Here is a 144,179-nt window from a genome sequence, read left to right as displayed (position 1 = left end):
TAACAAAGCAGTACTGAAAGTGCTGTATGCTCAATAAATGCCATGTGGATTTGTACTGTAACCATTAGAGCTTCTTATTAAAGATATAATTCAGCGTAAATGTGTTTCCGTGACAGAACTCGAGTCTCTCTCATGACAAACTTTAACTGATCAACTGACTGTTAAATGAACCACAAATCAAAAACACTTATCAAGATAAGTCGAGACTGAGAGCTCATTCCACAGTTTAAACTGAGAGAGAGAGAGAGAAACAGAGAGAAAAGAGAAAAAGAGAAAGAAATTAGACACAATAAAAAGAGAAGAGAAACGAGAATAGAGATAGAGAGAGAAAGAGAAAAATTAAAGAATGAAAAAGAGAAAGGAAGCTACAGAGAAACAGAGAAAGAAAAGAGAGAGAGAGAGAGAGAGAGAGAGAGGAGAGAAATTAGAGAATGAAAAAGGGAAAGGAAGCAAGAGAGTACAGAGAGAGAGAGAGAAAAGAGAGAGAGAGAGCGCGAGAGAAGAGAGAAATTAGAGAATGAAAAAGGGAAAGGAAGCAAGAGACTACAGAGAGAGAGAGAAAGAAAGAGAGGAGAGAGAAAGATAAGAAAGCAAAAGAAAAGGTGAAGAAGAGAGAAATTGATAGCAGGAAAGACAGAAAACGTACAGAGAAAGTAAAGAAAGTGAGAGACAGAGAGAGATATAGAAAGAGAAAGAGGAGAAGAGAGAAAGAGGAGAGAAAAAACAGAGAAAATAAAGAGGGAAAGAAAAAAGAGACAGAGAGAGAGAGAGTCTCTGAGGGATGGGTACAGGCCTGTCTCGCCTACAGCTGCTGCCAGATGTGCCCTTTAATAAGAGATCAGAGAGAAACGCAGCAGTGCTCACTGACACAGCACAGCCTGATTACTAACAACACTCACAGGCAGCTCTACAAAACGCAACACACACCGCAGAACACACCGCAGAACACACCGCAGAACACTCCGCAACACACAGCAACACACACCGCAGAACACACCGCAGAACACTCCGCAACACACACTGCAGAACACACCGCAGAACACACTGCAGCTCCTCAGCAGGAATCACGCACAGAGCCACAAATAAAGCACTATCTGAGCTGGATTAATTCTACCAGGAGAGATTGTGTAATGTAATTTGTGTGATTTGACTGGCCGACTGTTCCGGGAAAAAGTATAGTGCAATTTTCCCAAATTCCCACAGACAGCCCAGATTGGGAGGATATACAGTAACCTCGATGTCCACATCAGCATTGCACCACACAACACACTCAAAAACAAAAACAAGACTCACGACCACGTCTTTCAGCAGAACTGTTTACTGTTGAGCTCCAGGTTCAGCCATTTACTGAAGACGATTCACTCCACAGTTATTGCTGTAAAACTACACACTCTGCAGATTCATACTGGATTAAAATCACTCCACAATTATTACTGTCAGACTGTAAAACTACACACACTGCAGATTCATACTGGATTAAAATCACTGCACAATTATTACTGTCAGACTGTAAAACTACACACACTGCAGATTCATACTGGATTAAAATCACTCCACAATTATTACTGTCAGACTGTAAAACTACACACACTGCAGATTCATACTGGATTAAAATCACTCCACAGTTATTACTGTAAAACTACACACACTGCAGATTCATACTGGATTAAAATCACTCCACAGTTATTACTGTAAAACTACACACACTGCAGATTCATACTGGATTAAAATCGCTCCACAATTATTACTGTCAGACTGTAAAACTACACACACACTGCAGATTCATACTGGATTAAAATCGCTCCACAATTATTACTGTCAGACTGTAAAACTACACACACACTGCAGATTCATACTGGATTAAAATCACTCCACAATTATTACTGTCAGACTGTAAAACTACACACACTGCAGATTCATACTGGATTAAAATCATGCTGATAATCACTTAAATCACTCAGAAGGACTGATTTAGAGTAATGAGAAAATGTAGCAGTGTTTGTTTAGTTGTTACGTAACACTGAGTTGTGCACTACAGTTAGGTTGAACATGTAGTAGACTGCACTACGTGTGCCTGCCAAACTCAGGAGGAATGGTGGGAAGCAGAGTTTTTCACCGGATGCCCACAGGACCGGGTGTTTTTCCCGCTTTCATGACTAAGAATCCAAACACTGGACTGTCTGAAATGTCCTGCACCCTTGAACAGTTCCAGCCTCGAGACAAACCTCCTCCCGCTGATGTGAGTTGGCGCACTTAAGAAAAACAAGACCGGTTTCTGGGCGCTTTGTCGGTGGGCAGGCTGAGTGGAAAAGAGTGACACACTCATCGTAGGAGCACGTACAGGAGACTTAACCCCAGCCTCACCCACTCCCACCGGCCCAGACCAGAGAGGAAGGCAAACACGGCCCAACTCGGCCGGGAAAGTTCAACACCTTCAACCACAGGAGGATTTCAGCCTCCTCAGCTTTGAGTTCACCAGCCTTGCTCTCCACTAACCTGGATGAACTACAGGGATCCGATAAACATGAATAAAACACAGGCCTAAGCGCCTTATTCTATAGTTTTTAGTTTCTTTTTTAATATAATGAATATATGATGACTGTTTTTAGCCATGCAACATACATACTTGTTCCCAAGGCAGCCAAAAATACCAGCATTACTCCCTAATCAGGGGTTTGAACCGCAGCCTCCAGTACAGTTCCAGTACTGTTTCTCTGCATACTTTGTTACCCTGTTCTTCAGTGGTCAAGACACCCACAGGACCCCGACAGAGCAGGTATTATTTGGGTGGTGGATCATTCTCAGCACTGCAGTAACACTGACATGGTGGTGGCGTGTTAGTGTGTTGTGCTGGTCTGAGTGGATCAGACACAGCAGTGCTGCTGGAGTTTTTAAACACTTTGCCCACACACTGTCCACTCTATTAGACACTCCTACCTTGTCGGTCCACCCTGTAGATGTAAAGTCAGAGACGATAGCTCATCTGCTGCTGCACAGTTTGTGTTAGTCATCCTCTAGTCCTTCATCAGTGGTCACAGGACGCTGCCCACAGGACACAGTTGGCTGTTTTTGGTTCTCAGTCCAGCAGTGACACTGAGGTGTTTAAAACTCCAGCAGCACTGCTGTGTCTGATCCACTCAGACCAGCACAACACACACTAACACACCAATACCATGTCAGTGTTACTGCAGTGCTGAGAATGATCCACCACCCAAATAGTACCTGCTCTGGGGGGGTCCTGTAGGGGTCCTGACCTCTGAGGTACAGGGTAACAAAGTACGCAGAGAAACAGATGGACTACAGTCTGTAACCGTAGAACTACAAAGTGAAACTATATGGTCAGTGGAGCTGATAAGATGGATAATAAGTGTAGATACAGGGAGGTTGTTTTAATGTGAAATCATCTCACCAGAGCGAGACTGAGATAAGCCTCACTGAAACAGATGTTGAAGAACAGCTATCCAAGAGGCCACATGTACAGTCTGAGGGCAAAGGGGCAGGGGCTCAAGCCCCCCCCCCACACCACCCCCACCCTGGATCTCTCTGTGCCACTGGGCTGACTACATTAGCCTTGTTGTTCCAGTCAAAAGTGAAAAAGCAGACTCCAAACATGCCTCAGCTGACCGACTAAGGGGAAAGAAATCGTGTACATGGCGTTTTTTGCTGAACTGTTCCATGAAGAAATTTTCTCTCAATGCACCTTTTTAAAGCATTCACAGCCAAACAAGTCCTGAACGAACACAGGATCTGTTTCCAAATTTGTCCAAAAGTTTACTTTGCAAAGCCAAAATTCACATCCAGCCTTTCGCCAAGGACTAAACAGTTTTAGTCTTCTCCATACACTGTGGCTACAGTCACCAACTCTCTCCGGACTAAATTAAATACCACAGCTCCCTCCCTGCTCGGCGTGCAGAAGAGTCCCCCCCTAATAAGTCTCAGCTGACACTGCGGTATGAGTGTCTGTCCCGCTTGGTGCTTCGGTTTGACTCATTCCCTGTAAGTTTTTACAAGTTTGGAGTCGGACCTCAGGAGTCTACTGGAATCAAACAGATGAGCCACCCACACAGGTTTAATTCTCAAACTCCAGTGCTCACATTTCTTAGATATCTGTCCAACATTCGTCCTCACCATGTTTTATATGTGCTATCCTGTATGTATTTTTAGAGTTTTTCCCATTCATCACTCATGTATCTCCCTGATCTTTCCACTGTATGATCCCAGTGCCTGATTAATACCCTTGTAAACTTGTCCTACTTGTATCCTAACTGCACTAGAGGCTTAGAGGAGGATGGGTGCCCCTGGTGAGTCACTACAAAGTCAAGTCAAGTCAAAGTTTATTTATATAGCACTTTTTACAACAGGCATTGTCACAAAGCAGCTCCACAGAAAAATCCGGGTCCAAGCCCCCATGAGCGTCGCCAAGGGCGTCAGTGGCAAGGAAAAGCTCCTTAAGAGCAAGAGGAAGAAACCTTGAGAGGAACCAAGACTCAAAAGCGGAACCCATCCTCCTCTGGCCGACACCAGACAGCAAACAATAACAACAGAGAATGAGGTTTGATCATTAGTATGCAAAATCCTAAACATTAAATTGGAATTTTCAATCGCAAAAAAATCTCCAAAGCCAAATGTTGATAGTTTTTACAAGTTTATCAAATAATAATTCCAGAGCAAAATACCTTCTATAATTCACTGAACCCGTAGCTCCCTCGGTAATAGCAGGCCTGTTCAAACCGACATCACAGTAATATGCACTGTAAAACTTGGTTCATCAGTTCAGCCTAATGTGGTGTGTTATTCAATAACTAGTTTAAAGTCATTAAAAAATTGATTAAATAATGGTTAATTCAAATTATTTACTTGCTGGCCGAAGGCTGAAGCTCTGCAATGGACTGGCAACTTGTCCAAGGTGTGTCCGTCCTTCCGCTCAATGACCGCTGGGATGGGCTCCAACTCCCCCCACGACCCAGGAGGATAAGTGGCTTAGATAATGTGTGTGTGTGTGTGTGTGTGTGTGTGTGTGTGTGTTTTTAGTCTGAATGAAATTAGTTAATTTACTTGTTACCACATTAAGTCATTGTTTTAGGTTAAACTGATAAGTCATCTTACAGTTTAATAACTAATAGTCTTCAATATAGTCTGGCAGGGCCAGATGTTATCTTGTAAGGAGAACATCCGGGGACAACCATGAGAAGTTTTGGGCTAATTGTGGGTGGGAACGTAGACTTATTAGGGTGGGAGCAAACGGAGAAACAAAGCGAAATTTCTAAAGCACTCCAACACCTCATGAAGGCAGAGCTCATCGATACTGTTCAGTGAATAACAAGCCAGCTGTTGTTACAGCCCATGGATGTAAGGCAAATTAGTATGGTTGAAAAGTCCCCCCAAAAAACTCCAAACATGCAGATGTGAGTCACATGTGGAGAAAACGTTACAGAAAAAATAAACCTCCTGCGAAGAAACAAGATACCGGAGAAACAAACAATTACTGAGTTTTTGAAGTGGTTTCATAGAATCGGAATCGATTTTGTACATTCAGTTTTCCTAAAACATTCATTTTTAAGAATGAACGTTAGTGAACAGTAGCCTTTCACTAGCTAGCTTGTTTTGCTAGTGTTATTAGACGTTAAAGGATCTCAGACCAGACGTGGGGGGGGGTATTAGTGGCGAATTGGAAGTTGTCCTTAGATGTATATTCTTTGTCCAAGATCATGTTTGACCCCATAAGACTAATTTTGTTATAGTGTAATTTGTAGTTTTCAGATAATTAGACCCCTTATTTTTTATGCTATCTGTGATCTGGTGATGGCTGTCACTGTCGCTAAGCTAACATAGCAGGCCTCCTCATTAGTAATACAGAGTTTTATTCAGTTTCTGACTTGTGGTGGTCAGGTTCGGACAGAATCCTTCAGGCTACAGTTGGGTTCGGTTTTAAAACAGTGCTGGGGGGTCAAGTTTGGACAGACATTTCTCAGGGTAAATTCAGTGGCCTGATTAAAGCTCCGCCACACACACAGTCCATTTCATTCACACTGCTCTGGGTTTGCATGCCCTTGCGCTGCCTGAGCCAGCACACTGTAATGATATATCTAGGCGATATGATATGCAACTTCCATTTCAAAGGCCAGCAGTCACCTTGACAGAAGCGCCCGCCCCAGAGAACATAAACATCGATATACAAGGACTATTCGGGGTAGCGGACAATGATGATACAATGTTCCTGGCAGCCAGATTTAGACCGGTGGTATATACATAACTCCACTGCTCTCCTCTACATGCTGACACTGGGGATTTATAAATAGCACGTTAATAAATTTGAGAGTAAATTTTAGAGGACAAAGACAGAAGGAAACCATGCGCGCAAGGGGGAAAGAGAAGGAGACGATACGGATGGAGGGACAGAAAATATTTGTGTTTATTTGCGCAGTCGCCTCTCGGCGGGTGGGGGCAGGGAGTAGGACAGCAGGTCAGGGTTGAACATCTTCCTTTTCTGAAGCTCCCAGCCTCCTCCGACAGGGACAGAACGTGACCCCGTTACTGATAAATAAAACACTGTACGAGTCCCCGCTCCGGGGGACAGCAGAAGAGAGTGCGTTTTGATAGCTTGTCCCCTGACAGGTCTGGCCGGCCTGGCCTTTCAGCAGAAAGAGTAGCGAAATCTCCACTCAATATTCAGCAGGGGGAACAGAAGCCTCCCTACCTCCTCGGGGGGGGATTGTTCTTGTCTTCCTGTGAGGCCAAAAGGAGATTAGGAAGGCCTTTCAGCCAAACTCACGATGAGGTCCACTCTAGAGCACAGGGCTTAATTCATGACTGTGTTAGGAATAGGCTGGACGTTCAGGTCGACACTACATCTTGTTTAACAGTTTTAAACTTGCAGGACAGCATTTAATTCTTTTGCTTGCCACATATTACACCATTCACATCAACGTTTTGCCTGCTAGCTTTCAACAGCATTTTCTCCATTAAATGTTGTGCTGACTCCTTCCTGATGACGTGACAAGGCAGCCATGGCAGCCTGTTCTATTTTTGCATTATGTAATACAAATGAAGAACCATAGAACAGTCCTTCCAAGGAGCCGTCTTTCATGGCTGCAGTGTCGCTTCTGGAAAGTAGCTAATATCGAAAAGTGGAATCTGAAACAGTGTAATGAAACGTGAAACTGCCCTCAGTCTCTTCAGAGTGTCCATTATTTACTGTCTTTCGTGGAAACCAGTTTGACCAGAACTAGGCACCTGGGCGAGTCCTATCAGATTAAAGTGAGCGAGAAGGGGCGGGGCTTATGCTAAACGCTAAAGGTTGGGATTTTTGGGGCTTATTTTGGCAGCACAGCAGGGTGTGAAAAAGATTTGTTGGAGAACTTTTATATATCTGAGCTAAACTGATAATAAGCAGTCGAATCACATTTTTAACACATGAAGTATAAAAAATCATAACATAAAAAAATGTGTATCACTACAGCTCTACTAGGGTGCATTCAAATAAATCAATGATATACAAAGAAATGACATAACATTTATTGACAAATAAAGCCACACTGATATTACAGACCTCCTGTGAGACACTGTGTGAGTCCCAGGACAGATTCTTGACATCGGTAGGGGGTGGAAATGGGCCCAGCCTCACCACCAATAACATACAGAGCAGGCAACAGAACGCTCCTCAGCATGGGCCGAAGATAGCGTAATTAGAGAGAGAGAGAGAGAGGGAGCAAGTGAGAGAGAGAGAAGATTTAGGCACTTTGGTTAAAATGACCTTGTTGAGGGACATCTTAATTAACCTGCTCTGCCTCCACTGAACAAGTACGCAGAAGATGAATTATTTAAAAGGTTCCCAAAGACAAGACAGGAAGGACACTTCTGTCAATGGTATTAAGCCGAGTGTCAAGAGTTAATTGATAAACAGGAGAGGTGCTGCTCGAGTTTGAGGAAGCCAGAGAAGATCAGATGGATAATTCTAAAGCAACAGAGAGGGAGACACTCCAGAAATGGGTCTGTGCTACAGAAATTCCTTTGGCAATGTAATTAAATGAAATGAACTACACTATATGGACAAAAGTATTGGGACACACCTCTTAGGCCCATTTCTTATTTTTACCCCTAACCCGTTCATTTTCGAGTGTCATCTTGCTTCTTGGAACTGAGTTACGAGTGGTAGTGGTTAAAATCTTCCCCTGCGAAACCCTCAAAAAAAACAAAAAAAACAAAACACACATCACTTCATTAACAGCTACCAGCGCTGCTCTGTAGGCGACCCTGCCAGTCTGCAGTGACAGCAGAGGAGGGTAAAGTTCAGCTCCTCACTGCTGGGCTTTAGATACACAAGGTGGGGGGGGGGTCAATTATTCATTATCACCCACCCCTAATTCTTCAGTGATATGAAGCTGATTTCAGCTGCTCACCAGTTTCTTGTTTGAATTTTCCTGTTACACCTTAAACGGAGCAGCACATTTGTGGGAAAAATCGGGACACCCCACCCCCAGGAGTGAACGTACAAAATGGAGTACAAGAGTAAGGCTAAGTGGTAGGGGCGAGTGGTGAATCTAAAGAGCTCACTGAATTTGAGCGTAGTGCTGTAATAAGATGGCACCGTTGCAACAAGTCAGTTCGTAAAATTTCTTCCCATTCCACAATTCCACACGTCGGATAGAGTGGAGTAAAGCGCCGCCACTGGACTCTGGAGCAGTGGAAACGTGTTCTGTGGAGTGATGAATCAGCTTCTCTATCTGTCAGTCTGATGGACGAGTCTGGGTTTGGCGAATGCCAGGTGAACGTTACCTGCCTGACTGCACTGTGCCAGCTGTAAAGTTTGGTGGAGGAGGGATGATGATATGGGGTTGTTTTTCAGGGGTTGGTCTAGAACCCTTAGTTCCAGTGAAGGGAAATCTTAATGCTTCAGCACCAAGACATTTTGGACAATTTCACGCTTCCAACTTTGCAGGTACAGTTTGGGGAAGCTTTTCTGTTCCAGCATGACTGAGCCCCAGTGCACAAAGCAGCTCCATAAAGGCCTGGCTGGGTGAGTTTGGTGTAGAAGAACTTGACTGGCCCTCACAGAGCCCTGACCTCAACCCCGTCAAACACCTTTGGGATGAACTAGATTGGCGACTGTGAGCCAGGCCCTCTCGTCCAACATCAGTGTCTGACCTCACAAATGCTCTTCTGGATGAATGGGCAGAAATTCCCACAGACTCTCCAAAATCTTGTAGAAAGCTTCCCAGAAGAGTGGAAGCTGTTATAGCTGCAAAGGGGGGACCAAAAGCTCCTGTAGGTGTAATGTGTAGGTGTCCCAATACTTTTGTCCATATAGTGTGTGTGTTATTTTTGTTTTTTGGGGGTTATATGTATGTAATGAGTGGGTGATGACGGCAAGATAAATGTATGTTAAAAAAAAAAAACAGAAAAAATGTTGGATTTACTTAAAATTGTTATGTCGAGTGGTTCCACGCCACTGTGTTAAGTAGCTTTTGAGACTCTCAGTTGAGTAAAATAAGTAAAATGTACTTGTAAGTTCAGGTAAATCACACACAGTGGGCCTCATTCACTAAACGTTCTTCAGAAGAAATTCCTTCTTAAAACCCACTTAAGTAATTTTCACAAAGATTCTGATATTCACCAATGTTTTCAGCACTTCTGTGGTTTAAGAACACGTCATGGATCTGTCGTAGACATTGTACACTGCCCTCTAAAGAGGTCACTGGACCTGTTAAACGTTAAAATTTCAGTTATGTATCTCAATTCTTGCACTGTCTGCTTTCTTTCATAGCCTTACATCGGAGGATAACAATGCTTCTTTTCAATATTGGGGGTGAATAGATTAGATTAGGCACTAATCAAAAGCGGCATCCAAAAGCTAAGCTGTGGTCCAGGTGGGCTGCATTTCTAGAGCCCTATGTCATCAAAGGCTGTTTCCAAATGCAGCCCATATTCTGACAATTGTCAAGGTACCTTCAGAGTATCCTTCACAGTCTTCTGCCACCCATAGTCCCTTCTCCCCATGAAAGTTCAAGAGAAACTCCAGCAGATGAAGCCAACTGCTACGTTACTTAAAAAGGCCAGTAAAATACACCCATCAGGCATAACATTATGACCGCCTCCTTGTTTCTACACTCATTGTCCATTTTATCAGCTCCACTTACTATATAGGTGCACTTTGTAGTTCTACAGTTACAGACTGTAGTCCATCTGTTTCTCTGCATACTTTGTTAGCCCCCTTTTACCCTGTTCTTCAGTGGTCAGGACCCCCATGGACTCTCACAGAGCAGGTACTGGGGTGCGGGAAAAAATCGATTCTTAGATGCATCACGATGCGGACGTGAACGATTCTGAATCAATTCACAAATGTCAAAAATCGATTTTCTAAATATTTAATTTACAGCGTTATGTTGACGGAACGCAAAGGGCGGAACTTGGAAGTGGGAAAGTGCAGCGCCCGGACAGTCTGTGGCGGCACACAACAAAAACACAACTGGATGAGTGAGAAATCCGAGCGGCTCCCTCTGCATTAAAGCCAGGTTAGATCAGGAGTCACAACACAAATGATAAGAAGAGCCATTTTGACCTTTCAACAAAAATCAAACCAGCTTGGGAGCCACAACATTTAATGTCCAGTATGTCTCAGTATGTGATAATGTCCTAATATAAACTAAACAATATAAACGAAAACGCAGATTTACTCTGCTCTGCTTTAAGCTTCGCCTACAGCCGCTTTTCCTTCAACTCCGCCAGAAAACTTTTCCTCAAAAGTTGAATAGTTTCTTGTAAAATGTCTCTCAGCTTTCGGCTGTTTTACGAGGCTGAAGTCGCTTCTCACTCGCCAGCTTCTTGCTGAACTTTCCCGTTCCACCTTAATTCTGACTGAGACGCCGAATGTAATTGCGGCACCATTTAAGGTGGAACGGGAAAATTAGACAGAGAAGCGACTTCATCTTCGCATCTTTTTAGTTGGTGTTTGACAGTCTCTCGTTGCAGATTTAACGTACCAGGAAACCAACTGCCCTGCTTATAAATGCGAATAAGTCCATTTATCTCCAAATCGTCTGTCTTTCTCTTTTCCTTTTTCGTTCGCTACTAGCTCGGCGAAACCTCGTTGCTACGTGACCTGCAGTCTTTCGCGCTCCCCCCTCTATCATGAGACCAAAACCGAAGTTATGAAATCACTAAAGACTATATAATGTGCTGCGTGGTCATCCATTACCACAGGATCTTATTTCACCGTAACAGCGCATTTTATCACAGATGAGTGGCAGCAGCGTCTCCAAACAAGAGCAGTGAATGAGAGCCTTCCAGTTCACTTACCACATCACTTCCATTTGTTTTATTAATAAAAGATATTGGAAGTAAATGCATTATGGATCATTATAAATACTTTGCTTTAAAACTACCAAGTCCTCAGACAGTAAGAAGATAGAAATCATGTATAGAAAAAAAGATGCATCGATAATCGTTTTATAATCGCATCGCAGCCTCTGAATCGTAATCGAATCGAATCGTGAGGTGCCTAAAGATTCCCACCCCTAGCAGGTTCTGTTTGGGTGGTGGATCATTCTCAGCACTGCAGCAACACTGACGTGGTGGTGGTGTGTTAGTGTGTGTTGTGCTGGTCTGAGTGGATCAGACACAGCAGAGGCTGTTTCCAATGCACCTGCTTTTAGCAAAGCGTGTTTAACAGTTTTTAACCTGCAGGACTGCATTTGATTCTTCTGCTTGCCACATGTTACACCATTCACATCAACGTTTGCCTGCTAGCTTTCAACAGCATTTTGTGCTGATTCCTTTCTGATTATGTGACAAAGCGGACATTTCTTAGGACCTTTCTCAAGAACACATTTAAGAAAAAGCTCAGGAAGATTTTGTGAATGAGACCCAATACGTTCTCATTAACTGGACTGATCATTTTTATGTGTTACTCCAACATTCAACTTTATATGATAATGTTCTACTAATTAAAGTAGAACAAGATCAAAGTTAACAGGTTTAAGTTCCATCGACAGAACTGTGCTACTGAGCTGTCAGAATCACACTCAGCAGTAGGTTACACAGTAACTTGCACTTCCAGCCAACAGCAATGTGGCTAAGCAGTTAAGTACAGTATAAGCAAGATGCAGACACAACAGAAGGTCGGTCAGGAGAAAGACAACTGGAGGAGGACAAGCAAAACAGTATGGAAGTAGACGATGTCGGGAGCCAATGGGAAAGAATGTTGAGTTTTACTCTAAAAGGTTAGACTGACCAAACAAACACTTATGAGCTAAATCTGACAGCTCGGTTAATTTCATTGAAACAACACAACTGACCCAGTTTCACTGACTTACACGCATTTGTTTAGTAATATCAATAAGAGAGCAATTTCATTTTTTTGAGTGCAAACTCACTCATTTAACATGGGAAGATATGAAAAATTAGAAACAAAAACAAAAAAGAGAGTTCCTTAATATTTCTGTAGTTTCTCATAAACAACAGTGAGACCAGAGGCAAAGACGAAGCAGACTGCTGACGTCTCCTGCTGCTCAGATATTTCTCTTAAGCAAAAGACCACAGTAAGTAATATGTTGAGTTCAGAGTCAAGATAAAGATCTGCAACTGACCCCTCATGTCTCCTTTATCTTTCCTTTATCTCACGTCTCCTTTTTGTCCAATGCTGTTCTTCCTAAGCAATTGTAGGAGAATCACCATTATGTTTCCAGAGCCATCAACAAACAACATTAAAGCAACAACACTTTCCTCTGGAAAAGACTCACAAAAGTCATATCAACAAGTCTGCACAAACTGCAGAAACAGAGCATGTGGTGCTAAGGGTGCTTTCACACCTGCCTTGTTTGGTCCGAACCAAAATAGCAAGTGTGAAAGGTGCCTCAGACCACAGTCCAGACCAAAGGACCAAAATTTGGTCTGACCAAAAGAAGTGGTCTCGGTTCAGATCAAACTGAAGCATGCTTTTGTTCATTTGCAGTGTGAAAAGACTTTTTTGGATGGTTCGGGCTTACAGGAGGAAGTTGAGGCAGCCTGTTGTCACCCATTAAACAACAGGAGAAGAAAAAGAACTAGGAGAGATGTAAACAGCCGAGGCAGCGCATGTGGAGAGGAGATGAAATATTTAACTGTACGAAAAAGTCTACTTGAAAAAAGGCATAAAAATGAGGAAATGTATACCTTATTTTCTGAGGGGATGAGAGAGGAAATTCATTTTTCTCCATCCAAATGGAAAAAGTGACCTGCTGAACTGACCACACGCCAATGTCAGATGCTCCTCTTCAAACCAATCAGTGTTAGGTATGGGGAGACACAGCCCACGTAGGTGATGACGACAGGATGTAGGCAAGTTCTTTAGTGCACTCACTACATTTTGATGTGAAACCACAACCAACCGGATGAAATGTATGCAGTGTAACAAAAACAAGAACCTTGTTTTGGTATGAAAATGCCGTCAGTGTCTGTTAATGAGTCCCAGAACTAGCTGCAGGTGAGGGTATCAGTGGGAGGAGCCAGGGTGGGGCTGGAGCTGCTGTGAACCAATCCAAACTGAGAGAGTCTGAATGCTGCATCCCTGTGATAATTTATCTGTATGGTTTACAGCTTGAATAAAGTTGCCAACACTTACAATGTATCTTCATCAGACATTTTAGACGAGAGGTGTTGGGCTTAGTTCCTGTTCTGACTCCTTTTCACAGAGACTTTTTGATTTTGACTTTTCATTTCTGTTGTTTCTGTTTTTAAACATGCAGTTGTATGCTAAAGTTTGAACATAGCCAGTCAAATGACGTTTCATTGAACAGTTACGCATCCTCTACAGGGAACAATCTTACATATGGCATTTTTCTGCATATTTTAGTGCACAATTTCTATTTATTTGCTGAGTCATACTGGAAAAAAAAAACATAAAACATAAAATGCGGCATAACTTGTGCACAGGCCACATTTTATGTTTCTTTCCAATATGTTAAATTCAGCAAATGTACAGTAATTCTGCATTAAAATGTGCTCTCTGTAGAGGATGTGTTCACTTAGAAAATCAACCAAACATGTCATGTGACGGGGTGCCCAAACTTTTGTATACGACTGTATATCTTCAGTTACAGTTCAACAAGAATAACTGCTAACAAAACTATTCATATAAAGAAATGATGCTGGCATAATGTGCATGCAAGTAAAAAAGATGTATATATATGAAAAAGAATTTGGGTGACTACTGACTTCTAGTGTTTGTTAGCAATGTTAGCCTCGTAGCTTCAGAGCAAAACTACAGAAGTGAAATTTGGACACCACACATCTTGGCTGATCATCTACATCTGGGGTGCATGAGAAATTGTGTAAATTAGATTTTCTTTGGCAAACTATTCCTTTAAAACAGGAATGCTGACCTGAGTTCTTCATGAATTCAGCAGTGAAGCAAAGAGCCAACCTGATCCAGCCAACTCAGACATTTACTATTATACTGTGTCATATAGGATTGTGACCCCTGTATTGGTACTGGCACCCAGACCTCCACAGAAGAGGCTCTTAACATCCAGCATGAGAACAAGGACAGCACTGAACTGACATCACTCTGCATAATGCATCAAAGAATGAAAATCTTATGAAAACCAAACAAGTCATCTCCCAAAAATGAAAGCCAGCCTGGTATAAAGATAGCAGGAGCAGGAGCCGCTCTGTTGGGATAATCCCCCTGAAACCCCTTTGCTTTTGTTTCCCAATATTTTAACTCAGCACAGAAATAGGATGTTCAATCAGCAGAAGAAGCTCCACGTAATATCGTTCATATTTGTGTACACAAAGACCAAATGGATTACAAGTTCGAAAAGCGATTTACGAATCAGGCCACGCAGAGCAGAGGGAGGGAGAAAAGGGAAAAAGCTAACGGTGGGAGTTATTTCCAATATCATAACAGCGCATTAAAAAGGGCCGCATTCATCCCTACAGCTGTTCAGTGCTCGGCCCTCGGGCTTAACCTCGTAATTATCCGCCAGCTCGTAATCCGTCACTGACCAATCATGTCTGAGACGGGCGCTTCCACGGGCCGGCTGTTAACCTACTTGCGCGGCCCTTAGTGCTATAATTTGTACCTCCATGCAATCAGATTACTCTTAATCTAAACGACTTGCGTCCTCGCTGGAGAGATAATCTTTAAGCGCTATGTTTTGAGAGTGGAATGGACATAGTACTACAGGACCGCATGCTGGCACAATGTCCAGGCACTGCCCAGTTTTGTCCTCTGACAGGGTGTCATCTCCTCCTCTGCATAAGCGTTAGATTTATGGACGTTTATTGATGATGATTTACTGAAGTCACAGTTATCATCTGTGATAAAAAGCATGTTAGAACTTTATAGAGACAGTTTCTCACCCACAGCTCATTGAAACAAGCAGAGAAATTGTGTGAAAAGTGCAGATTTGAAACTTTTGATCCATTCCGTGTCTTATTTTTGGAAGCAGGAGTCACAAGTTCAGACTCAAATTCTCTTTGTCCATTTTATCAGCTCAACTAACTATATAGGTGTCCTGTGGGCAGCGTCCTGTGACCACTGATGAAGGACTAGAAGATAACCAACACAAACTGTGCAGCAGCAGATGAGCTATCATTTCTGACTTTACATCTACAAGGTGGACTGACAAGGTAGGAGTGTCTAATAGAGTGGACAGTGAGTGGACACGGTGTTTAAAAACTCCAGCAGCACTGCTGTGTCTGATCCACTCGTACCAGCACAACACACACTAACACACCACCACCACGTCAGTGTTACTGCAGTGCTGAGAATGACCCACCACACAAATAGTACCTGCTCTGTCGAGGGTCCATGGGGGTCCTGACCACTGAAGAACAGGGTACACAAAGTATGCAGAGAAACAGATGGACTACAGTCTGTAACTGTAGAACTACAAAGTGCACCTATATAGTAAGTGGAGCTGATAAAATGGACAAAGAGCGTAGAAACAAGGAGGTGGTCAGAATGTTATGCCCGGTCGAGGCAAATACTCTGACTCCTCAAACTTTGTCCCAACTGTCGGCAGCCATGAGCTCCTCTAAGCAGCTGCCTAGCACTCTGAAAATTATAATAATTGATGCCCACTAAGCAAGGGGAGGCTATAAGAAGATGGCAAAGTGTTTCCAGGTAGTCATTTCCTCAGTTTGTAATGTGATTAAGAAATGGCACTTTACAGGAATGGTGGAGGTCAAGTTAAGGTCTGCTCGTAGGACTGCTAGAAAGGCAAATCAAAACCCCCGTTTGGCTGCAAAAGACCTTCAGGAAGATTTAGGAGACTCTGGAGTGGTGGTGCACTGTTCTACTGTTCTACTGCACAAATATGACCTTCACAGAAGAGTCATCAGAAGAAAACCTTTCCTGTGTCCTCACCACAAAGCCCAGCATCAGACGAACATCTAAACAAGGCAGACGCATTTTGGAAACAAGTCCTGTGGACTGATGAAGTTAAAACAGAACTTTTTGGCGCAATGGTATGTTTGGAGAAAAAAGGGTGCAGAATTTCAGGAAAAAAAAAAACACATCTCCAACTGTTAAGCACGGGGGTGGTTCACGCTTGTGTTGCAGCCAGTGGACCTGGGAACATTTCTCTGGTAGAGGGAAGAAAGGATTTGATTAAATACCAGCAAATCCTGGAAGCAAACATCACACTGTCTGCAAAAAAGCCAAAGACAAAAAGAGGATGGCTTCTACAACAGGATAATGATCCCAAACACACCTCAAAATCCACAATAGGCTACCTCAAGAGGCGCAGGCTGAAGGTTTTGCCATAACCCCCGCAGTCCCCCGACCTAAACATCATCGAAACTCCGTGGATAGACCTCAAAAGAGCACTGCATGCAAGACAGCCTAACAATCTCACAGAACTAGAAGACTTTTGCAAGGAAGAATAGGAGAAAATCCTCCAAACAAGAAATGAAAGAGTCTTAGTTGGCTACAAAAAGCATTTACTTGATACAACTGTGATGTTACTAAGCACTGACATACAGAGCGCACAAACTTTTGCATGCCACTGTAAGAACTCATGTAATTAACTATGTAAATATGTAATTACATTTAAATAGTGGTAGTGTGTGGTGTATGTTTATGGGTGCTTGCGTACTTCAAATACTGAAATCACTTCGGTTATTTGTTGCGTTTCACTACTGGAAGATGGAGAAGAAATACACGTTAATAATTCATACATGTTAATAATTCAGTAAAATACCAATATTATGTTTTAACCAAACTGTAAAATGCAAGTTAGTGCACTGCATAATGCTTTCCTACAACAAAACATGAGTGTCTTTCCATGAGCATGTCGCTGAGGATGCGTTTTTAAGGACGTGCCTGAGAAGGCAGAGATGCTTGGCTAGTGCAGGCAGCTCTGCCGTTTTGCTAACTAGGCTAACTACTCTAGCTAATGTTAGTTCGGTCCAAAAACAAGGAACGGAGAGTTCTCTGACAAATTACTATGCTGGCATATCCTCCACTGAGGAGAAAAGACCTCGTGCAGAAGACGACAAGTCCTCATCACCATCCAAAACTGTACTGGTTAGCTCTAGTGTTAGCATTAGCTCATCTGAAGGGGAGGCCTCTGATGCTTATCCGAAACAAGACCTTCCAATTTTTTTCAGCAATTTTTTGATTAATAAAACATGTTCTTAAATGAATGGAGGCATGCTGATACATTTTTGGAGGTGTCCTACTAACACCAGTGCTATCACCTGAAAAAGCAAGTCTACAGGCCAACATTTTTTTGTCTTTTTCATTTCTTGTAATGAACAAAATATCCATTTTTTAGCTTATATGGACACTTAATTATTACAATTAGTCAGAATGTGCATTACTATTAAATAGAACAATCAATCACACCTCCAAAAGTGTTGGGGCAAAAAATAAATAAATAAATAAAATAATAAAAAATGCAGCTGCTGAGTGAAACAATGAAACTAGGCCACTGGCACTGACTACCTTTCATGTTATGCTAATAACTCATCTCTATAAAACTACTGATGAGGAGAGTCAGCGTTAGTTTGACCCTGCGCTTCGCTGGGTTCAGTTTCAGACAGCAAACTCTACTAGCTAACATCTATGAAGAAGATCAGGCTGTTTTCATACTCAGTTCATTTTCTCAAGTTTGCACCAGAGTTTCAGTGATGTTGTGGTTTGTTGATCTTTTTAATTTAGCTTGGTTGGACTCAGTGCAATGGCTAAAGTGCACCAAATCACACATGTAGGTGTTCATTTATTGGTCAGAAATTTTGCAGGGATGCAAGTGCCCTATTGCTTTCACATCTACCACCATGAGAAACAGAAAACAGAGATGCTTGTCGTCAATGTGAATAACAATCAAAGCAACAATAATAAACTTCAGTTGATTGCTGCTTCTTCAAGGTTGGTTAACAAATTTAAATTTAACCAGTCAGGTTGCTGTTGCTGGGCCAAAATATGTTCAGTGATCCGTGTGCCAAAATCAAAACCACGTCTTTGTGGTTATTTATTGCTCAACTGCTATTATTAACAGCAGCTTGTGCTGCAACAACGATGTAAACGAGTAAAATGTTCAAACGGGCAGTACGGCACTGATGAGTACTGAGAAAAGTGTGATCTGGTGTTGAAATCCCTTGTTTGGTGTGGACCTTTACAAAAATGCATTTCCCCAAGCAGCGCACCGAAGCAGGGGTCACTTGGCCCAAGACCAGCAAATTTTACCGGACCACTGTTTATTTCATTGGTGCCGACCTGAAAATGGGTGTAGCATTCACACATCAAAACGGACCAAACCAAAGTTTTATGTCTGTCAGCCCTCCATGCAGTTTAGAGAGAGCAGAGATTTTCTTTTTGATGTGACTGTCCTGACCTCAGTCAAAAAGTGGTGGGTCACCACCCCAGTACTCTGAAAAGTAGCGGGTCAAATGCCTTCTCGCCCCCGCGGTTCCAGTAGCCCTGAGAACAATAACAACAAGAGCTAAGAAGGAAGAAAGCCATGAGACCATGCCTATATTCAAATTTAAACCCATGACAACAGCTTCTTGAGCAGGATTTGATCCGTGAGCAAGTGCACTGTAGGACACTGGATTTGCCCCTCATGAACCCACCCCCCCGCCACCTTCCCCACAGATCACAGCACAGATTTCACTTCAAAAATCCTCCGCTCTGGGCGGCTGAAAAGTGAGGCGGGTGGCGAGCCAGTTTCGATTACAGCTATTCCCTTTTATCCGGATAAGTTTCATGAAAAATTAAGAAGCTGCGCACTTGCGCTAATGGAACTCACTATCCTCGTAATGTTACCGCAGGCACCAACACTTACCTGAGAAAGAGAGATAGAAGAGGAGGGGCTGGGAGAGAGGCAGGGAGTGAAAAGGAAGGAGGGAGGGAGGGAAGGTCGGTCCAAAAGATGACGTGGTTGATCACATTAAAACTACCTCTAAGTTGAACTCCATTTGGGAACACATTACCTCTCCCTTGGCTTTCTATATAAAGCTCTCTCCGCTGGCCTCTATTAAAAACTTGCAACAGTACTGGTGACCCAACCGGGACAGGACGGCTTCGTGAGGCCGGCCTGAGTGACGTTATCCGTCCTCCGCTGCTTTCTGCTGTGCTATCGGACCCAGCGGGGTGTGAGTTACCTCTCACACACTCTGGTGTCAGTGTTGAAAGGATTAGCGGAGTCCTAATGTTTCCCATCTGTTACTGAGCCAAAGCGTCCCTCTGCTCATCTCTTTCTGCAAGCTGCCAGTCCTGCTTTCTTTTTTTGTCCCCTCGCAAAATCACATTTAACACATGACACCACAAACCCTCAGATTATTCAATCTCAGTAAACAGATTCCAACATTCCAGGTATAATCTTCAATCGCTATCCTCCTCCCCCCTCCTGTGTGTACAGCAAGCACACACGGGCCTTCAGGCTTTACCGTTTTTCCTCCCGTTTTTCCTCAAACCTTTTAAGTCCTTGAATAAAAGCTCTGGCGCGCTGATGTATGTTGGCTTTGCTGAGCGACTGATGCTACTCACGCTGCGTCAGATAGACTGACTACGTCCACAAATTCCTACACGACTTACGTTCATTATATAAATCATTAATGGAACATGCTGAAATATAAATAGAGCAGCATAGCTTTTACCAGCGCTTTCGCGGGACGCACTGCACACAAACACAACCTGAGGCACTATTAAATAAACCACCAGCGGCGTGGCCCAGGGCTGCTTCCGCACTTCAATCTCTGTTAACTCTATTACCGGGTCCAAGCGGGGTGCAGCACTCATCCTGTCAAAAGCTGGCCAGGCTGCTGACTCGCTGGCTGAGAGATGAGATGAGGATGCCGTGGATAAAGAGATGCTCCATGAGCCAGAGGTGAGCTACCGGCAAATCAGGCATGAGTGAATCACATGGGGGCGCGTGGGAAGCACAACCAGCTGAACACAACTCTTGCTTCGTACTGGGTTTGAATTCCTAGTCATAGCACATTACAGATCCGGTGAGTGAGCCATGAGGTACTCTACATTCTTTCATTCAAAAAAAGAGACAGAATGAAACTAGGTAATAGAAGACTGTTGATCAAAGAAACTCCGTGTGGCCCATGAGTGAGCCCTGAGGTACTCCACATTCTTTTATTCAAAATAAGGACAACAGAATGAAACTAGTTAATAAAACAGTGTTGATAAGGGAAACTCTATGTGGCCCATGATACTAAATAAGCCAACAAAGTATTGCTAATAAAAGATTTTGTCTTTTAAGTGTACTAGGATAAGGCATAAGCTGAAATAAATCCCACATACTGTACAATGCCACATTGTCTGGGAAAAATACTTTGTGAAGCCCACCACTCCCATGTCCTGTGGCTCCTTCTCTGGAGAATCTAAGTGAAACTGTTTCAGATTCCAGTAGAAGCAGCATAGCAGGAAACAAAGAGGCTGAGCATCCAGGATGGCTCTGAAAGCCAAAACAACTTAAAAATATCTTTGAAACCAAGCTTAACAGGAGTAATGATAAAAATAGATGTTTATTCAGCAATGAAGGCTCTTGTGGGGGTGAGCCCTGGGGTACTCCACATTCTTTCATTCAAAACAAGAACAACTGAAAGAAATAAGCTAACAAAGGAGAGTTCATAAGTGGAATCTCACATGGCCCATGGGTGAGCCCTGAGGCACTCCATTCTTTCTTTCGAAATAATATGGCAAAGTAGATAAAAACATTATCTCTCTGAAAATCTCTTTTCTTTGTGTACTAGGACAAGGCATGAGCTGTGCTAAAAAGAAAAATCTATTAGCTTACATACTGTACAATGCCACATGGTCTAGGAAAAACACTTCACGAAGCCCATCATTCCTCTGTCGTGAGGTGCCAAGCAACTCCCCTCCCTCTCTAGAGATGCTAACTGAAACAGCTTCCAAATGGAAAGACTCTGTATTAGAAGCAGCATAGCAGGGGGCATAGAGGCCTGGATGGCTCTGAAAAGCCAAAACAACATAAAAATATCTTTAAAATCAAGCTTAACAGATGTCATCATAAAAACAGATGATTATTCAGTAATGAAGGCTCTCGTGGGGGTGAGCCCTGGGGTACTCCACATTCTTTCATTCTATAAAAAGATAACAGAACAAGCTAATAATACAGTGGTTGTAATGTAGAGTTTTTACACAGCAGATAACAAATCAGAACTCATCAGATTTGTGCAACCTTATTCCTAAAAAGTGTCAGTATACATTATTATTACGAAGTTGTCCCAGACAAAGCGCTTTCTTTCAGACACACCAACATCGGGATGAAGCAAGCCAAGCATCCAGTCCTGTCTGCTATTAATGGGCAGGACGCAGCCTGTGGCCTGGGCCGTTCTGTGCTTTCTCTACTTCAGAGCAAAAGCAATCACGCAGGAGGCAAACAGAGGAGCGGCTGACGTTATTGACTCTGGCACCTCAGCTACGAATGTCACCAGTGCAGCCACTGAGTAAACAGCACAAAATGCACGTCTGTAACAACAACAAATGCTATTATTACAGTATTTCATGTCGGGTATTTTAAGACTTAGTCTCATTTCATTGGATCGTAAATGGCTTGTGTGTTGCATGTCGATACTTTTGTTTGAAGGTAATTGCTCTGTTAAAGTGAGGCATGAATTGATTTCAATGCAATTGTTGTTGAAGGAAGGTAATTGAGCCACTAATATGGACCGGCTACGAAGATTGCAATGGCGGGTCTTTCAGTGCAGAGAGCTCCTTTATATCAGTCTGTTCACCGCTGTAAGCATTTAGAGCACGAACAATCAGGGAAGACTGCTTTTTTCACACCAGTCATGTTGTCTAAATTATATTGTGCCAACTTAGTATGTAACCAGCATATCATTTGTCAATATCATCACATTGTTTTCGATTGGCAGTATTGATATGTCAGAAAGTTGCGTTACAGTTTTTTGATGTTCAGACGTTCCAATTGCTTTCTGCAAGTGTTTTGAGGTAAAGGTCATAGTTTCCCTGTGTCTTACTCTGCCTCAGTCCCCTTTGTTGTTCCTGGCTTCACTCCCAATCTGTCTCATCCCATCTTGTCTCCGCCCAAGTGCTGCCTTCCACATTAATGTGCCTACCCGTGTCTTGTTCCTCGGTGTGTACACTATTTGTCCAAAAGTACCCAGACTGCCCTTCTAATAAGTGAATTCTGCTACTTTAAGGTGATCTGATTGCTGAGAATGGCACAGATACAGCTTCTCCACAGTAAAGCACTGAGCAATAGAATGGGATGCAGCCACATATGAGCCTAAGCACACTACCCCTAATGCCAAGCGTGGGCTAGAGGGGTATAAAGTGCCCCAGCATTGGGCTGTGGAGCAGTGGAACCTTGTTCTCTGGAGTGACTGGATACCATCAAGTCAATTCTGACGTCTGGAGACCATATGGATAGGATATCTTTTGTTTGGGTCTCCAGGCTTCTCATTGGCTGGTTTACGATTTCTCTGATTGTATTCATTGATCTTGTTGCCGGTCGTGCTCTTCTTCTTTTACCCTTAACTGTTTCAAACATAATGACATTTTCTGATGAAGTGCTTCTCATAATGTGTCCAAAATAAGATTCAGTTTGGTTATCTGGGCTTGGAGAGAGAGGTGAGGCTGGATTTGGTCAAGGATGCATTTGTTTGATTTCTTTGCCGTCCAAGGTTCTCTTAAAATCTTCACCAGCACCAAAGTTACTGCTGCAAAAACAGACAAGCGATCTAATAATACAGTTGAATTCAGAAGAAACACTGGACAAGCAGGTGTCTACAGTCTTTTGGATATATAGTGTATGAGTAGCCTTGATATTTATCCTATTGTCATGTCTTGTGTTTGTTATGTTATTAGAGTTAGTGTAGGATTCGGACAGGATTAGTAATGTAATCTTAACACAGGACATTCATAATGTTTATGAACGATCTGCATTGGATAAGAACCATCTAGACAGACAGATAGATAGATAGATAGATAGATAGATAGATAGATAGATAGACAGATAGATAGATAGATAGATAGATAGACGGACGGTTGGATGAACGGATAAATAGATACATAGATAGATAGATAGATAGATAGATAGACGGATGGTTGGATGAACGGATAAATACATAGATAGATAGATAGATAGATAGATAGATAGATAGATAGATGGACGGTTGGATGAACGAAATGATAAATAGATAGATAGATAGATAGATAGATAGATGGTTGGATGAACGGATAGATAGATAGATAGATAGATAGATAGATAGACGGTTGGATGAACAAATAGATAGATAGATAGATGGATGGATGGATGGATGGATGGATGAATAGATAGATAGATAGATAGATAGATAGATAGATCAAATTGCAGTAGAAAGGCATAATTTCATATAAAATTGATTTAAGTAAGAAATATATCAGTTATTCTACACAATTCTCATTTGAGGTAACTGAGGGTCTGAACTATCCTGTGATGGGCCAAAATTATCCTGTGTAATTTTAAAAAGTGGGGGGGGCACCCCCCCCTCCACTCACGGGAGTGTGCAGTCTGTAAAAACATGAGGAGGTGGGTAATGTCGTTTCTGGTGTTTCTGGAGTAAAAATTGCAGCACTTTTTACCTTCTAAAACACACAAAACGAGTAGAGTAGAAATAAACGCAGGTTATATTAATCCCAGGTGAATCAACATCGGTAAAAACGCTATTGTTTTCTGTGGAAAATAGGCTTCTTAAGTGTGGAAGCAACCAAAGAAGTGCTGACTCGTGTTCTCTGTGGCTAAAATCAAGCTGATATGTAATGCATGATTACTGTTTATTGGCTGAACTTAATATACTGAAAAAAATATATAAAATGTGACCCAAAAGCGCAAAAGTTCTGGCACATTTACAGTATAACTGTAACAGTATACAACAGTATAACTGAATTAAGGTCTTTAGTACATACTGTTCAGCTCTATTACACACACTAGCTGTCTCTGTCATATCTCCTACTGTGTGCATGTTGCCGGTTGTGTGTCATAGGGACCAGTCATCTGTCACTGCTGCGCTCCCGTGTTGCTTGGCCCAAGGTTAATGAACCAGGGAAGAGTAAGCCGAGCACGACGCAATTCTCCTGTGCCTTTTACAGGACGGCTTTCCAGAAACAGAACAGGTCTATTTCTGGACTAAATTACGCTGAGACTGGGGATTCTCTCTCTCGAAACCTCGTTTTAGTGTACTAGGACAAGGCGTAATCTGTGCTGTACATCTATTAGCCTATATACTGTAAAATGCCACGTTGTCTGGGGAAAACACTGCATGAAGCCCCCCATCCCATGGCACTAAGGCTATGATTCTAGATTCATGAGTTTTTCATTTTTCATTTCATTTCAGTATTCATGCACAATAAACAGGCAGTTAGACTGTACAATGAAATTCTTACTTTGCTAATCCTCTATTCAAAAAAAGTTAAAAAAAAAAAATAAACAAATAAAAATTGTTCATTGTTACATTGATGATTAACCAAGTAGTCAATTTTTTAAAAAGTCTGAATAATAAAAGTTTACATAACTAAACAATAACAAACTGTTCATAACATTTGAAAGATTCCAGAATACTTTATTAGGCAACGATACATTAGCCTTTTAAGTTTTGAATAACCCTGTTCAAATTACATGTTTTGTTTATTTACTAAGTAAAAAACACAAAAACACATCCTCTACAGGGAATTTAAATATGCCATTTCTCCGCAAAATTTAGCACACAATTTCTGTTAATTTGCTGAATTTTATAATTTAAAATAAACACAAAATATGCCATAACTTTTGCACAAGCTATTTTTTTCCCTAATTCATTAAAGTCCACAAATAAATAGTAATTGTGCATTAAAATGTGCAGAAATGCTTTTTTTCTAGACACTTATTTTCATTTAGAAAATCAACAAAATGTAATTTCACAAAGGGTGCCAACATTTTTGCATACAACAAAATATATACAAAAAGTGTATAAAACGCATTTCTACATCAAGTTCTTTTTCTTCCTCAGAAACACCAACAGGGCATTTAAAATATGCATTATCATCAATAATATAGTGCTAATACGGAAACCCTACACGACCCATGGGTGAGCCCTGAGGTACTCCACATTCTTTAACTCCATAATAAGATAACGGAGAGAAACTGTTTAACTCTGACAACCCAAGACACATTTACCCTGAAATGTGAAAGTAGCATTAGCTGCTCCCCTTCTTCTCTAGAGAGATTCCCAAACTGACTGAATTAGAAGCAGCGTAGCATGGGGGGCGTAACTTAGTGGGTCAGGAGGCTGACCATCCCGGAAGGCTCTGAAAAGCCAAAACAACATAAAAATATCCTCACAAATCAAACTTAATGGGTGGCATAACAAACATAAATGATTAAGGCCTGTTTTTTGGAAAGGGAACATTGTGTCGATCACGTGGAGGAGAGGGCTCTACAGGACGGTGGCGTAAGACAGGGAATAAATTAAATTTTCAGAAAACAGAAACGGTTTATTGGACACAGATTTTTTCTAGAGATTTCTCAACATGGGCACGGTGTTCCTTTTATGTTTCACTTCAGTGGAAAAAGCCCCAGTACTGTCAGAAAAAAACGCACCGGAGGAGTGATTCATTACCCCCCTCCAAAGAGGACTCTTCCCCTCCCTCCTTCATTCCCACTCTCCCTCCCTCGTTCTCCCCTTCTTTCAACCTTCCAGCGTTGTCCCTCCTGCTAATTACTGGAACTAGCTGACCTTCCAAATATCCTACTTTCCCCAGCCACGCTTATCATCTGTAAACTCCAGAGACGTGCGAGATGTGGAGGCAATTTATTTCTGCCCTGTTCCCCTGCCCCGCTGCCTCGGGCTTCTCCAGCAGGGAAAATCCACGTGAGGTCCAGGGCAGTGGGTACAGAGTGATGGAGGTATGTATGGGTGTGTGTGTGTTGGCAACCTGCACGCATGCTAATTCACGATGATGTTAATTAAGTTATGCAAATAGCATGTCACTCAATATGGTGAGTGACCTTCAAGTGAATTTTTGGAGGTTGTTAAATTGACCATAGGACTCAGGTACTCAATTGTGAGCTAGACCTTCTGTTTGAAGCAAAAACTACCTCTACGGCGATGCTAATTTCTGCTAGCACCCCTATTTGATTGCTAATAGTATGTTGGAGCTAAGCTAAAGGTGCTGAATGTGAACATTTTTTGGTCACTCTCGACTAAACACAGACATTTTGAACCTGTAAAAGGCATTACATATGTTTTATTTGTAGCTTGTAGACAGGAACATATATTTGAGCCTATATGTATCAGTTTTACAGTGATTCAGTAAATAGCTACAGTACAAAGCTGCTGTTTTCCATTTCTTACAACTGACTGAAGACTGCTATGGCTCATATTTACAGTCAGTGACATATCTAGAACTTCCAGAAGACCTAGAATGACATTTTAGCTATGTTCAGACTGAGAGCCCCAAATCTGATTTTTTGGCACATCCAGATTGTATCCAGATTGTTTTTTGCTAGTGTGAACAGCGAAAAACCATGTGCAATCTGATTTTTGCAAATCGGATCTAAACCACATCTGGAGGTGGTTTGAAACATGATTCTAGTCAGGTTTTTACAAATTCATCTCAGTCTGGACGCTCTGGACGCTTGAATCGGATTCCATAGTGTCTTTTGCGTCAATCGCAACGCGGCAAACAACGATGATGTCAAATCCGGAGTGACGGGAGTGCTGGGATTCGAGAAGACCGCCAAAGATTCACGCTTACGTCAGAGAACTTTGAAGACTTTGAAGGGCGAGATGATGCACATCCATCTTCTGCGTTTGACGTCTGCATCACCAACGTAGCTACGTAGTTACTGACACCTACGCCGTTACCATGGCAACCGATGCGGATAGGCTGGTGATGTCTGGACATACAAATCCGATCTGATCACTTGCAAATGACAGTCCGGACAGTCGTCTCAAAAGATCAAACTGGAGAAACAAATCCGATTTGACTGCAGATTTGTCGCATGAAAATGGTCCCACCCACTGGAAACATGATTGGTTGATTCCACTATCACTTCCTAATATGCTGGAAGTTAATCGGATGTCTAAGACCTTCAGTTCAACTCCTGAAGTCCTAACCAATGGGAGAGCTCGCTTGGCTGCATCTACTGAGATACCAGGAGATCCTGACTGGACAATGATTCAATGGGGTTGTTTCCAACCAAACCTTAATTAAATATGAGTGTTAATACAGTTTAAATCTAACACGAAAAATAATTCTATTAAATAAAAATAAACTTAAATTTCTCTGAAGGCCTAGAAAGCCCTGAAGATACCCTTATGAATTTTACCCAAGGAGAAAAAGGGCAGGGGGATAAGAAAGCAAGGTGATGATTTAAGAAGGAGCAAAACCAAGTACAAAGAAAACACATTACGCATTCTTCAAATATGGGCCCTACACTGTCCATGTGCTGGGCATCAACGCCAGTGAAAATACACACTATATTTGGCCTCAAAAGCACAGAACGCAACCGCCACAGCGACGTTTCCATACAAGCCGGCAGACAATACAATTCATTTCCCTAAAAATATGAAATGGTATTAAATTTACAGGTGCACGCTCATGCAGAACTTCCACCTCATCAACCCATAGATCACTTTCACGCATGGCTGAGAGGGCTATAAATCACAGCGGACAGAATGAGACTAATTACCACTCACCTATACAGCCTGTCCCAGCTGCAGGGGTACCGGCTGTACCTTACCTTGCAAAACGCCCTTACAGAAACACACAGTCCTCAACACTCTGCTGCCTTCCAGAGCACAGAAAGGACAGGCCGGGTAATGCAACTGCAGTTCGGCTTCTCGGTCGGTTTACAGAGAACTGGCGACCAATTAAACTGATACAGATTCTTGGAAAAGCACCTTTACATTTGCTTGTGGTGTTTGAGTTGGTCAATTCTGAAAGGAACAGCAACTATTAACACAATATTTAGAATGAGGATAAAAACGCAGGCATTTTAAAGGGGAATTCTATTGACTTTTCCAAAATTCTGCATAAGATGTAAGTCATTCAGGGCGGTTTGGTGTGCCATTCTAGAGGAATTTACAAATTCAGGAACCAGACATCTGAAGCACCAATGCCTCTAGAAGCCACCTCACTGAAAGGTATTGCATGCCGGATGCCTCTGACATAATTTTATGATAAGGTTTTTGCCTAATATATCCATGGTGGAGAGATACATGCAGGGTGTTGTGGGGCAAAACAGCATCTAAACACTTATTTTTTCAGATTTCCTGCTATTTTACCATCAACACACCATATAAAACCTCAGAAGACTCGTGTTGGTTCACTGGTGGTTTTGGATAGTAAATAAAATGGCTATATTTGTGTTGTAGACCTCTGGTTCCCATCACCACCACTGTAAAGACATCTTACAGAAAAGGTTTCTCTATAATGAACCATTTCACATAGATGCTCCTTTCTAGAGAAGTTTACAGAGTCAGAATTGTTCAGCATTGTAGTGCTAGGAACCAGACGTCCGTATGTCTACACTACAAATATCACCATTTTACCTGCTGTCCAAAATGACCAGTGAACCTATGTGTGTCTTGTTACATGTGTTTTTGTCACGCTGGTAATGGTAAAATACTGCTATATTGAAAAAATATGTTTTCTTTGGGTACTATTTTTTCCTTACAACACCCTGCATGTACCTCTCCGCCCTGCACGCCTTTTGGGGAACGGTCTGACTGCAGAGCCGCAGATTTACGCACCGACAGTTTCACTACAGCAGAAACTGGAATCAAGGTAAGAAACGTTCGTGAGTGAAATTAATTATTTGTCGTCAGCCACCGTGCAGATATCACTGTTAGCCATTAGCTTAGAACAGACTGTCCAACGTGGGCCACGCAAAAAATAAATAAATAAAATAAAATAAAATAAAATAAAATATCTAACTCGCTATCCTACAACATAAACTGGTGAGCAGAGTAGCAAGTAGTTTGTTGTTGAGACCAGCACTTTCCTTTCACCCTGGGCTGTTCTGCTTTGGCACCGGCAGGTTCTCTCTCTCTCTCTCTCTCTCTCTCTCTCTCTCTCTCTCCCTCTTTCTCTCTCTCCCTTTTGGCTCTCTCTTCTTTAAACAGCTGCAACTCATTTGTGTTTTCTAGTTCAAACTGATACGGATCTATAAGATTTTGGAAACAGACCTCCTCAAAGTCCTCCACATACTCTGCAATCTTCCAAAATAAGTAAGAAAACCGTAAAAAATAACGAACCAAAAGCTGCTGCTGGCGTTAGCTGTGTTGAACAGCTGTAGCTACAGGCAGTAACAACAAAAGAACACTAGGCTGCGCGAATTGATCTCAGTTGAACTAATCCTGGAGTAAAACTTTATACTAAAAACACATTGTAGGCCAAAACTTTATAACAAAACTATCACAAAACAATGTCTCGGGTATCAAGCCATGCATTCATAACGATTTTGTGTAATAACTTAACGAGAGCCATTAAACGCATCAGACGTCTGGTTCCTAGAACTATAATGGTGAACAATTCTGACTGTAAATTTCTCTGGAAAAGCAAATTTCACACCACCTGAATGCTTAAGCAATTTTGCAAAATCGGTGGAGTTCCCCTTTAACCCAGGCCTGACAAACTAAAAATAAATTGCACATCATGTATGTCCATGATGGTGAGCCTTCTTGTAAGCTAGGTTTCCATCGTGCTTCCAACATTAGCGGACATCCAATATGCTGACGATAGACCAGTGGTGTCAAACTGGGCTTCCTCGTCAAACACACCTGATTCAACTCAGCAGCTAATTAGGAAGGCTTTCATGAGGTGAAAGCATTAGAAGAGGGGAAGTGATAATCTTGCTAAAATGGGAAACGCTGTTCCCCCCAATCGCCCCCCCCCCACTGGATTTTCCCCAAAGAATTTAATCTGAGGATGTAATGCATGCTTTTGCACCCATGTAGAACTGGGCCTGCCTTAAGCCAGTACTAGTCTTGGTTTCTATGTTATACATCCCATTTATAGGAGGAGAAGGGTTTGCATACAAGCCTGTCATTCACTTCTAGAAGGCTATACAATGGTACAGCTGTGACCTAAAATATGAAGTCATAAGATGCAACCACTCAATGCTTCCTCTCAAACTACACAGAACCGGCCTGATTCAGACCAACTCTGCTCTCTGAAGAAACTGCACAGAATCCAGATGTCATCATGGAACTAATAACAGCTGGAAACAAGCCTGGAGAACCCTGTAAACCTGACATGTTGAATTTACTTTAAAAATGAGTGAAAATGTACTGCCTCTACTCATTGCTCAATTTGGTTACGCAAGCTGAACTGAATTAACTCAGGGCAACTCACACTCCGTGTGCCTTCATGAACCGTTTGAGTAACTCAACAAACTAAACAGTGCAGTGTGGACACAGACTGCTCTGCTCATCGGCATGAACCTGCAAGACAATTAGCACGAAGGCTACAGTAGTTCAGCCTCCATAACAGGGTCGCCGGCTTTGCTGAGGTGGCTGGAGTGAGACTGGACTATTTTCAAGTTACTGGAGTGAGATTTTCAGGTGACTGTAGTGAGATTTTCAGGTGACTGTAGTGAGATTTTCAGGTGACTGGAGTGAAATTGGAGTGAGATTTTCAGGTGGCCAAAGTGAGACTGGAGTGAGATTTTCAGCTGACTGAAGTGAAATTTTTCAGGTGACTGGAGTGAAATTGGAGTGAGATTTTCAGGTGACTGGAGTGAGATTTTCAGCTGACTAACGTGAGATTTTCAGATGGCTGGAATGAGACTAACGTGAGATTTTCAGGTGGCTGGAGTGAGATTGGAATGAGATTTTCAGGTCACTGGAGTGAAATTGGAGTGAGATTTCCAGTTGGCTAAAGTGAGACTGGAGTGAGATTTTCAGGTGAATGGAGTGAGATTTTCAGATGGCTGGAATGAGACTGAAGTGAGATTTTCAGGTGAGTAAAGTGAGATTTTCAGATGGCTGGAGTGAGACAGGAGTGAGAGTTTCAAGTGGCTTGAGTTAGACCGGAGTGAGATTTTCAGGTGGCTAGAGTGGGACAGGAGTGAGAGTTTCAAGTGGCTTGAGTTAGACTGGAGTGAGATTTTCAGGTGGCTAGAGTGAGACAATTTTTAATTCACAGATGAACATCCATTGTTGTTATGCTTAAAACTCAAACCACATTTCATAGTCATTCGCATGCAGCCCTGTGGTTCTCAAGCCAGTCGTCAGGGACCCCCAGCTGGTCCACATTTTTGCTGTAACTCTGCTCCAAACACACCTGAACCAAGCGATTAGGAACAATAAACACCTGGTACAGGTACACTGTGAGATGGGTTAGAGCAAATATATATTTTGAGGAAAATGTTTCTGCCTTTAGGGTTCAGCTGTTCATAATTTTAATCAAATATAACTTTGTTCAGTGTGAAGCACTGAAATGAGCTGTCCTTTGTATTTTACAGTTGGTGCAGATGTGCCCTGGTTTTGAAGAGTAACATCCCATACATAAAGAAACATTTACTGGCACTGATTTCTTCACCTGTGCTCAGTATGAACCTCATCATCAACACCATAGTCAAATTCATCCCATACTTGATTGAGCATGTCGGGAGTCACTGCACTCACGGCTCTTTCAGTGCGATTTCGGAGATCATCCAGTGTTGTGGAACCAACGACGAACACTCTGAGCTGTTGGAGGTTCACTGCCCACGAAAATCACACTGCACAGTTATGACTGATTCACTCTTATTGAAGTGGAGAACGCAGAACGCTTACTGCTCAGGGGTCTCATCTCCTCTCAGACTGAAGGGAGCCATCTTCCGGCGACAGTCATAAACTCTATGATCCCCTCCTTCAATTGGATTGTGATTGGTTCCTAGGCGCCTCATGGTTGTAAAAATATGGCCCTTTGAAATCGGATGAATCTTTTTGAATCAACCTCTATAAAGGTGTGCCCAAACTTTTGCATGGCATCTGTATATCTGCCTATTCTGCTTACAGGACTGCTTCAGTCTGCTTTGAGCCACAAGAGCAGCCAATCAAAACAAAACTCATTTACATATATCAGTCTTGAAGGCACAGTAACGAATGATAATATTTAATTTTAAATAACATAAGAAACATTATAAATGGAGAAGAATAAGGACGTGGGCCCTTTAATGGATATCACCTCTGAATGAGCTCTGAGAATCTCTCACACATTCTCCATGATTCCTCACACACTAGTGATGATTTATGTCACTGGCAGCCTCATACAAAGATCATCACCCAGCCTGACTCTCCTTTTCACTGGCAGGAAATATGACCAGCACAGGCATCTGACCCCGCATGAACCTCTCGCACTTTAGAAGTGATCAGCAGCCATAATAAACCCAGGAAGAGTCCACTTCATCAACAAAGACACACGCGGACAGAGCTGTGAAATCAGCGCGACCCTCACTTAGAGGATTCCTGTGAAATTGAAGAGGCATTTCAAGCAGCGTTGAATAAACCCGAAGGGGAGGAGATGAACTTGTGAAACAGCTCAGATCTGCTGTCGCTGTTCCTGTGAGTCATGAGTTTAAGGTGATAACATCTCCTGGATATGCTAAAGAACTCAACTGACATCACTGCTTCCTCCTCAGCCCTTTTAAAAAAAGAATTACACCAATCAGGCATAACATTCTGACCACCTCCTTGTTTCTACGCTCATTGTCCATTTTATCAGCTCCACTTACTATATAGGTGCACTTTGTAGTTCTACAGTTACAGACTGTAGTCCATCTGTTTCTCTGCATACTTTCTTAGTAAAAGGTTACCCTGTTCTTCAGTGGTCAGGACACCCATGGACCCTCACAGAGCAGGTACTATTTGGGTGGTGGGTCATTCTCAGCACTGCAGTAACACTGACGTGGTGGTGGTGTGTTAGTGTGTGTTGTGCTGGTCTGAGTGGATCAGACACAGCAGTGCTGCTGGAGTTTTTAAACACCTCAGTGTCACTGCTGGACTGAGAATAGTCCACCAACCAAAAACATCCAGCCAACAGCGTCCTGTGGGCAGCGTCCTGTGACCACTGATGAAGGACTAGAGGATGACCAACAAAAACTGTGCAGCAGCAGATGAGCTATCGTCTCTGACTTTACATCTACAAGGTAGACTGAAAAGGTAGGAGTGTCTAATAGAGTGGAGAGTGAGTGGACACAGTGTTTAAAAACTCCAGCAGCACTGCTGTGTCTGATCCACTCAGACCAGCACAACACACACAAACACACCACCACCACGTCAGTGTTACTATGGACAATAAGTGTAGAAACAAGAAGGTGGTCATAATGTTATGCCTGATATATATATATATATATATATATATATATATATATATATATATATATACACACACAAATATATATATACATACATACACACATATATATGTGCAAAATTTTGAAAAATCGGTGGAATTCCTCTTTACACAGCATTATTTCAGGCAGAACTAAATCCCTACCTACCTACTAAGGACAAGATCCTCATCTCTCCTGTTCATGAATAAGCTTCAAACAGCTGGAATAGAGTCCAGCATGCGACATCAGAGCAACATGAAGGTCCACTACATCACCGTCTCTGATTCTGACACTGTGACAGGTAAGCAATGTGCTGCTGATTGCTGGCTTTACGAGCTGACCATTACAGCCTGTCTGCCGTGGCAATGGAGCGTTCATGAGTGGCCTACAGTGACTCCGGGTTTATTTTGAGGCTTGCTCTCGCGATCGCTCCACCACAAGGCCACCATTTAACTGTCTTCAGTCCGTCCCAATAAAGCCCAGCACTGTTCCACTGGCCTCCCATATATCAGGCAGCATAAGACAACAACATGGCCCAGTTCGACCTGCCAACAGCTCTGGGGCTGCAGCCAGGCCCTCTGTCAGGCTGTTTACACACCGGACCACCGATAGCCCCGTGGCACCATCACATACCAGCGGCCGAATGGAATTAATCAGGGATACAGCTTGTAAATCCCTGATTAGCAAACATTAATGGAATTATTTGCATAGATCATAAAGAAAAAAGGCTTTGTTTGAGTTAACCTCTTAAACTCTAGCCGTATTATTGAATAACTACTATGAATTATTACTAAATTACTATTAAATTCTTCAGTAACTACTTTAAATTATTCAGTAACTACTATAAAACCAATGCGTAAGTTCTGCGGTTATGAAAGTGATTCATCCGCTCGGGGAAGGGGTCCGAAGCACAACCCACATTACAAAATTCTTCCACACGTTGCATGCAATTACACATTTCCACCAGAGAGGTCTCCAAATCCCTGAAGCAACTTTAAATGTCTCTTTTAAATCTATTGTTTTAAACGTTTTTATCATGTTTTTAATTTCTATTCTTGTTTATTTTTTAAGCAACTGTGTATTGACTCATTTTTAAAGCACTGTGAATGACAGCAGCGTATGAAAGGTGTTACATAAATAAACTTTCCTTGCCTTAAATTATAGACAAACACAATTTGAATCACAAAACAATCACTGCAAGTGATACTTCCCTCAAATTATTCAGCCTTATTCAATCCATATGATATTTATTGTGAAAAACATTGCTTTTTGGTATCTTCATAAGAAATACGAGACACTGACCAAGATAATAATAATAATAATAATAATAATAATAATAATAATAATACAATTATGTAATAATTGTGCCACATTGCTTATTATACCACTTTTTTCCGAATGCCAAAACTACAACTTCAGTATCGGCCAATGCCAGTAGTGATCTGATATTTTTTTTCTTATAAGCACTAAAATTTGAATTTTTAAATAAAATTCTCCACTTAATAGCCAACTAAAAGTATCCTAATCAAGCATGTTCAACAATATGATTTATATTGTATAAAACACAGCTATTTTTATTCAGTTCAAGTCTTTCACTACAAGCAAATGTGATACTTCATGCTAGATTTGTTACAGAATCAAATCAAATTCATTCTTTTTTTCTTCTGATATTCAGTCCAGCATCATTTTCTGCTGGACTCAGCACTACATTGATGCCATCTCTAATGATTTATTATTCCTATTAATAATAATAATAATTTAATTTAATTAATAATTGGGGGGTTAACAACACTGTCTTCACTGAGAACCGTACGCTCTTGCTCTCGTAGGTGAACTGTGCTGTGAGTGGATTTGAGGAGAGTGAAGGGCCTCGGAGTGCCGCTTTGATGTGTTGCGTAACAACTCCAATAATGAAATATCCTGTTCTCCATTTCTCCGGATTACACTCCGAATCTGCATGACAAACAACCAGCTTTCCAATCTCCGCCAGCCGCGTGAGAAATACAGAGTTTACCCCCGAGATTCCACACTTCTCTCCGTGCTCTCCTCCACTTTTACTGCTCACACAGCTCGGCACTCATTAATGCATGAGCAGCACTGCTCACGTCAAGAGCGCCTTCGCTTTAACACTACACTTCTATTACAATCACAGCCAGGTGCCTCAGGAAACCCGACATTTTCAACCAAATTGCAGACAGATCACATTCACGCACTGGCAGGCTTGTGGAAGAGAGTAGAAAGGTCATTGTGAAGGTCACTGTCCAGGTCACTGACTCTGAGGAACAGCATATGTGTCATCCCAACAGGCTGCTACTGTATTCTGAGGTATATTTCTGTGAAATTAGTTCACATCCACATCACACTGACCATACTGGACATATAAGAAATTGCTTTTAATAAGATTCCTAAAATTTGACATCAAACTGTGTCAAATGCTGACCCCGTCATTGGTAGATCATGTGTTCAAGTCCTGGCGATGCCACAGCCATCCGTAATTATCCTCTTTCACTCTCACTCTGTCTCTGAATGGGTAGGATGGTCATCTTTCTTTCCCCATCACTCAGCGCAGCCCTAGCCAATGTGGGCAGCTTTTAGCTGATGTAACAGAATTAGTAGTTTGCATTCTCCCTTAAGCATGTTGAGCTGTCCAGTGACCCTCTGTTAGCAATTCACAGTTTGAAAAGACGAAGTGGACCTTCACGTTACTCTGAGGAAGCACGTGCTAGCCTTCATCCTTCTTAACCAGCAAGTGGGAATGGCCACAACTAAATCGGGGCGAAAAACTGAGCTAACCACCCCCCCCAACCCCAACCCCAACTAGCAATTTGTAGGTATAATAAACACATGTAATGACAAACACACAGCTCCACATAAGAGCATGCATTCAAAAAGCTGCCATCTGTGCTTAGTATGGTTGTACATCACTGTTTTTAGGGGTTATTAATCGACCAGTCATTTACAAAACAGTCGACTAGTCAACTAGCTGTCATTACCACATTAACAAAACACAGTGTGAAGAGTACTTTGTTAATAACTTGCTAGCAGGGCCTGCCTCTAGTGTCAGATGCTGTGGTTTGGGGGGTGAACTGTGGGCTACAGAAGAGTTGTTATACTTCATTAAGGGTTTTTTCACACTTGGGCCGTTTCAGCGTCTGAAGTGGACTCAGATTGCTGAGTCATGGTTTCTTTTGCATATGTGAGTCAACCGAAATCAGACCCCCTAAACGGCCCCAAAAACGAACCGAACTGAGACCACCTCTCAAGTTTGTAGTTTGTTTTGCAGTTCGATTGATTTGTGCATTGTGAAAACAAAACGGCCCCAGTCCACTTTAGCTTTATGGTGAAGACCTCGGGGCTGACCGTACACACAGCCACAGTCTTCAGCACTTCAGCAGGTAAAACAGACCAAGGATCATTTATAAGGTTCTACTCAGGATAAAGTCTGTCCGTGATCTGTGACAAGACAGCAGCGCTGACTTATTAAAGCTGTAAGATGAGAGAGCCTGTGTGATTTTACCATGTTAAAGGCTCGAGCTGGGCACGCAACGCAATTTTCAGCTGCTTTCACACTGAATGCTGAATGAATGACAATTAACCCCTTTTTCCCCAAATTTCACCAGGTGGAGCTTCAGTGACGAGCACCACCGAAAACGAAGCCCACCGCGGCAGACCCACAGGGTCATTTTTCCAATTTTGTGCGAAGCACTTCAGCCAATCGTTTCAGCACGGCCAATAGGAGAGCAGCAGGCGGGTCTGGTGGTTCCTCTCGCCACCTGAAAGGTTAGATTTATCAGAGAACGCTGCCCACTTTGCGAGCGCTGTGCACACCGTGAGTGGCGTGAAAGGGATCTGAGTTCTAATGGAGTTGTGGTCTGAACAAGAAGTGGTCTGAGATCTCAAAGGACCAGAAAGAAAACTGAGTCCTTTTTATAGGTCACTTACATTGTGAACACAAAATGAACTGAGGTCATTTGCAGTTGGTTCCCTTTCTGGTTCACTTTAACAGAACTCAGTTTGGTTCTTTTAAAGCGAACTATATGTGAAAACACTGTAAGGCTACGTTTACACAGCAGGTAAAAGTGGCCCAAATCCGATCTTTTTCCTCAGATGTGACACAGATGTGTGTCTGTGTGGCAGTGTGAACAGCAAAATAGGCATTGAATCTGACATTTTCAATTCCGATTTGAGACGCTTTCATATGTGGTACTGAAATCCGATACGTATCCGATCTGCGGCAATGCAACTCAGTCTGAACAGCCAGATCGGAATTCATGCGACTTTTACGTCAGTAAAACTTGACATTCGTCATAATTTCACGCTGCTGAGACTCAATATTATTAATATTTAGTCTGATGTTTCTGTACCAAAACATTAGAAGAGACTCATTGCAACCGCTCCGGTTTCGAAGAGGTTTTGAACTAACCGGCTGAACGCGGCCGGAAGAGACTGAGGCTGCAGCGTCAAAGAACACTTTAAAGAATCCGAGGACTCGAACCAAAAAGCGGCCGAATAACGAGCCCTTTTTACGCCCAACTCGAACACACGGTGGGTGATGAGTCCAGCCAAACAAAAAAATCGGATTTGGTGAGAAAATCAGATTTGAGCCACTTTTATCCGCTGTGTAAACGTAGCCTAAGTTTCAGCCTTAGACCCTCTGCACAGATACCACAGTTACACAGGCTGTCTGATGTGAACTGCACGCTAAAATCACCACAGCTCTCAGCATCTCACCCATCACAGAGAATTTGAACTGGCTCTGGTCTGTGGACTGACTGATGGAAAACAAACTGATGTTTATCAAACTAAATGCTAGTAGCAAGCAGTTGTATCTGTACTAACCAATAAAAGTACATGCAAAAAGCTTTTGCATGTGCCTCATCCTCTGACTTTTAATGGAGTCGTTTCGCTGCAAATTTGTTGCACTTTAATCCATGTTGAGCTGACATTGAAATGCACACCCAATGATTGCAGGCTGTTGTTTTCCTGTCAATGCAGAATATCTAAAAACACTTTGTATTTCAGATTTTCTCAAATCATAAAATAATCTGTTAAAAACATGAGTTTGAGATGGTCGTTTAAGTTCCTGTGATGAGTAGTTTGCAACTTTGAGCGATGGGCAGTGCGCAACAAGCCTTTTCCCCTGCAATTTCCCTCCGGGATCACTAAAGTTCTTTCATTATTTCTTTCTTTCTTTCTATCTATCTACCTAACTGTCTCTTTGTCTATCTATCTATCTCTCTCTCTATCCCAAATAGTACCTGCTCTGTGAGGGTCCATGGGGGTCCTGACCACTGAAGAACAGGGTAAAAGGGGGCTAACAAAGTATGCAGAGAAACAGATGGACTACAGTCTGTAACTGTAGAACTACAAAGTGCACCTATATAGTAAGTGGAGCTGATAAAATGGACAATGAGAGTAGAAACAAGGAGGTGGTTATAATGTTATGCCTGATCAGTGTATGTAAATGTGTATTTGTGACATCACAACAACAAGGAGTTCAAAACCTGCTGTTTTTGCAGCTTCGTTTCCTTGTGTGGACTTTATGAAAACATTTTAAAACTTGAACTGTGTTTACATACAATATCAACTTATTTATTTTTTTTAAAAAAGTGAGAATATTCAGTTTCCCATGATATTATGATGCTGGTGAAGACTTTTGAGAGAACTCACTCAAAGCCCAGATAACCAAAACTTGAGCTCTTATTTTGGACACATTATGAGAAGAACCAGTTCATTGGAAAAGACCGTTTTCTGGAAGAGTTGAAGGCAGAAGAGAAAGAGGATGACCAGCTGGTCATAATGTTATGCCCGATCGGTGCATGCCGCTGTTGTCTGAAGAAAACCCTGTATTTCCAGAATAGTAACTTTACAGGAGAAGGAAAAAACGTACTTTACTTTTAATGTAAGTCAATGGAACCAGACTTTTTCCATGTCACTGTGGGCCGTTTCTTTTGGTCCATTCATCATGAAATTTACACACAATGTAAAGAGCAACAGGCATTTTCAAATTATGCCAAAAACAGAAAAATGACAAAGATGGAGATACATCTTTTTCTTCCGACAGCAGTGATGTGTGTGTACAATGTGACAAACTCACAGCTGCTGTAAAAGCCCCCAACACACAAAACAGCCCTAAAACTGTCATCACTGTGATGATGTAAACACTCATTTCCCCCATTCATGGAATTTTCTTCCCCTGACAAAATAAAGCAGCTCAATGAAGCTGAACATCACAGACTGAGAAAATGACTTGATTTAAAAGTGTACATCCTTTCATATGAAAAATATATATTACTTTTGGAAATGATTGTGTTGTAAGTAAACTGAAAGACAAAATTGATCACTTGAATGAAAGAAAACATAAATCAAGTGAGTTCTGTGGGTTACTATTCTGTGTAAATTCTTAAAAATAAAAGTTCATAATTTTTTTTTTAGCTTGAATATACAGTTCATAGCAATACTGACACTGAGTGTGTTTACCTGCACTCAATAATCCGATCATAATCGGATTTCTGCAGTTATCCGATTATTCAAATTGTCATGTAAACACCATACTCTGATCTAGAAATCCGATTAAGAAATCTGATCAAGAGGCTGGATTTCAGCTCAGTAATCAGATTTCTCAGTGCATGTGAACTCTTACTCTGATTTCTTTCGGATTTCTCAGTCTGCGCACGCGCAAGAACAGACAGCAGATGGCACAAGACGCAGCAAAACACTTTTGGAGCGGCGCCGAAACCAAACACGAAATAAATGATTCAATATTCTTAATCTTTTAGATGATGTTTGTTCATATTTTCAGGTAAAGTGGCTCGATGTTTAAAAAGTCGCAGCATGAAATTTGAGTTTCACATTACGTTTACGTCACGTCTTCTTCTGTGAGTTTATTGGCTGGTTGCAAAGCAGAAATCTGATTACTGTCTGACTCACTCAGACCTGGAGTTTCCCCATTATCTGATTACTCAAGAGCAAGCAAACGTGTTGACTGGATTACTGACAAAATCTGATTTTCTGCAGTTATCAGATTATTAAGTGCATGTAAACACACTCATTAACCCTGCATACTGATACAGATCTGGCATTTTCTCTTTAAAACCTACTAACTTTTAAAATAATTAATTGAAGCTTTTTTATTTAAGATGATTTAAAGAAGTCTTTGATGCTGAAACTACTCAATCACTCTACTTACTCCACAGGAAGAGCTACACAGCAAACATCACATCACACAGAGTGAGTAAGAGCTGTTTCAGGACAGATCTGTTACAGGATTGAGACACATTCATTCTTTTTTCAGTCCAATATCACAGCCAGCATTTTCTGCTGAGATCAGCTTGATACCAATACCCATCAATACTGCAACCATCTCTGACTGACAGCTTATTAAACCATAACTGGGTTTCCTTTTACCTACTTACTCCACATTATCATCCATCTACATTACACAGTGCTGTGCAAACATTTTAGCCACCTGAGAAAACATTTAGAAAGCTTTTTAACTGAGCTGTAAGAATCCATTAGCTAAAAACACTAATTAGAATAAATACAAATAACTTTAAAACAAAAGTAGTGAGTTGATGTACGTCAATGTGTTCGTTTAACTATTTCTTAGTCTCGCCTCACAGAAGCCCAGAGTTATTTGTGGTTATCATCCAATACCCAGTTTGGCTGATCAATTATCAGTAATCAAACACAAAATCAGCATTATACTGACGAAGATATGTTGACAGTAGTAGATAATTCACTCACATCCTCAGACGACACGTCCTTCAGCAGGTTTTGACCAAGTTCTCTTTGAATCGTCTTTCCATGCGCTTGCAATCATCAGATCATCCACTCAGGGAAGGGGCCCAAGCACCACCCATGTTACAAAATGAATGTTCTTCAAGACGTTGCACGCAATTATACATTTCCACCAGAGAGGTCGCCAAATTCCTAAATATTCCATAGTGCAGCTTTAAATCTGGTCTGCTGGTGATAGAACTGAATAAATCTGTGTTACGGCTAGAGGCCAGAACCAAACCTGAGTTCTTCTAACCAACTCATAAAATATCAATTTTTGTTATTTGTAACTTTGCACTGATGTTTATTTGTATCTGTTCTGATGTTATAAAAACTCATTTACTGTCCAGAAAAATGGTTTTTGCATAGGTGCATTTTGCACAGTGCTGTATGGTCATTAAGGTCAATTAAGGTCATTACTCAAACAGGCATTCACATCTTGTATAATCTCCATAGAAAAGCACTGACCAATAGAATGGGACTCTCTGGAGCAGCTGCACATGAGCCTAAGGTCAACATGTCCAATGCCAAGCATGGGCCAGAGGGGTTTAAAGCCCCCCAGCATTGGGCTGTGGAGCTGTAGAACTGTATTCTCTGGAGTGATGGAGCTCCATCCAATACCTTTGAGATGAGTTGGAGTGTCCAGAACTGACCATCCAGCATCAGTACCTGACCTCACTAATGCTCAGTCAAATCCTCACAGCAATGTTCCAACACCTATTAAAGCCTTCCCAGAAGAGTAGAGGCTGTTACTCCCTATTAAAGGTCCCATATCATGGAAAATAAAATTTATTTTCAGAATAAACAGTTTAATGTCGTACGTAAACACTAAGCTGCAGTTTTGAATTCATTATTTTTGTGATGTCACAACGTGTGCATTTACATATATCTGCTTATTCAGCCTACAGCAGTTTAGCTCCGCCCACTCATGCTGTTATAAGGAGTGTTTCCGCCTGGACTGCTTTTTAAACAAAGAACAGTACAGGACAGCCAATCAGAACAGAGCTCATTTACATATCTCAGTCTTAAAGGCTCAGTAACAAAAAACAGCCTGATAGTTCTAAAGCATGAAGAGAGGGTGGATGAACGAATCATGACGGTTTTAGGCATATTCGACCACAGTGGAACATAAAGTGAGAAATAAAATGCAAAAAAAGCATCAAACGAGCCCTTTAATACCCTCGGTTTGACTCTAAAATCTCGAGTTGACTTTAGTCTGAAGTCTGCGGAGCTGCAAGTGAGATGAGCAGCCTGTATGTGCGCGTGTTGCGGCCTCGCCATGCCGTGACAGGGGCTTGTTATCGCCCCGGATTTCTCACACTGCCATCTGATAAATCACACAAGAAAGCAGCGTCTGGCTGCAGCTGAGAGAGTTGGGAGGGTTTGTTTCCTCTCTCTCTCTCTCTCTCTCTCTCTCTGCTCTTCTTCACCTGCTTTAAAAAGAACTGCAGCCTGCTGTGCCTTCAGCTCCCACTGCACATCCAACTGCATCTGCCTCTTAACACTGAGCACGAGATCAAGGCAAAATCCTTCGTACAAGAGAGTGCACCCCGCCCTCTAGCATAAATACAGAAGTAACCAGGCACAAGGCACGTGCTTCATTGACTACTACAGTCTGTCAATAACACACAGCACCAATACCGGTCAGATCCAGCACGAGACTGAAGGCAAACAGGCAGAGCGCGCCTGTCTGGGAGGAATAACTACCTACAGACACTTTGCACTAACATATCAATCTACTACAGCACCGATACCAATCACATCCAGCACGAGACTGAAGTCCTTCACACGAGAGAACGAGCCTCTCTGGCAGAAACAAGTAACATCATAGGAGGCACGTGCTTCAATGCAACCAAATCAGACTAATAATAATCAATATATCCCAATCTAATAATCTAATAATCAATATATCCCAATACTACTACTAACGGTGAAATAGATGGCACATGCTTCGTTATGGCAATGCACTGGGAAGCATCAATTACTAATTGCAATTAATTTAGCAAACAAGCAAGATATTAGCATATCATTTTATTACCATTCACGTCAATAGCAGCACTGCTACCGTGTGCATCAATAGGATTATTACTACCATTCAGTATTGTTATTACTATTTGCAATACTACATTACAATAATGATATTACTGACACTGGTTGCAATACCATTTGGCATCGATGCCATTCGTATCAATAGCATTCCTGCTGAAAAAAACAGAAACCATTAAGTCCTTCTGTTTGTCACCGGTAGTTTTAGCTTCTCTTGATGGGTTGCTGTCACACTAACCATTGAGCCAATGGTAACCTCCATTAATGATAACCATCGAGCCAATGGTAACCTCCATTAATGATAACCATCGAGCCAATGGTAATCTCCATTAATGGTAACCATTGAGCCAATGGTAATCTCCATTAATGGTAACCCTTGAGCCAATGGTAACCTCCATTAATGATAACCATCGAGCCAATGGTAATCTCCATTAATGGTAACCATTGAGCCAATGGTAATCTCCATTAATGGTAACCATTGAGCCAATGGTAACCTCCATTAATGGTAACCACTGAGGCAATGGTAACCTCCATTAATGGTAACCACTGAGCCAATGGTAACCTCCATTAATGGTAACCACTGAGGCAATGGTAACCTCCATTAATGGTAACCACTGAGCCAATGGTAACCTCCATTAATGGTAACCACTGAGCCAATGGTAGCCTCCATTAATGGTAACCATTGAGCGAATGGTAACCTGCATTAATGGTAACCATTGAGCCAACGGTAACTTACACTAATGGTAACCATTGTGCCAATGGCAACCTATATTAATGGTAACCATTGAGCCAGTTCCAATTCGGAAGCAAATCATTAGGTTTTAATCCTAATGGTCTTTTTTCAGCACTGCTACTGTTGCCATAATCAATACTACATTACAATACTAGTACTATTGATACCATTTGCAACAGCATGAAATCAATAGACCTACTGAGCTTTTGCTCCAGTAGTTTCAACAGCCAAAGCTTCTAACTTCACCACTGTGGTTGCCACCTACACCATCTCCTACACTCTTAAAAAGATGGTTCTTCAAGGGACCTTGAACACTCAAAGAACCTTTTGCATGATTAAGAGTTCTTCAGACTGATGGAGAATGTGCTGTAGATGGTTCTACATAGAACCCTTTTCAAAAAGGTTCTATATAGAACTGTTTATAGCACATTTTCCACCAATCCAAAGAGCCCTTTCACAATGCAAAGAACACTTTAATTACACAAAAGGTTCTTTACATGTTCATGGTTCTAAATAGAACAATTTTCTTTACTAAAGAACCCTTGAAACAACACATCCTTTTTAACAGTGTACTCCATCACCTGCACTTTTAAAAGGATGATTTTTCAAGGGTTTTTAAGTTAGGGGAATGGTTCTATTTGGAACCTTGAGCTCTATATAGAACCACTTCATGCTTAAATGGCTCTTCAGATTGATGGAGAATGTTTTTGGGTTGTAGAACCTTTATGAAAATGTTTTTCTATTTTTATGATGTCAAGTTTGTAGCAATAGCATAAGTTTTTTCTGGTGCTATATAGAACCATTTTCAGAAAAGCGTCTATATAGAACCATACACATTCTCCATCAATCTGAAGAACCATTTAATCATGCAAAGAAACCTTTAAGCATAAGAAGGTTCTGGACAGAAGTCAGGGTTATAAATAGAACCATTTCACCATGCAAAGAACCCTTTAAGAATGAAATTGGTCTGTATAGAAATCAGGGTTCTAAATAGAACAATTTCACCACGCAAAGAACCCTTTAAGCATTAAATGGTTCTGTATAGAAGACAGTGTTCTAAATAGAACCATTTCACCATTCAAAGAACCCTTTAAGCATGAAATGGTTCTGTACAAAAGACAGCGTTCTAAACAGACCAATTTCACCAGGCAAAGAGTCCTTTAAGCATGAAATGGTTCTCCACAGAACTCATGGTTCTAAACAGAAACAATGCCTTTACTAAAGAACCCTTGAGGAACCATCATTTTAAGAGTGTACCTGCAGGTAAGGTCATGTGGATCTGGTTCTACCGCGTTCAACATGAGTAACATCCTTCATTCATGGACTGAAAGGCTCTCTGATGGAACAGCACGCGGCGAGAACCTCCCGGTTCTCCTAAACTCCAGGTCTCCAAAGCGCACTGACCTTAAAAGACGTGGAGAGCGGTCGAGGGAAAGTTGGCTCCTTCTCCTGCAGCAGGTTGCGCGGATTCTCTGTGTGCGCGAGAGTATGTCTCGTGCAGCGATGTACAGCTCAAAGCCCTGCTAGTCTACCTGCACGCACGCGCTGTGTTTGCTGTGTTGTGTGTATTTTTCCTAAACCCACCCGTATTCCGGAAAACCAACGTTGGGATTGGCTCGCATTGTCCCGCCCCCTGTGCCGTGATTGGTTTCCTCCTGCTCTAGGATTGGCCAGTAGTTCACACTCACTGGCACGCTTTGTGTGTACGAACTACTAGCCAATCCTAGAGCAGGAGGAGGAGCTTGCCTGAATACAGGTGTGAAACAAAAACCCACCCGTTTTCCCGTACTGTACTGCATGCCCCAGTTTCAGTGCCTGTATTCCCTCTTGGAAGCAATCACAGTGCCCACTTACGAGTGTGAATTACAGGTTTCCATTCCACATAGATGATTACATTCAAGATGTTTCCCAGCTTAGATATGAAATCTCTGAACGGAACCGTGTCCCATGTTCTCTGGTCACACCCCTCCCCCTTCCCCCCTCTGCGTGCTTCTAAATCTGGCCACTGACCGCAGTCCAAAACAGATAAATAAATAAAAGGCAGAGCATCCTGAGCGGAGATGATGTAAAAATTGGTGGGTCTTTTGGATGCAGCGCTTGAAACGTGTCCCATCAGAGTCTGTGAAAGAGTGTAGGAGGGACTGAGGGACAGAAACACACATTAACATGCTGGCATCCACAAAAATGGAAAAATGTATGTCACATAGCTGAAAACAGAAGCATAAATCTGGAATTTTGTCCATTTGAATGGATAACGGTGTCATACACAGCGTGTCAGAAACCATATAAGCCAGTCTAGTAGAGATTACTTAAAGGGGAATCCCACTGATATTTCAAAATTTCTTTGTAGCGAAGTCATTAAGACGTGAACAGAGTCAGAGTGGTTTGGTGTGAAATGCTCCGTGAGAAATCTATGGAGTCAGAACTGTTCACAGTGGTGCAGGTGATATTATAGTCTTTAAATATATCAGTTTTTATTTTTATTTAGTTTTTAATTTTGTTTTGAGTTCAGTTTAGTTTCAGTTAGTTTTAAGGGTGAATTATATATTTTTTGTAAAATATATAATATTGCAATTATTTTCTGAAAAGTAATAGGTTTAGTTCAGTTTTTATTTAGTTTGAGTCTGAGTTTCAGTGTTTAGTGTTATGATGAACGCTGTGATAGCAGGTATAGGATAAAATGAGCACAGCAGTTGACTGAGCTCAACTCGGCTCGGCTCGAGCTTTACTCAAAGACCAAACACAGAACCACACCTCTAATCTCTCATTCACACACCGAATAAACAAAAACCACAGGTTTATTCTCAGTAATTCTGTTTAGTCAGGTTTGCAGTGGACTGTGTAGTTTTTAACTGAGTCCTCATGTTTTTGAAAACTGTCTTTTTTATATTCAGTTAATGAGCACATATTTTTCATTTTCCCCGTTAAGCTTACTATAATAACCCTGCAGTGGCGGTGACAGGAACTTGATGTCCAAAGCATTGAATGCCTCCAAAAGCTTTATCACAGAAAGTTATTAGATATAATCATGATGAACAGGCTGCCTGATGCCTGAGATATTGTTTTATGTTTTATGTTTTTACAAAAGTGCATTTTTAAAAATCCATTCATGTTGGAGACACACATGGTGTTGTATGGCAAAATAGTCCCCAAAGAGGTCTTATTTTGATTGTTATTACATAAAATGACTATAGACCCACCGTCTGATGCCCAATACATTGTTTAAGAGTAGTTTAGAGATGAGCTTTTGGCCTAAAGCATATATTTTTTACACTTATTCATGGTGGAAGGTACACACATGGCTTTGTGAAGCAAAATAGTCCCATTTTATCATCAACAACATTCCACATAAAAGCTCAGACTCGTGTAGGTTCACTGGTGGTTTTGGATAGTAAATAAAATGTCTATATTTGTGTTGTAGTCATGGCGACCCCTGGTTCCTATCACCACCACTGTAAAGACATCTGAGTCTCTACAATCAACCATTTCACACCGAACCACTCTGAATGACTCTGTTTACATCTCAAACACTGAATTACGCAGAAATTTAGAAAAATCAGTGGAATTCCCCTTCAACAACTCAACATGGTTTGAGGCAAGAGTGTGATGCTCATGCAGTTAGCACCATGCTAATTGGTGGGGTATGATCCTCCATTACTTGTCAGCCACATTAGCCCCGTAGCTCCAGTGCAAAATTTAAAGAAGCGTTTTTTTTCTGATTTACTACATCTGGGGTAACAAAACGGATTAGAAGTTTCACTAAACCGTTCCTTTACACTAAAGGTCGAGCTCTGTCCAGACATTCCAATGGAAATACCCACCTGGACGCCTGATGACCTTTAGAGGCGAGGCAAGGCAAGGCAAGTTTATTCATATAGCACCTTTCATACACTGCTGTCATTCGAAAGAGAAAATACAGTCAGAAAATACAGAGCTGTTTAAAAAAAAAATTAAAAATAAATGAGAACAGAAAGAGAAAATCATTCAACTAAAAATCAAAATAGAAATTAAAATTAGAATAATAAAAAAAAATCAAATAAAACATAAATAAATAAATAAAATAAAGTGCTGTTACAGAAGAAAAGGGTCCAAAAATGCTAACAGTGTTTAAACTGAGCTGAAAGCTGCTCAAACAGGAACGTTTTGAGCCTGGATGTAAAGCGTCCAGTGTCGGGCTCTTCTAAAGCTCTGTCAACTGGGTCCATAACGCTGCTTCCCCAGGTTTAGTCTGTACCTTCAGCAGGACTAACTGAGCAGTTCCTAATGATCTGAGAGTTCTGCGCGGCTCACATCGCTGCAACAAATGAAATAAATAAGCTGCTCCTGCACCACTGAGTGATTTATAGACCAGTAATAGTATCTTAAAGTCTATTCTGGAACAGAGTGTAAGGATTTAAGAATGTGATGTGTCCCCTTATTTCACTCCTAGTGAGACTCTGGCAGCTGCATTCTGAATCCGCTGAAGCTGTTTGTTTGTCTTTTTTGAGTCCAGTTTGGAGACCATTACAGTAATCGAGACCAACAGATAATAGAGGCCGACAGATGCACCATCAATCTTCTGATACCATCCAACAAACCAGTAATGAGAAACCAGTGCCAACCCCTGCACACCAAGCCCCCTTAGGACTGCAATTAATGTGCATTTTGCCTGAGAATGATGGGGGAGGTACGATTCTGCTTTTGTTTACACTCGTTTTTTTTCTCTGTTTATTTCCTTCCTACTTAAAAAAGTCATTGTTTTGCCAGGATGAACTCGATAGCACATGGTTCCTGATGGAATGCGTACGACATTCGCTGCGGTGAGACACTTCAGTAGGTATGGAGACTTTAATTGCACGCTATAGAGTCACGGTCATCTACTACAGCTGCTATTTTGGACTTTAAACACAGGCTTCGTGAGAACCACCCACGCAGGACTCCACCCTTCGTCTCACTTCCTGTGGCCGTGGTGGTCACAGCTCACACCCATGCAGATGAATTCATCTCAGACTTCCTTAGAAAGCTTGACTCGCACTCAGATTCTCCGTAAGCTACAGGACTGAGGAGCACAGAGCCGAAGGGATCACTGGAGAAGGCTTCCAATCCCAGCCCTGCTCTTTTAAAAAGAAATGTGCCAGATGGGTTCTTTGGAGAACCGCCTTTGGTTCCCTAACAGAGCTTTCAGTGGATGGTAATTCGACTCCTGGTGACCATACAGACAGTGTTCCTCCAGAATATCTACTGTTTGGGTCTTTCAGCTTCTAAATGGCTTCATGACTCCTCTGATTGTGTCCATCCATGTTGAAGCTGGTCATCCTCTTTCTCTTCTACCTTCAACTCTTCCAGAAAACGGTCTTTTCCAATGAACTGGTTCTTCTCATAATGTGTCCAAAATAAGAGCTCAAGTTTTGGTTATCTGGGCTTTGAGTGAGTTCTCTCAAAAGTCTTCACCAGCATCATAATATCATGGGAAACTGAATATTCTCACTTTAAAAGTTGATATTGTATGTAAACACAGCTAAAGTTTAAAAATGTTTCCATAAAGTCCACACATGGAAACGAAGCTGCAAAAACAGCAGGTTTTGAACTCCTTGTTGTTGTGATGTCACAAATACACATTTACATACACTGATCAGGCATAACATTATAACCACCTCCTTGTTTCTACTCTCATTGTCCATTTTATCAGCTCCACTTACTATATAGGAGCACTTTGTAGTTCTACAGTTACAGACTGTAGTCCATCTGTTTCTCTGCCCCCTTTTACCCTGTTCTTCAGTGGTCAGGACCCCCATGGATCCTCACAGAGCAGGTACTATTTGGGTGGTGGATCATTCTCAGCACTGCAGTAACACTGACGTGGTGGTGGTGTGTTAGTGTGTGTTGTGCTGGTCTGAGTGAATCAGACACAGCAGTGCTGCTGGAGTTTTTAAACACCTCAGTGTCACTGCTGGACTGAGAATAGTCCACCAACCAAAAATATCCAGCCCACAGCATCCTGTGGGCAGCGTCCTGTGACCACTGATGACAGACTAGAGGATGACCAACACAAACTGTGCAGCAGCAGATGAGCTATCGTCTCTGACTTTACATCTACAAGGTGGACCAACAAGGTAGGAGTGTCTAATAGAGTGGACAGTGAGTGGACACAGTGTTTAAAAACTCCAGCAGCACTGCTGTGTCTGATCCACTCAGACCAGCACAACACACACTAACACACCACCACATCAGTGTTACTGACTTGACCACTGCTTAATAAGGTATGACTAAATTATCTCGTTCCCACACCTTACTAAGTCGTGGCCATGCATTAAGATCTTGCATTATTTATTTAAATTTTATGCAGCAGGGCTCCGTAGATCAGTGTGTTATGAGTTTCCAATTCTTTTCCTAAGAGAAAAGCATCTGAATTAATGTCCATTATCACCAACCATATTCTAGAGATGCAGCAAATGGAGATTCAGCAGAAAAACCCCTGGAATATTCCTTTAAATAACTACCAAAATGGGACCAGAGGCGATTCTTCTGTGGCATCACTCCGAATATCCCTTTTAGCAGATTCATTTTTGGAGTGTGGAGAACCCCTGACCTGCATATTTTGCTGTTTTTCCTGCTCCAACAGTCTCGATCCAACTAATCAGCTAATTAAGAAGCTCTTCCTGGGTGTGCCCAAGCAGGAAAAATGTGCAGGACAGGATTACTCCACAACCAGAAATCACATTATCAAGTCTATTGTGAAAACTTCAAGAGGAATTCCACTGAATTCTGCACAAATATTATAGTCAGGGTGGTGTGATGTGGAGGTCTGCATTCCTGTGGGACCCACCACAATGTATTGAATCCTGCAGGTTAATGAATAGCCTAAATAAAATGATAATTACTTAATAATCAGCATATCGATGCTGTCGGACCAAATCCTTGTATTTCCAAAATGTAACTTTACAGAAGAAGGAAAAAACACACTTTACTTTTAATGAGAGTCAATGGAACCAGACTTTTTTCCTAGGAATTTTAGACCATTTCTTTTAGTCTATTCATCATGAAATTTACACACAAGGTAAAGAGCAACAGGCATTTTCAGATTATGTCAAAAACTGAAAAATGGCAAAAATGGAGATGTGAAGTTTTGTTCCCAAAAGCAGCAATATAAAAGCAATATGTAACTGCATTCTTGTTGGCTACAGAAACGGTGGCGCCTTCAGATGCTCAGACAGCCACAGCTGTGGACAGTGCTCTTAAGAAAGGCTAATGCACGAGAATAAAGCTGGCTAAAGGCAAATCTGAACTACGGCAGTCATTTTCACTTGTGACTAACGAAGACGGAACCCAGCTATACGGGACTGCAGATGGGAGCGGGACTAAAAAAAAATCAGGCCTGTGCAGACCCCTGGTTTACATTTACAATTACAGCATTTAGCAGACGCTCTTATCCAGAGCGACTTACAAAAAGTGCTTTGTCTATCTGGAGAAAGTATCTTTGCTAGTTGCCAATAAGTTAGAGAGAGAAAGTCAGTCCTGAGCTCAGATACTGCTAGAAACAAAAGTCCATGTTGATACCCAGAGAAAAAGGAACAGAGTTAAACACAGAGCAGTGCAATACATTTCAATAAGTGCTGTACAATACTTTACAATCAATACTTAACTCAGTGCTCATTTAAGTGCTGTATAAAGAGACGGTCTTCAGTCTGCGCTTGAAGACCACGACAGACTCTACTGTTCGGACAGCCAGTGGGAGTTCGTTCCACCACCTGGGCTCCAGCACAGAGAACAGTCCTGATGCTTGTCTTCCACGCGTCTCGAACAATGGCGGGTCAAGCCGAGCTGTACTCAAAGCTCGAAGGGCTCAAGGTTTGATGTGAAACAGTAAATTGGAGGAACATAACAACTCTGAATTCTTCACGGTGGTGGAGGATCCTGAAGGGTTACCAGCCACTCAGGATTTTCCTTGATTGTCCTGGAGTTTGATTGTCTGTCCAGGCAAAAAATAAGTCCATTCCTGGAAACCAAATGTTTTTCATATGTTAGCATTTCGTATGAAGTTTAACTTGCTTTTCTGTCCAATCAAACCATGAATACACAAAGAATTTTTTCAAAATTGAGTTTGATTGGTTTAGATTACCATCAGTTTGGGCACAATTATTTTGGGAAGGTGCAGTGTTGGAGGCACCAGGTAGCCCTGCCAAGTGATGACTGATTAATTACATCCTGTCGCTGCAGAGTCATCTATCTACCTCATATAGCACTAAGAGTGTAGCTTCCAATCCACTGAATTTAGCATAAACAAACAAACAAACAAACAAACAAATAAAAACTTATGGAGGGTCCAGGAATTTTGCTGGGCTCCGGTGGCAACTCTAGGTTCACTGCAAAAAAATTGTATCTTGTCAAGAAAAATGATCTAAATCTGGTCAATAAATCTAATATTTCTCCTGTTAAGATTGTTGTTAGCTTTGTTTAAGATTACTTTCCTCATTTCTAGACATTTTTACCTGTTTTGCGAAATTTTATTAAGTAAAATTATCTCACTATGTTTACAGATAGTTTTGCTTGTTTTAAGAAATATGCTTGAAAACAGCAAAAATGATCTGTGTAGTGAGAATTTTACTTGATAAAATCACCTAAAACAAATAATTAATGTCTAGAAATAAGCTAGACAGTCTTATAATCAGTGCACAACCATCTCAAAAAGAGAAATATAAGATAGATCGACTAGTTTTAAGATAATTTCACTTGACGAGATACCTTTTTTTGCAATGTTCTGGCCATTAAAGGGTCAACTCCTAGTCTAAAGTCAATGCCATAATAAGCTACATATTAAATGTTTTTTCTACATGTTTGAATGTCCAACAATGACAAAAACAGGAAAAAAAATGTAAAGGACATTTTTTTCTTTCTGCAAAACAAGACTGAACACAGCATAAAAATAATCAAATACAGGGTGATTCAAAAAGATTAATCCGATTTCAAAGCACCATATTTTTACAACCGTGAGGCGCCTAGGAACCAATCACAATCCAATTGAAAGAGGGGGTCATACAGTTTCTGACTGACAGTGGAAGATGGCTCCCTTCAGTCTGAGAGGAGATGAGACCCCTGAGCAGAAAGCGTTCTGCGTTCTCCACTTCAATAAGAGTGAATCCGTCATAACTGTGCAGTGTGATTTTCATTGGCAGTGAAGCTCCAACAGCTCAGAGCGTTCGTCGTTGGTTCCACAACACTGGATGATCTCCGAAATCGCACTGAAAGAGCCGTGAGTGCAGTGACTCCCGACATGCTCAATCCAGTATGGGATGAGTTTGACTATGGTGTTGATGTTGTCTGTACAGCTGGAGGAGGTTCATACTGAGCACCTGTAAAATTACATAATAAACTTTATGCTCATTTAAACCATTTACAGTTTACTGCATTGATCTGTAATGATTTACAAGTGAAATAAATCATTTTGAAATATGATGAATCTTTTTGAATAACAAAATCATAAAAAAAAACTCTCCTATTTACAAATGCTGTATAGATTGAAGGTTTATAATCATTTTTCACAATTAATCCACTTGTTTCAAAGACCTACGAGTCAGAAATAAAGCAACAAAATGTAATAGGTGGCTGTGGCATGCGCCCGCCCCCTGGGCCCCGACGATGCCGGCCGCGAGAGCCGGCAGGAAGGCGGGGCCCGAACACCCAGTGGCGACGAACCTCAGCCGCGACGGCAGGGACAGAGCCGCGAGTGGGGAGGGGGCGGAGCGCATGCCACAGTGGCATTTGGAGGTGTAGACACTACCGAGAATACAGGAGGGTTGCAGTCACTATTGTAGTAGATACCAGGACTCCTGGAAGGATCAGTGGGACAGAAACCCAAAAATAGACCCCCTGCTGTTAGAGGAACACCTCTGGCCTTTGGAGGCAGTGTAGATGTAAATCAAATCTCCCAGCAGCCCACGGCTAATACAAAAACACGGCTAACTGTGCAGGTGATGGATGGCATCATTACCATAGAGTACAGAAGTGTGAGGTTCTCTGAAGTCTCCAGTGAGGCTGAGAGGACGGCACAGCATCCGCTCTGACCGCAGCCTGGACCGCGCGCCTCTCTGATGAATCCCTCTGCGTGTTTTTATTCCCCAGCCAAAGCCAGTGCTCATTACCTTTCAACCTGTATACATAAGCAAACAGTTATTTATATTCATGGCTAAAGAAACGATATCAGAACTTTGCATCAAAGCCAGACAAAATAGAGAAACATAAATCAATATTACGGTCATAAAATCATATTCAGACTCAATTTTACACCATTTTCGTCTACACTGACCATTTCATGATGAATGGACCAAAAGAAATGGTCCACAATTACTTGAGGTAAAATTACTTTGGATTGAGTAGTTAAACTAGGAGTTTGATGGTAACTTTTACTAACTCACTTTCAGCTCCTCAAAGAATCTGCAGACACACCTCCAAAGTTCAGTCTTAGAAGCTGGTTGATCATCTTCTGAAGTAATCAAACACATTCAGTGGTGTTGAGGTCTGGACTCTGGGTTGGTCAGTCCATTGTTCAGCTTCTTTGTTTGATGTGTCCGTCTCCTTTTCTCAGTGAGGTTCTTCTTGACAGCTACACATCCTTTCAGACCCACAGCGCTGAGTCGTCTTCTCACAGTGGAAGGATGGACAGAAACACCTGTGGATGTTTTCAGATCTGAAGCAGCTTGATTGTCTCCTCTCTCTCAAAGACGAAAGCTTTAAGTGCTGTTTATCTGATGGGGGCAGTTTTGGGGTCTACCAGCTCTTCCAGGTGGTTGTTAGGAGCCTCGTTTTCTCTGGAGCTTTTCAGTTTTTCACTTGACTTTCTCCTTCCTTACTCAAGGGGATCATCTACTCAGAAATATCTCCTGAAAAATAATTAATAGCTTGTACTTAATGGCCAATTTGACAGGAAATGAATTAAATGTAGGTTAGTTGCTGATGTTTACTCAGTACTGTAGTCCAGAGAACTCATCATTCAGAGAACCAAAGCTTTTGGAAGACTCTAATTAGGGTCAGATCTCCAGGAGGACAGCTGTTCACTTCTGGACACAACAGATCACAGTTAGCACAGTTTGTTTAATAGACTGAATAGAGTTCAGAGTTCCTCAAATAGACTCTGAGGAGAGGGGAAAAAAAAAAAACACATTTTCAGTTTGAGAGAGACGTGTGAAAAATGTGAGTGAGATGTGCAGGTTGTCACACAGTTGTTAATGGCAGAAAATTGTTTCTAAAAGCAGCTCCAGTTACTGGAATCCTACAGTCAGTCAGATGCCGTCTACATTCACCTCTCAAGGAGCGCTCGTTAACTCTGTGCTATATGTTATTCTTCCACTTCCACTAGTCCAGGGGTCGACAACAAGCGGCTCTTTTACTGCCCTGTTGTGGCTCCACAGCAGAATCAGATTTGTAGGTAAAAATAAAATAATCCTCCTTTACAGTAAAATAAAGCTCTGCTGATTATTCAACACAGTTTAACAATAAATGGTCTTAAACTCTGGAGTTAATGTAGAACTGCTAATTCACCCTTTAACCCTGAAGATCAGCGCAGACTGCTGGTCACCATAGCAACACAGACAACAATCTCGTCTAGATAGTAGCTAACGAAACGGCAAAGAGAAAGATTTAAGGTTAAGGTTTCTCATTCACCAGCTTCTTGTTTGGATTCTCCTGTTCCACGTTAAATGGTGCAGCAGTTCCATAATGGGAAAATTTGAACAAGAAACTGTTCTACTTTCATGGAAAAGTTTCCTGTCAGAGATGCGAGAAAAGCGGCTATAGCTGAGCTGAAGCTTAAAACAGAGCAAAGTAAGCCTGCATTATTTTTATCCTATACTAAGACATCAGCACATACTGAGACACATTTACAGCCAAGATGGTAAAACGGACCTGTGGCTGCCAAGGTGGACTGATTTTTGTTGAAAGGACAAAATGGCTCTTCTTAACATATGAATTGCCGACCCCTGAGCTCAGAGGAACTATACACACTTTTACATGTAAACAGAGTCATTCAGAGTGGCTTGGTGTGAAATGGTTGATTGTAGAGACTCAGATTTCTTTACGGTGGTGGTTCCTGGTGGTTTTGGCTTTTCCTGACAGGTTGATGTCACCGTGTTAAAGATCTTAATGGTTTAATAGGTGAGCTGGGACTGAAAGCAGATGCATTTGATGGATTCCTAATGGTATCTAAAGGTGTTCTACATGAAACCAGTGTTTTCTATGGTAAATATTCAGCCAATTCCCATCAGATAAGCAAAATAATACCGTCTATTTTTACAATCCAAAAATACTAGTGAACCTACACGTGTCTGAGTTTATATATATATTGAATGCTGATGATGGTACAACAGTGGAAAATCTGAAATAAATTTTCTTCGGGGATTATTTTGCTTTGCAATGCCCTGCATGTACCTCTCCACCATGAATAGCTTTTAAAAAATATATTTCACATTAAGTTTTATCTCAAAACTATTGAAAAACATCTCAGGCATCAAGCGGAGCTTTTAGAAGCTCTTCAGACGTCTGGTTCCTATCACCACCACTGTGAAGAAATCAGAGTCAGTACATTTCTCTAGAATGGAGCATTTCACACCAAACCACTCTGACTGACCTTGTTTACATCTTAACCTCAATTACATTGAAATTTTGTACAAAATTCCTTAACCTAAGATATTTCTGTGGCTGTTCAATGACATTAAGTAGCAATATAGTTACAATGGTATTGTGTCCATATCGTGCAGCCCTACTGCACGTGTGTATAGTGTATATGGATGACCAAATCCTTCTTGATCTTCATGCCGTGATGGTAAAGGAAGCTTTCCAAGAGCAGCCTGGACTGCTCTGTGTCACCACTCAGAAAATAGCATCTCTCTCTTTCTTTTGCTTGACTGATAACAGGACTGCTGAGCTTCTTTCAGACGAGCCACCGGAGCCCACCAGTATGAGGACAGAGTCCTGGGGCATTTTCTCTCTCTCTCTCTCTCTCTCTCTCTCTCTCTCTTCTCTATCTCTCCATTACCTGCTAGACAGCTTGAGATGTTTTGCCTCCAACAGAGCCAAAAGAGTCTACTGAGAACGAGCTCAGAGAATGAATAAGACATTTAAACACACACAGTCACAGAGCTCATTAAATATTAATGAAGTTGACCCATTTGAGTGAATATTTTTACTTCTTGTTATTCATTTGAATGGCTCTGGTCTGCAATCCTTCCACTCTTCTGATTAACACTGTACAGCATGCAGAAATTACACTGTGACAATACGTTACGACATTCATTCATTCTTCTTCTAAACTGATTATCCTCCTGGGTTGCAGGGGGTGCTGGAACCTACCCCAGCGCTCACTGGTTGGAAGGCAGGAAACACCCTGGACAGGCCGCCAGTCCATCACAGGGCAGACACACAGACATATTCACACCTAGGGGGAATTTAGTATCTGTTTAATATTTAATATCATGCCTGACTGCATGTCTTCGGACTGTGGGAAGAAACCCACGCAGACACGGTTAAAACATACAAACTCCACACAGAAAGGACCCTGGTTCCCTGGCTGGGGAATAGAACCCAGGCCCTTCTTGCTGTGATGCACCTACTGTGTCTCCCACATTACAACATGAGACACTGATACAGTAGAAAATACAGAACAACACATTCCTCTCCCCGACAAGGGCTGATGCTAAAACACATGGAGTGCATTTACATGCACTTAATAATCCGATAACTGCAGAAAATCAGATTTTGTCAGTAATCCGATCAATGCATTTATATGCACTTGAGTAATCAATGGAGAAACTCCGGGTCTACGTGAGTCAGGTTACTTTGAAACCAGCCAATAAGCTAGTATAATGTAGTCAGTTTCAGCGCCGACGCTCCTCACTTATTTCTGGTACCGCAGTCTGTTTTCACACATGCGCAGACTGAGAAATCCGAAAGAAATCAGAGTAAGAGTTTACATCCACTGAGAAATCTGATTACTGAGCTAAAATCCAGCTCTCTTCATCAGATTTCTTAATCAGATTTCTAGACCTTACTCTGATCTAAGAAATCAGGGTGCTGTTTACATGACCGTTTGAATAATCAGATAACTGCAGAAATGCGATTATGATCGGATTAGTGAGTGCATGTAAATGCGCTCAGTGAGAGAATTTGTTTGTCCATAGCCACGTCACAATAAAGCCTTATTTACTCTATGAAGAGTGCCATCGATTTTCACTTGCCGTCGATTCTCAACTCAAGTTCCTGAATCCACGGCCTTTAATATTAAACGTTTAACTCCCAGCAGCAGCACTTCCTATGTTTGTACTCAGCAAAACATCTACAATTACATTCATCATGTCACACATCGATACAGGGTAATTTTCTGCATAATTAAGTGCTTAAAGCCCATATCCTACATTTGACTTTCATCTTATTTACCTCCACCGAGATCCATATATGATTGCTGTGTAGTTTTATTTACCAAAAACAGTCACAATTCATTTTTCCATGACCATTTTTGATGCTCTCTTTATTCCTTAGAATTAAACAGGCTGTTTTTGTTACTGTGCCTTTAAGACAGATATATGTAAATGAGCTCTGTTCTGTTTGGCTGCCTTGTATTGCGCCTCATTCTGAGCCTGGGCTGAAACACTCTTTATAACTTCAGTGTGAATGGGTGGAGCTAAACCGCTGTAGGCTGATTGGGTAATGATATGTAAATGTGCTATTTTTGTGACATCACAGAATTCAAAACAGGCTGTTTTTGCAGCTTAGTTTCCATATTTGGCGTACGGACTGGAGGCTGGACGGTACGTTTTGAAACTTTCACAATGTTTACATATTACATCAAGCTTATTTCACAAAAGAGAGGAAAATTTAGTTTTCCATGATATTGGCCCTTTAAGATGGAAACAAACTAATTCAGAGAGGTTTGATGTAAAACTCCCTGTCAACGTTGTTCACAGTGGTGGTGATAGGAACCAGACATCCACCTCTAAAAGCTCCCTCACAGAAAGTTACTACATGAAACGGTTATGAATTCACTGCCTGATGACTGAGACACTGTTTTATGATAGTTTTGAGATAAAATGTAAAGTAAAATATTTTTTATATAAGTTCCCTCACAGAAACACATTATATGAATCCACAGCCAGACATTATTTCGCATTAGTTTTTGAGAAGCTTATGGCCTTGAACACCAAGGTTTTTGGATAGTAATTAAAATAGCTATATTTGTGTTGTAGTCATGGCGACCCCTGGTTCCTATCACCACCACTGTAAAGAAGTCTGAGTCTCTACCATCAACCATTTCACACCAAACCACTCTGAATGACTCTTTACAGCTCTGTAACAGAATACATATATATATATATATATATATAGAGAGAGAGAGAGAGAGAGAGAGAGAGAGATAGATAGATAATGAAATTGAGCTTAAAGCGAAGTGCTTCAATTAAAAATAGAGTAGTATAATTACTAGTAATATTGGATTAGTATCAGCATGAGAAAAGAAAAAGTGTCATCACTCCATCTCTGTACAGAAGTGAAACAGAAATGCTGATGCATTTTGCTTTAATGTTTTAAGTCCGATTACTACGACAACAAGGCCGCAGTGCCTGGCAAAAGCACAATTAACAAAGCTTATTCTTAGAAAACAAGTACATTTAAAGGCACACAAAGTGCATTTATTGACAGGAGGCACTTTATGTTCTCAGTTTTACCATCATTTTCTCCTCAGCTGTCCCAGAGGAAGACCTACACACCCCCATTACATAAGACTACAAAGAGGAAAAGGGCCCGTTTCTAGGTTAGGCTTTCATATATAGCATCATTTCCCCTTGAAGAGGCACACAAGGTCATTGTTAAAGCGCGGGCACGCTGGCTGAAAGATCCTGGGGGCAGAAAGGATGGAAATCAGCGTCAGTGATGTGAGGAAGAGAGATATTTGTGGCATCTACAGTAGCAGAGGGAGCTTTCGGCTGGCTGGATGAGAAGTGACAGTGTTTGCATGTGTCACCACGTCTTTACTTACAGAACGAGTGAGAACTGCAGAGGCAGCTCCTCAGCAGTCAGACGCCGGCAGAGCAACGGCTTTCACCACTTACGCCGCAGCACGAACACACAGGATCAGAGAACAGAGAGGGCTGAATCTGTACATCAGACGCTCTACTGCAGCTCAGTGAGGTCTACAGTAATTTACAGTAAGAGAGTTTAACGGAACCGAATACTAATAAACAAGAAAAAACTACAGAGATAAACTACGGCGCCCCAGTGGTGACATCACCTCCTAATAAAAACAATGTGTGGTGACGGCTTACTTAGGCACGGGAATGGGATCCTAATGGTGGCCATGACTTACTAAGGCATTCAAACAAGATAGTTATGGCCACACCTTAGTAAGGTGTGAGAACAAGATAGTTAAGCCATGGCCATGACTTACTAAAGTGTGGGAATGAGATAGTTAAGCCGGGGCCACAGCTTTGGAATACGAACAAGATGGTTAAGTCGCAGTCATGACTTAGTAAAGTGTGAGAACAAGATAATTCCACTTTAACTGTGGGAATGAGATTCCTATGGTGGCCATGACTTAGAAAGGTGTGAGAACAAGATAGTTAAGTCGTGGCCGTGACTTACTAAAGTGTGGAAATGAGATAGATAAGCCATGGCCACAACTTTGTAAGGAACGAGAAAAAGATGGTTAGGCCGCAGCCACAACTTAGTAAAGTGTGAGAACAAGATAGTTAAGTCCTGGCACAACTTGGTAAGGCGTGAGAACAAGATAATTCTATTTGAACTGTGAGAATGAGATTCCTATGGTGGCCATAACTTAGAAAGGCATGAGAACAAAATAGTTAAGCTGTGGCCACGATTTACAGATGTGAGGGAATGAGATAGATAAGCCATGGCCACAACTCTGTAAGGAATGAGAACAAGATAGTTAAATTGTGGCCACAACTTGGTAAGGTGTGGGAACAAGATAATTAAGTCATAGCCACAACTTAGCAAGCACATTCATTAGGGGTGGGAATCTCTAGGCACCTCACGATTCGATTCGATTATGATTCAGAGGCTGCGATGCGATTATAAAATGATTATCGATGCATCTTATTTTTCTATACAGCATTTCTATTTTCTTACTGTCTGAGGACTTGGTAATGTTAAAGCAAAGTATTTATAATGATCCATAATGAATTTACTTCCAATATCTTTTATTAATAAGTCAAATGGAAGTGATGTGGCAAGTGAACTGGAAGGCTCTCATTCACTGATCTTGATTGATTGGAGTACATGAGAAGCTGCTGCCGCTCATCTGCGATAAAATGCGCAGTTCTGGTGAAATAAGATCCAGTAGTGATGGATGACCACGCAGCGCGTTACAGCCGTCCTGCCCGTTTTCTTTAGTGATTTTATCACGGTTTTGGTCTCGTTGTAGAGACGGGAGACGGGAGACGGGAGGCGGGGGGGTGGGGGTCGCTGTGTCAGTGAAATATCTTCGAGACGGGTCGTGTGCAACATAGCGAGAAAGCCCTGTTTCGCAACGACTCCGCAGACTGCAGGTCACTTATAAACGACGCGTTATTCGCATTCATAATCAGCGCAGTTGGTTTCCTGGTCCGTTAAATCTGCAACGAGAGACTGTCAAACACTAAAAAGTTGCGAAGATGAAGTCAGTTTCTCTTTTGAATTGTCCCGTTCCACCTTAAATGGTGCCGCATTTACATTCGGCGCCTCAGTCAGAATTTAAGGTGGAACGGGTAAATTCGAACAAGAAGCTGGAGAATAAAAAGCGACTTCAGCCTCGTAAAACAGCCGAACGCTGAGACATTTTACAATAAGCTGCTCTACTTTTGAGGAAGAGTTTTCTGGCGGAGATGGGAGGAAAGCGGCTATAGCTAAAGCTTAAAGCAGAGTAGAGTATGTCCGCGTTTTCGTTTATATTGTTTAGTTTATATTAGGACATTATCACATACTGAGACATACTGGACATTAAATGTTGTGGCTCCCAAGCTGGTTTGATTTTTGTTTAAAGGCCAAAATGGCTCTTCTGATCATTTGTGTTGTGACTCCTGATCTAACCTGGCTTTAATGCAGAGGGAGCCGGTCGGATTTCTCACTCATCCTGTGGTGTTTTTGTTGTGTGCCGCCGCAGACTGTCCGGGCGCTGCACTTACCCACTTCCAAGTTCCGCCCTTTGCGTTCCGTCAACATTACATTATAAATTAAATATTTAGAAAATCGATTTTTGACATTTGTGAATCGATTCAGAATCGTTCACGTCCGCATCGCGATGCATCTAAGAATCGATTTTTCCCCGCACCCCTAACATTCATGGAGAAAACAAATGTTCTGTACACAAATGACTGAGAATGACACAAAAAACTGAATATGAACATCATTTAGGGTTTTTATCTGAAGCGATTTATCTGGACAGTACGCATTTATTTAAAAATGACTAACATTGGAATAAGTACAAATAAATGTTCCTATCAATAAACTATAATTCAGCACATCAATAAGGGAAAATACTGTATTTATTCTAATGTTTACCATTTTGTTGGCTAGTTAAGACATTAACATAGAAACGCTCAAACTACAAGACATTACAGGAACTTATATGAAGCAAAGAAATCCGCTCAGTAACTCAGTCATTTGATCAACATTCAACAGTGAACACACTCCGTTGTGATCAATCCGGTCAAATGGAAAATCTGAGCATAAACCTCATGTCTGAAGTTAAAAGTGAGTTAGGATCAATTAGCTATTTGCCATTTAGAGGGAAACAAGTTAAGCCTGCACACGATTAGAGATCATTCTGATTTGGTTTGGAAGCTTTTCTGAGTGGAGTAAACGTCCTCACAGCCTCAGAGGCTGAGCGATAAGAGGAACTTCTTTTAAGGGGAAACATTATTAAAATGGAATACATGCCAACCAATCACCATCTACGGCTATGCCATGCCCACTTAATGAGGTATCTGCAAGGCCAGAGAACAGGGTCTCGATCTGTTCAGCTGTTGTGATTTTTGTTGGGTTTTTCTTCACCAGAGAAAGAATTCTTCCAGTTTTTTCCCCATGGTCATTTGGGCCTTTTGGCCTTTCTGAGCTCAGCAGTGCGCTTTCGTTTTATGGATGTATCAAACGGTTGATCTGACCACTCTGAATGTTGTTGCTATTTATACGACTGAAGTTTGTTTTGACTTTTTTAGCCTCATGATGGCTCGCAAGTAAAACAAAGGCAGGCGTGTCAAACTGGGGACCTTCTGGGCCAAAGTGCTTTGGATATTAGCGTTTACCCTCATGTAACACTCCGAACTCTGTTGAAGGCCTTGCTAATTAGATGATGAGCTGAATCACGTGTGTTTAATGCGACAGTGTGCTGAAGTCTGCAGAGTTTTGGCCTGTGAGGACTGGAGTCTGACACATGTGCAATAAGGGAAAAACAAATACTCGACCATGGAACGGCTGAGCAGACAATTGGGGGGGGGGCTATGTATGAACAAGGTAATTCCTACACCGTTCACCCCATTTGGATGTATTTTTTTATTTTGCCCTCACATTAAAGCTGAAAGTCTGTACTTTAAGCTCATATTTAATAATTATCATGTTACAATTATCATTATTTAATTTCAGTATTTTAATTTTAATACAAATATGCTGAGTTGACAGCTAAAAGAATAACTTCTACATCTAAAAAACAAACCTGAATGTATGAACTGAGTAGCGTTTCTACTATCTTAACAGCACTTCCAGCTCCACGTGACTTAAAAACAAAACAAGTTTTATTCTCACTCAGCCATTTTTTTTCCAAATCAGTGACAAAATATTAAATTAACAAAATTACAGGTGGACAATGTTTCGGTGGTCAACATATCATTCACCAATAAATGGAAACGTAATCATTAGTTGGTGAAATTACAGCCATTAATCAAAACTGATAACTTTGTGCCCTGTTTTCTAATCACTACACGTAATATATGGATTAACCTTTGAATGTTTTAAATGTTTTAAAATAGTAATTGGTATGGTAATCATTCACAATAAGGCGCCATTTGTTACCATTATCAGCCCAGAAACTCTTTTTTTGGCTCAAACCTAAATAAAATATATTTTATTATTGTCAATAAAAACATTTTTTACACCACTGATCACCGTGGTGTGTATTAACAACTGGAGAAAACTCCTCCTTTCTGAGTCACCAACACATCAATAAATCAAGTCATTTATTCAAATGTAAAGGGTCATTGTTTAATAATCAACTGTTTTAATTACATTATAAAGACAGGAAAAACAAACACGTTTGATCCGTAAAATACAAAATAACCTCCAAAGATACAAAAAAATTCAGGGTTTCCTACAGTTCAATGTAAATCTAAAACCGCCAGGAAGTCCCTTCAGCGTACGACACCAACATCGGCACAGCACATTAACACGTTGAGCTTCTCGGCCACGCCCCCCTCAAAGCACCTCATCAGGGCCTGCATTGCAATGTACAGCAGAACTACAGGTGGCAGAAGCGAGCAGATTTCTCAGAGCCACAGTGAAGACGACTGTGATGCTGTTCCCGTCCTCCTGCAGGCCGTTATCTGCGTCTCCTGGGCGAGCTCTCCTCTCTCCTCCTGGACTCCCTGTATCTGTTCTCCTTGTCCTCCCTCTCCACTCCATTCCTGTACGAGTCTCTGGAGTCCGTCTCCTTGCGGCTCCTCTCTCGTGACTTTGACCTCTCTCTGCTCCGGCGCCTTCGCTCCCCGTCCCGCTCTGCCTGGGAGATGTTTTTGCTGCCATCCTTTGTGCTGTATTTCCTGGAGTCTTCATCTTCGTGCCTTCGGTTCTGCTGGTCCTTGTAAGCTCCACGTTCTGGCTCTCGCCGTTCTCGTGGAGAATCTTTTCGAGTACGGTCCCTTGGACTGGGCGAATCGCTTCTACTTCGTTCTCCTTGACTGGGAGAATCATTTCTGCCACGTTCTCGAGAACGAGGTGAATCTTTTCTAGAACGTTCGCGTGGACTGGGTGAATCTTTTCTAGAACGTTCGCGTGGACTGAGTGAATCTTTTCTAGAACGTCCGCGTGGACTGGCCGATTTTTTTCTAGTGCGTTCACGTGGACGGAGTGAATCTTTTCTAGTGCGTTCTCTTCGATTACGTGAATCTTTGCTAGTACGTTCTTGTGGGCTGGGTGAACTGCTCCTAGTACGTTTTTGTGGACTTGGTGAATCACTTCTAGCACGTTCTCTCGGATTGGGAGAATCTTTTCTAGCACGTTCCCTCGGATTGGGAGAATTTTTTCTAGCACGTTCTCGTGGATTAGGCGAATCTTTTCTAGTACGTTCTCTTGGACTGGGCGAGTCACTTCTAGTACGCTCTCTCGGATTGGGCACGTTTTTTCTAGCACGATCTCGTGAATTAGGTGAATCTTTTCTAGTACGTTCTTGTGCCTTGGGTGAATCACTTCTACCACGTTCTCTTGGAATGGGTGAATTATTTCGACCACGTTCTCTTGGAATGGGTGAATTATTTCGACCACGTTCTCTTGGAATGGGTGAATTATTTCGACCACGTTCTCTTGGCTTGGGTGAGTCTTTTCTTGTTCGTTCTCGTGCATTAGCCAAATCGTTTCTGGCACGTTCTCTTGGATTGGGTGAATCCCTCCGAGTACGTTCTCGTGCATTTGGAGAGTCTTCTCTCATACGCTCTCGCCCCAGGGGTGATTTGTCTTCTCTTCTACGGTGCTGCATGTCTCTGTGACGATCGCCAGGACCTCTGCGCTCCTCGCTGCTGCTTCTGTCCCGTCTCGGGTTCTCCTGTCTCCTGTTGGGCCGCTCCTTCACAGGAGACTTGCGTTTGGAGCTTTTCTGCTCTTTTTTTCCTCGCTGGGACGCTTTTTTACGCTTTGTGTCCGAGTCAGAACCTGAGGAGGAACAGAAATATGGAAATCGGTTAGAAATCACACGCTGAAAAAAAAAAAAAAAAAAAGAAAAAAATACAACCACTTATTCAGCAGGGAAGCAGGGACACCCCTTGCATCGTCTACTATACGTAGCTTGACTTTTGGCTTAAAGCAACAGTTTGGTGGGATATATAAATTTCCCCTTACCCCAAAAGTACATTACATGTCAACAAATTTAAATGAGAAAGTCATTAAATCAAAGTCAAATTAGAAATTAAATTAGGATAGTTAGATAATCAAATTAAACATTAAAAGTCAGATCAGGATAAAAAGAACTTGAGGCAAGTTTGACAATCTAGGCATGCAGTTTGTGTCGACTGGTGGGGTTTGAGCTTTTACTGCTTGTTAGCTGCTTTAGCTTTGTAGTGTCAGTGTGGAACTAAAGAAGCTTCAGACACCAAACGTTTCTTGGCTGATTGACTCCGTTCAGGATAAAGGAAACTGTGTAGATTTTAAAGAGACTGTGTCTTTAAATCTATAACTACACTAAGTCATCCAATAAATACTGGATCAGGAAGAAAAGGAGGTCGCTCAATAACAGCTCTGATTTCCTGTGAGTGGAACCCGTTTCAGGCTGCATGTGAGAGTGATGTGTGGTGATGACAGACTGTGTGGTTTAACCAGAGCCTCCAGAGTTCTGTGTTCTCTTTAGAACCCTGCCAGTGGGATTTCACTACGGACCAACACAGCCTGCAACCAGGTCATAACTGCCTAACTTTAAATGCCTCTGAGTGCGAGTCTCCGTACGTGACTCTACATTTGAGTCAGTGATGCACTAAAAAGATTTCATGTGTGCCTTTTTTTCGGTTCCACTGCATAAATTATATTAATTTATTTTTGTTGTTTGATGTGCTGTCAGCGATGCCCACTGCAGGAGGGCAGATAAACAGAGCTTTTTTTGGACGACTACTTCAAAAACTCAGTAATACTGAAATGATTTACAGTGTTATGCATTCAAAAGTCTGTGGACACCTGCTCGTCCAGCGTTTCCTCTGAAATGAAGGGTATCAATAGTGAGTTTGTTCCTCCTTTGCTGCAGTAACAGCCTCTACTCTTCTGGGAAGGCTTTCCTAGATACTGGAACATTGCTGCGAGGATTTGATTGAGCATTAGTGAGGTCAGGTACTGATGTTGGATGGTCAGTTCTGGATCACTCCAACTCATCCCAAAGGTATTGGATGGAGCTCCATCACTCCAGAGAACACAGTTCCACTGCTCCACAGCCCAATGCTGGGGGGCTTTAGACCCCTCTAGCCCATGCTTGCCATTGGACATGCAATTACTAGCCGAATTTACTAAGTACTAATAAATTCATTAATTAGAATTCCCTGGATTTCCTAATAAGTAGCTGAATTCACAAACTATAATTCCCTAATTAATAAATTCAGCTCCCAGTAATAGATTCATTAATTGGAATTCCCTGAACTTCCTAATCAGTAGCTAAATTCCCTAATTTAAATTCCCTAATTAGCAGCTGAATATACTACGTTATAAATGTGTAATGTACGTGAAATTCATTAATTAGAATTCCCTGAATTTTCTAATCAGTAGCTGAATTAGGGATTCCCTAAATATTTACTACATAGTGATAGTCATTAATAAGAATTCCCTAATTAGTAGCTGAATTCATTAAGTAGTGATAAATTCATTAATTAGAATTTGCTAATTAGAATTTCCTAATTAGTAGCTGAATTCACTACATAGTGATAAATTAATCAAAATTCCTTAATTAGTAGGTTAATTAATTAAGTTGTGATAAATTCATTAATCAGAATTCCTTAATTTGTAGCTGAATTCACCAAGTAGTGATAATTAATTAGAATTCCCTGAAATTCCTAATTAGTAGCTGAATTCCCTAATTTTAAAGGGTGTCTTGATACTTATGGACACGCATAAATGTCTTTCCCAGTCAAATGTTTTGCAATTTTTCCCCTCATACTAAACTGAAGGGTCAGTTTCGGCCCTCTTTAGCGATCATCATCATTAGTTAGATGCATCACTCAGGAAAAGACACATCAGTGCATCCATTTTCAGAACAATACATCATTAACAAGCACAAAGAGTCCATTACTGCGGGTCAGAGCTCACAACTCAGCCCTGCCCAAGATTCCTATTCTCAGATCAATCAACCCGCAATCAATTTTCCCACAAAACAACAACAACCTAGTGTTCTGTATATAGAAGGGAAGGAAAGGAGCTCCAAATATAAATCACTCAACGTTCTCAGCAACTCAAAGCAGCCTCGCACTTCGGAATGATTTACTGAAAGATTTTACACGCTGAACGGTTTCAGCTCTGAGATCTCAGCCGAACCGTCACCGACTGACTGAGGCGCAGACACACGTAACCGTCATCTGGAGGAGTGCAAATTAATCTTTTTACAGCATTACACTTACAACAAAGCAAACACCTGTCATTCTGGATTTGAAGTGCCTTTCGCTTTAAATGGCCGTGTTTACAGGGCACCGCTAAACAAGAGGATTAGAGAGGCCACTCAGTCAGATCAGCAAGACAGACCTGATAACTACATGAAGAGCACAAATCAAAGTGCAGGAAAAAAAAGAGGGAAACAGTTCCAGGGAACTAGAGGGACTACTTTCTTTGTGAGAACTTACATCATCTGTAATCAAGCAGCTAAGTAGAGCTCTGCCATCAGTAAAACGTTTATTTATTTGCTTTATTTTTGGAAAAAAGAGCATTTTTTGTGATGGCCAGCTAAGTTTTTCATATTCTCTATTATTATGAGGGCATTCGGTCATCGAAAACAGTTAAGCTAGTCATAAACATACGTGGCCACAATAAACGAACATGCAGCTAAACACAGATGTGCAACCAAATACACATATCGCTGCTGTCTCCACTTTTTCCGTTTTTCCGTTTTTCACATAATTTGAAAATGCCTGTTGCTCTTTACATGATGTGTAAATTTCATGAAGAACGGACCAAAATAAATGGCCAAAATATACTTGAAAAAAAGTCTGGTTCCATTGAATTACATTAAAAGTAAAGCATGTTTTTTCCTTCTCCTGTAAAGTTACCATTTTGGAGATACAAGATTTTGTTCAGGAACGATATACAGGCCAACAGACAGAATGGAATAAACTTTACGGTCTTGTCTTAACAGGGCAAAGATGCCCTCTAGGTTGCAACATAGCAGGGCTTGGAGACTTAGAGGTACTAAAGGACACTGGGCCGGGAGAGGAGCTGGCAGACCTGTGAGAAGGACTGGCGGACGTGGGCCAGTAACTAGCAGACTATAGTTGGGGGACGTACGAGTGGAACAGACTACAGGTGCTAGCGGACTTGGAGCTGGAGGTAGTCGTCTAAAATTGGTGGATGTACTAGCAGACTTCGGGGAGGTGCTAGTAAACTACTCTTGGGGCAGGTGCTAGCAGACTTGGGGCAGGAAATAGTTGACGACACAAGGCGGATGCTGGTGGACTTGAAGGAGGCGTGAGTAACTTGCAGGAGGCGCTAACAGACCAGGCGTTCCCAACCCCAGTCCTGGGGACCCCATGCTCTGTATGTTTTTTGTGTTTTCCTTGCTCTACACTCTGACTCAGCCCATGAGGAGCTTATTATTCAGCTATCGCACTGCTTCAGGTGCCCTAGATCAGACCAAACACAAAATGTCCACAGTGTGAGGTCACCAGGAGTGGGATTGGGAATCCCTGTAGTAGACTACACTTGGGGGAGGTGCTAGTTGACTACAGAAGACTACATTAGTAGATTACAACTACTGAGGGCTTGCATGATCTTAAAATGTTATACACACAACAAGGAAAATGTAAAAAAAAAAATAAATAATAAAAAATAAAGCACAGGATTTGTTCTTAATATCAGCTGATATTAAAAAAAAAAACAAAAAAAACCCACAAAACATTAACACCCACACGTGTCTATATAAGAAATCAACAGTCCACCAAAAACTAGTTTTATTAGCTGACCTAGAAAACCTATTTATGAAGAGCTGGTTTACTTGTGAAGAGGCTGGAGGGATTACCTGAACTGGAACTGCTGGAGGAATCATCCGAGTCACTGGAGGAGTCCGAGTCACTCTCACTGTCTGAGCTGTCGCTGTCAGAAGAGGAGTCCGAGGAGGAGGAAGAAGAGGATGAGGAAGTGTCCGATGACTCCACATCCTGCTTCTGGGTCATAATCATTTTAGGGGCGTTTTTCAGGTGTTCTCTCAGTTCATCCCTGGTAGAGACAGAAAGTGACAGATTATTATTACTGTTTCTATTATTATGTTTTCTTATAACATAACTGTTATTAACTGAGTCATATTATTAACTATGAGTCATATTTTTTTTTACTGTGTACGTTCAGGTATATCAGTTAAACGTGATGATTTATTTTTGGAAAAAAGAGCATTTTTTGTGATGAACAGCCAAACGGATGTACAAATTTTTCATGTTCTCTATTATCATGAGGGCATTTGGTCCTTGAAAAGGGCTGAGCTAGTCCTAACAACACGAACACACACGAAAACAAACATGGCCTCGAGAAATGAACACGAAGCTAAACATGGACGTGCAAAAAAATACATATATACAGGCTGACAGAAGGAGAGAAAGAGTCACATTACTTTTACTGTGTATGTTCAGGTATAACAGTCAAACTTTACTGTGCTTTGGCAATACTGTAGTCAAAACATTCGTTCCAATAAAGAAATAAACTGAGAAAGAGAGACGAGAAGAAGAAAGAGAAACAGTTCATTTGCACACAACAGATCAGCCAAGAAACAATGAGGCCCTGTAATCAAGCCAAGACTCGCAAACAGCTCTTACGTCAGACCGCCGAGGCCGATCGACGTGAAGAAATTGATGGCAAATCTCGTGTTCCTCGGGTTGTCACGAGGGAAAAGGCCCTCGAAGAAAGGCTGCAAGGTCCTGCGGAAAAAACAAAGACAGGTATGTTGCTTCTGTGCGTCTCTTCTGAAAGATAATGCTTAATCTCCACTAATACAGCCTGGATCAACCGTACAGAAGAAACAGGGAGCGAAATCCAAAAAAGGTCACGAATATCACTGAATTACTTTGATTCCAGAGAGAAAACTTTGCTTTCAAATGCAGTTCAACATTTAATATTGTTAATGTTCCACTCTGGTTGGACTTTTATCAAACATACGCAACTTAGACTGATTTGACTGTGTTATTTTAACAGACATAACATGCTCACAATACGCTGTATTAGTCATTATTTACAGTCATATGCAAATTTTTGGGGCGGTCCAGGTCAAATGACATGTTTTGCAGATTTTCTAAGTGTAAATATGTTACATATTTGCACATTTTAATACACAATTACTGCTCATTTGCTAAATTTAACATATTGAAAAAAATATGTGGCCTTTGCAAAAGTTACTGCACATTTGATGTTACTTATTTTTCAATTTCTTTTTCCAGTACAGAGCTGTCAAACAAAACCATTTATCATAATTAATAGCATTATTTTGTGTAGTTAATTGTAATTAATCACATTTTTTCTTATTTGCTAAAATTTGACACAAGGATTTCCCCCAATTTAAAAAGCACTGCTTTTTGTTATAGTTACATGATCGGACCAGAAAAAGCTTCATCAGCGTCTACTTTTAATGCTACTTTTACCAACTCAGTAACATTATTTTCATCGTGTGCAGTAGTTTAAATTTCATTACCAACGTCCAGTGAGAGCAACAGTGGCTGCACGTGCCAACCAATGAGTGCACATGTAACATACATATATACAGTCAATGGTTCTCTGTTCATACAGCTGTGGATTTTTATCCATAGTTCTCCCTTGAGCTTCGTCCAGGGAAGTGAACAACAGGGCCTTTTGAGGTAATTTAAAATGTTTGTTGTCCTTTACATTGTGTGTAAATTTAACAGTGAATGGACCAACAGAAACAGCCCAAAATGACATGGAAAAAAATCTGGATTCACTGACTTACATTAAAAGTACAGTATGTTTTTCCCTTCTCCTGTAAAGTCACCATTTTGGAGATACGAGGTTTTGTTCCAACAGAAACTGGGTTTCAGCCTGCACTACTATGGATGATGTGAAAGGGTTAAACTAGGAAAATGCAATAACTGTGTTAAAAACCTTGACATTAATAATTTATTGTGTTTTTTGAAGCCCTGGTTCAGAATAATGTTAATTCAGATCAATTAATTGCATGTTTTATTTCTAATCCATGATTTCAATGAAAATACACTGTAATAAATTACTGTAGTTTTAAAGTTAGCCACATTATCAGCCTGTTTTTGATTATGTTCTGTGAAAAAATGTTTTTTTGTCCTAGCCCATGTACTCACATGTCTTTCAGTCGCTCATTGAGTTTAGGCAGCCCCATGTAGGCACACAGTTCCTGGAAAAGAATCTTCACGAAAATACGACTGGACGACGTCGTCGTTTCCTCGCTCATTTTCATGCATTCCAGGACCTGGGGGAAAATCAGAACAATTTGTTTTTCTTCAATGCAATGCAATTACACGAAAAAAAGAAAAAGGGACGTTAACTCGTCAAAGGCCTCCATGAGGAAATCAATACCGTTTCCAGCCATATGTGAGGAGTTGTTAAGTCAAATAGGATTATGGCTGGAGGGATGCATTAGTTTATTAGGCGGGACTGAATGCTGAATCAGTAAATGGGTTTTAAAGTGAAATCGTTATGGGCACTCACGCTCCACGGGACGGAGTCGGTGTATAAGAGGTGAGCGAACATTCGGGCAACGTTGCGCAGTTTGTTGGTCTCCAGCCTGTGAATGGTTTCGTACTGCTCCTGGAAGATCGCCTCGAAACTCTCCATGTACTCTTTCTTCAGCAGGCAAAACCTCTGCAGGGGCAGACAGATGAGAAACATTAGAGACATGGAGAAACAAGGGAAAAACTGTGCTGCTGACTGGAGGAAAGTTTTATTGCAATGGGAAATTGATTATGATATGTTGGTGTCATGCAAAGCACTTTCCAATAGTTCATCAAATATCTGTTCATTAACTACTATGGAGATCCAAATATTAAAATGATTCAGAATGCACACTTTCAATATCTTATGGATAAACAAAGGACAGTGAAAAAAATGAAAAAGCACTTGCTAATTATTATGTCAACCAATCAAAACCTCAGTGTAAGTAACAACTGTATTTGAGGCAGGCTGAGAGTCACTCCCTCCTACACTCAGCTAGTTTTAGTGCTGAATCTAGGCAGTAAATCTCATCACTCAAGTACAAAAATTGTACCGAGTCCTGAAATAGCAGTGATGCTCTCAGCACACTGGAGATAAACGTGGAGGGGACCATTATGTGTATTTAAGGACTGTGAGTGTGTTTAAAGCCCCTGCCTACTCATGATTTTCTTCTATTATCTACGTTTTTTGTAATGTTTTCACAATGAACTGTCTGAGAACGAATGACGCTGGTTCCTTCCGTTGAGAGATTACGGAAATAACTTTTTCTGCCGTTTCCTTCAGATCGATTTCAGTTATGTGGGACTAAATTTGATGCTCCTGTGTGCAACGAAAGAGATATGAGACTAGATTTTTTTCTATCACAAGCTCCAAGCTGTATGTGCTCTGGCTGACTAGCTGAGCTTTGTGTGTTTAGGTTTGGTGTCGACCGATCTGCGAACTGGTTGTGCCCATTAAAATAGCAGCCCTGAACCCGCTACTGCAGTAGAGTATAAACAAGAGAGACAGAGACAAGACTCACCCCGGCCAGGAGGCCGAAGAACTTCTCGTAGGTCCTCTGCTGGGCACAGCAGTCCAGGATCATGTTGCACAGCTCTTTCTGTAGAGAAAGACAGAAAACAGTTGGTTCCATCAATTCATTAACACAAACCTTCGCCTAACATGATCAAAAAGCCCTTAGAGACAGGTAGGCCTGAACCAGTCCAGGTCCTACAGAGGCCTCAAACAGGGACAATGAGCAACAGGACTTCTTATCCCAAATACAGCCAACCAGCCCAGTCTTGTTTGGTGTCTGAAGTTTGCTGCTACAGTTTTACACTCTAGACTAATGAAGCTCACAGGTAATGGAAGCTTACATCACATCAAACAATGCAAATTGCATAATTACATCCAAATAACATTACATCAAATAACATAACTGACAAAAGTACAGACAAAATCCATGACAAACTTTTTAGATGGACGTTTCGACTGTTTTTAGCTAACTTTTTCCATTTTTATAGACAGAAATATAGGGTGATTCAAAAATTCAAAAAGATTCATCCGATTTCAAAGCGCCAAATTTCTACAACCGTGAGGCGACTAGGAACCAATCACAATCCAATTGAAAGAGGGGGTCAGAGTTTCTGACTGTCGCTGGAAGATGGCTCCCTTCAGTCTGCGAGGAGATGAGACCCCTGAGCAGAAAGCGTTCTGCGTTCTCCACTTCAATAAGAGTGAATCCGTCATAACTGTGCAGTGTGATTTTCGTGGGCAGTGAAGCTCCAACAGCTCAGAGTGTTCGTCGTTGGTTCCACAACACTGGATGATCTCCAAAATCGCACTGAAAGAGCCGTGAGTGCAGCGACACCCGACACGCTCAATCCAGCATGGGATGAATCTGACTATAGTGTTGATGTTGTCCGTACAGCTGGAGGAGGTTCATATTGAGACCTTGTAAAATTACATAAACTTTATGCTCATTTAAACCATTTACAGTTCACTGCATTGTACAGTAATGATTTACAAGTGAAATTAATCATTTTGAAATTGGATGAATCTTTTTAAATCACCCTGTATATTATACAGTGTAAGACACTACATAAACAAGTCTTTTTGAAATAACTGCGGTTTGTGGTGCTAATATGTGGACATTAGGCTCACAGCTCCAGTTTAAAACTAAAGAAGCAAGCTTCAAACGCCAAACATGTCTTGGCTGATCAACTACATTTGAGCTAAGGGGAAAACTGTGTGTATTTGACTTTGTTTTCCCAAACTATTCCTTTGAGCAGGAGCCCAGCAGGAACCCTGGCAGGATTCTAAGCTCCCAGACTGACTCCTCACATCTCCACTAGAACATCAGCTTATTGATTTCAGAAGTGCAGCCACAGCTTTGGACCAGAGAGAAAAACCAGCACATCATCCATCTTCAGATCAGACGCATGTGGTCCACAATCCAGCTGAATTACTGCACTGATGAAATCAGAGAAGGTTCAGGATTGCTCTGTATGAGGCCAGAAGATGAACGCGGACAACAGTGGATGAAGATGAATGTAACTTTATAAAACGCCACTGAGAAGCAAACAGTGTGAGCTTTAAAGACGTGCAGCTAAAAAGTGGATCTTCTGCTCAAATTACTGTAAACATGTGTTTGATCAGAGAAGCTGTGGGATCTTTCCTTCCAGTTATTAGGGCTGGCTTGTGGTACAACACACTTATCACGATAGATCACAATTCCCTATCACAGTGCATCATGATATCGCGATATGATCACCATAATTAGCACTTGAACGCTCTGCTATGATGAATGTGTAGCAAACAGCAAGCCGTGTGTAGAAGCTCTGGGACAGGCGTGTCCTAAGCTACGTTCACATTACAAGCCTCATTTCTCAAATCTGATTTTTTGCTCAAATCCGATCTCTGACATGATGGTTCACACTCGTTTAGGTAAGTGATTCAAATCTGTCATTAATGTGACGAACCGGCGTCCTGAAATGACCCTCATGAGCACATCCTACTCAGTAACGTCACGTGAATGAATCACGACCATCATCAGCACAAACTAACGAGCAGAACGAGCTTCGCTGAGAAGATCATTAACTCTGATCAGCTCTCAGCTTCATTATTAGAGCGAGACGAAGGAGAAAAAGGTGAGATGAGCTGCTTTTCCACCGTTTACAGGCTTTAACTTCTGATCGGCGCTGCTGCCATGGTAACACTGAATGATGGCGCAGTGGGAAAAAAAGCACATGAATTCCGATCTGAGCGTCACATTAAGGTCGCATGGCCACAAATCAGATACATATCCGATCTAGGACCACATATGAAAGTGGCTCAGGTCGGATTTGAAAAGATCAGATTTGTGTCCGAACAGCCCTGAAAACATCAGATCTGAGTCACACTAGGGCAAAAAATCAGATTTGTGCCACTTCAGCCTGGTAATGTGAACGTAGCCGTAGAGATCTACCATCCTGGAAAGTTCAGCTCCAGTACTCTTGGCGCTTCACTACCTGGATCAGCTGTGTTAGGTTAGTGTTGGGGCTAATCTCTGCAGGGTGGTAGTTCTCCAGGACCTGGATTAGGAACCGCTGCTCGGACTGCCGAGATTAGTTGACACAGTCGATTAGGCATCAACAATGTTATGGTAAAAAGGTCTCTAGCTGCTAGCATTTACGTTAATAAAGCTAGCACTATAACTTCCCACCAGTGTTAATTTGAACTCTTTCCAAAATGATCATTCTAAAAACAGCGACTGACATCAAATCACTACTACAGTTTACATTCTTCATGTCATGGTCATGTAGTGCTTGTTGAATTTATTCTCACCTGAAAGAGCTAAAAATTACTAAACAGCAAGTCAGAGAAAAACCGAGCTCACACAAATGTACAGTACTCAGAGTTATCAAACCTACTGTTAAGAAGAACTTTCGTTGTTTTTTTAAGACTCATCACATTTCAGTAAAGGTATTTTTGTTTTTCATATTTTATTTGTTCAGCCTTCAGTAGGGGGACTTGCTTCATTTAATCAGAAGTATAGCTCAACCAACTGTTTCTTTCACACTTGTGCATTTATATTTCAACATGGGTATCAGTCAGTCAGTCAGTCAGTAACTCAGTAAGAGACTGTGACTCTCAGACTGTTCTGCTTGGTGGTCCAGCAATAACAACAAACAATGCATCTGACAAAGTGGGCCACTGAATGATGTTCCAAATTAACAATTTTATAATGATCATAACTAAGAAAAAGTATTGAACTTGGATTGGTACCTGTCTGGCAGTTAATAAGGCCAGCATTGGTGTTGATAATGAACCGGTGCATCAGATAGGTGCTTGGCTTGAGCCAAATAATGACAGTATTGCGAATAACAGAGTTTACTGAATGCTTAACGCACAGCTACAGTAGCCTTCGGGCCACTACACATGGTTAATCTTCAGCCGTTTTATTATTTAAATTTAAATGGCTGTAAACATTCAATTTATAGAACAAGCAAACCTACAGCAAGAACTACCAAACCATATCAAGAACAAACATCTGGTCACGAAGCAAGTTTACTTTCTCCAGTGTAAGCAAAACGATTGTGGTAACACCTAAAAGAGGGTACTAGAAGAAGATGCCGCAGATCTCAGCGTCACCATAAGGAGCATCCCGCAGTCTCTCTACGGCTCCAAGGACCCCCCTCCCCCAGCCCCACAAAGATACCACCAACTGGCAATCTCTAGGGGGCACGACTGGAGGACAGCATATTGCACGCAATCTTGCAAGCCTAATAGGTGCATTACTAGTTCAAAGAATTGATGCAAAATCATTTTAAAAATTGTGATTCAGTGATTATCATAATAGTAATATTGGCAAAGATCTACTGTCCGCTGTCGTTTTCTGTGGCCTGGAGGCCAATATAGAGCAGCAGAGAGCACGTCTCTCTAGAGAAGCCAACAGACAGCAGCAGGACACATTAAGCGTGACAGCAAGGTGTACCGATCACACAGACGAGTCTGATTCAGCTTGCAGGCCTTTAGCAGTCACACTTTCACCATCTCCATCACTCCACCTACTCCCCCTCTGTCCGTTCTCGAATCAGTCCTTTCCCCCCACCCTTCTCTTCTCTATCTTTCTTCCTCTTATCTTTCTCTCACTTCCTCACATTCCTTTCCATCTCCTTAGCTCAGAGCTGATATCAGAAACACTATTAACAAAGCACACCAGCATGTACGAGGAGTAAGTCATGATAAATTGTAAATGATGCAAATACAGAATACAACAAATCTAGTACTGAAATAGAGGATCAGTCTCAAACGCTATATCCACAGAGGATCATGGATTGTCCAATGTCAAAATGGACAGAATTATGTGAATCTTGCCTGCCGGGCTAGTAGGCCATCCACACGCTCATGTGTACGCACCTCCTTGCACCTGTTTTTATCAGAAGAACGGGAAACCAAATGCTTATCATGCTAGAACTGAGCTAATTACATTTACAAAGTAGTTGCCAGCTCTGCACACCATGACAACAACCACTCATCATCTAAGCAACTCATCCTCCTGAGTTGCAGGGTTGCTGGAGCCTATCCCCGGGCGGAATGCACCCTGGACAGGTCACCCGTCCATCACTGGGCCTATAACAACAATGAGTTTCCAAATTATTCAAGAGTTGTCCAACACTTTCTTTGGTCTTACCAACGTGTTTCCTGGTGGCCACAAGCCACTGTATACCACCTTTTCTACGGGTGTGTCATGATTGCATGTCAGTAAAATGGCCCCTTCGTGTAAAAACAGCTGACTATGAAGTCTGGTTTGTGATACTAATCAGTCATTGTTCACTTTGTTCACAGACAACTGTCAAAGCGCTGTTTAGTTTTAACCAAAACTGCTCTACACTGGTCACACGGTCATTCTGACAGACTGTAGTACACGTCAGGAAGCACAGGGGGCGATACGGCTTCTGTTTTGCTGGGAAAAAAATAAAATAAAAAAATAAATAAATAAATAAAACGCTTGCCACACCAACGGAACTTGAAAAGATGGCAGCAAAAAAGGGAGAGGAACCGAAGCGGACTTAACGATTTAATTAGTCGCTTAACTGAATAGTCAAGAGATCGACTGATCATTGAAATTATTCATTTCAGCCCGACTCCCACTGCTCACAATCTACATTAGCCAAAGACGTCAGGCCACAGTTTTTGTAGTTGGCTAATGCCCATTTCGCCCATTTGCGCTCAGAGACAGCACGGCTAATTAAATCTGCCCTGAATGCAGGCAGACAGCACGTCGGAGCCTGTATGAGAATAAATGCCGGCCCATGTACAGGTCACTGATTTACTCATTAGCTGCCCAAATGCCTCCATCCATCAACATCCATGTGGAGAGGTAAAGAACGGCATAGTGAGGGGGAAGAAACCACCCGGGGCGAAAAAACAACAGGGATTGTCTTTAAGCTGAAGGGTTTTGGGTCTCCCTTAAGAGATCTCACTCTGCTCCGGCTACAGCTGGAGCACCAGTGGTCCAGGAAACGGGGAATTACATGCTCACGGATGGTTTAGAGCTTCCTCTCCTGAATCTGTGGGACAGCGGAGCCTCCCAAAGCCACTTGGGTCTTACCCTGACCAGTCCAGGCAATTTGAGAACACGGTTTAACAGAGCAGCGGAATATTAGCAGTCCTCGCAATACTGGCCTTTGCAACACTGATAGTGGAAGACAGTGACGCAAACATGAGCCTCTAACAAAATACTAAACATTTTGTATTAGGATTCCAAAAGGCATCAGTGTATCTTGGTGCACAAACCTGCTAGAATTGATAACATTCTATAAAATTTAACAAACAAAAAATAAAAGTTGGCTTATTTGCAGTTCATTCTGCAGTGTGTGTCGATTAGTCAGGTCATTCAGATGATCTAATAAACATGAATATGTTGGTAAAAAACAAAACAAAACAAAAAAAAAACAGTAATGCACCGAAATTAAAATCATTATACAAAACTGTAACAGAAATGGAAAATATCCTGGCCAAAAAAAGATTAAACCAAGAAAAGTTGACCAAATAAAAAAAAAAAACAAACAAAAAAAAAACAAACCCCACATCCTCGACAACAAAGAACGGCTGGGAATGTAAGGCAATAAATTCCCTAATTTTTTCAAATTTTTCAGTTTCAAAAGCTGAGGCTGCAGATGGTGTTAACATGCTTGCAGTGATCTGCTTCTGTTGTTTTGCTGTATTCTGAGTAGCAAGCAAGATTTGTTTTAAAGTGGTATCAAACCTGTAGTGGAGATGTTCTTGGTTGTTATATCCCCTCTAGCATAAACAGAGATCATAAATCTCTCGTCTAATGTCTCTTACAGAAACTGAATTAGTTCCACCTAATCTTCACTGTTCAGTCGCGTAAACTGTGCTACAGATAGAAGGTAGTATCGTAAGACAGACATCTGCTTATCAACAGAAAGTTTGGTTGTCAAGAATAACTTACTTTGACAAGAAAGGGCTGACTGATCTGACTGACACGCAAATTAACCAATCGCACAGCTTATTTGTGTGACATCAGCCACGTTTACACACAGCCTATCAATCTGTTAATAATCAGAGCTCAATTGAAACAGAATACGTCCATGTAAACACCTCAATCAGAATAGACTAGTCCGATTGAGGCCATTCGGAATACAATGTCTATCTGACTGAACGAGGTGGGTAATCCTGTAAATAATCTGTTAAATAGAAGAATAATATCCATGTAAACGCCTGTATCTGATTACATTCCCTATCGGAAAGTTTAAGTCTATTCTGATCATGTTCGGCGCGTCATAGTGAAAGTTTATACCGTTCAACATGGCGGAGCAGAAACTGGTCTGCAGAGGAGACGAAGTTTATGCTCTGGTCTTTAAAAGACGGCGGTGGGACGGACGTCCAGCTTACGTGTCTCAGAACACGACGTCTTCCTCTCGGCCTTCTTTAATAAGGACATGTGAAGGACGTTTTCCTGAGTCTGACATCATTTTAAAGGAATTAAAAACACAAGCGCTGCTCACGTGATGCTCGTTTCACTCTGACTGGACTCATGTGATGCTCGTTGTCATGGTAACGTCTACACTAAGTGGTTCTCCACGTATGCATGTTATTTTGGATTGGATTACTTGTAGTGAGCATGTAAACTGAGATTTCCATCAGACTGTTGAGTAGAGTGAGAATATAAACACCTCAGTCTTAATCTGTAATCGGAATGTGTTCAAAATTGGCAAAAATCTTTGCATGTAAACACAGACAGTATAGGGGCAAACAACTAGCTACTGAATTCCTAAAAGGCCCTGAATAACTTTTAAAGATGCCGAACTTCATACATATTTTTCTTTTGAGCTATCTTTATCCAGAATACTAGTCAGAACGCAGAGTTGACAACTGCTTGCGAAAGTTTGTTTCCCCTCAGACACATAAAACTTTCTGCACACAGACGTGTGGACAGCCAACCAGACTGCATCTGATGAACAAATCCCGACAGTTGTGGTCATCTTAGTGTACAACTGACAGCAAAGGGTACTCTGAAAGACTGAAAGAGAACAAGAAAGAGAACAGAGAGATTGAGAGAGAGTGCATGAGCGAGAGGTATGATCTGTAATTCCGAGTGCACACGATGTTTCTAGAGATGGCTCACCATCTGTTCCACAGAGAAAAAAGAAAATGAACACAATCTCATTAGCTTCTATTACGGCATCAGTAGAAAAGAACATTCATCTCTTTATATTCTCTCTCTCTGAGGATCTGCCAGGGAGACCATTTAATTTCCTCTCCCTCCACAGGCCTCAGGAAAAAGCCACTTCAGGAACGATCATGAGCCCCAAACCAAATCCACATCACACCTAGAGAATCAACAACCAGCTAATGAACACTAGATTATCCACAACATGGACCGAAGAACTAAACAGCAACCATGAGATTCCACAGGACAGGAGACCAAAGTGACATGAAAGAATTAAAGGAATAGCTGTATGAAAAATTAAGCATGTATTTTTTTGCGTATGATGCTCTTGCGAGGCTCTGCGAGCCACACCTACCCATGAACGCTTTCTGAACAGATACATTTACGTGTATCTTCACCAAAGCATAACTCAATCTAAAATCATTGCAAACTTGTCTCAGTGTTGAATTTTAAATAATAAATCTCAAAAAAATGTGCTTATGTGGCTTCTGATACAGTCATACTGGTATCTGTAAACATGGACACAGCTCAGGCTTCAATATTGTTACTGTTTTAGCTTTGCTACACACCATGCTTATACACTATATTGCCTTCCTCGAACTGCTGCCACAAAGTTGGAAGCATATTATTGTCTAAAATGTGTGTGTGCTGTAGAATTAACATCACCCTTCACTGGAATTAAGGGGCCCAAACCCCGACAAATAGCCCCAGCACATTATCCCTCCTCCACCAAACTTTACTGTTGGCACCGTGCTGTCCAGTAAGTAGCGTTTTCCTGCTATCTGCCAATCCCAGGTTCATCCACCAGACTGCCAGATTGTGAAATGACTCATCACTCCAGGGAACACGTTTCCACTGCTCCTGAGTCCAGAGGCGACAGGCTTTACACCTCTCCAGCCGACGCTTGGCACTGCACATAGTGACATTAGGCTTGTTTGCTGCTCGGCCATGTAAACCCATTTCCAATGAAGCTTCTAACGCACAGTTTTTGTACAGTAGACGCAGTTTGGTACATAGATCTGGACAATTTTCACACACTACACGCTTCAGTACTTGGCGGCCGCTCTTCGCAAACTTGCTTGATCTAGAGCTTCGTTCCGAGTTGTTGCTCCTAGACGCTTCCATTTCATGTTAATGGATTTACAGTTGACCAGGGCAGAACTTTAATGACTTCAATTGTGGCAAAGATGGTGCCCTATGACAGTGTCTGAGTTCTTCAGTATGATCTATTCTACTGCTAGTGTGTCTTGATTTTATACACTTGTGTGGCTGAAACACAAATTGAAAAAAATTGGAGGGGTGTCCACAAACTTTTGACCATACTGGGTAGATAAGTGTCATACCATGTCATAAACCACATAAGCAAGTCTATTAGCAATTTTAACAGCTCTTCATGGTTTAAGGCAAGTGTGTGATAGCCTAGACATGCAGTTAGCACCATGCTAATTATTGTGGTATAATCTTCCATTGCTTTCTGTTTTGCCCTGAAGCTACATTAGCCTTGTAGCTCCAGGGCAAAAATAAAGCAGCAAACTTTAAACCCCAAACATGTCTTGGCTGACGGACTACATTTGGAGCAAGATTAAAAAAAACCCTGTAAAACTGATGTTTTGCCAAACGGTTCCTTTAACGCAGTAACAGCACTGATTCTCAGCTAATGGAGTTTAACTGCATCATACTGAATTAATGAAACAGCTGCTGAGTTTTATTGCACACGTTAATTCCTTGAACACAAAAAACGAACATCTCCAAGATCAGTGCTGCTATCGCTTTCACTTACCTGCTATCTTAAATCCTCTTATCCACTCCTAATGGTAAGGTCAAAAAGCAAACACTCTGACCTTCCTCCTGGAGAGCCTCTAATAAAGAGACCTTGCAAACATCCTTCACCGCTCTCCACACAGCGCTCACACATATAGCTCTGAATAACAGGGACTTAAAAGGGCTGTCAGCTTATCTCCTTCCTCTGTTTATCGTCACTGTCGAGACAAAACCATGTATCTTCATTTTTTTTGTTTTACATTTTTTGACACGATTTAAAAACTCCAGTTACCCTTTGCAGTGTTTTAAAATCTAATGATGATCAGACCAATAGAAACACTACAAAATTTAAAAAAATTACTTTGTTCCATTAACGTCCATTCAAAGTTAATAAGGTCTTTTCCTTCTCCTGTAAAGATACCTGTTTGGGTATACAAGGTTTTGTCTCGACAATGACGTTATGCTATTAGCTACAGGATCCTATATGAATTTACTATGACCTGTTATAGAACATATATGGTCATTTTGGCTGGCAGATATGTGCACTTTTGTGTTTTCTCTGCTGAATTTGGTGGGGGGGAGGGGGCGGGTTTAGGGCGGATGTTGGTAGACTGCGTAAAGTTTTTCCTTGCACCATTCAGAACGGGGCAGATTTTTGTTTTTGTGCTGGAATGCAGTGGAATCCACTGCTAACAAGGACATGCATCCTCTAAAATCTATCGCCAAATTCCTCTAGGTCAGGGGTCGGCAAACCAAATGTTAAGAAGAGCCATTTTGTCCTTTCAGCAAAAATCTAACCACCTTGGGAGGCACAACATTTTATGTCCATTTCAACACGTTGGCTGTAAATATGTTTCAGTATGTGCTGATGTACTAGTATAGGCTAAAAATATAAACAAAAACACAGATTTACTTTGCTCTGCTTTAAGCTTTAGCTCAGCTGTAGCTGCTTTTCTCGCATCTCTGGCAGGAAACCACAAAAGTGGAATAGTTTCTTGCAAAATGTCTCTCAATGTTTGACGTTTTTTCACAAGGCTGAAGTCAGATTCTTATTTGCCGGATTCTTGTTCACATTTTCCCGAACGAGAAACAGACCTCAGCCTCACGACTTTTTAGTTTTTGTCAGTTTCTCGTTGCAGATTAAACGTATCAGGAAACCAGCTGGAGTGATTATAAACACAAATAAGCCCATTCATCTCCAAATTATCTACGTCCGTCTTAAATCTTTCTCTTTGCCATTTCGTTAGCTACTAGCTAGGCGAGACTGTTGTCCGAGTTGCTATGGTGACCAGCAGTCTGTGTGCCAATCTTCAGCGTTAAAGGGTGAATTAGCAGTTCTACATTAACTCCAGTGTTTAAGACCATTTATTGTTAAACTGTGTTGAACGATCAGCAGAGCTTTATTTTACTGTAAAGGAGGATTATTTTTACAAATCTAATTCTGCTGTGGAGCCGCAACATGACAGTAGAAGAGCCGCATGTTGCCAACGTCTGCTCTAGTCTGTGCTCTTCCAATCTTCGGGGTACAATCAACAACACATGCAAAACAAGCGAGCAAAATGATATTACTAGCAAACAAAACAGCTGACTGATCGACTGCTATCTAGGTAAGGAAGGAAACCTATAAATTTGATTTATATGCCTAACTACCCCTTAATGCAGTAACAAACTTGAACTATCGCTTTAAAATGTTTAGTGCACTAAATCTATTCAGCTAAAAATAACTATAGAAATAGTTTAATACATGTTACTGTATAATTCACAGTAGATACTGAACAATTCGCAGCAGATAAGCCGATTAAGTGTATGACGTATGTTAAATAGATGAAAACGCCAAAACATGCAGGACTGTGATACTGTAGGACAGGGGCTGGTATCCAATGCGTCAGACTAGACCCAGAAAACGTGAGTAATAATTCCAATCAGCCTTCAGGAAAGCGCCATGCAAAAGAAAAAAAAGATTTTTTCCTCCCCAATCAGCCCTTATCCAGCGGGAAAATTAGTGCAAGAATGCTGGATAAATATTGCACCTTATCTCTTTTTCTCTGAAATTCCTAGAAGTGAACCCTTGGCATAAACGAGCTGCTCAAAATCAAAAATGACAAACAGAGGCTCCTTTATTTGCTCATTTACAGATCATCTGAAGTGAGTACTCACTAATGAGAGACATTACAAGAAGCCGCAAAAGGACAAAGACAGAGAGAGAGTGAGAGAGAGCGAGAGAGAGGGGCTACAAATCTGTCCTGACAGGCTAAAGTGTAGCTAACCTCCTGCTGCGACAGCTCGTAAAACACGTGCAGGTTAGACGGCCATCCATATTCCTCTTTCACGCTGTTCAGTGAGGGACGTGACTTTAGTGGAGATGAATTGTAAAATGAATCTTCATTAGATTAATACCAGCCTATTTCATCACCTTCATCACTTCAGCTCCAGTTCGAAAAGCTGCAGGCAGCAGTTCTACACTTTCTACTGGACACAGTGTCTGTACCCCTCACTCTTCTGCTCCGGACCAGGACTATTATTGCTAAGCTTGACCTGGTCATGGTAGAACATACTTTTTCTTCTAAATAATTTACTATTTTGATTTACATTTTTTTTGTGTATTGGGCTCTAAATGATTAAATGATGGAACTCTACAGTTCCCCACTGGTCATAATTAGGACCACGAATATAAATGACAGTGCTGTGCAAAATTCAGAGACCACCCTTGATTTCCTTCATTTCTATTAAAAAGAGCTATTAAGTACAAGTTATTCATTCATTCATGTTTCAACATCAAGAAAGGTACATATACTAAATACAAGATCAATGTTTTTTATTTACTGTGTCCACTCTTCACCTTTATTACAGCTTCCATTCTTTCCAGGAGACTCACTTTCAGCTCCTCAAAGAATCTGCAGACACACCTCCAAAGTTCAGTCTTAGAAGCTGGTTGATGATTTTCTGAAGTAATCAAACACATTCAGTGGTGTTGAGGTCTGGACTCTGGGGTGGTCAGTCCATTGTTCAGCTTTTGTTTGATGTGTCCGTCTCCTTTTCTCAGTGAGGTTCTTCTTGAACAGCCACACATCCTTTCAGACCCACAGCGCTGAGTCGTCTTCTCACAGTGGAAGGATGGACAGAAACACCTGTGGATGTTTTCAGATCTGAAGCAGCTTGATTTTCTCCTCTCTCTCAGAGATGAAAGCTTTAAGTGCTGTTTATCTGATGGGGGCAGTTTTGGGGTCTACCAGGTCTTCTAGGTTGTTGTTAGGAGACCTTTTTCTCTGTGGCTTCAGTTCTGGAAACTCTTTTTTTTCTCCCTTTGTCTTTCTCCTTTCTTATGCAAGTGGATTATCATATCTAATTTTTTCAAAGAATCTCCAGAATAATGAATAACTTGAACTTAATGGCTGTTTTTCCTGGAAATTAAATAAATACCAGTCTCTGACTTTTGCACAGTGCTACAGTACAACACCTACATTCCCAAAACGTACATTATGCTGACAGGGAACTCAGAGGCAGGCCTGTGCGTATCTGCAGTTCCTGGCTGGGACTGCGACATGCATCATATTCGCAGCACTGGGAGTCTACAACAATTCTCCTGCATTATTAATAAGAGTTGTCCAAGTCCTGCTGCTTTTTGCCTCTTCCCTCCCTGTAGCAAAAGACCTTTCACAAACAACAACAGTCAATAATGCAGAGGTTGACATATCCATCACGGGAAGTGTGTCTGTACTCAACGAGCAAAGCACAAGCTTGTGTTTCCTTGGTCGGAGCACAGATAAGGGAAAAGAGGCAGGGCGCTTGCTGGTAAAGGTGACAGATCCTTGCCTTCCTGCTGAGTTTAGCTCCAGCTCTTGTGCTGCTATTACACTTAAGCCAGCCAGGTGTTCTGTTTGTGCATATTGTTGCTAGGAAAGTCTCAGTTTGTTCAGTCCAACAGTGTCCAGATAGGCCTTCTAATGAGTGAGCTCAGCTACTTTAAGGTGCAGCCATTGCTGACACAGGTGTTCAACTGTGCACCTGTGTATAATCTCCATTGAAGAGCAATGAACAATAGAATGGGACGTTCTAGAGCAGCTGCACATGAGCCTAAGGTCACCATGTCCAATTCCAAGCATAGGCTAGAGGGGTCTAAAAGCCCCCCAGCATTTGGGCTGTGGAGCAGTGGAACTGTGTTCTCTGGAGTGATGGAGCTCCATCCAATACCTTTGGGATGAGCTGGAGTGATCCAGAACTGACCGTCCAACATCAGTACCTGACCTCACTAATGCTCTTATGGCTGAATGCAATCAAATCCTTACAAATGTTTCACACTAAGACATACAGGGTCGTATATAGATTACCTGCAGTTCCATTAAAAATCTAATTTAGTCAAGGCTTAGGTTTAATCTGCCTCTGGAAAACTGGCCCATAGTGCATTTGTCTGTCTATAGCAAGACTGATCATATTCTGATCCTTTGTTAAGGCCATTTTAAGGCTACTTGACCCCACTGTGCTCCCACCTATGACAATAAAAAGACATCATCCACAACATATGAAGTGGAGGTTGAGGAAAACAGTATTTTGTGCAGTTTAAAACAACCTAAAGTGTATTCAAGACACTATAAAAGTAATTAAAAAGAAAGCAGCCCAAAAACAAAGCACTGGAGTTCAGAGTACATCATACTATGAGCATAGTACAAATAGTAATTTTACTTTTTATACTAATTATATATCAATTTTAGCGTCTTGCATAAAATGGACTGGTTTTCCTGTAACTGCACATCTGTAAACTCTATGAAATAAATATTCCGTGTCAGCGTTCGTGCTTTTATGTACCAAAAAGTCATAACTCAATTTAGTCAACCTCCTTTTATCCCTTAGAATTGAACAGACTCTTTGTTACATTGCCTTTATGACTGATCCACGCAAATGTCCTCTGTTCTGATTGGCTGTCCTGTATTGTGCCTCATTCCAAAAGCAATTTGGCTGAAACACTCTGTGTAACTTCAGTGTGAATGGATGCGCTAAAATAGATGTATAGATGCAGATGTACTGGTTTTATGTAGTATGTAAACATAGTTAAAGCAGGCAAAACCTCTCATTTCTGTAAAACAACTTGTGTTTACCATTTACTGTCACGTTTACGTGCATCAGCCCTCAGCAGATTAGCTCCATGCAGGGTGAGGACCTTTAAATGCTCAACTATGAGTCAAAATGATCAAGTTTGTGATTTTTTCATCTATACTCTCACTAAAAGATAAAAATGTCTGCATTAATCCTTATATGGCTTATAATTCCACACTTTTCATTGCAAATTTGATTATTTGTCGCATTAATACAAGACGTTTACCTGCTAGGATCTTTCTCCTCATCTTCGCATTTTATTACCCATGATGTGCAGCTATTGTAATCGTGTGAACGTGCATCACTGTCTGCTCTAAAATTAATTGCCCCCTCGGGGAAAAATAATGTTTTTAAACATAAAATGTCTCAAATTCTTGTTGCACAGGGGCTCTGAACATATGGTCAACTGCTGAAGTCACTTCAGCTCCACAATGTGTTCATCAAAACAGGTGATTACAATGACGAGTGGTAAAGTGGGGCTCTGGTCTCTCAGTGAGAGAAAGTAAAGTATTTAATTAAAAGAATTCTCATGCCTGTTAGCTGCATTAGAAAACAAGGGGGCAAAAATGCCCCCAAATCAACAAACAATCAATATAAATGTGCTGCAAAATGAAATAAATCAATGTGAATAAATGTAATTATGGCACTGATGAGTAAGCAATTCACAAGTATAGCCAGATAATCTTTACTGTGTGAATTATCTGTATATAAAATGTGTCACTATTATACAAGATGTTGCTGAAAACTAGTAGAATTTATATTTTATATTTTTATCATTTATATTTTATTTATATTTTAAATTCAAATGAACAGCAACTGTGATCGCTAAGATTTTCACAATCAACAAAATGTAAACTGAGCAAAGCTGGACAAACTTTTGCATACCACTAAATATTAGATAAAATATTTTCTGATAATTTAGTAATCAATCATTGTACTTTAAATAAAGGTTAGATTTTTGTTAATATTCTGAATGAAATATGAAAAGGATCAGCAATGAATGTTTTTTCACAGCCTGTTTTGCTCATATTTACCAGGAGTGCCAATATTTGTGGAGAGCACTGTAGATAAGCTCTGAATAACTTCACTGTAAAAAAATAAATAAATAAAAAAAACAGTTCACTAACATCATAAAGCAGAGATTTATACTGGATAGAAACTTCAGGAGGGACCTGCAGACAGACTGCATCTCCATCAGACGCTACAGTCTGACAGTTTAATGACGACGGGGCACTACGGCCAACATTTCAAACGAGTTACTCACAAAAACCCCCATCCATCACATCAACACCACAGCAAAGAGCCGGCAAACAAACCTGCGAACTGAGAGACGGACTGAGTCGGGGCAGTTAAACAGTGTGTGCACTTATGTCCATTCTGACTGTATAACACTGAATATATACTATTACATTACACATATTCGATTAACAAACCTTGTATGAAATGAAATTATACATTTCTTTTAACTAGAGTTTCAATTAAAGTAACAGTGATTAATCACATATATTATTATATTTTATATATTATTTAATTAGTTATTAACTATTACACAAAGCTATTTTAATGGGTTAGCAGTGGCTTATTATTCTGGAACGTGCCTTGACTTTAAATAAGAACTATTTTTAACACAGTAAGCCCAATTATATTTTTACTGTGCAAAAACGCATAACAAAACTGAATAAAACATTACTGATTATTGATTTTTTACTTTTTTTTTTTAGTTACAGTCCAGATAAACAGCTGTAAAAGGGCCCACATCATGGAAAACCAAGCTTTCCTCACGTTTCTGAACTAAAGGAGTTTGACGAGGTAAAAGTTTCAAAATATACTGTTCATTCTTCAGTCTATACAGCCCATATATAAATATTAAGCTGCAAAATCTATTTTGAATTCATTGTTTTTGTGATGTCACATATACACCTATTCAGCCTAGAGCAGTTTAGCCCCATCCATTCAGACTGACGTTATGACTGTTTTTGTCTAAACTGCTTTTTGAATGAGGCACAATCCAGGGCAGCCAATGAGAACAGAGCTCATTTACATATACCAGTCTTAAAAAGTCAGTAACAAAAACAAGCTGTTTAATTCTAAGGGATAAAGAGAGGTTGGAAATGGTCATGTAAAAGTCAATTATGACCGTTTTTGGCAAACAAATCTAAACGAAAGTCCTAAGTGGAAAAATGTAGGAAATATGGAGTTTAAACTATTTACACAATATTGTAAATAAATGAAATACAATGGTTCCTTTAATAAAATAGTTTGTTTTGACAGTGATGACTTGCAGCATTGCTGTGTGTTCTAAAAGAAATTAAATCTGAAATATTTCCAATTGTGTGTGTGTGTGTGTGTGTGTGTGTGTGTGTGTGTGTGTGTGTGTGTGTGTGTGGAGGGCTCAGGAAGGCTCAGGTGTGTGTGATGACGCATTGCGTCCATGGTGGGTCTGGAGTTCTGTTCTGCAGCATCGATAGACTTGTGTGGACCGCCACTGAGACTCTGGCGCACACCCACAACGCTCGCCCACTCTCGCCAGGCAAACCTTACATCTATTTATATCTGCACTATTCAGCCAAACGAGCAGCTCAGTTTGGCTCTGAATGAGATCAGAATATCGGCTGTTTATTGACTCACGGAAACACAGAGTAACTCCAGTTTCTATGTTTACAGTGTAATTTTCCAGAAGCAGATCAGGTCCAGTCTAGTTTTGGTCTAAATTACTTCAACACAGATTCTTCGCTGAAAATCATTTCTTGCTCGGGTCAAACGGGCCTAACGTTCGTCACTACATACGAACTCACTGACGTCACGCGCTGGCCGAGGACCCTCACTCGTAATGCTCAACGACCGTGTGCTGCCAAAGTCACGCAGAACAAAAAGGACACCGCTGCTTCTTCTGGACCTGCTACTGACCACACGCACTCGGTTATTTTAAAGGGCCCTTAACCTGCATCTTTCTTGATTTGGTTTTGTACTTTATAAGATTTTTTTATTGTATTTTAAAATGTTAATTTATCTAAAATGTATGTAAGTTGATGCATCAAAAACAGTTTTTAGTTATAATGCATTTTTACCTGATCATTTTTTCCATTTCTTTTTATACCATAGAATTAAACAGGCTGCTTTTTTCTACTGTGCCTTTAAAGCTACGTTCACACAGCAGGTAAAAGTGGCCCAAATCTGATTTTCTTTGTTTGGCTGTTCAGATTATCTTTTAAACATGGTCTGTATGCGACATCAGTCTGAACAGATCAGCTCCTAAACTGACCCACAAACACAAAAGAACAGTGCTTCACGCGGCTCATCCAGAGATAAACAATCATGACTGCCAACGAACGCCAGTCGCTCCCGGAGGATCAGCTTCATCTTCACCAGCATCACAGGAGCCATCATGAAGCTTCACTGACTGACAGCTGGGCTCAGAATGTGACCCAGAATGTGTTCAAGCCGTAAAAAGGCTGCGGTCACTTCTTTGGTTCGTGTCCTCGGATTCTTTAAACTCTGCTTTCAGGCTTTTAACAGTTCTTTGACGCTGCGGACTTGTTCTCCTGCGGCCGCACTGTTCACACTGACACACAGACACATATGAAGAAAAAGATTTGGGTCACTTTTACCTGCTGTGTGAACAAAGCCTAAGACTGATATATGCAAATGGCCTCTATTCTGACTGACAGCCAGGTTGAAATACTCCTTATAACTTCAGTGTGAATGGGAAGGGCTTATCAGCTGTAGGCTTTTTCAACACATTTCAACCCCAAAATTAGACACGCCCGTGCCTACATGCACCACATGGCTGCCTATGACAGACATAATGCTTCCTATAGAAAATGAACAGGTTCTGCTGCTGTGCTTTGCCGCACCGACGTGAACGCAGCGCAAACTGAAAGCTCAGTGGCTGCATAAGAACGCATTTGTGGGAGGAGTGTGGGTAAGTCAAGGGTCGGCAAACAAAATGTTGAAAGGACAAAATGGCTTTCTTAACAAAAATCGAACCACCTCGGGAGCCCCAACATTTTATATCCATTTTACCATCTTCGCTGTAAATATGTGTCAGTATGTGCTGATGTACTGGCATTGGCTAAAAATGACGCAGACTTACTTTGCTCTGCTTTAAGCTTTAGCTCAGCTATAGCAGCTTTTCTCGCATCTCCAGCAGGAAACATTTCCGCAAAAGTAGTACAGTATCATGTAAAATGTCTCTCAATGTTCGATTTTTTTTATAAGACTGAAGTCAGCTTCTCATTCGCCAGCTTCTTGTTTGAATTCTCCCGTTCGACCTTAAATGGTGCCTGAGGCGCCAGAATGTAACTGCTGCACCATTTAAGGTCGAACGGGAGAATTCAAACAAGAAGCTGGCGAATGAGAAGCTGACTTCAGCTTCAAGGCTTTTTAGTGTTTGACAGTTTCTCATTGCAGATTAAGTTGGAATGATTATAAATGCAAATAAGTCGATTCATCTCCAAATTATCGACGTACGTCTTAAAGCTTGACCAGCAGTCTGCGCTGATCTTCAGGGTTAAAGGGTGAATTAGCAGTTCTACATTAACTCCAGAGTTTAAGACCATTTATTGTTAAACTGTGTTGAACGATCAGCAGAGCTTTATTTTACTGTAAAGGAGGATTATTTTATTTTTACCTACAAATCTGATTCTGCTGTGGAGCCACAACAGGACAGTTAAAGAGCCACATGCTGCCGTCTCCTGGGACAGGTCAACAGCAAAAATAGTTATAGTGATATATGGACAGAGCTGCGCACTGCAGAAGCTGTTTGTAAAGCACTAGCATGTTACACAAGCTACCTTTAGGCAGCCCTCGCATAATGCGCCTCATCATCCCCACCTCACTGCCTCTGGACTGGAGGGAACATAAATAAATAAATAAATAAGACGCCACAAGAGAGTCCCTTTCTGACCATTTCCTCCACGGGTCATGTTCATTTGTGACTGCTGCGCCGCAGAGAGGCACAAAACAATTACAATTACAATCAGCATTTACGTTGTTGACGTTGAGGGGCCGAACATACAGTCGTAATCTAGATTTAGCCTCTGTATCTGTACAACTGCATTCCAAATATAGGATGCTTTGTTTAAATAAGCATGGTGGCAATGAACCCGAGGGAGAGACCCAAAGAGCACGAATACATCCTGCTCCTGGAAAAAGGTCAGATTCACCCATTAAGCACAGAGAGAGAGAATGCAGGAAAAACATACACTCACTCAGCGCGCCCCATAAATATGTACAGTTAGCATTTATCAGCTAGTTAGTGTTTAGTTAGTATTTACACAGCCACACAGGAAACACTCCAGAGTGCTCCGCTTGTGTGCTATAAGCTTAAGGAGCAGCCTGAAGATAAAATCGGAGTTTGAAATCCCAGAGCAGCACAGTGACAATCAAAGCTAGCAGGCCAGTGCTGGAGAACAGCATCAGATCAGTTAAAGCGAAGGGAACACCCAGATTCGCAGCTAAATGGCCGTTTTTTTCCCCCACCGTGACGCTGCAAAACAAAGATATTAAGATGACAAATGCTTCCCGAGTGACTACAAAGACTCAGACTACCTCAGAGAGAGAAAACAAATATTTAGACGAGGCTAAAGGGATTCAATAAACAGCCGGGAGCAGGGAGGGGGCATGTTGAGGCAGGCCTGTTAGTGCCGCAGGCAAGCTAACGTACCGTCTGGCTCTCTGGAAAGTCCATTTTGATCAGCTTGTGGGCGCATTCCTCAAAGTCCAAGCTGTGAAAACACGAAGAAGGAGTAAGAATCATTAGTATGCAACAGCGCTTTCAAATCCTTAACAATTTAAAAAATAGTCCCATTTTCAAACAGAACACCAAGCAGTGAAAATGGACATACTTCAGATTTTTTTTATGCACATTTGCTGTCATAAATGACCTGCAAACCAACCTGCTTAAAAATGTGCATATTTTAGTATCCTGAGCATGTAAGATTGCGCGCACACGCTAAACGACAAGGAATGCACATGAAATATTTATCGCATGGTATTGCTGCTACTAAAGCCCATGAATATTTCTTCAGAGGGTCACAGATATTGAATTATCCGCACATTAGAATATTCATTAGGCTAAACCTTCAAAACATGCACAGCAGCAAAGAATTTTCTCTTCTAAACGACTTGAATCCATCAACGCCACTGTAAGAGTAGAGAGCAAGAAGTGTAACTCCAAAAGTGCAAACCCAACAGAACCTGCTGTCCCTGTTTCTAGAAAAACCCGAATATCGTGTGACTGCAGAGAGGGGCTATAAACAGTAGCTCATACGGCATTCAGCCAAGATCTCTTATCACTTAAAACATTTTTGGAAAGCTGGACAGTTTTTTTTTCCTCCTATGGTTTCTGTCCGTGTCAGCCAGGCTGGGCTTTTACTGGGGACCAGATACGGCGCCTGCTGCTCCTGCTGGATGGTCAGCTACAGCGACTCTAACAGTGGGCATTTTTACGCTTGTCAACTACGGCACCTTTAACAGTATGAATTTTTCCCTCTGTCAGCTACGGCTCCTGTAACACGTATAAATTTATGTGTACACACACACACACACACACACACACACACACACACACACACACACACACATACACACACACATATATATATATATATATATATATATATATATATATATATATATATATATATTTATTTATTTATTATTCTGTTCTTATTTTTTTAATAATGCCAAATACATCTTAAATTTTTTTATTTATTTCATTAATTATATTTTTAGCTATCCATATATTATATTTTAAGCTATTATAATGTTGTAATTGTATTGGTTTATTGATTTGATTTTTTTATTTACTACTATGATTATTATTACTTTTCAGCATTTGTTATGTTTTTACTGTTTAAGTTCTCAATCCCTGATTTCTGTACTGGCTCAGCTACAGATGGATTTATACATTTCTACACACACACACACACACACACACACATTTTTATATATACATATTAATTTATTTTTTAGGCCCTGGTCACCTATGGTGCATGTAACAGTATGAATTTTTACCTACAGTTCCTGCAACAGCATGATTTTTATAACTAAAGTGGCTGTAACCTTTATTGTAACAAATCTTTATGCAGCGTGATGGGGACAAACCACATACCATATCGCAATTACAATCAACTGTGAAGGCAAAATGCCTCACAATATACTGCAAACACACCAGTGAACCCTCAATGTGATTCTATTAATAATTAGGCAGCTTTATTTTGACAGAAATAATTACATTTGTTATTTTGAATGGTCTAGATTCGCACCCACAGAAACACCCATCTGGGACATCTGTGAGTGTTCAGGAAGCCTACTGACCACAATAAAACGTTTAGTTTGGTTAGAGGGTTCACATGAATTGCTGCTTGCTTTCTTTCAACCCGACAGCAAACAGAGTCATCATGAACCTCTCACATTCTGTCGGCATTCTGCATCTCTACGTCAAGCTCTTAAAGTGCTCACACACAATCACATGCTGTAGCAGTGACTGCAGCCACCCACCACTACCCCTGCATGCCAACTCAGGATAATTTCAGAGTCTGAGAAGTAAAGGAAAAGTGCAAAACCGTCTCCTCTGTTGTAAAAGTATATTTAGCTTTAGTGAATTTAGAAATGTCAGTAGCCAAAGTTTCAGTCTCCCAGTTCTACAGTTTGCATGTGTTGTTTTAACTTGCTTTTAATCACCACAGGGTTAAAATAAGTTTCTTGGCTCCTGACAGCTCTATAACTCTGAGGTGGCAGAACTGAGAATAGATGCGCTGCTGGTTTGGCACTAAAATAGCACTGTGTGTGTGGAGTTAGCCCTCGGGACATCGGGACACAATGGTCCTCCTGTCTTTCTCTCTGACGGCTCAGCAGGTCTGAAAGAGCCACTCAACAACCAATCAGCAGGGAAATTTCATCACTTATCGGAAAAGGAGAGAAGGCGAGTACGAGATGCTGTGTTTTTCTCCAAGGAACACATCCACCATACCATGCTTCTGCATTTTATTCTCGTCCACAGAGGGAGCTTGTGTGTCTCTGCCGCCTAGTGATAATATAATCTATCACAATATGCTTTTCTGAGTTTATCATGGCTATTGTCAGCGCTTCTAGAACAGTAAACAACCGCAGGCAATATAAAAAGACAGATTTAGGCCAATTATAAACAACAGCAGCTTACAGTAATTGCATAAACTGTCATAACAAGTAGCTGATTGAATAAAAGTAAATTTGGACTATCTAGGGATGCAAGATATATATTTACTCAGCAGATTATTGATACAACCAACCAATATCAGTATTTTTATTCTGGCAGATCTGTGTTGTAGCTTTATGAAGTAGAGAAGGCAGGTAAGTGCACTCACTGTATTTAAATGCGGATGCACACTTGATTCAAAATATAGAAGCCTAATTGAAACTGTAATTTGAAATAGTGCAATTTTCAAATTACGAGAGCTGCAGTTTTAACGATAGCCTGCATTACCAACAACACTGGCTGTGTTTACATGCAAAGACATTTGCCAATCTGATTGAATACATTCCGATTACAGATTAAGACTGAGGTGTTCATATTCCCACTTTACTCAACAATCTGTTGGAAATCCCTGTTTACATGCTCACCACAAGTAATCAGATCCAAAATGATGCGCATGCGTAGAGAACCACTCAGTGTAGACGTTACCATGACAACCAGCATCACGTGAGTCCAGTCAGAGTGAGACGAGCAGCAGCGAGCAGCGCTTGTGTTTTTACTTTAAAATGATGTCAGACTCAGGAAAACACGTCCTTATTAAAGAAGGCCGAGAGGAAGACGTCGTGTTCTGAGACACATAAGCTGGACGTCCGTCCCACCGCCGTCTTTTAAAGATCAGAGCATAAACTTCGTCTCCTCTGCAGACCAGTTTCTGCTCCGCCATGTTGAACGGTATAAACTTTCACTATGACGTGACGAACATGATCAGAACGGACTTAAACTTTCCGATAGGGAATGTAATCAGATACAGGCGTTTACACGGATATTATTCTATTTAACGGATTATTTACAGGATTACCCACCTCGATCAGTCGGACAGAAACTGTATTCTAAATAGCCTCAATCAAACTAGTCTATTCCGACTGAGGTGTTTACATGGATGTATTCTATTCCGATTAAGCAATTAGTCCGATTAACAAGCTGCATAAACGTGGCTAGTTTCTTACGTTTTAAGTGGGGAAATGTAACCTATGAACACAAAGCTTGTGAACATCTTAGAGATGAGTAAGACTAATCAAAAAATCAACCAAAAGGCCCATTTGCAGTGACATCACAACTACCACTAACCAGCAGTCTGGCACACTACATTTAGTGTTCAAGCCTCATGCCAGAAAAAGCAGATCTACTCTAGTCTTTTGGCCACAACAGGCTTGGACCTTAACTTATAGAAAATTCTCAATTTAGGTGTAGGGTTTTCCGCTTAAAGCACCAGTTTGGCAAATTAAAGAGCAAATAATGATATTTATGTTGTGACCTTGGCTAACAGAAAATTCTAGAAACATGCTACGGCAGTGTGAGCTTCACATTATAACAGACAGCTGATAAAAATCAGCCCCAAAACCAGTCAAAGCCTGTTGGCTGCAAAGAAATGGGAACTAGAATCTGCCATTATGATCATGATCAGTGCATCTCTAACATCATCTTATTTTATTCTATTTTTACCAATTACTTATTTCTTAAAAAAAGCTTCTGCAAAAACTTGTCTTTCAGAAAGTTCACCAAACAAAACATCATGAAACAACTGGTGTTTGGTGAAAAAGGTACATATTGTGGTTTTATATATATATCAGTATCGTCCACCCATCACTGCCCGTCACAATCAGGCCAGAAGTGACTCGGTCAAGACTGAAACCGACAACCACAAGGCAGTGGAGTCAATCTGACGCACCAAACAAACCCTGAGAGAATCATGGGACGTGTTGTATGAGCCAGTGTGCCTCTGTTAGAGGCAGGGCGATGTTGCACTAATCTAATTTTCTACTGGGTCACGCAGCAGAGCTGCTTCCCCCTGTGGTGATACGCCAAGACCCATCCACCAGCACCAGCTGCTGCCGGCTCCTTTTGGCACATAGGATGCTCAAGGGAGTGCGTGTTGGGGTGTGTGAGGCACATGTGACGACATGCTTCAGTTCAGGTAGGGACGTTCACAACAGCACGGATCACTATTTGATAGGAACAACTCTTTGATAGAAATAACACTCTTTGCATGATTAAAGGGTTCTTTGCATTGTGAAAGCGCTCTTTAGACTGCGAAGTGCTGTTAGACAGTTCTATATACAACCTTTTTAAAAAAAAGGGTTCCATAAAGCACCAAGAAGGGTTCTGATATTGTTATGTCAAGCCTAGAACAATAGAACCACCCTTTTTGGTGCTAAACAGAACCATCTACAGCACATTCTCCACCAATCTGAAGAACAATTTCACCATGCAAAGAACCCTTGAATCATGCAAGGAGTTCTTTGAGTGTTCATGGTTCTATACAGAACCATTTTCTTTACTAAAGAACCTTTTGAAGAACCATCTTTAAATGTGTACCTAGTACACAGGGTAAGTGCTCTTCCACACCTGTGTGCAAGGCTGACTGGAACACAGCCAGGCTGCACTTTCTCCGTTCGCCCCTGTGATGCTGTGAGTCTTCGCATTTGCTTTAAAAGAGTCACATCCTGTAGCCAACAGGTCCCCTTTAGAGAGATTAAGCAGGTCAGCAGCCCCTCGGGCGATGAAACATTTACATTTCCGCCGCCGACTGTCAGTTTCTGGATGAACGGAGTCGTATAAAAGCTGTCCATATGCAGAGGATGCTGCATCGCCCTGCTCAGCTAAGCGCACGTACAGAGACCATCAATGGAAAGCAGGTTAAGTAAAGATTCAGCGGATGCGATAGGCTCCTTCCGTCCGCTGTGCTCCCTACTGGGAGATGATGGGGGCTTTTTTTTCTGAGGCTGGGTCATGTGATCACTCAGTAGTCCCACAGGGTTTAGGAGGAGGGGGTTAGTGTATTCAAAGGCTTCATATTCAAAGCCCTGAAAGATCAGCTCTGCTTCAGAGGAACATTAAAACCAGGACATTCCTGCTGCCTGAAGAAGAGTCCAGTGAAGTATGCACAGACACTAATGCTCACAGGGCTGCTATTCAGTGATGCCCCAACTATAGTACTAGGACTGGATTAACATTGGCACTATTAAATGGCTAGGGATGTACACAGGTACTTAAAGGGGGATTCCATCAATGTTTCAAGGTTTCTGAATAATTCAGTCCTTGAGACGGAAACAGAGCCATTCAGGGTGGTTTGATGTGAAGTGGTTGACTGTAGAGACTCAGATGTCTTTACAGTGGTGGTGATAGGAACCAGGGATCACCATGACTACAACACAAATATAGACATTTTATTTCATATCCAAAACCACCAGTGAACCTACACGAGTCTTCTGAGCTTTATATGGAATGTCAATCATGATAAAATAGTCACTAATCTGAAAAAATATGTGGAATATGTGAATGGATAAAAACGACTGTATTGAAGGACATTTTAAGCCAAAACTTTACCACAAAACTATCATAAAACAATGTGTGAGACATCAGGCAGTGAATTCATAACCATTTAATGTACTGTAACTTTCTGTGAGGGAGCTTTTAGAGGTGGACGTCTGGTTCCTATCACCACCACTGTGAACAATTCTGACTCGGCAAGTTTCTCTAGAACAGAACATTTCACACCAAACCACTCTGAACGACTCTGTTTACATTTCAATCAGTTAATTATGCAGATTTTTTGAAAAATTGGTGGAGTGTCCCTTTAAGTATCAAGTAAGCATACATTTTTTTCAAGGCTTACACATAATCTTGTCTGCCAAACAGCAAAGTGGCACTATAGCTAAACTCTAACTGGCTACTGCAGGTCCACTGCAATCCAGAAATAGGATTAGGTGGAGATGAGAGTTCTAGATAAATGAATCACATAAGAAATCAAATATTTGATGCTGCAGTCGGTCACTGCCAGAGAAAGTATGGACAACAAAAGCTGCATGTAACAGCAATGTAAGCACTATTTAAAAAATAATAATGAAAAAAAACAACTTTCTCCTTTTATTTCCTATAAAATGCAAACTGAAAAATAGCTTCTGTGGCGACTTGCGTCATCTGCGAAGACTCTGAAGAGACTGCCTTGGATTTGCATATAATGCAAGGAAATCAGAGCAGACGCAAATCGGATTTCCGTCTGTCTAACCAAGGTGCATTTATGCAGCCAAATTTAAACACACTGGACGTAATCTGGACATTATATAAATTTAAGATGCATAAAGTGGCTTAGTCACGGTCTTAGACAACAGAGGATTTAACAGACCTTTGAAAACAATATACTTTAAAAATGTGAACAATCCCAAAAAGAACGCTGGTATATGATGATCTCGAATTGGTACATTAACCTCTATAGTATATTTATCTGCATTCTAATATGCACAGGATTAGGATTACACTGTGATTCAACACCTAGAACTAAAACCAGCAACACGTCAATTGTAAGTGCCTTTACAGAGCACTGGTATCGGACTGGTACTGCATAATGGTGAAAAAATGTCAATAAAGTACTGAAAAGTCTGAAAAATGAATTTTCGAATGGTAACCTGAAATCTTTTCCAAGCATTTCGTTTACCATCTTTTGTGGAAACCACTGTCGGTGACAAAACTAGGCATCTTGGGTAAAACCTATTAGAGTAAAATGGGTGGAGAAGGGGCGGGGCTTATGCTATTCGCACAGAATCAGTTTTACGTGGGTCTTTTAAAGGGAAGGAAGAACTCACTCCGGTGCTCATGAATTCATGTGTTTGCAGTCACTGCTTTTAAAGCAAAAGGTGAAGCAGTTCACTAAAAGATGCTGCATTACTCAGTACTGCTTTACTTAGTTTATGTTTTTCAGTAAAGACTTTTATTTCACTGAATCAGTTCATTTAATTTAATATAATCATTTAAGCTAGAAATCACAAAAAGTAAGCCTGAGGTGCAGCAGACCATGTATGTATGCTTTCACATGCAAACGTGTGCACTCACCTTGACTGGATGGCTAGATAAATGGTGCGACGGAAAGCGACCAAGTTCACCTCCGTCTTGTCGAAAATAGTGACTTTCTCTTGGTCTAAATAAAGAGAAAGGAGACACATGGTCAATATCAGCACAGGCATGAGCAGAAGCAGCAGCAGCGCTGGCTCTGAAGCTCCGGTCATATGATCCCTTTCCGGAGGTCAATAGCACTTGTTCCTGGCGTAGGATTATTTTTACACCTCACAACCTGCTGTGAAGGAGCCCTTCCCCATTGAAGCAATTAACACGGCTAAGCTCTGTCTCATCACAGAGCGAGACGATCCATAGGAGCTGGGGGGCGCTACTGCTTTTTGCTGCCCTTCACACTGTGTGAACATTTTATTATGAGTGGTATGTATATATATATATATAAATATAAATGCTTTAAAGTGATTTGAAATAAAATCTTGTTGCATTAATATACAGCACATTTAAGAAAGGTCTGGTTACAGTACAGCACCCCACCGCGACCCAGAAGGATAAGCGGTTTAGATGATGTATGTATGTATGGTTACAGTACATATACATGTTCTATATGTAAAAAAACTCATATCTCCAAAATGGTAACTATACAGCAGAAGGGAAAACATACTTTACTTTTAATGTAAATTAATGGAACCAGACTCTATATATATATGACACGTCCCTACACACACATGCTGAGAATGATGCTATGAGATGCATGTTATAAAGTAGTCTCATCAGCTATTACTCCCATCAGGACTCAAGCAGCCACTCAGCATTGATTCTGAAAGGCTAAAACTAAAGTTAACATTGAGATGTGGCCTTACAGCTTAAATATTTTGTTTACTATTATACTGGCATTAAATTGGGTTTATATATTTTTATATCTTCTTCTGAATCTTCTAAGAAGATGACTTGTTCCAGTTATCCCTGTAACATTTTGGGAGTTAAAAACAAAAACAAACAAACAAATAAATAAACAAATGTTAATTATATACTCAGACAAACACAACTCCGACAGAGGTTCACGGGATGAGTAACTCAGTATGATTACAGGCGTGGCGTTGGCTCATTAAAACCAGAAAAAAAAAAACAGACGGACAAAAATATAGCTTGTGCTTATCATTTATAATCCTTTATCCTTGCTCGATTTTTCTTTCCTTTTTGGGAGGAGGGGAATTACAGGAGATCAATGTCTGCCTCTTAAATTACCATCTGAATTAGATGGATTAGATTTAGATTTCAGAACCCATCTGTCTGCATCTTTTTATAGCCTTCACCTCAACCAATAGAAAAGGGTTACTATGGAAAGGTGCTCTCTGTACACTGTGTGAGGAACAACCTTGAACAACTGCAGTTAACCAGACCTGAATCCCAGCCAGAGGAATTACATGGAAAGTATCAGCTAGGATTCTCAACTCAATCTCTATCCATCCATACACCCCCCCCCCTAACCTTAAGGTCAACCTTTGGTACATAAACCCCAAAAAAAAAAAAGAAAGAAAATGTCTAACCTCTCTTTATTCCCTAGTTTTTGTTATTGCACCTGACAGATGTAAAAAAGCTCTGTTCTGATTGGCTACACTATATCTTGTCTCTCGTTCAGTCCAGGCTGAAACACTTCTTATAACTTCCGCATGAATAGGTGGGGCTAAACTGCTGATGGCTGCATTGGAGTATATCTGTATAGGCATTGGTTGTGACATCATAAAAACAGTGAATTCAGAACAGGCTGTTTCTGCAGTGTAAGCTCCTTATATGTATGGGGGAGTGAACAGTATGTATTAAAATGGTATTTATTATACTTAAGAAAAGCAAGAAAAATATGTTTTTACATAATACGCCACTTTAGGGTGTCAGAATGTCCAGTGACAGATTCAGTTCTACAAAAGCAAAGATTCTCCTTTTCCAGTACTCAGCTATTCTGGTTTGTTTCAAATCAAAATAAAAGCTCTTCTCTCACCACTAGTGATAATCTGAAAACCTGCTAAGTCAGGAAAATCAACCCACATGAACACACACACACACACACACACACACACACACACACGCACGCACTTCCTAAGTCACTTATCTTTCTGGGTCGCGGGAGGAGTTGGAGCCTGTATTGGGTGGAAGGCACAAGTGCTTACACACAACAAAAACGTCAAAGGCAGACAATGCCAACAGATACCTTCTCCGGCTTCTCCAGCTTCATCTTCATCATCGTCGTCGTCATCCTCATCATCACTGCCTTCGGCATCTTCACCAGAGTCACTGCTTCCTTCATCCAGAATCTCTGCCAAACAAGTCAAAAACACAGTTGAACAAAGAGTTTCCTTTTTTCCACCATTTCACAAAACAACAAGTAATTCTAATGGTTACAATCAAGAACCCGCTGTGTCAGCGTCTCACACACCGGACAGAACCTTAAAGCTTACTGTACCTAACTAGGACCAGTCATGTAGTCTTGATAAACTGGCCAGTTCACTACAGAAAATATTAGGGACTTTAAGCAACAGCGGCAGCAGAGGGAAATAAGTTGTGCTGAGTTTGAGTCGCTGGTTTCTGGCATTGTAGCCTGCATATATATATATATATATATATATATATATATATATATATATATATATATATATATATATATATATAGATATATAAAAGCAAAACAGAACGTTAGCAATTACAAAGAGTACTCGATTACGTCTTAAAAGGTTTCTTTTCATACAACAAAGTTTCCTAAATTATACTGAGGTAAATTAATTTTGCAATCAATATCTGACCTCAGACACAAGTCTGTTTTCCTCTCATACTGCAGCTGCGCTCGTCATCTCAGCCTGAGCCAAAATTACATCGTTTTAATGTTTTTCTGCCACCTGTGCCAACTAGGACTGAAGGACACATTGTCTGTACCGTGATATAGACACACCATGATGCTGCTTTACATTTTTAGTGATATTTTAGTGATTTACAACATTGTGCTCCTAAGGACATTATTCATCTCTACAATATCTGTGTTTGTGCATGTAAACTCACCATACGTCATTAGAATAGATGCAAACAAACAGCAAAAAGTAACACAAATGTCTAATTGTGAAATAAAAAAAATACATGAAAAGAATTTATTTGGATATGTTGCGAGTTAGTCTGAAGAACAAAGTTTGGTTTCAGATTTCGCATAGGTGTCCTCAGCCACTGTATGGATTTCTTAATTTTAATCAGCAGAACACCTGATTTAACATAATGAAGCACTGATTAGATAAAACAAGTGTTGGATAATAACATTTGGAAATGGTTAAATGAAGACATTTACAGACATAAAATTGCCACTTATTAATATTATTTACATTTAATATAATATTGGTGATTTTCTAAACAAATAAAAACTTACTACCCAAATTAATAGCTTTTTATTTCTTATTTTCTCAGGTGTGTAAAACGTCTGCACAGTACTTTATATTTGATAAATAACAAGCATTATATCACAGATACACTTGTGTAATTTTAAGAGAAGTACTGAGTAGCAGTACTGAGGAAGCCTGGGTTCAGTATTTATTCACGTTGACTTAATTGTCATCTGATATCGTGATACCATAATATATTTGGAAAGTATCATGACAGTAAATTTAATACAATTTTAGCCAGCACTAGAACCAACAAAGTGTGATGTAATGTCACTGTCCCTCTGTCGCTGGGAGATCAATCCCATCTCTCTTTGTTTGGTACAGAACTGATTAAATCACTGGTCTGTTTTTTCCTCACTTTGTTCTCCAAAATGGTGTTGATGGTGAAGATTGTGATTAAATAAAGTTCTAGAATGATGCAACAATATTAAAAATAAATAAATAAATAAATAAATAAATAAATAAATGAATGAATGAATGAACAGCCAAACGTTACTGTTCCCCTTTAACAATTCCCAATTCATATCTTGCAAACAGCATTAAAGCGCAGTTGTCTTTATTTTTTTAAACTTACCCTTTTTAATTGCCTTGTACTTCTCTTCATTCTCCAAGAAGTCAGGATCCATCTTGAAGACATCTGTTTAAAAAAAACAGAAAAATAAATATATAAATAAAGGAACGGTTTGTGTTGAAACAGCAGCCATTCGCTTGCAATTTTACAGCAATTAAGTCACTCGCCAGCTAGATGTAATCTGAGGCAATTACCCATAAAGAAGAATTCGCTGTGTATTAGCCGTAATTCATAAAACAGCCGTAATGCGATAATGACTGTTCTCGCACCCCAAAGGCCCGCTTGGTGTAGCTTTTCAATTACAGCCGATTGTCTCCACCGCCTGGGAAAAGGAGCTCACGCGCAGGCTGAACAAACAGGAGTAAGCAGAAACAGAGGCGTAAAAGTCGTAATTGAAAACGCAAAAGCCTCCAATTACACACGCAGAGCGGAGATTTCATTCTGCTGCTGGAGAGCTCTCTACTGGGTGGGTTTAGACTGGGGATAAAGTCATCCACTATAATTGCAGGAGGATAATTAGCTGCTGAACGCTGGAGACCGGAGGCAAACAGGTCAGGTGAGCAGAGCAGTCAATTTACCTTTTAGCTTCCACACTTTGCTACTGCGAGGAGTGGATATAGTCATGAAACCCAAGTATTGACTGAACATAATGGTTCTCAAGCTCAGTTTCTGAAGCCCACAGCACCACATAGCTGTCTTTCCTGTCAGGGATCCAGACGAAAAAACTGCTTCAGGAGCCACTGGCTCCTAAAAGAAAATCAGATGCTAACAGCTTCTTTAAGTGCCAGGTAATTATGCAAAAAAATGAAGCTTTTCAATACACCTCAGATCAGCTCTGTGATTTAATTATCTCTGCCTTCCGCCGCACACGTTATCAGACGTTATCAGAAATGTCCATTCCTTTTTTTTCCCCCATTAACAAGACTTGTGAGGTGAGTTTGGTGAAGGGCAGTTCCTCGCATGGTGTCATGTAGGCTGTGTTGAGTTCATTTTAACCTCTTCAACTCCTTGAGACCACCGGTGGTTCCAAAACACACTTCGTCATATTCTTAACTTTCCTATTTCATAAGCTACATTCTAAAGGTGGGGGTCGTATGAGAGCTGTAACTGTCTCCTTTCCAGTCAAATAGATGGGTGATGTGATTTTAAACCCTTATAATAAAAGAAGCTGAACTCACAATTTTTTTTTTTTTCCTGAAAGTCGACCCATTTTTCCACAAATCTGGGCTATAAACTATAAACAGATGGCGTCTCTTCAGTGATCTGCTCTGTAAACATTATTTTTATAAAATAATACAAAGAGCGTCTAAGATTTTTGGCTTTCAGGAGTAAATTGTAATAATATAGCAATATGTGTGATCATAAAACACATTTTCACTTAATTTGAGGGGAACTTCAAAAAATAATAATAAATTAAAAATTTACATTTATTTAATGCAGTTACTGAATAATTTCCCTAACGATTTGGTCATGTAAAGATGGAAAAACCAAAATATACCCTGGAGAATAAGAGGCTAAGCTCTTTAAATTGTAATTGCGATAATGAAATTGTGTGGATTTCTTTGCTTTTGACTCTCACCATGTTTTTACACAGTGTGTTTTTTTTAATGATTTGTTCCGTTTCCAAATCCATTATCCCAGCTGTGTCTTTGATTGCTTTCGAACAGAGTTTGCAGTACAGTCTGCTTTACCTGAGCCACGGAAATTCCTGAAGCTGAGAAGTTCTGAAATCTTTCTGTGGTTGTACTTAAAGTGCATAAAGTGCCTTAAGTGGACGGTTGTTCAGGTACATCTTTGTGTGTGTCTTCCACTAGTTTACTGGTCTTAACTGAGTCAGCCTGGGGTTGAGCAGACGACCTCTTAAGGTCTGAGACAAACATACGAAGTAAAAAAAAAACAAAAAAAACGCACAGACGTTCACTGCAAAAAGCTCAGCTCGGCACAGCACAGCTGCTTTGTTTGTCAAATTTTGCTGCTCTGGTTGAAATCGTGCCAGCACAGCGGGCGTTTTTTTGATAGGTAATCGTGTCCATGTGACACTAAAGCCTATCAGTTACGTTTTTAGATGAAAAATGATAAAAGAAAATACATAAAACAAAAAAAAGCAGAAACTGAACTACAAATCTGGTAAATTACTCAACCAGGGATTTCCTGATACCGGATACATCGGGGTTGTGTGGTTAAAAGTGCAGAACTAAATTAGAAACATTTCGGAAATGACATCAGGGCATGAAATGTTTGTCCGAACCCAACGGGACCCAACTGCTCATGCCCGGTTCGGACATCTCCTCTCAAATACGTGTCGAGCTCGGGTTGGGTTTAAATTCACGTTCGGGTTCTCACAGCCCACCTGCCACTTTTAACAGACTTTACCCTTCATCTCCTCCTGCTTTAGTCTTACTCCTTACTGTATTCTTCACTACTTTAAATCGGTTTGTATTCTGGTACACTGACGTATACTTGGCCTGTGTTTGAGAGAAAACTGCACATAATTCAGGATAGTATTGTGCAGTGCAGCCAAAATAGCATACACTCCTGATCAAAATCTTAAGACCAGTTAAAAAATTGCAAGAATTTTCACTTTGCACTATTGGATCTTAAGAAGGTTCTAAGTAGAGCTTCACAATGCTAAAAGAAGAAACAGGAGCAAGAGACAAAAGATTTTGAGCAGCCAATTTATTAAAAACAACAAGTTAACTGAAATAGGCTGTTCATCAGCTGATCAAAAGTTTAAGACCACGGCCTTTAAAAGCCAAAATCTGCACGAAATTTGGATTCCAATTCATTTTTTGTCAAGAATTCATACTGGCAAGACTTCCTAATGGCAAAAGCAAAAAAGCTCACTGACTTTGAACGGGGCAGGACCGTTGAGCTGCATAAGCAAGGCCTCTCACAACGTGCCATCGCTGCTGAGGTTGGACGCAGTAAGACAGTCATTCTGCATTTTTTAAAAGATCCTGAGGCTTATGGAACAAAAAAGTCAAGTGGCAGACCCAAAAACATTTCACCGGCACTGAGCCGCAGGATCCGATTGGCTGTTCGTCAAGACACGGGCCGATCCTCGACCCAAATTAAGGCCATTACTGGTGCTGACTGCAACTCAATAACCATCAGACGGCATCTGCGAGGGAAGGGCTTCAGAAACAAAAAATGTCTTCAAAGGCTACGTCTCCTTCAACGCCACAAAATTGCCCGTTTGGACTTGGAATTAACCTTGATGGTCCTGATGGCTTCCAACGTTACTGGCATGACAAGGAAATCCCTGATGACGGAGGGCCCTCGTCTGTGTGTTAATGACTGGGTTTTTCAACAGGACAATGCTGCAGTTCACAATGCCCGACTGACAAAGGACTTCTTCCAGGAGAATAACGTCACTCTTTTGGACCATCCTGCGTGTTCCCCAGATCTAAATCCGATTGAGAACATTTGGGGATGGATGGCAAGGGAAGTTTACAAAAATGGACATCAGTCCCAGACAGTGGATGCCCTTCGTGAAGCCATCTTCAACACCTGGAGCAACATTCCCACTAGCCTCCTGGAAACACTTGCATCAAGCATGCCTAAACGATTGTTTGAAGTGATCAACCACAATGGTGGACCAACTCACTACTGAGTCCTTTTTTTGACATTTCAATTTTTGTTTTTGGGGGGTTTTCGGGTTTTTTTGAGACATGGTCTTAAACATTTGATCAGCTGATGAACAGCCTATTTCAGTTAACTTGTTGTTTTTAATAAATTGGCTGCTCAAAATCTTTTGTCTCTTGCTCCTGTTTCTTCTTTTAGCATTGTGAAGCTCTACTTAGAACCTTCTTAAGATCCAACAGTGCAAAGTGAAAATTCTTGCAATTTTTTAACTGGTCTTAAGATTTTGATCAGGAGTGTATAATTTTTTTTTGGCCAAAATATTTGTATATGTTTAATGTGCAGAAATAAAGTTTTAGTACAACAAGGCAGTATGGGAAGGTCATCTAGGCTTTTATTCTAATCTAACTTCATTTTTAATTTAATTTTTGTAACTATCCTAATTTAATGTCTAATTTGATTTTTAATTTAATAATTTTCTCTTTCAAATTCATTGTTTTAATCATGTTTTACTCATGTTGCTAGACCATGTTATAGCGTACTATTTTATATTATTTTTTGTTTTATTGGTCTGCGATCTAAAGATGGCTATATTTGTTATTACATATTAACCAGCGACATATTTTTGATGAGACTTTTCAGGTCATTTACAGACAGAACTTAGTTGTACCCAGGTTCTGATGTATTCTTGAGACTTAAAAATATATCTGCCAGGCGAGTTTAAAGCTCTAAATGAGGCCTCTGCACTGCAGAACACACTCTCCGTAAATGTCTTCCACACACCAGGATTTTTTCAAACTTCAGGAAAACTAACCGCCCCCTGGCTGATTCACCATCACCTGACTATTAAACACGTTGCTTGGTAGAGCTGTGATTTGGTACGTGACAGAGAGACAGCTCTTACTCAGTATGTCTTCCGGGTTGTATTCGTCCTCTAGGGGGAGCATGTGAGTGAACTGGTCTTCTTCCTCCACCAGGTCTAAACCCTCAGGGATGATGGGGTGGTCTTTAAAACCGTCCTTCCGGATTGCAAACATCACCTCGATCATGTACTGCACGCGCTTATCAATCTCCGACTCGTGGAGGATGTTCCTCAGTCGCTCGAAGATGGCTGTGGACAAAACGACAAAAAAGCATGAACAATTAAACCAATTAAATTCAATCAAATGCAGTTAATTCCAGTTTATAAAAGGAGGCTCAAACAAATCTTTAGCTTCTTGTGAAGTGGGGCAGAGCAAAATAAAGTATACTAAATACAGTACGAATATTAAATAATTAAAACAAACAAATAAATAGCAACATAAATTGTGCAACAGCAGTATCAAATGTGCATGAACCAAAAAAAAGCAAACAACCTTCAACATAAAAAATTACTGACAATATAAAGTATCTGTTGGAAAATAAGAACCTAATTCAAACTGCATCTTTAAACCATAATTTACTGAATTTACAGGGACGAGAGGTTAAATGAATATAGTTCTTCAAGGTAAGAGCAGTTCACCAATATTACGTTGGCAGCCGACAAACTGAAGAGGTTTCACAGCAGCCTGGGAATTATACAATAAATTATTCATGTAAGTTATGTCACTTTAATCAACGGCCAACATGAAGGTCAGCTGCAAGCCTACCCTGCTACTTTCAGTGCTGAAGAAAACCCAGCTGGAGTTCAATTAGCGCTGCATTCAAGGTGCAAATCTAACGGCCACTGAATGTGTTATACTTGGGAAAACGGCATAAATTTGGTTTCCTCCTGATTAAGAACCAGCCTGAGGCCATTAAGTTAAAGCCCTCCTGTAAAAAGAGAGTGACATGATTCAATAGGACAACAGAACAAGGGCTATAAATGAGACTAATGACGTCTTTCACATCTAATATTAATAAGAATCCACTGTTCGATTGCCTCTCAGCTCCACTGCAAAAACAGAATAAGTGAATTTCAGACTAGCGGAGCACTAGGGGTGCGGGAAAAAAAAAAATCGATTCTTAGATGCATCGCGATGCGGACGTGAACAATTCTGAATTGATTCACAAATGTCAAAAATCGATTTTCTAAATATTTAATTTACAGCGTAATGTTGACGGAACGCAAAGGGCGGAACTTGGAAATGGGTAAGTGCAGCGCCTGGACAGTCTGCGGCGGCACATAACAAAAACACAACTGGATGAGTGAGAAATCCGACCGGCTCCCTCTGCATTAAAGCCAGGTTAGATCAGGAGTCACAGCACAAATGATAAGAAGAGCCATTTTGACCTTTCAACAAAAATCAAACCACCCTGGGAGCCGCAACATTTAATGTCCAGTATGTGTCAGTGTGTGATAATGTCCTAATATAAACTAAACAATATAAACGAAAACACAGATTTACTTCGCTCTGCTTTAAGCTTTAGCGTTAGCTACAGCCGCTTTCCTCTCCGCCAGAAAACTCTTCCTCAAACGTTGAATAGTTTCTTGTAAAATGTCTTTCAGCTTTCGGCTGTTTTACGAGGCTGAAGTCGCTTCTCACTCGCCAGCTTCTTGCTGAACTTTCCCGTTCCACCTTAAATTCTGACTGAGTGTAAATGCGGCACCATTTAAGGTGGAACGGGAAAATTAGACAAAGAAGCGACTTCATCTTCGCAACTTTTTAGTTAGTGTTGGACAGTCTCTCACTGCAGATTTAACGTACCAGGAAACCAAATGCAAATAAGTCCATTTATCTCCAAATGTTCGTCTGTCTCTCTTTTTGTCTTTCGTTCGCTACTCGCTTGGCGAAACCTCGTTGCTACGTAAGAAACGCCAGTTCTCAGTTATTACGAAACAGGGCTTTCGCGCTCTCCCCGGTGTTTCCATAGTGTTGTGCCCTTTAATACTTAACAGTAATTATGTAAATACATAAACAATGATTACAAATCGATTGTCTACTTTAGTTCAAACGGTGAAACAGTTCCACATGGTTGATATTTTCACTGCTGATCTGCTGCTGCTCAAACTGTTTAAACACGTCTGTGCTGACCAAAAGAAAACAAACAGCATATTTTTCGTTTTCTTTTCCATTTAAATTAGTCGTAGTCTTAGATTGTTTCATTGTAGGCCTATTTAGTCTTTTACAGACACGTCTTACCTGTTTGTCCACACTTGGGTTAACAGGGTGAAACTGTGTGAATCTGATTCTTGACAAAACTACCGTTTTAAAAACACGGTTATGGACGTACCGTTGATGCCGCGAGGCGAAACCTCAGTGAGTTTGAGGCCGCACTCCTTCAGAAAGCTGATGGACACCTCCACACTGTCATCAGTGGGTCGCTCCAGCAGCAGAGTCAGCATCTCCAGGCAAAGAACCTCATGAGCCTTGTTAGCAAACCATACGAACAACAAGGTCAGGTTTTCACACTCAGAGATTAACCCTTGTGTGGTGTTGATGTGTTTGTTACTCAGTGGTCTGGTGGACCCACCACATTATTGCTTTTAAATCAATACAGCGTGTCCAGTGTAGGGTTCTCCTTTAGCAGCTGTAGCCAGTCAGCAGCCTGTCCATGTTGTCCACCCTCACACACAGACAGACACTAACAGCAGGCCATGTAGGAGGAGAACAGAGTGAAGGACACAGCACCTCCACACCTTTACTCCCCGCAGGTTCACCCAACACCACATGTGTAATATAAGTGTGTGGGGGGTGAACAGAGTGAAGACACTGAAAATGGGTTATTTCATATGTTCTTCACAGAAAATGAGGAAAGGACAAGAATCTGAGGTTGAAATGATAATAAATCATATCATTTTTTCTTTTGGTAAACACTGAAAATGGGTCCCACAGACCTGAACACCACACAAGGGTTAAGTCACACCTCTTACCCATCTTAGTAAAAGCTACAACGATCTGTAATTTATTTAATCAAAAAAAGTCACTGTAAGCCACTTTACTACGTGCACTCAAATATATAATTTGTAATATTCCAATGAAATTTGTTTCATTTTTATTTTTATTTAAGAACAAGAAGCACGTACCACATTCTGATTGATGAGATGGGCCACAAACTTGGAGGCTGTGAGGCACTGTTGCTGTAAAACAAGAACAAGAAAATGATCAACTTTTCTACCGTCAGGTCCTGGAGCAGCTCAGCTATGCAGGAGTTTAATTCTCAGAAGACGCTTCGAAGTCGTCAACATGACCAGCAGGAACAGAAGCAGAGTGTAATTTTATATGACATAGTTCCTTGAAACAATGAGAGAAATCGTGTGGAGATTCGAAACTTTCAATCCATCCAACCACGCGTGTTTAAAAATGATACACAGTCGTCTGCAAATTTTTGGATGCCCTCCATCCTAATCCAGTTAACGATAAACAATTGTTTAATCAACAAATTAACACATCCTCTACATGAAACTTAAATGTGGCGGTTTCTGATAATTTTAGTGCACAAATTCTGTTTTTTTTTTGTTGATGTTGCTGTTTTGTTTAATCCGTTGGAAAAAACAGAATTGCGCTATAACTTTTGCATGGGCCACAATTTTATGCCTCCAGATAACAGTACAGGGCAGCCAATTGGATAAGAGCTCAATTACATATATGAGTCTTAAAGGCACAGTAACAAAAACAGCCTGTTTAATTCTAAGGGAAAAAGAGAGGCTGGAAAATAGTCACGCAAAAATGAACTACAACCGTAAATTAACTAGGGCTGAACGATTCAATTTTTTAACTTTTTTTTTATTTTTTATTACAAAATGTAGAAGAACGCTATATTCAAATAAAAAAGCTGCATTTATAAATCATATGCAATGTTAATCAAGGTTATCTAAACCAATTAAATTCAAATTTAAGCTAATAACGCAGAGCTCATGACCAGGCAGTCTGGCAAATTATATTCAGCTGTAAAAGCCTCAAGCCCTGCAAATGTATGTGCTGTTCTTGGCCATAAATAACAGACTTGAAGCTTTATTTGCAGAAACTGTTTTGCTTTAAAGTTGACACTACAATTCTGGTCAGAAAAATTGTAATTAGATATTTTCCCCAAATTGCTCAGCCCTAACATAAACCCATACAAATATTATAAGTGGACAAGACTATGGGCAGAACATGGGCCCTTCAAGTTCTGGACGAAGCCATCAGAGCACAGTATCTAAACAGAATCGGTCGTCTCATTCTGCATGGGTTCAACAGCAATCAGTGCAACTACAGTGAATAAATGTTTGACAGTTTAAACCTCAACAGTGTGCTTTACATGGTAGCCTTCAGATCCCTACTTAAGTATCTCATAAAATATATATAACATGCAGAACCTGCTTTGTAAGTCATATTTAGACATTTATGATTCCTTAAGAGCACTGCTTCATATTGCTGATCTAAACATTCAGAAATTCATAATTCAGTCATAAATCTAGGAGCATGTATGAGTGACATCTGCAGGTGTTTTATAGTTTCAGCCCTGAACTTAAAACTACACGCTGTGCAGCTCTGAAGAATACAGACTTAATACAGACGCAGCTTCAATGTATTTCATTCAGGAGACTGCAGGAGGGAAAAAAGCTCTGAAAGCTGATTTAATCAAGTAACTGTGATTGAGATTCTTGTCTGCATTAGTGTTCAGAGTTTTCAGAGTCCAGAAATTTCAATCACAATTACTTGATTAACCTTCATGGAAAAAGTAAAAGCAATTAAATAAAAGGCACCTCAGTCAGCAGTGATTAGTGGTCAGTCTGCAGGACGGCGCATATTATTAATTGTCCTACTGATCTCTTACAGTAAAAGCAGAGCCTGACGGACAATCATTTAACTGAACGTCGTTTCCATATATTTTTAATGATGTCACTCTAAATGCTTCTATTTTAAAGTCATAAATTTGGAATCTCAACATTTTTGTCTGTTATTGTTCGGTCAAGTTGATTTTTATTGTTAGACCTTTTTTTAAAAAACTCAAAATAATTTGAATACTCTATTAGTGACCACCCTAATCCAATGTAATACTTGTTTTTATTTATATGCATTCGCTGCAGCAAAGGGCCGGTTTCCCAGACTGGGATTAGGCCTAGTCCTAAAATGCACAGGATTCTGAATGGAGTTTTCCACTGAAAGGAAAATGACATGACTAGGCTTAATCCCTGTCGGGGGTTCTTCTAATATCTTAACACTTTTAAAGCCTGAACATGAATCAAATAATCAGAATCATAATTTTTCTTCCTTAATGTGACAATTTTGAGTGAAACAGGATATGAGTTTATTCCTGAGGGTTTAACTGAATTGGGAAAAATAAGCATTTCGAAATGAAGAGTCAGACAAATCCGTCTGTTTTGCTTTGCTATTATACACACACACATACACACACACACACACACACACACACACACACACACACACCAAACAGATTTTGTCAGAATAACGTGTACATTACTATATTACTAATACACATCAACAGTGACAGCCTAGACTAGTCTCAGTGATCGACACTCTCAGTGAAGTTTACCTTGTCGTTCCTCCTGTAGCCTTTGCGGAAGTTGAGTATGAGCCTCTTCAGGATGAGTTCTCCGATCTGAGGGAACTTGGAGTTGATGATGGCCACCACGGCCGCGTAGACGTGTGTGAAGATGGGAGAGGCGCTCTGGGCCTGAAGGACGGACCTCGCTAGCAGACCCCTGAAACACGGAGAGATCTTTAGTACTGTACAGTGTAAACGCACTGTACTATTTAAAAACAAATACAAAATTTAGCTTGTCTTCATCTAACCCAAACATATACAAATACACAAGGCAACACAGGTGGAGGGAACAAAATAAATAAAACTATCAATACACAGATACAAGGCATTCAAAAACATTAACATGTATTAAGCCAACTGTTAGACTCCCAGATTACCAAAACACACTTCTGACAAATGTTCTGCGTTCAGAAATAAGAATATCTACTAAATGCATGGAATGTCCATTTATCTACTTCACAATACTGTTTTTTCTTCAGTACAAAAAATTTAAATGAAATGAACAAAGACTGAAGTGCAAACTCAAGTTATGCTCTTACAGAGGAACAATATGCAGCCAGAAGAAATCAATCATAAAACATTAAGATGTGATATCGCAATATCTATGCTGCAACAGAACTGTATGGTGGTACAAACATCTTGATTTAGTATTGCGAGGTCTAACCCTTCTGAAATAAGCAGTGAAACTGTGAAAAGTGCAGATTCTAAACTTTCAATCCATACCACGCTGTGTTTGTTAGCAGAAGAGCAGCGGTTTCTTTACCTGCCCCTCACGATGTTCTCCTGCAGCAGCTCTTGGAGGATGTTGGCGATGTTGGAGACGTTCACCTTGTTGATGAGACCGTTGATGGACTTCTTCAGGGCCTCCCAGCTCATTCTCTGGTACGCCAGGCTGCATAAGAAGAGAAAATGATGAGTGGGGGGAAAAAACTTTGAATAGAGACAACAGAATTTATCTTAGTGGTGCAGTTTCAGTTTCAGTTTCCCAAATGCTTTAGCCGAGCGCGCCAACGTTATTCCTCCTAAACAGACACGTTCAGCTCTGTCTCCTCATTATTCGCCACCATCACTGTAATATTTTATCATCAACATTAACACACGAAGGTAATAAGAGTAGATAAATGTAGCGTCATTATGTCAGTTATAGTGAACTGTGCTGCCTGTCACTGTATAAAACAAAGGAATCAGACAGTTAAAACAGAAGTTGAGACACTTCTGGGTTTTATCTTAAAGTTCAGACAGTATTTAGGAGGTTTAGTCTAGTTAGGATGTTTGTGTAATACTGTTTTCTTATCTGGAGTTAATGGATCAGATTATGAACTTAAGAACTGTTGTTCTGTAAAAGCTTCTGTCCTGAATTCAGTCCTAACTAAAGTTGTCATGGTGATTAAACAGATAAGATTTCAGACTTAAGATGTTTCTGTAATACGGCCCCTGGAGTCCAAAAGATGACTATCCACTCTCTGGGTGGGCTCAGCACGATGCTGCCGAACACAGGTGTCTGTTAACAGACAGGTAGTCAGTGTTCTAGAGGTCCTCATGTATGTAAGTTAACTATTGAGGTGTCAGTATTCGAACACTGAAATCACCATTCAGGAATATCAAAATGAGTCGGAATGTTTCTAATTGTAATTATATTTTTAAAAAGTAGCAGCTTTTCATCATCAGCCTGTAAAATGTCTCCAGACAGGGTGCAGGATCCAATAAGACTGAGGACGTTTTCCTGAATTACAATCTCTAATTTCACACCGGAAAGTCACACCATCACCACCACAGAAGTCCAGTAACAGATCATATTTACAGTCTTAACAAGCAAAATCTGTTGACGCAGCAATAAGCTTAAATTTCTACATCTCCTTTTATTACCCTGTAACAGACACCGGATAGGGCTCGCTTTAAAGGGCACGATTTACAGCCCCTCAAAGTCAAAGTGCTGACTGTGAGCTCCTGTCGAGCAAATCAGACCACCGCTGGTTCTATTCCCTCCATCGCTGCCCTCTAGAAAACTTCTGGTACTTCTTTTTGAACTTACACTGAACAGACAAATGACAGAAAATCTATATACAGTAGTGGAACATGTGCAATAAAATCAATACAGCAAATATAGATTGTCTTTGGATTTTTACATTGAAAAATAACCTGGGAATTTTATTTTGGGTGAAAAATGAGCTGATATTTTATTTTTTGACTATATTTACAACCAACTATAACAGATTTCAACATTACAAAATCAACTGACTCCTTCAGATACCCTTACATCCCTACTTATCAGAATATTCACCCTTAATTGTTGATTATCGATTATTATATGTATGCTTAAATATACATATGTAAAAAAAGGAATGGGCAATACAGCAACATTATCACAATACATGTTATGTGGCAAAATTTATTTTTGTCTGACATCTGTTAATTTGGAATGGACAAAAAACAGAACCAGTGGTGCCACATATGCCCCAAGATTTCTGACAGCAAATGTATTTAATGTTTCACATACTGCACTTTATCCAAATAAAGAGGCAATACAATATATATATATATGTGTGTGTGTGTGTATATATACATATATATATATATATACACACACACACACACACACACATATACACACACACACACATTTCTCTAAAATCTAACATTAGCTAGCTAACGGTCCGCTGTTCTGTGCTGTTGTGAATAAACTTTCCCCCCGGTCAGGAAACAAAAGGCACACATCGCCACCTTGTGTTCAAAAGTAGCAATCGATACAATTTCAGGCCTTTGCTGTTTTGGACTGTGGAACAAAAGGGCATAATCAAAAATTACCAAAATAAAAAGTTACTTCTATATTTTCTATAATTAACATTATCCTTTTATGGCTCAGACTTCGCTGGAGCCACTTAAAGCCAATTACACCCTGAAGATATGCATACCCTCCAAACCTTGAGGGAGAAACACTACTGTGTCCTTCCTTCTGCAGCATGGGGAACTGAATCAACACCTTCATTGAATTCCTAAATATACCTTCGCTGCTGGCTATATATGACAATCTATTTTCATCCCTCTCCTCTGGAACGGCCCTCGATAGTCACCCGAAAGTCACACCGATTGAATTTAACCTAGATAAGACACTTCTGTATTATCCTTTCACCACATCGATGACGTAACGTATTAAAGGACACGCCTGTTTTTTTTTTTATTTATAGAGTGGAAAAGTCAGTGATTTCTGAACAATGTCCCAAAATATATTAAACAAAATCCAACCTAAATTTAGGCCTAATTCATTGAGTCATTGAGACAGAATCGTCAGAATAGTGACTGTTGGTTCTCATCAGTGATTTTTGACATAAGAACAAGCTGGTGAAACAGCGAATCTCTGCTTAGTAAATGTACCTTTTCAGCGGTCGGCAACACGACAGTCTTTTCCTGTCCTGTTGTGGCTCCACAGCAGAATCAGATTAGTAGGTAAAAATAAAATAATCCTCCTTTACAGTAAAATAAAGCTCTGCTGATCGTTCAACACAGTTTAACAATAAATGGTCTTAAACTCTGGAGTTAATGTAGAACTGCTAATTCACCCTTTAACCCTGAAGATCAGCGCAGACTGCTGGTCACCATAGCAACACAGACAATCTCACCTAGCTAAATTACGGACCCCTGCTGGTGACATCCCATATAAATAACAATAATGCGTGGCCACAACTTATTAACATGTGAGATGCTACTGCATGGCCACGACTTAGTAAGGCGTGCAAACAAGATCATGCCTTATAAAGCCACGGCCACACTTTAGGATATCATTCCCACGCTTGAGTAAGTCGTGGCCAAGCATTAGGATCTTGTTCCCATGCCTTACTAAGTTGTGGCCACGCATTATTTTTATTTATACAGGATGTCACCAGAGGGGCTTCGTACTAAATCACTAGTTAAACACTAAAAAGTCACGAGGCTTCTTGTTCGAATTTTCCTTAAATGGTGCAGCTGTTACATTCTGGCGCCTCAGCCACCATTTAAGGTGGAACGGGGAAATCAGAACAAGATGATGTAAGAAGCGGCTGCATTTTCACGAAGTCTGCATTTTCGTTTATTTTATATTTTTTATCCTATACACTAGAACATCAGCACATACTGGGACATATTTACAGCCAAGATGGTAAAATGGACATAAAATGTTGTGGCTCCCAAGGTGGTTTGATTTTTGCTGAATGGATAAAATGGCTCTTCCTAACATTTGGGTTGCCGATCCCTGATCTAGACAGTAAATCGTAGTAAATCTCATGTATATATTTAAGCAATAAAACACCAGAGGGAGTGTGTAACCGCGAAATAACATCACGGCTGTGATGATCTGCTGCAACCAAATCACAGCTGAGATGTTATTTCGCGATAACACAGGACCTTGAGTGTTCTATTGCTTTTATACAACAGTTAAACAAATAAAGTAGGGAATAAATAAACTGGGTCGTGAACGCAGCGTTTAATATGTTTTAATGTTCGCAGTTCACAGCCGGCAGTTTGTTCTCCAGCTCCACACAGACCAACTGACAGTTTGGGAATTTAGTGTAGTCTCATCTTCAGAGTCTGACCAAATCGGCTGTCGGTCAAATGTGATCTTAAAAGTGTCCGTTTTCTGTTTGTGGCAAAGTAAGAAGTAAAAACGTTCAAAGGGCTTCGGCGTCTCCTACAGCTGTCAAAGTCGTTGCTTAGTGATACAGTGTTTGTGAAAAACTTTGCTGTTACGGTGAAATAACAGCACGGCTAGAACGCTTCTCAGCTTGCGTGGCCGGACCTAACTGTTGTATAATGTATCATATTCTAGTGAGTTGTATGAGCTGCAGCATTAAACTGTATTATTCAATAGTTTACTGTATTCTGTATTACCCCACATGTGGTCTCTTACACTGTGTTATTTCTGCATTACACGTTGCTACACTGTATATTCACAACACACTGTTATTCCTTTCTGCCTGTCACCTGTACTGTTTGGTGCCACTTCTTTATTCTTTGTTACTTATCTGGTGTATTTGTATGGTATGTCCAATATCTCCCTTCCTTATTGCCCCCCGTGTACCTCTAGCTCTATGTGTATTTTTATTTATAGGATCATGCAGCTGTAGCATAAGAACTCTACTGCACTTTTGAATACCCTGTATTCTCAATTCAATGACAATAAACCAATCTTGAATCTCTTTAAAAATTCTTCAAAAGACAGAAAATGGTATATAAAATCCCACTCGTGTAAAAAGTACTGTTCCTTTGATGTAATAACTGAAGTAAAACTATTTTTCTAGTAGCATCTCAATAAACTACTCACTGAAAAATCTCTGGGCTCTGCTCTACTCCGAAATGGGGCTGTTTACAGAAAAAATCTAATGTATATAATTTTCCTCTTATTTTAATGCTTCCTTTTCCCCCTGTCAGCTGTCTGACATTTGTGCTGGAGCTATGAGGCTAATGCAGCTAACGAGCAAGAAGTCTGTCATCCAAAATCCTTTTCAGTCACCACAGACTCTGGCTGAACGACTGTGTTTAGGTTGATGGGAAAAGTGTATAAATTTGTTTTTTTCACTAATCTATCATTTTTTCTCTTGTCAGTATGTGAGACTGACCTGCTCTTGTCAGTGATCTGAGCCTGCATCATGCGCAGTTTGGCAGGGGGGATGTAGGCTCCTCCGGTGCGGGTCAGGATGGGGTCCAGCTCCTCCTTCTTCCTCTTCACTGGAGGCTCCTCACCGGGGGGCTTCTCTGTTTCTGGTGGGGAGGCTGACCTGCCCCTCCGGAGCCGATCTCGACTGGACCTGTGCTCAGCTCGATCCCGCTCCCGACTGTAACGCCGCTCAGCACGATCTCGATCACGATCCCGAGACCTGACCGGAGGAGAGAAAAGAGAGAGGAGGCGGATCAGTATAATAGTAGAATAGATTTATCTCTTACTATCACAGTCATTTCTGGCAACAACAAAAGTCTTAACAATGCATTATACATACACACCAATCAGGCATAACATTCTGACCACCTCCTTGTTTCTACGCTCATTGTCCATTTTATCAGCTCCACTTACTATATAGGTGCACTTTGTAGTTCTACAGTTACAGACTGCAGTCCATCTGTTTCTCTGATACTTTGTTAGCCCCCTTTTACCCTGTTCTTCAGTGGTCAGGACCCCCATGGACCCTCACAGAGCAGGTGCTATTTGGGTGGTGGATCATTCTCAGCACTGCAGTAACACTGACATGGTGGTGGTGTGTTAGTGTGTGTTGCGCTGGTCTGAGTGGATCAGACACAGCAGTGCTGCTGGAGTTTTTAAACACCTCAGTGTCACTGCTGGACCGAGAATAGTCCACCAACCAAAAATATCCAGTCAGCAGCGTCCTGTGGGCAGCGTCCTGTGACCACTGATGAAGGACTAGAGGATGACCAACACAAACTGTGCAGCAGCAGATGAGCTATCGTCTCTGACTGTACATCTACAAGGTGGACCAACAAGGTAGGAGTGTCTAAAATCAGGTTAAAATCTTGACTGAGGGTAAAAAAAAAAACTTTTAAATTAAAAGAACAATAAATAAGACGACGATAAGAAAATAAAGGCTGGAGTCAATCCCAGCTGGAATGGAGTGCGGTGTGGAGTTCTCTGACTGAGTAAGGCTGAATAAGAGAAAGTGATCTTCCTCACCTGCGTCCTCTGTCTGAGCGATTCCGTGGAGATCTGGATCTGGAGCGAGAGCGGGATCGTGATCGGGACCTTCCACTTCCATCCCTAGACAGCACACAGAACAGCAGGAGATTTACTTTTACAGAAAAGCAAAATGAAGGGGTATCGATGAGTAACATTCTGTTATGGGCAAACTGAGCGTGAACTGTTAATAGAAGGAAGTAGTTCCTCCAGCTATGCAGAGCCATGAGATGAGCCTGATCAGACTCGAAAAGGCACTGCGGTGAAAACTTTCAGGTCCATCTCCTGGACCGTATGTCAGAGACTGCATTCGGGTAGCCGTTCACATTGAACCCTGGTCTTACCTGTCTGCGGAGGAACTCCTTCGTCTGGGTCTGCCGCTGTTATCCTGGGAGCCGCGCTGGAACAAAAAGGAAGGAAGGAAGGAAGGAATAAATAAATAAATAAATAAATAAAATCTGGGACAACAAGTGTGAAACATGAAAAAGAACAAATGCTGAAAAGCACGTATGAACTTTCAGACTGATGCTTGTACAACAGCAGGGAACATTAATTGAAAGCCCAAGCAACCCAGTGTCATCTGAAGATTGTTTACAGGATATTAATGTATTCTTTATATGTTAAAAAAAAAAAAAAGCAAAAGTGAAATTTAAAATAAGAACTGAAATTAAGATAATTTAATACTTGGTCTTTCATTTGCAAGAAATATCAGACAAATTAAGACTTTTTAAAAGGGGTGTACCAATCTGGTAAGCTGATATTCAATATTTGACGTTTATTTGTCTGCTGATGAGAATATAAACATCTAAAAAATGAAGAAATTGGGACTACATTATCTGAATTAGCATCACAGAGAAATTTAACATTATTTCTGTTGGACTACTAATGTAGTAAAACAAATCACATGGAGATATTTCAGCATTGCCTAAACCTTCCGCTCTTCTGGAGTTCAATAAATGCATCATCACATCAAACATCAGTCTAATCTGAACATCTGTCTGATGTCTGTCTATATTTGTAAGCAATTATGTGTCAATACGGATATGAGTCTGCTATCCTTGTGCATCCTTCCTTTAATAAGGACCCATTTAATAGAAAACCAAATTTCCCTCTCTTTTTTTTAATTTAAGAACTTTGAACTAATATGTAAACACTGTTAAAGTTTCAAAACATACTATTCACTCATATTTGGAAACCATATGTTTTTCATTCATTGTTTCTGTGACGTTACAAGAACTAACTCATTTACACATATAAATGCCTATTCAGTCTACAGCAGTTTAGCTCCACCCACTCACACTTAAGTTATGAGTGTTTCAGCTCTCAGTGCTTTTTCAATGAGGCACAATACAGGGCAGCCAATCAGATCAGAGCCCATTTATATCAGTCTTAAAGGCACAGTAATAAAAAGAGCCTGTTTAATAATAAGGGATAAAAGGAGGTTGTAAAAGAGAATTATGACCATTTTTGGATTTTAAAAGCAGGCAAGTGTTATAAGTGGCCCTCAACAGGAAAACAAAATTAAAATAGGAAAAATAACACCCTGTCTGATCATTACAGAAAACAATTTTGATATTTAGAGCCACTACTAACCCTGATGTGAGCGACGCTGCTCTTCATCCTGTGTGCAATGCCGTCATCGCTGTCTTCCTCACTGCTGTCGCTGTCCGAGTCGCTGGACTCATGGCTGGATCTGGACGCTCGTCTGGGTTCTTTCTCTGGACTTCCCTCTCTGGAAGCTGCTTCTTCAGCTTCAGCTCGTCTTCTCTCTGCTGGAGGGCTACCGCCTCTCTCTGAAAAACACAAATCGAGGGTGAGCTATAAAAGGGTCCAGTTTAAAGGAATAGTTTGGCAAATAAATACACAATTTTTCCTTTATCGTAACATCTACATGGAACAAGGAACATCAGACAAACGACTTAAAAGCCGTTCTTCCACTGCATGGTACCGGCTCGCCTCGACTCGCTTTTAGTACCACCTACATCTCCTTCCTCAGCAGATGTAGTACCCTCAGTGTAACTGGTTGCCATAGCGACGCCAAACGAAACTGCCAAGACGAGAAGGAGACAAATTTTGTTCAGAAGAGGTTGAAAGCAGCAAGACTAAAGACTGCTGACAAAAAAAGGAGAGTTTGGAAAAAACTACTTCAGAGTTCAGACGATGAGACTGTTCTGGTTGCTCAAAGAGGCCACGCTTACCTGGTAGCTAACGTTAGCATATCACTGTTGCCGGAACAAAACCTCGTATCTCCAAAATGGAAACTTTACAGGAGAAGGAAAAAACACACTAAACTTTTAATGTAAGTCAATGGAACCAGACGTTTTTCCAAGCCATTTTGGGCCGTTTCCGTTGGTCCATTCTTCACGAAATTCACATACAATGTAAAGAGCAACAGGCATTTTCAAATTATGTCAAAAACTGAAAAACGGCAAAAATGGTGATACAAGGTTTTGTTCAGATAGCAGCGATGTGTGTTCAGCGAATCTCTCTGACCAATCAGTAGTCCGTAGTTTTTATGCCACCTTTTGGTATCAGCTCAGCTCACTTGGGACCTCAACAGAGATGGTACCAAAAAAAGTAGTGGGTACCAGGTACCAACTTTTGCCTAATGGAAAACCACAAAAGGTGAGTCGAGTCGAGCCGGTACCATGCAGTGGAAAGTACCTAAAATCTCTGTTCGTGTTGAGCACCAAGAAGAGATACAACATAAGAATATATCCGCTCGCTACACAAAATACAGAAAAACAACAGAAACAGAAAGTCCCGGCAAGCAGCTTTTAAAACGAAATAAAATCAAACAACAGTGCAAACGTGCATACCGAAAATACTTGCCCTGGATGATCCACTGTTTCTGTTGTCAAGGACGTTTGATTTCACGGCAGATACTGTAGCTACATACAGTAATAATCTGATTGTATGTAAACTGTTTTACTGTTTTTGTCAGCTCAGTTTTGGCCTATCGAAAGCAGATTTAATCAATACTAAAGATGTCTGCTTATTCAAAAGCATAAATAAAACAGCAAATTTAAAAAAGAAAAAAAAAAAAAAAACTTTTTTTCGGCCAGTGGTATCTTCAGTTTCAGTTAGCCAGGAATGTTCATTTTGGTGCATCATTAATTAATGTCCAAATACACCACACAAATAAAGCACGCTCTGGGTTTAGGTGGGAATCCCAGCATTTAGGTGGGAAACAGGCCCCCAACGTTCACGGCACTGGCAAACAGCTGTGCCTCACTTAAATACCACTCAGAACAGAAGCGAATTCTCAGTGACCAGTTACATCAGGCAACCCTAAAGCTAAAGTCATGAACTCACTTAACAGTGAATCTTGTCTTGCACTAACAAAATTCCAGAGGGGTGCAGGGGTTATGATGTTTCACCTATCAAGTGCTTTTCATCAGCACAAGGTCACCTGTATACAAGTTACACAGATATATGGGACAGTGATCCAATCTGGGTGTGATTTAACTCCGTACTCTGAGTTGAGTAAGAAAGCGTTACACAGGTTTCCACCTGAAGCACCTTCACAGCTAATCTGCTGCACTGACGCTCAGAGGAGCAGAGGGGAACGCTCAGAAAGAGGCCGCTGAATCTGTACTCAGAGCCACAAAAAGCTGTGAAGTAATGATAAAGAGTAAAATTACAAAGAGTACATTTCACACAGAGTCCCCAACAAGGCCTGTGACTCCACTGGGAATCAACCAGAACATGAACAAAACAAACCCAGGGCATTTCGGTTCTGAACTGATCTAAACCTTTATTTATGCACTGCCACATCAAAAGTTTGGTGACACTGCTTTCTTTTCAAGTTTTCCCAGTACAGCTTGATGGTTTTATGGTTATTTTTTAGTTTTATGGTTGTTTTTTAGATTTTTATTGAAATTGTACCATAAATCTGAGAACAGAAGACATGAAAATTTAGAAAGTTAGGCCATCACTTTCGAGCTGTAGCGCTCATGTCACGCAGAGGTAGCATGTGTGAATTAGGCGTTAGTCTTTAAAAAAAAAAAAAAAAGAAAATCCCACCCTAGCGACTACTGCGACACGGCTGTGGCATTCAAGTAGGCACATTTACAAAAGATAGTAGTGATGGTTAATTTTCCGCTTTATCCAGGGTCTCTTTAGGTTATTTAAAAAATCCTCAATTATAGCCAATATTGTGAAAAGCTCTGCGTTTCCAGGCTGTTCACAAGCAGTTTATCAGAATCTCTTACCTTGAAACCCTTTATTTAAGCCTGTTTTTTGCTTCCATGATTTTTGTGGCAAAGACATGCCAGAGTTAATAAAAATCACCAACGGAACTGCATTAAATCACATTTCTAAAAAGCACAGGGAAGGAAAATATTGTAAAACACGTTTGGGGTTCATTACAGCTGCACTGACGCAGCTGCTGTGGCTTCAGGATGCACAAATCGGACACTGTGGCGAAACCTCTGGCAGCCGAATCAGTCATATATGGTGTGAAACGCTGCTGAAATGCTCAAAGCCTGGAGAAAAGCGTTTAACGGCGTGAGGAAAAGCACCGTCGGCGCGACACCTGCGATTCTCCGCAGCACAGCTGAGCGGGTCTGGCAGCGTTACGTTGTTTTCTGTTCTGCTAACCTGGCGATGACGAGGTCGCAGCTGCAGAACAGCAGAAACACAACAAAAACGCCTCTCAGTGCTGCTAAACGTGCAATTAGCCACAAAAGAAAGCCGCAATAACGCCTTCCTGCTTCGCCCAAAATAACTTCTCCGAAGAAAAACAGGCTCGCTGTGACGGAGGATCTCAAAGTCACGTTCCATTCATAAGAGCGTGACAACAAAACCAAGCTAACAAAAACGGCCACCCAAACACTGACATTTACACAGTGGGGCTTTCAAAGACCCCAGTTTGAGAGACTGACTCAACATTAACGACGGTGGGTGTAATTGCACCTCTGTTACTGTTTGATTTTGAAATGGCTTTGTAAATGACAATAAAAGCCCTCGAGCAAACAAATTTACCGAACGTTTTAAATCAGCACGACAGTCACAAAGAAACAGTCTGACTAGAAATATTTTTTTTCCTTCAGCCCAAAAGTAGCCGATTAGTCAAGACATAACACTGCATGACAAATAAAGGAAGCTTACACAACACCAGTTAGCACTGAGCAAACTGTATGAGCAATGATCTCTAACAGACCTGGTTAAGCGGTTTCTGATCTGCTGTTATCTATAAACATGGACAAAAGACTGTCAGGCACAATGAGATCACTGTCCAATTCCCAGCCAAAGCCATCCTAAATGTTAGGGATGCACAATGAGTGCATTTACAGACACTTAATCTGATAACTACAGAAAGTCAGATTTTGTCAGTAATCCGATCAACGTGTTTATATGCACTTGAGTAAACAGATAAGGTGAAACTCTGGGTTTACATGAGACAGTAATCAGATTTCTGCTTTGCAACCAGCCAATAAACTCACAGAAGATGACGTGACGTAAACGTAACGTAAAACTCAAAACTGCAGCTTTTTTCTAAACGTTGCGCCACTTTACCTGAAAATATGAACATACATCACCTAGAAGATGAAGAATATTTAAATCCAAGCATGTATTTGGTTTCCGTGTCGCTCCAAAAGTGTTTTGCTGCGTCTCGCGCCTACGCTGCTCGCTTATTTCCGGTACCGCGGTCTGTTTTCGCACATGCACAGACTGAGAAATCCGAAAGAAATCAGAGTAAGAGTTTACACGCACTGAAAAATCTGATTACTGAGCTAAAATCCAGCTCTCTTTATCGGATTTCTAGACCTTACTCAGATCTAAGAAATCAGAGGACACTTAACATAACTGCAGAAATCCAATTATGATCAGATTATTGTGTGCATGTAAACACACTCACTGACATGGGAATCATATATCAGTATTTACAGATATTCACCCAAAAAAAAAAAAAACACAACACTGGCCAGATGTTTAGATTTGACCGATATTTCATATTAATATTTAATGACCTATTTATTGTACTTAGAAAGAGCAGAAGCTGTAGGTGAAGCTGAGCTACTGCACTAAAATATCAGCATTTAATGCACTGTACTGCATTTTTAACCATACAGAAATAGATACTATATTTCTCTGTAATGTTATTCTAGGTGTACCTTCTTTCCACATTTTATATGTCTGCATCAGTATTGACCCAAAATTCCCAAATCGGTGCATCACTGCTAAATATAAAAAACAATTTACAGCTACATTAATGATGTGGTGCAAATGATACAGTGCAGTATTAGCAATAACAGCACTCTGATGCTGTTCAGACGGCTACTACTACTGTTTATTTATGCAATATACTTTTGTCTGGTTGAAAGTTTAGGCAGTTCACAGCAAGTGTGATGATTTTGCCATACAGTTTGCATTACAGCAATTGGTGTCATATTAGCTTCTATTACTTGTTAGTAGGGCTGCAGCACAGAAACGGCAGATTTTTGCTCCAAGCAAGAAAATCAGTTAACTACTTCTACTTTGGCCGTTTTGTGTCCTAGTTTTATGAAGTGTAAGTGAACTCTATTCGAATGCTGCTGCTACACCTGAAGAAAAACCCTGTAGCAGAACTGTGCTTGGCTAATTGTGCTAAATAGCCCACTACCTCTTACTTTCGATGTAGCATGTGTTATTTAAATGGGCTGCTGATTTTCTTTCTTAATTAATTTTATTATTTTGGCTGATAAAAAAGTATAATAGTGCTTCATGTGTTTACTAACCTCACACCAAGTGTGTCAGTTTAAAAAAGAAAAAAAAAATGAATAAAAACCAGCTTTAAAAAAACGATCATAGGCCAATTTAGCTGTAAAGAAATTGGAATCTGCTATTAAAGCTCCTGATCAGTGCCCCTCTACTTCGTAGCCACATTAGCTCTGTAGCTGTAGTGCAGAAACTAAAAAGCAAATTTCAGATTTTTTCAAAGAAAGCATTTTTTTCCTCTGAAATAATGCTTTAATTTGGCCGGAGCTCTAAAAAGATACTCAGTGCAGTGTAAAAATATGTTTGCGCTCAGTTGTAGAGAGCACAGTGAAGTGAAACGCGTAGGTGTCCTTGGCCGAGTGTCCGGGGGGACGAGGGTTTGACGCCACCGTCAGCCGGGTCGCAGATTCTGGTGGATTTGCAGCAGCTGAGCAAAAGAGATGATTGAAAGAATTATCTGGACAATAACACGGAGCGACACGGTGACTGAGGCTACTGAAGTAGAGCTGTGTGTGACGAACAGTCACAGGCTGATCAGATAAACTGAACAGAGCAGCTGCTCTCAGCCCACCGCTGACAGCCCACCACCAAGGGGAGCATTACAGTCACATACTCGATACTGCTCTGGATTTTAGGGTCTCCCGAGGAGGCAGACAGGACAGAAGGTCTGAACATCAGGCTTTCTAGTACAGAAGCGTCAGCACAAGCAGGTTTCACACATCGGACAGTCCAACTAAAGAGAAACGGGTAATGGCTTGAGCTGAAATCAGGACTGCGGGTTTGGGCACAACTGACCTGCAGAACCTGCACCTGATCTATGGAACTTAAAGTTTTTGATTACATCACCAAGCACCAATAATATTATCAACAACTACATTAACAACAACAACAACAACAACAACAATAATAATAATAATAATAACAACAACAATGTTTACCAGTAATATTAGGGATGCACTGATAGATTTTAATCCAGTATGAACCTGCAGTGTGTGTAGTTTTACAGTCTGACTGTAATAATTGTGGAGTGATTTTAATCCAGTATGAATCTGCAGTGTGTAGTTCTACAGTCTGACAGTAATAATTGTGGAGTGATTTTAATCCAGTATGAATCTGCAGTGTGTAGTTTTACAGTCTGACGGTAATAATTGTGGAGCGATTTTAATCCAGTATGAATCTGCAGTGTTTGTAGTTTTACAGTCTGACAGTAATAATTGTGGAGTGATTTTAATCCAGTATGAATCTGCAGTGTGTGTAGTTTTACAGTCTGACAGTAATAATTGTGGAGCGATTTTAATCCAGTATGAATCTGCAGTGTGTGTAGTTTTACAGTCTGACGGTAATAATTGTGGAGCGATTTTAATCCAGTATGAATCTGCAGTGTGTGTAGTTTTACAGTCTGACAGTAATAATTGTGGAGCGATTTTAATCCAGTATGAATCTGCAGTGTGTGTAGTTTTACAGTCTGACGGTAATAATTGTGGAGCGATTTTAATCCAGTATGAATCTGCAGTGTGTGTAGTTTTACAGTCTGACAGTAATAATTGTGGAGTGATTTTAATCCAGTATGAATCTGCAGTGTGTAGTTTTACAGTCTGACGGTAATAATTGTGGAGCGATTTTAATCCAGTATGAATCTGCAGTCTGACAGCAGCAATTCTGGAGCAAACTGGGGAAATGACAAACACACTTTATCCAGTATGAAATGACGAATCTCATTACAGAATCTCCTCTAGTAAAACTGATCTACTGCAAGATCAATAACACCACCAGGAAAACTGAGCACACTGTGAGCTCAGTTCTATAGTTTCATTGTGCTGATAAACCTACTTCATATTATACAGACAGATGAGCAGACGGAGACTGGGGCTCCTCCTCTAGGCACTCAGTGACCGTGTCTGCTCTCATTTATGACCGTGTTTCTGTTTGTGCGTATATAAGCTGCTGACTCTGGAAACATTAAAAGTAGGTCTCAGCTGTGAGGACCCCGACAAATCCCATGTGCTTGCCATAAAAAAAGTATTTAAGGCAACGTTAGAAAAATGACTGTGATTTATAGCCTAAATCAGGGGTCACAAACAAAATGTTAAGAAGAGACATTTTGTCCTTTCAACAAAAATCTAACCACCTTGGGAGCCACAACATTTTATGTCTATTTTACCATCTTGGCTGTAAAGATGTCTCAGTATGCGCTGATGTACTAGTATAGGCAAAAAATATAATATAAACAGCTATAGCCGCTTTTCTTGCACCTCTGGTAGGAAACTTTTCAGCAAAAGTAAAACAGTTTCTTGTAAAATGTCTCTCAATGATTGACTTTTACGAGGCTGAAGTCGCTTCTCATTCACCAGCTTCTTGTTCAAATTTTACCGTTCCACCTTAAATGGTGCCTGAGGCGCCAGAACGTAACTGCGGCACCATATAAGGTGGAACGGTAAAATTCGAAGAAGCCGCGAACGAGATGGCGATTTCAGCTTTGTGACTTTTCAGTGTTTGTAAGTTTCTCGTTGCAGATTAAACGTATCAGGAAACCAGCTGGAGTGATTATAAACGCAAATAAATCTATTCGTCTCTAAAGAGTTTTCTTTGCCGTTTCGTTAGCTACTAGCTAGGCGTTGCTATGGTAACCAGCAGTTGGCACACCAACCTTCAGGGTTAAAGGGTGAATTAGCAGTTCTACATTAACTCCAGAGTTTAAGACCATTTATTGTTAAACTGTGTTGAACGATCAGCAGAGCTTTATTTTACTGTAAAAGGAGGATTATTTTATTTTTACCTAAAAAATTTAATCCTGCTGTAGAGCTGCATGTTGCCGACCCCTGGCCTAAGTCATTACTTGCAGACCTATGACTGGTCTATTACAGCTCCTAGCACACGAGCTAGGTGATAAGAAATACTGGGAGCCTGGTATACGCCACTAATACTCTATTTCAGAAACCCCAATGCAACAAGTGTAAAGAGACTGTAGCATCTCTGTTGCCATGAGGACCAGCGTGCATCACACTTTTACAATATGTAATACCTTCTCCGCACTGCTGTAAATGAAACGGCTCTCAGAACACAGAAACGCAGAGATCCTGCTGGCATGGCCTCACAGAACAGATGTCCAGGAGAAGTAAAAACTGGCTTCTGGTGTAGTAAGAGTCTGTCTTACCCTCAGTCCTCTTCTGATCTCCATCACTGTCTCCTTCCTCCGACGAGCTGGAGCTTCTGCTCTTCTCAGGACTCCGCATCCCACCTGGGCTCAAACGCTGGACAAAGAGAAGGGATACAGATGAAAGAGGGAAAGGTGAGAGGGAAAGAGACGTAAGGCAAGGGAGACAGAAAAAGAGAGGGAAAAATACTCAATTCAAATGAAGATATCTTTGAAATGAACATAAAAACAGAGAGAGAAATAAAGGCAAAATGTTGCTTTGTTCTTGGTGCCACAAGAACGAAATAGCCTGAGTGAAAGTGGTCTGGCACACAGATGATATGGTTTCTAGCGGGATGTACACAGTAAACAAAATTTAAATCATTTATATTCCTGTAACAGGGGTGTTTAATTAACATTCAATAAGGTCCAGTTAGAGAAAATTTCTTCAAGCAAAGGTCTGGAACATCATGTCTAACTTGCATTACGATTTAGTGCCATATACTGTTTACTGAAGTAGCCTAGTAGGTATATCAACATCTATATAGTCGACAACTGACTGTCAAATCAAATAAAGTACAGTTCAGTCATATTAACAATACTTATTGTCAGTTCTCTGTTTTTAGAGCACACCAAGTAAATCAACTTTCCCCTTACTCACTTTCTCGCCTCGTCTCTCCCGTGTGGGTGTCACTCACTCGAGCCTCAGTGCTCATCGTAATGCACAGATCTGACAGGCTGATTAATGTCACGTGTGATATTTACAATGCATACGATTGGTTAGAGTTTCCTGGGCCACTAAACTGTTACGGTAAAGAATAGAAAAGTTCACCCATTGAAATAGAAACACTCGAAATTAAATAATTCTCAATAGTTTATCGATTACAGGTCCAGAAAGGACAGCACCTGCACCGTAGTGACCGCTGTCCTATAATTCACACATTATGGATAATTACTATGGCTGTGAAGCAATTAAAATAATTATCATAATCACATTTGTCTTATTTGCTCAAATTTGAGCCTAAGAAAACATTTTTTTCTGTTTAAAAAGCAGTGCATGTTATAGCTTTGTGAGTGGAGCAAATCGGCTTCATCATAACGTATTTATTACTTTCAATAACTAAATAAGATTATATTCATTGTGTAAAAGTAGAGTTCAAACGAACCGACACCTGAAAAGCATGTGGTTTTCAATATAGTGGACAGTGTTTCCAATTTAAAAAATGAATAAATGAATGAATGAATGAACAAATAAATCTGCTATCTCAGCTAAATTCTGTCTAAACTACTACCCAAGTTATACTGATGAATCTGAACTACAGCAGCACAAATTAGGCCATGTTGGTAATCTTGGGTCATTAAAGAAGCCGTGTGTCACAGCCAGTACAGCAGAACGTTGATGCTGCAGTTTTGATTGTACATCAGCCATTCACAAGCGACAAACTTTGTCGGAGTACATCATACGTGCTTCAAGTGACACGGCAAAATACCCTCTGCCATTGTGCGTGTATTTCCGCTTGCTGAGCACAGCCGGTATAAAAGCCCACCCTGATTAACACAGCGGCATGCAGAGCGGGACAGAAACGGTGTGGATACAACTTCATTTAAAATGGGCTTCACTCAGCTGAACGTTCAGAGAAAGTTCTGTCCACGGTCACGGCTGGAGGTGCTGTAGCCTGTTAGGATGTTAGACTGGCCAGCCGTCTTTTTCTTTTTAGTGGCCTTGATGTAACCACAACGTCAAAATCATGTAAGCCCAACTTAGGCCTGTCACAGCCATGAAATCTTAGCTGATGATTAACTGGCACAATTGCAAGTAACAACTTAATCATCTTTTTTCCTTAATTGTATGTATTATAATCATAAAGTGGCCACAGTGGCTAATTAGCCATCTTTCTTCCTAGATGTCAATATTTAGTAGCTCCCAACTGAGTTCAAGTTCAAACAGAAAAGCATTACTAATTATTTCCTGCTGCCATCTAAAGCCGTTACAGAACACCAGAAATCAGAAACGTTGTTGTTTTAAGAGCCATGACGTCTCAAAAAATGCGTTTTTTGTTGCGGCTTAAAATTATGATTATGAAAGACGTGTGGAAAATAACTGCAGTCAGCTAAAATAATTGTGATTCGGCGATTGTGAAATCGTGACGGTCCTCGTCCAACTTGGCCATTACAACAGAGACTGAAAGAGAGAAAGAGAAACAATCCAGCTAAAGCGACTAGATATTCACCCTAGAAGAGCTAGCACGGGCCTAGAGGTCGGCAAGTTCCCTGTCTACGGACAGGAAAAGGGATCAGAAAAAGTATATAAATAATGATAATAATAAAAACAACATTCATAATGTTAAAACAATGAGCCACAACTGAGCCTTTGAAAGGATACAAGTGGAGTGAATTCCCCACTGTCTCTGCTACTTGTGATCTACTGAGTAAAATGTATTTTCTATACAGCTAAAGTGTCCCAGGGGTTAGCTGAATTATGAAAATGCCACCGTAACCACAGAAAACAACTTGATTTTTAATATGGATAGCATGTGAACATGGATTAGTTGTTCCCAACATCATGGTCGGCATGCTACCTCGGCAAGAACTGCAGTGATTGTTGCAGTAAATAAATAAATAAACAAATAAATAAATAAATAAATTGGACGTAGGCAAATGCAATTACCAGGGAATGCTAAGGTCCAGAGTGGGGGCTGGGGCGTTGTTGGTGGGGTGCTGTTGGTGGGATTTAGAGAAAAAACACTGCTATTTATTTCAGCAATGAGGTTCTGTTCTGCTGCTTGGAAGTGAACCGTAACCCCAGCCGGAGTGACACGCTGTCAAACAACAAACAGCAAAACCAGCGTCTGCATCCGCCTCAGTTTGGAAAAGACCCGGGCCGATTTCTACAGGGACGCCAATCACAGCTGCCGGCGGTTCATTTCCAATCAAAACTCAATTTGCTGCTTGTGTGGAGTCCTGCCGAGGCAGCAGACGCGCTTTTTTCCCTTCTGCTGGAGGAGCCTGCGTGCCGGCAGAGCGCGAGATGCAGACGGATGAGGCTCGGAAACGGATGGGAGGAGGAAAAGAGTCAGAGAATAGCCACGGGTTTGCTTTCCTCCGCAAAAATGAAAGGCCTCTGGGGAGCGAGAGCAGCGTCCCTTAAGCTTATCTGCGCCCGCTGAGCCAAAGCTAGAGGCATTTCTGCAGACTAGGAGAGAAACTGAGGCCTTTTCAGAGACACTCGCATTGTTGGGCAGACAAGCTGATACAGAAAAGTTATCTACACTGCAGGAACAATGAGAAAACGCTGGGTGCTTAACATCCAGGGTGCTGGAGGGATGAATTATTAACATTGAAGGGGCGACGCTATAAAAAACAGGATAAAGAACTGAGTAAAAGCCCCATAAGCACTTTACCCTGAGCCTGAGAGAAAGTGCCCGGCTTTGGCTTCAGCTCTGCAGAGGGCACTATCTGCTGGATCCACAGCATCGCGCAGGGCTGATATCACTCTTCAGCTTCGAAAACTGGAGCATTTTTCAACTGAAAGTCAAATCACTTACGCTAGACGCCCGAATGCAAACGATTCAGCACAGAAATGACTCAACATGAGCTCCTGCTCAATATTTAACACTATTTTACGTTTTGCAATAACCTACTAAGAGCTGGGAAATAATAACCATCATGATATTCTCTAAATATATTACACATCATAAAATTTGATTGTATTTTTGATGAAGTTGGTATTAAAAAATAGGGGTTGACTGATATGTTTTTGGCCGATACTGAGATCGATTATTAGTAATCAACAATATCGATAAATTTAGGCTACTAATTTGAAATTTACAAACCTGCACCTCATAACTGACATTAAACGAATATTAGGATATTATACAAATAACGTGCTGTGAGCTTTAGACAGTAAAGGCTGCAGAACAGTAACTTAAACTTGAAAAAGGTATCGTTAGAAAAATAAACAGACAAAAAAGAACCTAAATAGCTCTCGAAGTTTGATAGCCAGTGACGTTTGTAAGACAAATAGAGCTCAAAAAAGGAGCCCAAAAAAACGTGAAAAATGCATACAGATATTACATTTACATAATGTTTATATTAAACAAACACATATGAGTCACTGACAGTGTTGAAACAGCACACAGCAGGAGCGGAGCCTTACTGTATGGATGTAAACGAGAAAACCTAGACTTGCAGAGAAAATCTAGTTGCAAAGAAGTGTCTGCTCCCACACACGCAAACCTCACTCTCACCAAACGAATGTGGGGTTTCAGGCAGTGTTCAAGCTGAATGTACGAGTCACGTGTATTTGGCTAGAGTGAGTGAAATTACATGACTAGATTCAACCATAACGTTTTTACCTTTTCCTCTCGCTGTGGGAGCGAAACAGGCAACCCAGCAACGCTGTCGACGGGACACTGGGCCAGAACACCGAAGCGTGTTTTGTTGATTGTGGTTGCATCAGATATGCACATAAACGACAAGAGGTGCAAAGCAAATTCATATCACTGCTGTCGGAACAACAAAAAACTCGTATCTCCATTTTTGTTGTTTTTCAGTTTTTGACATAATTTGAAAATACCTGTTGTCCTTTACATTGTGTGTGAATTTCATGATGTTTGGACCAACAGAAACGTCCCAAAATGACTTGGAAAAAAGTCTGGTTCCATTGACTTACATTAAAAGTAAAGTATGTTTTTCCTTCTGCTGCAAAGTTGTAATTTTGGAAATACGAGGTTTTGCTCCGACAACAGCGATATGCTGACTCTGATAATCGGAAAAATGGGAAAAATCAGCTCTGATTATCGGTCGGGCCGATAATCGGTCAACCCCTAATTAAAAAGTTATTGTGTCTATTAGGAACATGTCAAAATTTCAGTCACTGAAAAGCTGCGGCTGAAAACGGTGGAAAGAAAAAAAGCCCAAAGTTTCGGCCAAAAATGGTGAAGCAAACAAAACACAGAAGACGTGAAATGGATGCTGCAGTTCATTAGCCGGCTGGCATCTATCGGTTTTGGCCTATTTCACAAGGATTTGTGAACACAATCATAGCAAAAATAAATTGTGAGTAAAACTATGTATTATATTTGCTTGGTGTTATTAACCTACTTTACACTGTTCGACTGTTCATTTCTTTTCTACACCAAACTGGTTCACAATATAGCAAAAATACACCACATTTAATTATAAAAAGTCTAATATAGTCATTTTATTTTCTATCCAAAACCACCAGTGAACCTACACGAGTCTTCTGAGTATTTATATGAAATGCTGATGATGGCAAAATAGCGGAAAATCTGAAAGAATAAGTTTTGTATGGGCACTATTTTGTCCCACAACGCATGCATGCATCCCTCCGCCATGACAAAATTTAAAATATATATGTTTTAGGTCAAAATCTCAAAAATATCATAAATAAATGTTATTCAGAACCATTTCATGTAATAACTGTCTGTGAGGGAGCTTTTAGAGGCATTAAACTCGTCAGACGTCTGGTTCCCATCACCACCACTGTGAACTATTGTGACTTGGCAAGCTTCTCTAGAACAGAGCTCTGAATGACACACTTTACATCTCAATGATTTAGCTATGCAGACATTGAAAAATCAGTGCTGTTCTTTTTAAAAACATAAAAGGGGACAGGCACCAGAAACGATCACTCCAATCACCTGAAAATCTCACTATAATCTCATTTATCACCTGGAAACCTCACTTCAGCGTCACTCCAATCACCTGAAAACCTCAGTCCAGTCCCACGAGTCACCTGAAAAATCTCACTCCAATCAACTGAAAACATCAATACACCAGTCACCTAAAAATCTCACTCCAATCAACTGAAAACATCAATACACCAGTCACCTAAAAATCTCACTCCAATAACTTGATAACGTCAATACACCAGTCACCAGAGAATTTCACTCCAGTCTCACTTCAATCACCTAAAAATCTCACTCCAATCAATTGAAAACATTAATACACCAGTCACCTAAAAATCTCACTCCAATCACTTGATAACGTCAATACACCAGTCACCGGAGAATCTCACTTCAATCACCTAAAAATCTCACTCCAGTCTCACTCCAATCACCTAAAAATCTCACTCCAGCCTCACTTCAATCATCTGAACATCTCACTCCAGTCTCTCTCCAGTCACCTGAACATCTCACTCCAGCCTCACTCGTCACCTGAACATCTCACTCCAGCCTCACTCCAGTCACCTGAACATCTCACTCCAATCACCTGAACAAAGTTTCCAAACACAGCTGAGTGAGCGTGCAGCTAAATGCTAAAGCTAACATGCCCCGCAGCTGTAAGAACTACTCAGATTAACCGACTTTAAGGGGCCACTGCGCCGCTGAACGGGTCTCAAAGCTGGACTATGACCGAGACAGTGTCCGTTACCGCATTGACCCCCGTTAATCGGCGATATTAATAAACAACGTTATAAATAATCCCGCGCGCGCCCCCGTGTGCGCGCGCAGGCCACTCTCCCACCGTAACCGCTGTTTTTCCCCTCCGTTCTCCGCCTCTCCGCTCCGGTTAGCGGCTCTTACGGCCGTGACTGTTCGCTCTTCCCCCCGGGCCCCCCTCACCTGCTCTGGGCTGCGGTTTAAACTCTCCGCCGCTTCTTTCTCTCCGGATTCCGCCGCCGCCATGTTCGCTTCCTTCTACCACGAGTGGCGCTACGGGTGCCCGGAAGAGACAAACGACAGAAGTGTAAACGCGTTTTGGTTATTTCTGTGACGCAGCTCGAAGTCTGGATGAGTTAAGAGCAGCAGGGACAGTACAGCAGTAACAAACACAAACAGCGTGTATAGTATTAGTAAAGTTTATTATAATTATGACTTAATACTCATAAACAACGACGCTGAAGTCAGCTTCTTATTCGCCAGCTTCCTGTTCGAATTTTCCCGTTCCACCTTAAATGGTGCAGCAGTTACTTTCTGCCTCAGGCGCTTTAATAACAACTACTGCAGCAATTAATTCTCTACCGCGCGCATTATGAGAGCAATTAAAAAATCAACTCACCTTTTTTCCATAAAATGGTCCTTGATTTATGTTTTCGGACCTGATTATTAAATAAAAAACATTAAAAAATAAATGTGTTTATTGGGCAACATTGTGCGACAGTGGGAAAAATGATATAGAGCCGTGTTCCCTGAAGTGGTGAGACCTGTGACTGGCTAAATTCATTCCACTGTCCTACAATGCGTGCATTTACATGCGCTCGATAATCCGATCATAATCGGATTTCTGCGGTTATCTGATCATTTAAATGGTCATGTAAACAGCACACTCAGATCTAGAAATCCGATAAAGAAATCTGATAAAGAGAGGTGGATTTTAGCTCAGTAATCAGATTCCTCAGTGAATGTGAACTCTTACTCTGATTTCTTTCGGATTTTTCAGTCTGCGCATGTGCGAGAAGAGACTGCTGTACCTGAAATGAGCGAGAAGCGTCGCCGCGAGACGCAGCTAAACACTTTTGGAGCGACGCTGAAACCAAGTACATGCTTGACAAAATGAAGAAATTTACATATTCTTCATCTTCTAGATGATTTCTGCTTTGCTGGTTGCAAAGCAGAAATTAGATTACTGCCTGACTCCTGTAGACCTGTAGCTTCTCATTCGCCAGCTTCTTGTTCAAATTTTCCCGTTCCACCTTAAATGGTCCCCAGAATGTAACTGCTGCACCATTTAAGGTGGAACGGGACAATTCGAACAAGAAGCTGGCGAATGAGAAACTGACCTCAGCGACTTTTTAGCGTTCGACAGTTTCTCATTGCAGATTAAACGTATCAGGAAACCAGCTGGAGAGATTATAAACCCAAATAAGCCCACTCGACTCCAAATTATTGATGTTCATCTTAAATCTCTCTCTTTGCTGTTTCGTTATCTACTAGCTAGGTGAAATTGTTGTCTGCATTGCTATGGTGACCAGCAGTCTGCGCTGATCTTCAGGGTTAAAGGGTGAATTAGCAGTTCTACATTAACTCCAGAGTTTAAGACCATTTATTGTTAAAATCAGCAGAGCTTTATTTTACTGTAAAGGAGGATTATTTTATTTTTACCTACAAATCTGATTCTGCTGTGGAGACAGGACAGGACAGTAAAAGAGCCACATGTTACTGACCCCTGGTCTATAATAATAATAGACTGGCAGAGAGATTTATACATACAGTCCCATCAGGCCTAAATAGCCTAAAGTTAACTCCCATAGCTCTGTTCCACTCTTAGTTTAAAGAGTTCTACATGGCGGACTTAAAAAAAAACATTTTATTACATTATTGTATAGATGTTTTGATATATTTTGACTTATTACAGTAGTATGGTACCCTGCTTCTCTCATGGCAGCTCAAGTGAAGCCTAATCCATGACAGAATATAAATGTCCTTTCAGGTATTGTAAATAGAGTTTCTTGGCCCCCAGGTCCTCACAGTAATAACATACGTCTGCTTTTGCCCTGGAGCCAGACAGAGCGCGTCCCCCCGACGACCTCCACAAAAGAAAGACACTCAGCCCTGATTTAATTAGCCTGTTGGCAGGACATGCCGCACGGCCCGTTTTACCCTCTGTGTGTGCTGGAGCGAGCTCCACAGGCCCAGACTCACCACAGAGCCACCGGGCAGCCGGCTAAACGGTGTGTGAGTGAAATAATAACGACCGGTGACAGAGAGAAAGAGAGATCAGCAGCAGCAACAACAATACCTGCGTTCGCTGTAGATACACAATAGGGGTCACTTTTGTGGATGCAGATTAGAGAAAGTCAAAGGTAAAGTTCACTTTACTGTCACGTCCATTGAGCAAAAGTGGTCAACAGTAGTGAAATTTTTTAGGTTACAGTGTTACATGAGATAGGACAATCATTAATGGAATAGTTTGGCCACCCTGCTGAAAAAACAGCACTGACCAGCAAGCTGGTCTAAACCGTTCTGTGCTGGTATGGTGCTGGTATGGTCATGCTAGTTGACCAGCATACCAGCATTAAAACACAACACATGATGGTTTTGGTGACCAGCTTATCAATGTCCATTGCTGCTGACCAGCATACCAGTATCAAAACACCACTGCTGGTTGTGGTGGTGACCAACATATCAACGGTCGTTGTTGCTGACCAGCACACCAGCGTCAAAACACAACACATGCTGGTTTTTGGTATTATTTTTTCTAACAGGGGACACATATTTTTTTCCGTTTATCTCATATGCAGTCGATCAGCCAAGACATGTTTGATGACTTCTGTCAAGCTACAAACTTAATGTAGCTAATAAGTACGTTGGGCCTCACTCAGCACTATCTACCTAGGTTTTTTCTTAACACTTGTGTGGTGTTGGGGTCTGTGGGACCCATTTTCAATGTTTACCAAAATAAAAAATTATGATTTATTATTATTTCAACCCCAGATTCCTTGGCCTTTCCTCATTTTCTGTGAAGAACATATGAAATAACCCATTTTCAGTGTCTTCACTCTGTTCACCCCCCACACATTTATATTACATGTGGTGTTGGGTGAACCTGCGGGGAGTAAAAGTGTGGAGGTGCTGTGTCCTTCACTCTGTTCTCCTCCTACATGGCCTGCTGTTAGTGTGTGTGTGTGTGTGTGTGTGTGTGTGTGTGTGTGACAGTGGACATCATGGACAGGCTGCTGACTTGCTACAGCTGCTAAAGGAGAACCCTACGCTGACACTTGTGATATTTTAAACATCTGGTATTTTTACATAAATTGTTATGACTGTACTGATTTAATAAAACCAATAATGTGGTGGGTCCACCAGACCACTGAGTAACAAACACATCAACACCACACAAGGGTTAAATGTGTTCTTGAGAAAGGCCTTAAGAAAAAGTCTACGTCAGATTCATGACGTGTTCTTAAACCACAGAACTGTTCTCACCTTTGTGCTCTCGAGTGTTTGTAGATTCTGTTCTTACCTAAGAACAAATCCCAAATAAGAAAACACTGGTGAATGTCAGAATCTTCATGAAAACTGCGTAAGTGGGTTTTAGGAAGAAATTTCTTCTTAAGAATCATTGGTGAATGTAGCCCACTGTCTTTTGTTGTTAGCATCGTGCTAAAAAAAAAACAGCAGTTTAAGCTGGTTTATGCTGGGCTAGTGCTGGTTTAGTTAGTCACCCAGCATGGTCATGCTGGTTGACCAGCATACCAGCATCCAAAAGACAACATATGCTGGTTTTGCCGGTGACCAGCCAGGCTGATCTATGCTGGTTTTTCTAGCAGGGTAAATCGTCAGATTTTCCTCAAACCATGTTGAGTAATTTAATAAGTAATTTCTAATAACTAGATTACATAGTTTATAACACTGTATGACCCACTGTTATCAATAAATGATAGGATAAAGCGACAAGATGAAAGGATAAGCTTCTCGGTTTGGTGTGTGAAGTTTGCTTCTTTAGTTTTGCACTGGAGCTACAAAGCTAATGTAGCTAACAAAGCAAGCTTATCCATGTTTAGAACAGTTTGTCATACAGTGCCAGGAACCACATAAGCACGTCTATAATAGATTACAGAATTACTGCAGCTTGAAGCCTGCATGTGAAAATTTAGGCATGCAGTTAGCATGATGCTAAAGTACTTGTTAGTGCTACATTAGCCTCATAGCTCCAAGAGAACTAAAGAAGCAGACATTTTCAGACACCAAATCAGAGCCGGTTTATGAGGAGCCTGGCCTCTTCCTATTTCCCCTGTTATATCAAAAAACATGACTGCAAAACAGCAGAGGGCGCCCATGAGCAAGTCCTCAATGATGGGACTAAATGGAGCTAAACGGCTAAAAACGAAAGGTTAAAATAGTTTTTAATCACTTTCCCGGAACTTTCCTTTAATGAAGGATGTATTTCACTAAAAACAGCACTAAAACAGCAAAGAAGACTCACCTGTATGTTTTGGCAAACGGGTTTTGGGCAGCAGGATGTTAGCATTACTACCACCGAGTGCTGATTGGTTAGCATTACTGCTACTGAGTGCTGATTGATGCTCACTGACGTCTTGGACGTACATGAGGCGCCGTTTAAACTCCTATAAACTCAAAAATATAACAGCGCTGTTAAAATGTTTTATACTGTTCTGTGTTCAGGAAATTAATGTTTTCTTTTATATTAAAAATGTTGAAGCATTTATATGATCTATAATTTTGCTCAAATGCTCCATCTTAACCCATTCATTTTGGACTCGCTTGTGAGCGCCCTCTAGTGTTTGAGAAACCCGGAAGACCCTCTCTACAAGTTCTCTGCACCAAATATGTCTTGGTGAATCACCAAAATTTGTTTAATTTGATTTTTCACCAAACTATTCCTTTACAGAGTAACAGTCAATAACAGACGACACAGAGAGCCAACAAGCTGCACAAGACTGAGAGTCATAGTGTGAATAATATTTAATTTTACTGAGACATTAAATATTGAAGAGTACAAATAGACATTAAATATTAAAGTGCAATAGACAATAGACAGTGTAGAGCTTGTTAGAGTGAAATGGAGGTAGTACAAATCATGTTTAACCCTAAAGGGATGAAATTCTGTACCCTTACAGTCGTATGCAAAAGTTTGGGCACTCCTGGTCAGATGGACCAAATTTGATTGTGAATAAAAGTGTAAAAATGACTGAGTACTATTAGATATTCCCCTAGGCAAATGAGGTGTTGTTGATTTTCTGAGTGTAAATAAGTGAACACGTCCTCTACAAAGAACACACTTCTGCACATTTAATACACAATTACTGTTTATTTGAATCTAATATATTGGGGGAAAAATAAAACATAAAATATGCCCTGTTCAAAAGTTATGGCACATTTTATTTTTTAAGTTTTTTATATGTTCATCATCATCATCTTTAACCACTTAGTCCAGATAAGGTTGTGGTAGCTGTAGGGAGAGCAGAGAATCTCAGACAGCCCGTTCCCCCGCAACTTCCTCCAGCTCATTCCAGGGGACCCTGAGCCGCTCCCAGGCCAACTCGGAGATATAATCCCTCCAGCGGGTCCTAGGACGACCACGGGGTCTCATCCCAGTAAGCTGTGCCTGGTAAACCCCCACCGGGAGGCGTCCAGGGGGCATCCTGATCAGATGCCCGAACCACCTCAACTGGCTCCTCTCAGTGTGGAGGAATAGCGGCCCTGCGAAGAAAGCTCATTTCCACCGCTTGTATCCGTGATCTCATTCTTTCGGTCATTACCCACAGCTCATGACCACAGGTGAGGGTCGGGATGTAGACCGACCGGTGAACAGA

General features: G+C 40.9%; 1 protein-coding gene across 3 annotated transcripts; it reads right to left on the bottom strand.

Annotated features, from left to right (window-relative positions):
* Positions 1-64,508: 64,508 nt before the first annotated feature.
* cwc22 (CWC22 spliceosome associated protein homolog) lies at positions 64,509-138,634 on the bottom strand. 3 transcript variants are annotated; one of them, XM_036577353.1, is made up of 22 exons: positions 138,526-138,634; positions 131,960-132,056; positions 123,697-123,896; positions 122,448-122,503; positions 122,104-122,187; positions 121,040-121,297; positions 116,215-116,343; positions 115,440-115,608; positions 112,987-113,040; positions 112,194-112,329; positions 109,906-110,112; positions 105,423-105,485; positions 103,639-103,743; positions 101,472-101,556; positions 94,071-94,131; positions 73,916-73,993; positions 72,892-73,044; positions 72,525-72,652; positions 71,019-71,120; positions 70,232-70,428; positions 65,346-66,189; positions 64,509-65,279 (listed from the first exon to the last, which is right to left on the bottom strand). In XM_036577353.1, exons 1-22 carry the CDS (start codon positions 138,586-138,588, stop codon positions 64,865-64,867), a joined length of 3,684 nt encoding a protein of 1,227 aa, XP_036433246.1. In that variant the 5' UTR covers positions 138,589-138,634; the 3' UTR covers positions 64,509-64,864. The 3 variants fall into 3 exon arrangements, with proteins under 3 accessions (XP_036433246.1, XP_036433237.1, XP_036433229.1); XM_036577344.1 differs by having other exon boundaries at positions 64,509-65,802; positions 65,836-66,189; XM_036577336.1 differs by having other exon boundaries at positions 64,509-66,189.
* Between the last annotated feature and the right edge of the window lie 5,545 nt (positions 138,635-144,179).

The sequence above is a fragment of the Colossoma macropomum genome, unplaced genomic scaffold (genome assembly GCF_904425465.1).
Source record: "Colossoma macropomum unplaced genomic scaffold, Colossoma_macropomum, whole genome shotgun sequence".
Classification (NCBI taxonomy): Eukaryota; Metazoa; Chordata; class Actinopteri; order Characiformes; family Serrasalmidae; genus Colossoma; species Colossoma macropomum.
This window is presented reverse-complemented; position numbering and strand designations above follow the sequence as displayed.

What these genes read in the sequence shown, in the direction of transcription:
- cwc22 (XM_036577336.1), bottom strand. Translation starts at nt 138,588, where the DNA reads ATGGCGGCGGCGGAATCCGGAGAGAAAGAAGCGGCGGAGAGTTTAAAC. An exon ending in CAGATCACTGACAAGAGCAG is followed by an intron (nt 116,344 to 121,039) that starts GTCAGTCTCACA and finishes CTTCTTATGCAG; the next exon opens with CCTGGCGTACCAGAGAATGA. An exon ending in GCTACAGGAGGAACGACAAG is followed by an intron (nt 113,041 to 115,439) that starts GTAAACTTCACT and finishes CTTGTTTTACAG; the next exon opens with CAACAGTGCCTCACAGCCTC.